The 144,179-nt window shown below is 42.9% G+C and overlaps 3 protein-coding genes across 5 annotated transcripts in view; 2 read left to right on the forward strand and 1 right to left on the reverse strand.

The window, feature by feature from the left end:
• Nucleotides 1–297: 297 nt before the first annotated feature.
• Nucleotides 298–31,460, reverse strand: DTL (denticleless E3 ubiquitin protein ligase homolog). Its single transcript, XM_053383236.1, has 15 exons — nt 31,130–31,460; nt 28,854–28,979; nt 28,273–28,371; nt 27,796–27,857; nt 26,764–26,884; nt 25,631–25,696; nt 25,316–25,431; nt 23,852–23,925; nt 23,066–23,169; nt 22,258–22,362; nt 18,576–18,688; nt 10,143–10,232; nt 8,307–8,442; nt 2,275–3,071; nt 298–897 (listed from the first exon to the last, which is right to left on the reverse strand). Exons 1-15 carry the CDS (start codon nt 31,314–31,316, stop codon nt 829–831), a joined length of 2,265 nt encoding a protein of 754 aa, XP_053239211.1. The 5' UTR covers nt 31,317–31,460; the 3' UTR covers nt 298–828.
• A 124-nt stretch (nt 31,461–31,584) lies between these two features.
• INTS7 (integrator complex subunit 7) lies at nt 31,585–74,510 on the forward strand. 2 transcript variants are annotated; one of them, XM_053383238.1, is made up of 20 exons: nt 31,618–31,779; nt 33,048–33,177; nt 33,578–33,724; nt 34,122–34,259; nt 34,848–34,894; nt 35,729–35,928; nt 36,665–36,787; nt 45,227–45,344; nt 46,867–47,001; nt 47,630–47,727; nt 48,639–48,878; nt 52,035–52,172; nt 52,782–52,988; nt 60,650–60,844; nt 62,629–62,732; nt 63,714–63,782; nt 66,736–66,868; nt 68,872–68,970; nt 71,428–71,613; nt 72,256–74,510. In XM_053383238.1, the coding sequence occupies exons 1-20, from the start codon at nt 31,689–31,691 to the stop codon at nt 72,547–72,549; spliced, it is 2,892 nt and encodes a 963-aa protein (XP_053239213.1). In that variant the 5' UTR covers nt 31,618–31,688; the 3' UTR covers nt 72,550–74,510. The 2 variants fall into 2 exon arrangements, with proteins under 2 accessions (XP_053239212.1, XP_053239213.1); XM_053383237.1 differs by lacking the exons at nt 66,736–66,868; nt 68,872–68,970; nt 71,428–71,613; nt 72,256–74,510 and adding an exon at nt 65,986–66,169 and having other exon boundaries at nt 31,585–31,779.
• Nucleotides 74,511–101,596: 27,086 nt separating this feature from the next.
• Nucleotides 101,597–144,179, forward strand: part of LPGAT1 (lysophosphatidylglycerol acyltransferase 1) — a 60,151-nt gene continuing 17,568 nt past the window's right edge. The window contains exons 1-6 of one of the 2 annotated variants that reach the window (XM_053383240.1): nt 101,598–102,000; nt 103,749–103,981; nt 104,988–105,255; nt 134,122–134,240; nt 139,906–140,001; nt 141,925–142,198. In XM_053383240.1, coding sequence (XP_053239215.1) covers nt 105,018–105,255; nt 134,122–134,240; nt 139,906–140,001; nt 141,925–142,198 — 727 coding nt within the window. In that variant the 5' untranslated portion in view covers nt 101,598–102,000; nt 103,749–103,981; nt 104,988–105,017. Of the gene's footprint in view, nt 102,001–103,748; nt 103,982–104,987; nt 105,256–134,121; nt 134,241–139,905; nt 140,002–141,924; nt 142,199–144,179 lie in introns of both variants that reach the window. The other variant, XM_053383241.1, reaches the window with a different exon arrangement.

The raw sequence follows: 144,179 nt of genomic DNA on the forward strand, positions 1-144,179 counted from the left end.
TGTATTTTGTAAATATCTGCTGTTGTGCAACCAAGCAATCTATAAATCTATAAATTTTGTTAAAAGAAAATAAAAACAGAGGGCTGAGAAAAGAAGTGAGTCTTTCACATGTCAGGGTGTTAGGCTTTCTGCCTCACTTCTCTGAACTACGGTGACAATAATGCTCTCACTTAGGCATTCCTTCATGTGACGCTTCAAGGCATGGGTGAAGTATTTCCCCCAATACTGTATTAAATGTTTTTTCCTCCTCCCATTCATATGAACTCCATTAGAAAAGAAGGAAAAAGTAGCCAAGGATGTTAAGAAACTCTGCATTCATATAAAACAAGTCACATTTACACTGTTGCAACAATGGAAGAATGAGCAGCACAAAATATAGATGTTTCTTTCAATGGGAGTCAGAGGCTCAGCTAAGTATCTAATTTTACTATTAAAGGCAGGGTGCTAATGTTGTACTTGAAACCTCCTTCCATTGAAAGCAGTATGCCAGACATGGCAAAACATATTTCCAACAAAGAAATACAAAGGATTTGAGAAAAAGGTTGGTAGAAATATTACAATTAAAAACACACACACCACAGTTTATATTTTAAAATCTATCTGTTCCTATGCATTAATTGAGCAGATATCCCCCCTTAGCTGGTGTATTAACTAATTAAATGCAATAAATGGATAACAGGTTTTATAATTTTTTTTAAAAAATAAACCAGGAAGTTAATTTTATTAAGGTCCAAAGACAACAGTGTCTTTCAATGGGTGGCACAAATCCACTCACAGTAATATCAAGTATGCTACAACATTACAGAAAGTCTAGAAGAATATTACTCGTCAATTTTTCTGCAATTTTCGCTCAAAGTATGTGCAAATCTTCCTCATGGGAACCAAAGTAGCTACGCCCTGCGAGGGGAAAAGAAAGGCAGAGTTATGTATCAGGTCAGACACACTTATACACATTGGATATGTATTTTTTTTAAAAAAATTATCCTCTCTAAAGCCATTCTAGTCCAGAAATTTGAATCCTAATAATGAACTTCCTCAGGATCCTCATGTACCCAAAACAGCACCATTAATGCTGAGGTATCAACAGTCTCTGGGGAACCCCAAGTTTTGCAGAAGTACCAAAAGGAAACTTATTTTATAATACTTTTGTCTCATTCCTCTCCCCACCACAAAGTTCTCAAACTGGCACAATGTGGTTGTCCCCCACAGCAGACAACATAGTTGTGCATGGATATGAACCCAGACGCTATCAAGCATCATGTCAAGTCTTACACCTTACTGGCTCTTGAGAAGACAACAAACCGCAGAATGCAAGCCTTGCAGTCCATAAGTATCAAATTGATGCTGCTGAGCAAGGGCAGAACCCCTTTCTTCTCTCAAGGAAAGGGCAGCCCTGAGTTACCCGCTCATCATCTGAGTGAGGTAGTGTCATCCTCACTGCAACTCTCAGAGTGCAGGATCTGCACTATGAAGTACCACTGCCTTCCAGAAAACATAATCAGAGAAATTAAGCAAGGTGAAGTTAGCTACCCATGGAGCAAGAGAGCCCCAGTTCTGTCCTGGTCTCCAAAAAATGGCAAATACGTTTCCCATAACCCCAAAGCAAAGTGTCCTTCCTATTACGGAATGGAATGCAGCAGTCCTGTTATAAATGTTTCCATCCCCATTACACAGCTAAGCTCCACTTCCTTGTATCTATTGCTGCAGCTTTGCCTGCTGTGACAGAGCAGGAAAAGAAACTCAGATAACAATGGATGATTTGCTTCCCGGTGCTGTTTCCCGCTGTCAGCAACAACCCTCATCAAAGCCTTTAAAATGGGATTGAAGGGAAGGCAGAAAACGCTTAAAAATGCTCAAGCCACTCTGAGCAATAGAACAGGGTGGGTAGCATTCACATAAATGGGCTGCCCTACTTCATCTGTGCCTGGCATGTCCTAGTAAAAGGTAAAGGGACCCCTATTAGGTCCAGTCGTGACCGACTCTGGGATTGCGGCGCTCATCTCGCTTTATTGGCCGAGGGAGCCGGCGTACAGCTTCCGGGTCATGTGGCCAGCATGACTAAGCTGCTTCTGGCGAACCAAAGCAGTGCCAAAATTTTTTGAAAGGGGGAAACCTCCAAAAATAGAACACACATACATAAATTAAACATTGGGAGTGGCATGTAACAAGTGGAGTATCTGAGGGACTGCAGGGTCTCCTCAGGCACCACACACTGGGAACCCCAGAAATAAACTCAAACATCAAAGATGTTGTAGCCATGTTAAATGTACTTACAGGCCCTGGTGACACAATTCCTGTCCCAGATTCCTGTCGCCTCGTGCTCAGATTCCGCAACGGCTGGGAGCTGCAGCCAGACCCATTTGGACAAGTAGGCTTGTTATTCCGTAGCTTGTCCCCTAAAGCAGACAGCCAGTTTCTTTTGTCTGGAGAACCGTTCTCCTTGTCAGCCATTTTCCCACAAGGGGCCTTGAGAGGAAGCGAAAGGTTTGAGAAGCTTGCAGGGGAACAAGGATTTCCAGGTGGGGAAGGCCCTTCCAGGCTTTCAGCGGCCGGAGCTTGACCACTGAGGGTCAGGCAGCCTTCCCCTTCTAAGTCTGCTTCCAAAGTGTCCTGCTGTGGCCTGGATTTTTTAGGCACCGGGTGAAGATCAGTCACGCAGTTGCAGGTTCTTAGGCACTTGGCAGGTCCTTCCTTGCTGGAGTCTAGCCTCCTCTTGGCTCGCACCTCAAGCCTCAGATGTGGCGATTCAGAAGTGGCGAGGACCTGAGAAATCTCTGCTGCGGCTTTCACATGGGAAGATACATTTGGAGTCTTGGTAACCCACTGCTGAATGGACATAACTGAAGGAGGAGGTGGCTTGGGCATTGTGTCTGTAGCGGTTTCCTTCTGCCTTGTTGGAGTGTAGGCCGATGTGGCTGGAGGTTTGACCGATGACGATGTTGGTGTGCTGGAGGGAAGAGGAAGATCTCCGGTGTAAGCTGGAGCGCACGCTGCAGGCTGCGGCGAAGAAACAGGGGGGCTGCCCGTCAGAGAGGCTTTAGCAGGAGTCCCTTGGCTGCTGCTTTGAGTTCCTGAAGGTAAAACACAAAGCCCAGATGAGGACAAAGCATCCCAAGTGTGAAGAAAGCAAGGGCACAATCAGGACATACTAGCATTCCACATAGTCAAAGGGTCTCTCACTGCAAACTTCTGAGGATTGCAGCCTAAAATTATGGACGTGTGTGCAAGTAAAACAAACACTGAAGCAAGACTCATCTTCTTGAAGGATTCAAATACTTGTATGGCGCCCTGCCTCCCAGCTTATAGCTCTGAAGTGAGAGGGAAGAAGAGCTTGCTCTATATTGCCGTCAGTTTAATAGTCTCTGCACAGCCGCAGCTTGTGCCAATCACTAGCTGGATGCACGTTTTATTCAAATAAAATAGTACCTGGTTAAGGCAACAGTGAATCGGAGTGCAAATAACTATTGTGTGCACATAGCACATGTTTGGTGTTCAAAAAGCCAAAGTATGTAGGAAGTCTGCCTATGTCTGCACGATCCTTGCACTTCCTTTCCCATTCCTGAGCTGAATAAAGAATAAGGTATCACATTTTTTTCCTAACAAGAGCCAACTTTTTGACTGTAAATACCCAGCACGGACATCACTTGCAGTTTTCAAGCTGGGAGATTTAACAACTACTTCTGTATCAATAGGAAGTTGTTTTTTTAAAAGTAGGTTTCCTAAGAGGACAATGATGTATGCGTGTGTACACGAGATACACACAGCACGAAAGAACTGGCACATACCCTCCTATTGTTCTGCAAGTTTCCTGCGAGTGAATTCTATGTTGGCAAAACAATCCCTTTCTTCCATTTCTCTGGGTTGAAAGAAGCCATTTGTGAAGGTGAAAAAATCAGCCCCCGGTCAAAAGCAGTATCTGGGATACCCTCTCTTGTGGGTCTGGCACAGTGGTTCTTTCATACCTTCTGGGTTTGTTAGGTTTTTTGTTTTAGACAAACTCATGGGATTTGGGATAGAATTGAAAAACGTCTGGTCCCCAAGATCAAGATATTAGGTCTGGTGCCAATAATTTGCTACACAGCTACAGACCCATACAAAATTGCTTTAGTACATCAATTGGATCTTCACGAATCGTTGTGGTTATTAATAGTTTGAGGTTCTAGCTCATTTACTTGTAAAACTAAGCTGAGCAGAAAGGCAAGGACTGCAAAGCCTCTCAATTCAGACAGAAACAGCAGCAACTGCAATTGTTCATGGCAAATCCTTACCAGCTCCCTGCTCTTTTGCACATGCCACACCTCCAACTTGCTATTCTGAACCTAGGGCATGCTAATGTCCTCTTTTATCCTCTCCACTAATGCCCCCTTTTTCTGCAAATACAAGTAAGGAAGAAGAACACTGTCCTGAATAATTTGCCACACTATTTCTATTTGCTCTGAATGGACTGTAGGGCAGGAAAAGTCAAGTCATAATTTAGTGGCCTGGACTGAATGCATATCCTTCCTGTTACCTCCACAGAGTAGGGATCTGTCTTGCAATAACCCTGTTAAGTGTCAAGCACACTGACAACAGTACAATAAATAGCATAAACCCATCTGGTAATTCTGTTCACAGTAGGATTTCTGGATTTGAGATTACAGTTTAGCAACTAAAATTGTATCTGCCACTGCAGTCCCATGGATGGGCAGGATACAACCCAAGGAGGTGCTTAGGGCTGCGGACAAAGCCCAGGAGTACTGATTTTACTCAGGAAACTTTTGGGGTGGGGATGGAGGTTGTATAAACCTTAGCTCTGAAACACTAGTTCAGCACTACATAACTAGAATTCCTCTTAATCCAAATATTTGTATGCCCTACCCAGAGGATTTAGATAAAGATGGTTTTATTATTATTTATACAAGCCAGGTTGAACCAGGAAACTCCATTTGTTTACATTCCTTGTGCTGCATTGTCCTAGAACAGTAATAGACACATGCACACCCCTTCCCAAACATAGCTTGGCCAGGTAAATGAGCTTTAAAGATAACTGTAAGCATACAGCTGCTGCTGCTGCCACGATTGCATCTCACAGCTGCCCAGAATTTGATGGCTTCCAGATGTTGGACTCCAATTCCCATCAATCCCAGCCAGCATGGCCAACGATCAGGGTGATGTGAGTTCAGCAGCACCTGGAGGGCCACAGGTTCCCCACCACTGCTGTGAAGAATAGCACTGCCATGAAGAATAGGAGCTCTTTAACTTTTAACCATTTCATTAATCTTGTAAGCCGGTGGTTCCCAATTAGCTAAGTACTGCAGACCCCCTGTTTTTTCAAAAGACAAGCCATGGACTTTTGAAAAAGTTGAGAGCCAGTGTGGTGTAGTGGTTAAGAGCAGTGGACTTGTAATCTGGTGAACTGGGTTTGATTCCCCGCTCCTCCACATGCAGCTGCTGGGTGACCTTGGGCCAGTCACACTTCTCTGAAGTCTCTCAGCCTCACTCACCTCACAGAGTGTTTGTTGCGGGGGAGGAAGGGAAAGGAGAATGTTAGCTCCTTTGAGACTCCTTAGGGTAGTGATAAAGCGGGATATCAAATCCAAACTCTTCTTCTTCTTGATATCTCTGAGGTAGTTTTTGTCATGTGAATTGTGCTACCATACCCTCCAATGTGTTCCAGCACAAAACTGGCCTGCACTCCTGCACGTGACCCACACAAGAGCACAGTCCCCCCAAATGGGATGTCTCGGACAGCTGGTGGTTATGTGCCACGGACCCCCTGGGAGGATTACACAGATCCCCAATTGGGAACCACTGCTGTAAGACATTTGCACCCCAGCAGGGCATCTTTCCCACAATTCGGCAATGCATGCATGCATGCATGCATGCTTGCTTATTTATTTATTTATTTATTTAACTTTACTTTTTCACTGGAAAAAAAAACCAAGCACTACTTTTCCTTCAGAGCAGGTACCTCTTTCAGGAATTTTTTTATTTATGAGTTGCTAAGAGGACTCTAGCCAGCTCCTTCTGTTTCCTTTCTGTAGATATCATCAATCTTTTTAGCAACTGGGAAAACTACTCCAAAAGCTTTTATTTTTATGTGGTGGAATAGAGGGAAAGAGCTCTCCCTGCCCTCTGGGTAAGAATATAACACAAAAGCAGCCCAGCTGGATTAGACAAAGTGTCCACCTAGCCTGGCATTATTTCCCTCAGAGATATAGGTCCAAAGAAGACTTCACAGGGCAAGAGCATGAGGGTTCCACACACCCCCATCCCTATCTTCCCAGCATCTGACATTCCGAGGTATACTGCTTCCAGACATCAGGCTCCATTAAGGCTTATGGTTAATAGCTATGACCAAAAGCTCCTCTATGTATTACTCCAGCCCATTTTAAAGTCCTCTAATCTAGTGGCCATTATGTTTTGTGGCAGTGAATTACACATGGTAATCATGCATTTCTAGTCTCCTGAGCCTAGAGCCCATCAATTTCATCAGCTGACCTTGGAGTTCTCGTTTTATGGAGGCAGAAACTTTTCTCCTTATTGACTCATTCCATTCCTCATTATGCACATGCAGCTTCCAGGTCACCTCCCCCACTCCAAACCCTAGCCTTTCCTCCAAGAAAATGTGCCTCATCCCTTTGGCAATCTGGGCTGCCCCTTTTTCAGTGATATCCACAGAGCGAGCATGCATGTGATAGGTGCACTTCACTCTACAGTATGCAGTTGAATTTCTGGTATTTATGTTTATTGACATCTATTATACAATTCTTATGGAATTAGGGTGTGTGGCTATCTTAGCCACAAGATGGCTGCTAAGTCACTCCTCGGGATGAAAAGCTCTCTAACTACACATTGGGAACAGAGAAAGAATGATCCGAACACCATGAAGAGATCAGCAGCACAGGATGCTGCAACTACATCTGAACTGAAGGAAGGAGAATGTCTTGGCACATCTCAAGAGACCTGAACTTTTGCTTTTGTTTCAGTTTACTAACTTTACTTTCTTTGCTTAAAATAGACTGTGTGTGAATGGACTGTATGCTTGTACCTGTAAGTGTATGGTTGCAAATGAGACTATGGAGAACATATTATGAGAGAGGCTTTATGCCTCAAGCAGAAAGACAGCCTGTTTCCCTATTACTGTGAAATCCCAGGGCAGGGAGCATGATCCAGAGTATTGTTGTTTTAAACTGTACCATAGGATCAGTCTATCACCAATAATAAATGTTGTGCTAGCAAGTGGTCTATGCCACTGTCTTATGCCTTAATGTGTAAGTGTGAATTGTGTGATTCAATCACAATCCACTGAAACAGTTTTACCACGTTGGTGGTTCTTTTTCTTCTTTGTTATTGAGTTGTGGGGGAAAAGGGTTAGGGGGAAGAGTGTTTCCATGGGTTTGCTTCAACAATTGTGAAGTGACAGATTACTGAATTTTCCACATGATCACAAAACAATAAAACTGTATTTTTTTGGAGGAATATTAAATAATCTAGAACCAATTGTTTGTGGGATAACATGCTGAAGTTTATAATTAAAGGTTAAAACCATAGAGCAGTGATGGCCAAACTTGGCCCTCCAGCTGTTTTGCAACTACAATTCCCATCATCCCTAACCACTCGTCCTGTTAGCTAGGTGGGAAGGAAGGCTGCCTGATTATGACTGATGAGCTTCAGTAATTTTCAGTTGTCTCAAGTGGGCCCTGGGAGCACAATGTCTGAGAACCTCTGGACTACGCAATACAACCAATTGTAACTTTTCTTTATTTGCATAATTCACAGAGAATCCTTAAAAGATAGATAAGAAAAATTATCCTTGATTTCAGGGCCAACATAATCAGCTCCAGATGACCAGCTTACTGCATTAACTTGCAGAGCTGTTTGAATGCTTCCACTTCTTACAAATCTGTGGCAAGATTGGGTTTTACCATGCCTTTAAATGCTGTTTTAAGCTGGTAATCACCGAGCCACAATTTTGCCACATGTCTGGCAATGCTTTTTGACATTCAACCTGTTACCTTGAATACACATGTTCATATTCTGTGGCAGCTGTATTCTCTCAGCTGCACATCAAACTGATAACCTGAATTAGGCTTATGTACTTTTAATTACTAGTCTTCCATGAGCTATGCAGTGGGGTGGAAAAAATCATCTTCCGGCTACACAGGTATCTCCACACTGACAAGACATCAGTTTCATATAGCTGTTGCGAAAACTGTTCTTGAACCTAATTTATGCTATGCCTCTGCTTTATTAAAGAAATTGCCCCGAAGCTACAAATCTACTGCACAGGAGAGAACATTTGTCAGCGTCTCGGAAGTTCTTACCTGTTCCACTTTGTTCTCCCACTTTCTTCTGGCAGGCCCAACCCACCAAGCTGCTTTTGTCTAGACAGTTCTCTTCTTCGGTTCCTCGCTTTAAGCGCCAAATCTTGATGGTGTTGTCGTCTGAACATGTGGAAATCTGCAAAAGAGCACAGGGAGCCACCTGAGAAATGCCACACTTCACAAACAAGGGAAGATATTGACTCTCTAACAAACAGTGGAAGAGTGGCGAGTTTTGGGAATGGTAAATGTGTCAGAGAAGGGACTTGCAGCTATCCTGCTACATTGAGAACCTCAGGCTCTCTCTTTATTAGGATGTAATGCTATGTCATTTCAGATTAGAGCCTGGTAGAATTATGAGTCAGTAATTTTTTTTTTAAGGGACGCGGGTGGCGCTGTGGGTTAAAGCCTCAGCGCCTAGGACTTGCCGATCGAAAGGTCGGCGGTTCGAATCCCCGTGGCGGGGTGCGCTCCCGTTGCTCGGTCCCAGCGCCTGTCAACCTAGCAGTTCGAAAGCACCCCCGGGTGCAAGTAGATAAATAGGGACCGCTTACTAGCGGGAAGGTAAACGGCGTTCCGTGTGCTGCACTGGCTCGCCAGATGCAGCTTGTCACACTGGCCACGTGACCCGGAAGTGTCTGCGGACAGCGCTGGCCCCCCGGCCTATAGAGTGAGATGGGCGCACAACCCTAGAGTCTGGCAAGACTGGCCCATACGGGCAGGGGTACCTTTACCTTTATCCTTTAATTTTTTTTTTAAAACCACCTGTCTTATTAAGTTTAAATCAATAGATTTCTATACCGCCTCTTAAATAAATTTCAGAGCTGTTTATGGAATTAAAATATAATAAAACATAGCAAGAGAAAAAAAGGTATGAAATGGGCCTTTAGGCTATAACATCTGGTTCCAATAATTGCCAAATATGTCTCTATGCTACCAAGATGAGATGCTGGCTATAGTTTTTGCATTTTCTGCTGCTGCTTTTTATAGATTATGTTTTATGCTGTTGTTTCATTCTGTAAATCCATTTTTAAAAATGTTTTATTGTTTTAACAGTGATGTTGTTAGCTGTCTTTGACAATCTATTGGAATGGTGAGATATTCAGTTTTGAAACCTGTAACTTTGTAAATGATGAAATATTAAAAACCTTATTGGGGAAAGAATTCCACAAAGAGGTACTAGCTCTTCAGTTGACAGGATTTTTTAATCCACTCTTGAGCTTACAAATCAAACACACACACAAAACGAACAAGGGAGATAGCCCCTGTCTTTAGGCTTACAATCTTGACAAGACACATCACAAGAGGAAAAGGGATTGGGAGAAATGAAGAACTAAGCAAACACATGTTCCATGTACAAGAACATGTGAGAATAAAAAAAGGGTTTGCCTGGTGCAAAGATAACCTTGCCAGACAAGGCCTTAAAAATTGGTGGGTTCTTGTTGTTGTCTTGTTGGGCTGTGTATGTGATAAAGGGGAGTTATACCAAAGTGAAGGCGTACTCTTCAATTTGTTCCCATGTCAGTTTCAGTCTATTGATTAGCTTTTCTAGTAAGGCACATAGTTTGATACCAGTGGCCCATGTATACTCCTGACAGGTCTTTCCAGTGGTCCTTCTGAGCTCCACAAATGGTGCTCTACAACCAAAAAAGGTCCTTTCATCTGCCTCATCTCATAGCGGGAGAAGCAGTTGTAAAGCCAAGGGCTTAAGGCTATCTAGGCAGGAGAAGCTACTTTTGCTTTGAAGCAAATGAAAAGAAATTATATTTAGGCTTTTGTTAGTGGAGTTTGTTCCAAAAGGCAGGTATAAGGAGAGACTTTGAAAATGTGGAAGCAAACCTTAGTGAAGTCAGATGGACACCAGGCAACAGAGGTGACCTCCTGCAAATGGCCAATGAGCATCATGGGAGGAAGTTGGGGATCAGATACCTAAATAACGGAAAAATTGCAGAGAAAGTCAGAAAAGCGAAGACACCGGAACATCAAAACATCTAGGTATCAGAAGGAGAAACATCAATCTGGGATATTTTCCAGCCCGGCACTCTCTGAATGTTTTGTACTACAACTCCCATCAGCCCCAGCCAGCACAGCTGGGGCTGATGGGAGTTGTAGTACAAAACATATGGAGGACGCCAGATTAGCAAAATCTGCTCTGTAACCCACAATTACCAAACAGTGCTGCCTTTCAAACAGAGCAAGTTTAAAAGGAAATTGAGAAACCAGCGGTATGCTGAGGAAATGTGTGTGTGCGCACACATAAAATGTTAAAAGCCATCCAAATTCTGCATCTAGAAAAGCTGTACAAATCACACACATTTGCAAGGCCTCTCTTATTTTGCTCAGTTTGCGCCAATTGTCTCACTTGTAGCGGGGGCAAAGAACGATGCAGGACACAACCTTCGCTTCCCAGTCACTGGAAATGTAACTCAGCTGCCACATCAATTCCTGGCTTCAGAGAAATCAGCAGCTGTTGGCTGCACACTTTCAAGCATATCTTATTATAAAATCATAGAACTGTAGAGTTGGAAGGGGTCGTGAGGGTCATCTAGTCCAACCCCGCCCCCCACAATGCAGGAATCTTTCACGCAATGTGGGGTTCAAACCCACAACCCTGGGATTAAGAGTCTCATGCTCTACTGACTGAGATATCTTGTCAGCCATAAATCCCAAGAGCTTGTTTTTAAAATTATATATATTCCCCACCCCACCCCAAAACCTGCTCAGTGTTTTAAGTAACATGATTTAAAAACAAACAAATAAGGTTGTCAGAAGTCTAAATTCTGCACTCAGAACCATTATTCCTGCTTTTTCCTTCCCCATCTTCCCCTAGGACTGATATAGGGAAACCTGTGGCTTTCCGGATGTTGGACTATGACTCCCTTATCCCCGACCTTCGGTCATTCTGGCAGAGGGACTGGAGGGAGTTGGAGTCCAACAACATCTGGAGTGCCATAACTTCGACATCTTTGCTCTAGAATCACAGCACACACAAACCTGGCCACATACAGAACAGGCATCATAAGCCCAGCTCATCAGCTTACAAAATCTCCATTTCTTAACACAGAGTTATATTTTGCAGACAGCCTTGGTATGAATGACGTCTTTCAAAAAAAGACAAGCATTTTTAACCCAGGAAAAGTAATAGGGAATAAATTTAAGTGTGCAGGTACGGAAAGCTAGAAATCCATATGTATGTTGGGCACATCCTGTATTACATCAGCCAGGGTTCAGGAACCTGCAGTCCTCCAAATACTGCTGGACTCCCAACTCTTATCAGCTCCAACCAACATGAGAAATGCTCAGGGATGATGGGGGAGTTGGAGGCCAGCAATATTTGAAGGATCGCAGCTTCTCTGACGCTGGCATAAAGCCAAAACCCTGTACCCTGTCAAGAACCTGCAAAATTAACAGCTATGTATGAGTCACTTCAAGTGCAATCTTTTCCATTCTCAAATAATGCAGAATATTTTGGAAAAGTATGGGGTGGCAACAAAGATTATGAGACAGGTGGCGTGGGGAGCAGGGGAGAGTAGAAATAAGTACTGTTTTTTTTCAGTCACCCTTGCACAGCCGGCTGTAACTCCAAAAAGCTCAGAGCAGCTTACCTCTGGTTCCCTGGCAGGCTCATACCCAGAGAGCTTATGGGGACAGATCTGCTTAGCTTCAGCAGCGTAGCATGTGCCTTCAGACTATCCTCTGGCCCATGTAGGGCACAGCACAAAAATCCCCACCACCCCCCAAACACACACAATTCCAGCATTCCTGCTTTTCTGTTTGAGAGTCCTTGGTTGATTTACCAGGACACTTTCAAACACTTCTGCAAATCCACAAGGCAAAGTAATTTGCTCTGATGAATTAGGCTGAAGTCCTTCGGAAGCCCGATTCTGTGTTAGATTCCCTGTTGCAGTGTGCAGACAGAACGTCCATATAGGAAGCTATCTGTAAATCAGAATTCTTTTCTTGAAAGGTCAAGGCAACACCCTTCTACTTCTCATACAGAAACAACCGGTTCTGTTTGACTGCGATGCATTCAGAAACCTCAGTAGGCCTTGTTGCTAGATTTGCTTGCTGTGAGTCAAAGGCGACTATGGGGTGTGGCCTTTATCCACTTTCAGGGGGGCTGAGTGCCACAGCCTACCCGGGGCCTCTTCACTTGCCTGGTCCACCTCTTAGCTATGCCATGGCCTTTTGACAGGACTAATGTCATGACCAGCAGCTCCTTGCACACTGTGTGGCAGAGGAGCTTGTGTGTGTGTGTGTGTGTGTGTGTGTGAGAGAGAGAGAGAGAGAGAGAGAGAGAGAGAGAGAGAGAGAGAAGGCTCAGATGGGAAAGGGCCAGAGGAGATGTTGAAGAGTATCAGAAAGCAAGATAAAAGGTTAGTGTGTTATTTATTATTATATAAATAAAAAAACTGGGGATATAAAGGAAGGGGATAGGAAATAGGAAAGCTATTAAAAGGAGGAAGACGTGAACTTAAAGAGGCAAGGGAGTATGGATAAAAAGAAACCAGAAACTGGAGAGAGCTCAGTATGAAAGGAGAATGGGAGAAGTTAGAGGGATAAAAGGCATATGGGGGTGTGAAGGGAAAAAATATAAAAGAATGTCTTCTCTGGCGCAGCAAATACCGCCTAAAATGGGATACCTAAGTTGTACTTGGGTTGAGGAAAGTCAAGCTTTGGAACTCCTTGCCACACTGTGGTGTTTTAGCTATTTGCACAGATGGTACTTCCCAGCTGGTTATGACAAACTCTGCCTCCATCCGCTGTCATTTTGTGACTGGCATGGACCCCTGATCACTGTTTTGCGACTGGTGGGACTCAGTAATTTCCAGCTGCCTCAACTGGTCCCTGGGGAGTGGACAGTTTGAGGACCCCTGTTCTACGGTTTCTTTCTGGAGAGACACTAAGAGGGACAGAGGCCCTGGGATCTCCACTTTCTGGACCTTGCATGCCCACCCCATCCTGAAAGTGCCTTAGGTGTAAAAAAAAATTTCAGTACAGTCCTCTATGCATAACTCCTCCTGGCTATCTGTACTGACCGAGGCAGAAAACCTCCTAGCCATGCCACAGGTGAGGAAGCAATTGGGAGAAAATGCCACGCCACCTACTCTGACTCATTAGGCCGCTAATGAATAAGGAGTAACCTAAGCTAACCTCAAGCTGCAGCAGATTCTCAGATGCTCGATTCTATTTTTCAGCCGCTCTCCTTCCCAAAGCTGTGAGTCACCGTCAGCAATGTGATATTTGATGAGGATTTGCACTGATGACTAAGCGAACTTTATTAAATTCTTCACCATGTGGGTAAATGAAGCTTTGCAAGGATGTATGAAAAGCACAAAAAGGATGCTCTGCTTTTCCTGATCTAGTTCCTCTTTATTGTTCTGGCAGCTTGAAAAGCTATCCATAAAGTTCTTAAGTAGAATAGGGAGGATTGGCGTTAAGTCAGGTGGTGCATTTTAAAGGGTTTTTTGCCCCCTCTGAGTTTAGGTCAGCTTCTTGCCTATATATATTTAGAAAATGCCCTGTTCAAAACCCATCCTCTTTGCCAAAGGAGGCAACAACATGGAAACCAGAGCCCTTTTAAGGAGAACAGCTAAAGCTAAAGCTCTTGGTAGAGAGAGTATCTGTGTTTACATTTATCCATTTCCCCCTTCCACGGTGTGTAGCAATGTCTCACAATCCCTTATTAATGAGAGCAGGCCGAAAAAAGACATACTTCTTGCTGGGTCTGGATTCAACATTCATAAGGAATAATAATAAAAAAAGCCCTAAGCAGCTGGTCCCTCTCGTGGGGATTGAATTGAGGGGTAACTGACACCTTTGAGCACATCCTTCCTTGCAAATGCTCATCTTTAGAGCAATAATCAATGCATGATGGAGCAATAAATGGATCAGCCCAGCTTTGGCTTAGCTCTACTAATAGTTAGAAAACACTACCCACCCCCTGCCATAAAGCTTGTGAAATTGCAACTACCCAGTCTTTCTGTGGCCCATAAGCTCGAAACCTGTTTTATGATTTTGAATTCCCTGAATACCCATGTTATTTGTTTTTAACATGCTTTTATACTCCTGTTTCATGCTGCACTTCTGTTTTGATGAAAATGGTCATTTTATGTTGCGCAGCACCAAGAGATTTACAAAACTTTAAGCAGCTTATAAATGCTCTTAAACCAAATAAACAAACAGACAATCCCAAATGTCAGCCTACAATTCAAGCCTGGCACGCTGGCAAGACGCTCCTGTCCAGAACAGCCAATCTCTGCATGGAAACAAATCTGTGGTAATGGCAGAGCCAATTGATGTGCAGAAAAGGCAGAGTGGTGGCAGACCCCACAGCAAATACCCAGCCCTGCATTAGACCTGGATAGGGAACATGCAGCCCTCCAGATCTGGACTACAATTGCTGCCATCTCTGGCCACTAGCTGATGGGAGTTGGAATTCAACTTCTGGAGGGCCAAAGGTCCTTGTCCCTCGTCTAAGACATGGGCCAATGCTTTCACCTCCAATGGCTGCCTTCTCCCCTACCAGCTCCTGATAAGCACTGAGGCTTCTTAGAATTAATCACATTTGAAGCGGTGCTGCATGTGGGGTGCCTATAGTGGCCAGTAAGGACAATAGATATTCCACAGCCTCCTCTTGCCCTGGCAAGAGAAAGCCATAGTTTTCAGCCACAACAAGTTGTGTACACAACAAAAGAAACCACCAGGATACTTTTTGTGGAGTACTGCCTAGAGGTATCCCAAATGCTGAGGTAACAATAAAACTTGCTCTTTATTACTAATGCACCTCCTTTCCTTACAGCATATTGTTTACGCTCCTTCCGGAGAAGGTCATGGCGCTGAGGGAACTTTACCTCAGGACACTAGGTTGGAACTGGAAGCAATGATTTAACTCCAGTGTGCTCAATGAAGTGACAGACGTCTTAATAAATTTCCCTCCTATTGGACAATCAGGTTGCGGGACAAGGAGTTGGAGGGTTGGGCCAGGCAGCCATGTAATACAAGGAGGATGGCAGGAACGTCTCTTGAGAAGTTAAGCCCATGGGTTCAGCACGCAGTGCAGACAAAAAGTGAGGCAAGTTCATCCAGGGAGTGATGGTTATTATCTCCATGCAGTCTTACACCTGATAGGCCACAATGAAGAACGACTTGTTAGTGTCTGGCTACTTTGCTTGTGTGAACCAGCCTCAATGCCAAGACTTAGCTCAGAGAAATGGCCAATGGCTCAGTGGTAGAATGCAAGTTTTGCGTGCGCAAGATGCCAGGTCTAATTCCTAGACTGTTCAGGTAGGTTTGGGGAAAATCCCTACCCTAAAGAGCCACTGCCAGCCTGTGTTGACAGTACCAAGCAACATGGACCACCGTAAGACTTGGTGAGAGGTGGCCTCCTATGCTCCTTTGAAGGTGGAAGAGGTTATTGCTTTGCGCAGAGACAACAGCTAATGAATAATGGTTTTTCAGTACCTAACAAGCAAGGCAATGTATAGTACATAAGTTAAGATTAACAGAACACAAAACTGTATCTGCAAGATAATAACCTAAATAAACATATACTTGAGATAAAGTAAGGAGGAGGAACATAAGGAAAGGACAATTAAAGGACACCAGTTAAAATCTCAGTGGAACAGAGAAGGCTGGTAGATAATGGAGTATTTCAACTTTCAAAAAGGCTTTGACAGAAGTCTCTCAACCAAAGGTTCCTAAGGAAACTGTGCAATCACGGGGTAAAAGGATAAATCCTCTTATGGGCCAGAAACTGGATAAAAAACAGGAAGCGGAGAACAGAAATAAATTGACAACTCTCACAACGGAGGGATGCAAGAATGGAGGGAGATTCCCCCAAGGATCTCTGTTGGAACTGCTGCTTTTTAACTTGCCAAGAGAGAGACAGACAGAAAAAGTATGAGACAAGAGATCTATTGTTTGGTCCAGCTAAGGATCTGGAATCAGGAGGCATATAAAGAGGGATTAAAGAAGACAGACAGGAGCAACAGAGCACACACATTTTTTTATACAACAACAACAATGGAACTTTACAGTGAACTGAAGAGAAAGGGGGCCAGAGTAGAGAGAAGACAAGGAGAAAGGTGGTCACATTTATGAAAAGCTGCAGAGTGGGTCTCTTCCAACTCAGAAGCTGACAACTTAAGGGCTGGACAGATTGTGTATTGAAAATACAGAAGATATACATGTTTCTGCTGTTGCTTTGCAGCAAAAGGCTTGGCTCTCTTTTGGGGGGGGCGTCTCTTGAGCTACCCGCCTTTCTGTAGTGCACTTGATCTCTGCATATGGCACAGCGACTTGGAATGCAGTGGGGAAAGGGAGGCACTGGAAGGAAGAGGATCATTCTCTGGGGCAAGGGGGTGAGGGGGATATATAGCCTTCTGTTCTTTCCAATGCTATGATTTTGGCTTCTCTGCTCAAAATAAGGAAAGGAATCATGTAGATGTCAGTATGGCGTGATTCAATTTCATTCTTTGTTCCCCTCTCAGGATCTGACGTGTTCCTGGTGTGGAACAGTGTGGTGGGAAGGAACTTGTATCCAGTTTTTGGTAGCTGAGAGATGAATGAATCCAAGCGCTAACATTCCAGAATTTAGGACAAAAGTTTTAAGAATCACACATGAGGAAAGACCACCCATTACACAGTTTAAAAGTACAACCACAGATTTGTACCTGCTGTGTCCAAAGTCAACCCAAGTTGACAGGTGAAGAAGTGGCCACTCTAGATTCTCATTCTGGACAGGGACAGCCTAATTTGTGTTGTCTATGCTGTGGTAATCTCTAGGTTAGATTACTGCAATGTGTTCTACACAGGGCTGTCTCTGAAGACTGTTCTGAAACTTCAGCTAGTGCAGAATTTGGTGGCCAGGTTGCTCACCAGGGCAAGATGGTTTGAGCATATAACACTGATCCAATGGCACTGGCTGCCAATTAGCTTCTGGGCCCAATTCCAAGTGCTGGTGTTCACCTGTAAAGCCTTAAACAGCTGAAGACTGCAATACCTCAAGGACCACCTCTTTCCATATGAATCTACTTGGACCCTGAGATCATCATCCTAGGCCCCTCTTTGTGTGCCTACTCCATGAGAGGTGTGGAAGGTGGCAACAAAAGAATAGGCCCTTTCTGCAGTGGCTTCCCACTTGTGGAATGCTTTACCCAGGGAGGTTTGCCTGGTGCCTTCATTATACACCTTTAGGCGCCTGGCAAAAATGTTCCTCTTTAACCAGGACTTTGGCTGATTGACACCCAATGCCCTTTTAAACGTTTTGTGGGAGCGTTATTGGCTTGTTCTTGTTCTTATTTTTATTACCGTATTTTTCGCTCTATAACACGCACCCGACCATAGCACGCACATAGTTTTTAGAGGAGGAAAATCTGCAGGCATGCCACCCGTAGGCATTCCCTCCATAACACGCACAGACATTTCCCCTTACTTTCTAGGAGGAAAAAAGTGAGTGTTATGGTGCAAAAAATACGGTATGTATTTTGTGTTTTTTTACTTTGCAATTTTACGTTGTGAACTGCCCTGAGATCTATGGACAAAGGGCGGTATTGAATATTTAATAAATAAAATTTAGCAGAAGTCATCTCTTACCGAGGTTTTACACTGGATGGGGTGAACAAAAAAGAAAAAGAAAGAAAAAAAGCCTACATAAATAAGTGCCCTTGGGTGGAGAAATAGTAATACAAAAGCCGTTTGCATTCCTCCTCACATCATCTCAGTGTGCCAGCTAAGCTTCTCAGCTGCTAGCTGGTGCTTGGGAATTTTGCTGAAAGCTCTGGCTCAGCCACCCTAATAATGCAGAGGCCTTAACTCCCGAATACTAAGCAGCTAGGAAGGTGAAAGGTGGAGCAGGAGGAGAGGAAGAAGAGAGACAAACCTGACAAAAGAGCTTGTGAAGTGGGTAAAGTGCTGGGGGGGGGGGAAGAATCAAAACAATTAAACCATTAGACTCTGTTAAATATGAAGCAAGAACTTTCAGCTTGTCATAGCTGGCTGAGTAAACAGGACTGAAAGGGATTTTTTAAAGGCCTATTCAAACCAGATTAAGATCAGCAACTTGAAATAAGCAGGAGCCAGGAGCCACGAAAGAAAGTAGAAGCAGGAGGTTAGCTGTTTTCTATCAGCACTTGCATTTGGGCTTGACAGTTGTATACTCTTGGCATAGTAATGCTAGGAGCAGCCCCCGCACCAATGATCCTGTCTCTGCCTCCTCTCCGTGTTCATTGGGTGTGGAAGAGACCAGCCGCAGGGGATGGGGCTGCTTACCTTCCAGATGTAGGCATTCTGGTCACTTGAGCCGCTAATCAAGAACTGGTCATCTGGGCTGATGCTGGATTTGACATAGAAACTGGAATTTTGATGCCCACTGAAAATGGACCCTGAGATTCAACAAAGAAAACCAAACTTTCAGGATTAGTCAGTAGTTATAGACGCACAGACCAATAGTGCGTCCATTTCCTGCCAGGTCACATACACTGAGGATCAGGGCCCCTTCCGCACTACACATTTAAAGCAGTATCACACCACTTTTAAACAGTCATGGCTTCCACAGAAGAATCTTAGGTACTGCTGTTTGTTAAGGTTGCCAAGAGTTGTTAGGCGACCCCTATTCCCCGCCCAGAGCTACAGTTGGAAGAGTGGTTTAACAATCGGTCCTGCTTCCCAGGGAACTCTGGGGAATTGTAGCCCTGGATCTGAAGCTCTAGCCATCCCTGACTATTGGCCATGCTGACTGATGGGAGTTCAACATCTGGAGGGCACCAGGTTGGGGAGGCTGCTAGATCCTCTTGTCCACTGAAGAAGCATCCCTTTGCAATAAAATATGAGAGGACAAATAATACTCCCAGCAGTCTTTCATCAATCCTTCATAATACTTCGCACCATTTAGTAAAATTTGAGTGGCTGACTTCAGAAGCGAAAGTATTAGAAGCTGGGCTTGTTGGGAAACAGCTGCGCTCAGTTAAGCAACAAGTGAAATGGTTGGGAAACTTGCTTCACTTGACACAAAGCCTACATGGAAGAAGAGCAAAGTGGAAGTTCAGCCCAAAGCTTTTCAGAAGTCATCTTCAAAAGGCTTTCGTTTCAGGCTGGGAGGGCCTTGGCTTACAGAGGGCAGGGGTGGACACACAATTAAGGGAAAGCTCACACAGTCAACAGAAGCACACTCTGCCCCAAGGAAACACTCCCAGTGCCTTATTAACATTTCAGGGCAAGGGCAAGCAACCACCACAATGCAGTTCCTAACTTTTACCCACAATGAATGCTGGTGGTAACTAAATGTTTGTGTATATATGCTGGATTCAGCCTGTAAGTTCAGGTGTCTCATCTTATGGTCTACACGCTGATCAAACAGGAATCATGCTGTAAAGTGAATGTGTGTCTGCATGGCAAAAGGTGGGCAAGTTTCAGACTTGTCAGATCCACTTTGCCTTTTACTAGCAACCCCCCCCCCGCAACTTCTACCTTCTACCAAGTAGAAGAGGTGCAACAACAAAAAAAGTCGCAAGAATTTTAAAAAGAGTGCCTCTGAGCACATTCTGAGTTTAGGGACTTATTTCCAAAACTGAAACTTTCACACAAAAGTCCCCATTTTTAGGAGGCTTATTTAGGTGGAAAAGGTTGTTTCGTTATTGCTACTACTGCTGAGCAACTAGGAGTCAGAAACCTGGGCCTGTCTGCAGTTCATGACGCAGAGATTGACCATTAGATCCTGATCTGCCTTCTGCTCAACCCTGCTGTACAGCCCAGGAGGCTCTTGCTGTAGTCTGGCATTCCAAAACTGACAAGGATTTCACCAGCTGTTTATGATAAAACAAAATTATTTTGGCAAATGATTTATACCCTGCTTTTCAAAAGGTTCCTGGTTTGGCTTACGAAAAGATCGCAATAAAACAAATCTGACCCGCTCTTCCCTTCGCCCCAGTCAGTTACCCTATGTACTCCTTGCAGTGCAGTTTTGCTCTGCTTCTTGGTCTTCAAAGCCCCCAGTTATGGCAGCTTCCTTAAACCTCTTAGCATTCAGCACTTCTTGGATAGAGAATGAAGCTCCAGCATCTGTCAGGGAAGCTGCTCCTCTCTCACTTCCTGCCTCTGGTATCCTATTTCTCAAGGAGGATATGCACCGGCTCGGTGACACGGGTCAGTGGGCTATTTTTAAGGGCTCCGTAACAGCTCACCTGATCGATTACGCCTTGGAACTACTGCCCCAAATAGCTGTGACTCTTGGCACGTCAAAAACTGGAAGTGGCTGTCACTAATGGGGAGAGTTACGTGCAGATGCCAAGAGCTCTGGGTTGACTGTGAAGGGGGAAAGGGCGCATTCCTAGCCTTAGCACAGAACGTTACCGAGGCCTCCCTCAGTCCTGAAAGAGAAGCTCATTGCGGCACCCATCATATAGATGGCAATACCATAATCTGCAGCAATAACTGACTTCAGAACAGTAAAGGCAGTAGGAGTTTCTTTGGCATGTGGATTTGACATATTGGGCTATTTGCTTCCTAACATTAAGGGAATACATAAACCTGCTACCTTTGCAGTCTCCTTCCTTTAAGTACACCCAGCTGCCAGCAGCCTCTATGTTTTTCTTATACTGCTATCTCCCACCCCAGTTCCCTGCCAAGAAATAAATAAAAATCCAGGTGCCACTAGAACAATGTTATTACTACAGCCAGAAATGTATATGTTTGCACAACTGCTTAATTAAAAAAATCAAGTATTTGACTATAAATGCAGGGCTCGGGATAAGGTGTTTAAAATTGCCTTTGGCGAAGTCACCCAACACACCCAAACAAGTTCATTGGACCTAGCCAATTTTTATTAAAATTGTACAAAATTAAATTACAGGATATAGTATGAGCTCAGATGCTTGGAATGTAGACAGACGTCCATGAAAAGTTTGTCTCAGACCACATTTCCTCCAAAAGGGGATGGGTGGAGAAGAAAGTTTAACTAATTATGCTCTATAAACTCTATAGCGAAGAGACTTTAATTAGAGGAAGTACAAAAGGGAAAGCGAGCAGCACCTGCTCTTTTCCAGGCTTTCAGTATTTGCTGCTCTCTGGTGGCCTAAGAACAGATTTTGAAGAGAAGCCACTGGCTAAAGTGGCAGAGTGGGGGAAAAAACAAAACAAAACAAACAAACAAGAACAACTTCTCTCCATTATAATAGGATATGGAACTGAACATGGTAACAATTCACAACTATATTTCATGGGTATTTATTTAATCACTTATAACCCATTACAAGCAGATCCTCTATGGATGTGTATAGGGTGCATTATAGTAATCAAGCAAATATTTAGATTTTATGAATACAGTGGCCTTACTTCTCGGTAAATGTAGGTGGAGATAACAGCGCAGCTTTGCCAACCTGGTGCTCCCAGATGTGTTAGACTTAAATTCCCACTAGCCCCAGTCAGCAAGGAGCAAGGCTCATTGAACACTGTAGAGGTTCTTTTACAGGAAATACACATAGGATTTGACGATGTACACACACATGCCATATTTGCCTAAGCTTCATGAGCACCTAGGTTTAAGGATAATCTAGTGTGCGATGTTCGGGACGCGGGTGGCACTGTGGGTAAATGCCTCAGCGCCTAGGGCTTGCCGATCGAAAGGTCGGCGGTTCGAATTCCCGTGGCGGGGTGCGCTCCCGCTGCTCGGTCCCAGCGCCTGCCAACCTAGCAGTTTGAAAGCACCCCCGGGTGCAAGTAGATAAATAGGGACCGCTTACTGGCGGGAAGGTAAACAGCGTTTCCGTGTGCTGCGCTGGCTCGCCAGATGCAGCTTTGTCACGCTGGCCACGTGACCCGGAAGTGTCTCCGGACAGCGCTGGCCCCCGGCCTCTTGAGTGAGATGGGCGCACAACCCCAGAGTCTGTCAAGACTGGCCCGTACGGGCAGGGGTACCTTTACCTTTACCTTAGTGTGCGATGTTAATCATTCTTACCTGGAGTGGTCTTTGTAGTTGACATACTGAACATGTATATATTGTCATCAGTGCAATTAGCGAATAGGCTGGTACCACTCGAGTCCAAAACAAGACTAGAATAACCTAGACGAGAAAAAGCTCTATGTCAAATGTATGATAAACAAGTAGCTGCTTCAGAAATCTATAGAGGGAATAAATAGAAACTGCAGCAAAATGGTGCAGTGTGGAATGCTCCCATCCGGAGTCCCACCCAGCTAGCTCTCTTTTCCATTCTAGGGTCATAGCAATACTGCAAACTTCTATTCAGCGGGCTGATCATTACCAACCCACACCAGCAGTTCCTCCACCTTCTCTGGATTGAGTTCCAGTTGGTTAGCATTCATCCAGCCCTTCTAAACTGAATTATGTGTTAAAGGAGTGGAGTTTGTTGATATCATGCTCCATATTCCCAGATGACCCCACTCAGAGCCTTCATGTTGATGTTGAAAAGCACAGGGCGGCAGCAATATAGATGCTATGGAGCCAAGCATCTACTGGAATCAGTCCTCCAGTAGGAACAGAACCATCAGAGTTCTGTGCCCTTAAACCCTAATCCATAAAGCCTATCCAGAAGGACACCATGGTCAATAGTACTGAAGGCAACTAGAAGATCCAGGAAAATTAGGACCGCACTCCCCACCTGGAACAGTTCATTGAAGCTGAAGCCAGATGGACAGATCTACGTAATGTGTTTCACCGTAAAGTGAGAAAGCAAAGGAAGACCTGCTGTTTTGTTTTTAAGGGACTCTGGTTCCCTTCAGTTCTTCAGCACAATGCTAAGACATACCAAGCTTACGAGTGCTGGTCCCAGGGTAGCTGAAAGATCTGGATGGCACTGGATCCTGTCGATACGTGGTGTAGTTCTTGCGCAGGTCCCATACCTTGATTATGCTAAAATTCAAGAGACAGGCCCTATCAGAACTCCACAGTTCTTTCTCATTTGTAACACACATACCAAGGGGAATGGAATGTTGTGGGAGGGCGCAAGATTGGAGGTGATACCTTTTCCTTCGGAGCCCTGTGTCAAGATAAGGCATTCTATGCTCCATTGCCTCCACCTCCCCCACCAATGACTGCATGGGTGGATATTTGCTTAAAAATGTGATCAGCTTATATGGGCACTCACAACTGAATAGGGCAATATGCTGATCCATAGTTTGCTGTATGTATGTATGTATGTATGTATGTATGTATGTATGCCCCCATTCCAGGACAAGGGTAAGAATCAGCTCAACCGTATGCACGTAACCAAGAGCCACCACCTATTTCCTCCCCATCTCCTTTTATCTCATTAGGTAACTTTTTTCTTTCCTGGTAAAAAAATTTACTTGTGGTAAAATGCATCCCCGCAGGGAAATGAGGGAGTTTTTCCTCAGCAAACTCAAAATTGAGGACACATATAGCAAAGGAACAGTGTTTATTCCAAATTGGCTTTCCATCTTTGCCCTTCACCTGTAAAATACAGCTATATTTCTTACTTGTTTTTTGTTGTTTTAGTACCAGCTTGATGGGCTTGATGTGGGACAGGAGCTAAGGAGGGTTTATTAAAGAATTGCAGCAATTGCTTCCTTACCCATCAACTGCCCCAGCTGAGATTAAGGTGTGTTCATCTTGAAGTAGCACCACTGTCACACTCTGCTGAAAATCCTAAGGAGAAGGAAGAAATTCTGTCTGAAAACCACAGAAAAGTTATGTGAGGTAGTTTCAGCCTTGATTTACCCTAAACATTCCCTGTAAACAGCTTCATTAAGCAGCCTCTCCCTGCTCCCCAATTGCTGCCCTAATATTAACAGAAGGTGGAAACCAAGGTGATGAAGTGGCATAGATGGAATATGAGTTCATGCCCTGAAGCCAGTGATATTCCTACTTATTAACTGCAAGGACTAAGTTTAAGATAGGCTGCAGAGAAGCAAGAGAAAAGGGAAGAAAGGCTATTACATCATCTCGGCTGAAAAACCAGCTGCCTTTGGCACTCAATTGCCACTTAGCAGCAGCCATTCCATCAGGGTAGCTGAACTGTTCCAACCTAGCTGGTTGTTAAAAGAACTGTAAGAACCTGAGTTTGCTTATTGCCTCTCCACATTCCTTTTTCCTTATGCATCGTATCATTTTGACTGCAAGCCACAGGGCAGTGACTGTATTACTACTTTTTGCTGGAAGCGTTTTCTGCTAAAGAGCAACAGAAAGGTAAGGTAAAAGCAGAATGGAAATTAATGTGTGGCAATGGACTGCAGCTCAGTGGTAGAGCATTTGCTTTAAATGCAGACTGTTCGCTCCCTGGAATTGCCAGTTACGAAGGACCAGACACCTGGTGATGTAAAAGACCCATCTCCAACTGGAGATTCTGGAGAGCTGCTGCCAGCCAGAGTTGGCAATGCCAGCTGGACAAACAAGTAGTCTGACCTGGCATAATGCATGTTCCTAGTAGGCGCCAAGCAAAAACATTCTTCTTCCCCCAGAGCTTTGGCTGATTAAACAACTTTTTAAACTGTGTCTGAGGGGGGTATTGTTTTGCTTGTTATTTCTGTTTCGATATTGTAAACCACCCTGTGATTCCCAGATGAAGGGTCACAAATAAATTTACAGCAAAGGGGAGAGCGCTACAAATTCAAGATATACGTATTCATATGTATACAAGTGGTGTGTGATGCTGCCTGCGGGTGAATGTTCTGTAAGGTATACATGTGTGAGAAAGCACTAATACACATGGGAAAAATGAAAGGAGAAAAGTTTGTACACCAGACTGTGTGGGCACTAATTTGGAGAAAAGCCTAACAGAATAGCCTGGTGAAAACAGTGGATTTTTGTTTTTTTTATCTCTTGCTGGAAGCAAGGCTAGCTATTGATAGAGGCTCATGTGGACCTATTTCATTCAATTTGCTCACTCCTCGCCCCCACTCTCTAGTATTTACAACATCCACAGTTTATTTTCAAGCCAAGGCAAAGCTCAACCTTATGCAGCAGAACATTCTATAAAGCGAGTCTCTTTTCTTTGCACAAGCAGGCGCTGAATGGCCTTCAGCTTCCAAATCCTTACCACTGACGGAGCAAGTCCTCTCACATTCTGCTTTTTCTTCTTTAGTTTGGATGGAGTCTGCTTGTCTACTATGTTGTGGGCCCCACTTATTTGCTTCACCTGCCTGTAAAATCCATCTGAAAGGCAATTTCAAGAAACAATATTAAAAGGACCTCCACTGCATGGCAGTTCCACACAGAGAATGAGCTCGTAAATAAACTAAATTAGAAGGCTACTATCACACCACTACAAAGGAAAAAAAAAAGTCAGCAATCATTATGAATGCTGCACTCAGCCCATATTAAGTGAACAGACCTGAATTATAATAGGATGTACCTTTCTTATTGCACCGTGTGTCCCAAACCATGATGTTTCCATCCCTTCCTCCAGTACAGAACACAGCTGTGGAATATACAGTGCAAAATTATTAATAATAATTATATTTCTATTCTGCCCTTCATTCAAGGATCACAGGGCAGCTGTACATATACAAAAATATGTAACATAGTAACAAGCAAAAAACAGTATCTCCCTCCTGCTGTTTAAAAGACCATTGACTGAGAAGAGAAATAGAAGAGAAACATTTTTACCAGGTACCTAAAGTTATATAACAAAGGCATCAGGCAAGGCTCCTTGGGTAGGGCATTCTCCAAGCGAGGAGCCACTGCAAAAAGGGCCCATTCTCGTGTTGCCACCCACCAGACCTCTCACAGGCAGAAGATGAACCTCAAATGATTGTGGGGTCTGGGTTGGTTAATATGGAGAGACACAGTCCTTGAGGTATGACAGTCCTGGGCCATTTAATACTCTCAGAGTACAAAATGGTACTCTCAGTTTGAAATACTGAAACATTTTTCATATGCAACCCTGCAATTTAATTTAAACTCAGTAATTATTTAGGAGGTATTCTGCATAGAAACTTGAGGTTTAAGAAACTTGCTGTTACAAGGAATCTCTAATTCTTTCAACATCAGGTTTTTGCTCTGGACTCTATGACATCTCTATTTTCTGTTTCTTCACCTGCACCAAGCATGGGGCAGTAGGAGTCCTGTTTAGATGGCTGAGAAAGACTCAAAAAACACCTTGAGGAGCTAAGCTGGAATCACTGCCTTTTCACTCACCGAAGCTCTGAAAAGGACACAATATCACCACAGAAGCAAAGGCATCAAAGGCTGCCAACATACCTAGATGTACCAACATGAGACTTCTACCCCATTTATGCAGGACTAGCCACAATCTCGTCTATTCAAAGGAAAGCCAAGGATTTCCAAACTTTCCTGGTAACACTGGAGCAGCTTTTTAAAAACCTGTGACAAATCTATAGAAAGACTGTAACTCAGTGGCAGAAAGCAAGCTTTGCATGAAGCAAGTCTCAGGCTCATTTACTGGCATTTCCAGTTAACAGGGTCAATTAGCAGATGACCTCAAAAGTGGCGAGATACACTGAAATATAAAATAGGAATATTTACCCCTTTCAAATTTAGAGAAAGCAACCGACTTGAGGCTGCACTGGTGCCCTTTGCAGACTCCCAGTAGCTCACTAGTCCGTACATCCCAGACTTTTGCAGTTTGGTCTCCTGAAGCGGTAACCTTAAAAGATAAAGAAGTTAGCTAGTTGTAGTAAAAAAGAAAGAAAGGCAGAGTCCTGCTGCCCTCCAAGACTATAGCTTGTATTGGCATGAGCTTTTGAAGGTAAAACATGTTTCCTTTCAGCATAAAAGACACTCTTGACATTCTCAATGCAAACCTATGGGTGTTTACTCCAGCAAGTTCAAAGGGACTTACTCCCAAGTCTGCATATGATTGCAGCCTTAGAAGGTGGCAGCAACAATATGACTCGGATATGAAAGTGGAAGTTTCAAAGGTAACAGAACCACAAATAACCAGGCCCCAATTTTTGGAGTTGTAGCCAACTAAGTTCTACTCAGAGAAGATCCATTGCAATTACTAGACCTAAGTTAGTTATGTAAATTTCAGCGATTCTGCTCTGAATGGTACTGAATGCACTGTGTAAAACAAACATACATTATAAGTTGTAAATTTTATATGCAGCGGCTGGGTCAAAGCATGGGATCTAAACTACTGTAAAGGCATTCTGTAAACAGAGAACCAATCATGAATTTTAGGTAAACCGCAAGATACAGAATCGGATTCATTCATGGATACTGTCCATTTACATTTTTTAAAAGAATGGCTAACAAGGTCAGCAAATATCCAAAAGGTTAAAAATGCCCCCTACTAATGGCCATCCTTCTGTACATTTCCATCTTTAAGAATGCACTTGTAGACAATTCTTTAATAGAGTGATTGCCTCTTTTGGCCTATGAAACAACAGAACACAATGATTTACCTGCATATCAGGTAAACCAACTTTTGCAAGTATGAGTGAGGTTACTGGGTCTGCTAGTGATCTTATCATAGAAGAGATGGAAAGAACACTGGAATTTGTGACGGAATTTGTAAAGGGCCAAATAAGGAAGGGATAGTTTTAGCTTACTCACAATTTTATGTTCTCCAGGCACCCAAGCAAGATCAAAAACAGCATTTGAGTGAGCCTGCCACTCTATTGGGAAAATAAAAGCCTGTGTTAGTTCCTAACAAACAGCTGTTGAAAAACACTGAAACAACTACAATTTACAGTATTGTGTGTACATAACTTTCATACAAACACAACTTCCTCTGTGGTAGAGCGGTTAGCAGGAAGAAACCCCAAGCACAGAGCAATGCATATAAGGTATGAAGGAGGTGGCAAGGAAATAATCATCCTCTGAAGTTTTGACTTGCCATCAACCAAGTAAGAAAGCAGTAATGGAAACAGACATAAGAATTACAATGAAAGGTATGCTATGCTACTTTTTAAATACTGAAGTTCTTGTTCCCAATATCTGCCAATTATTTAATCAGTCAAAACACTTTTTTTGTTTACTGCCTTTATCAACTAATTCAGCTCATAGTTCCCATCAAGGTTTCCCTTTTACCTCTAAAAATCCCCTTGTTACTTTTTCGTGTATGGGTGTCATAAAGCCTAACAAATCCTTCTTCATTTGCAACGGCAAGTACATGCTGCACATCTGGAGCTGGAAAACAAAGCAGTATTTGTACGTTTGAAAACATTTTTAAAAGTGCTTTGGATAACACTCCACTAAAGAGGGTCCAATCTAACAGCACAAAATGTCAGGATAAAAATGTTAAGTAAACACAGAACTAAAGTAAGAACATATATAAAATAACGTATCACAGCCCTGTTATTTTATTATATGGCAGCATAGATATACTTCTATAAATAAACAATCATAATGACTGGTGCGCATCTGAACTGGAATTGTTATAAACATGTTTTTATTGCTAGTTGTTTTACCACCTTGGGTTCATATGGGAGGTAGAATGGGATATAAGTTTAATAATAAATAAATAATAAATATAGCCCCTGCAGGTTTATATGAAAGGCCCAAACATTACAGTATAACCTTTCTTCACAGAGGAGTTGCTCTAGGCCTTGACCATTTCGGTTGCCCTTTTCTGCCACACTGCAATGTTTACAGATAAAATTCCCCCATACCTGTTGAAAAGGTGCAGCCAAAAGGAGGAACGGGCATTCCTGTTTCTCCATATGAAGCATGTTCGTCTCCTTTAGTACACCGATAGCACTCCAAAAGGTGGTTTAAGGGAAACCTTGGTGGAAGACCTGGGAAAAATGATTTTTGTAAAGATAAGCAGTGTTTGAAACTCAGATATACAAGGTAGGAGCCAAATGGCTCCTTAAACCAGGTTACAGTCGCCAAAACGGAATGCCTAGTTACCATTTTTTGGGCCAGGTAGCTTGAAAATTATATTTTTCAATACAATTTGCTGGTTCCTGAAATTAATTCTGCAGATAAAATATAATGGATAGAATTCTACAGCAAAGAATTGAAAACAGTCAAGATCCAAGAATCCCCAGGCATGCACCCCAGATGGAGGAGATGTCAGATGACATTCTGGCACCCGGGCATCTTCACTTGGTCACAAGTGGCCGACTACTGCTGTTTAGTTGAGTCTGACTCTTCGTGACCCCATGGACCAAAGCATGCCAGGCACTCCTGTCTTCCATTGTCTCCCACATTTTGGTCAAACACATGTTAGTAGCTTGTTAGTAAATGGCTGATAGCCATGTGCAAAATGCCTGACGATTTTGAATGCTGAAGGTAAGTACCAAAAACTCTGCAAACAAGTTTATAAAACTGCAGCTGACATTTATGTTGTCCTCAAATCTACTATTTCACTGGTTCTGAGCATCATTCAGATGGTCCATGGCATGTTGACATTAAATAAGTGTCTTGATTATTAATTGTATTTTATTGCCTCTTTTATTTATTATTTATTATCTCCACTGACTGATTTCTGATACTGGACACCCCAAGATCGGTTAAACTGTTGTCTGGAGTGAAATAGTGGAGGGGGAGGGGAGATGAGGAATCAGGAGCGCTGCATGTTAAGAGCAGATTCCCCTGCTTAGTTTTGACGCTCACTGGGTGATCTTGTGGCAAGGCTTGCCCTGTATGGCATAAAGTATAAGAGTCCTTTGGAGAAAATGTGGAATTAAAAATGGATACAACTTATTTATTAAATTGATACACTGTCCTTCATCCAAAGATCACAGGGTGGTTTACAGCATAAAAAATACATGAAAACTCATAAAATAAATAAACAAATAACAAGCACATTTAAAAGGCCACTGATTGTTTAATTAGCCAAAGGCCTGGGAGAAAAGGAATGTTTTTGCCTGGTGCCTAAGGACATGTAGTGAAGGCACCAGGCGAGCGTCCCTGGAGAGAGCATTCCACAAATGGGGAGCCACCACAGAAAAGGCCCGTTCTTGTGTTGCCACCCTCAGATCCTCTCGCAGAGGAGGCACCCGAATGATTGTAGGGTCCTGGTCGGTTCATATGGAGAAAGGCAGTCCTGAGGCTTCAGAGTTCAAACCCGCACCTTGAACTGGGCCCCCAAACTGGCAGCCAGTGGCTGTCGGCACAGGCTTGGTGTACAGTGGTACCTCGGGTTACAGGCGCTTCAGGTTACAGACTCCGCTAACCTAGAAATAGTACCTCAGGTTAAGAACTTTGCTTCAGGATGAGAACAGAAATTGTGCGGCAGCGGGAGGCCCCATTAGCTAAAGTGGTACCTCAGGTTAAGAACAGTTTCAGGTTAAGAACAGACCTCCAGAACAAATTAGGTTCTTAACCTGAGGTACCACTGTAATTTGCTCCAGTTGTCTTGCCCTGGTGAGCAACCTAGGATTAAGTTCTTAACCTGAGGTACCACTGTACAGTGGAACCTCGGGTTAAATACTTAATTCGTTCTGGAGGTCCGTTCTTAACCTGAAACTGTTCTTAACCTGAAGCACCACTTTAGCTAATGGGGCCTCCTGCTGCTGCCGCGCCGCCGGAGCACGATTTCTGGTCTTAGGCTGAAGCAAATTTCTTAACCTGAAGCACTATTTCTGGGTTAGCGGAGTCTGTAACCTGAAGCATATGTAACCTGAAGCGTATGTAACCCGAGGTACCACTGTAATTTGCTCCAGTTGTCCTGGTGAGCAACCTGGCCGTTGAATTCTGCCCCAACTGACGTTTCCCAACCGTCTTCATGAGGCAGCCCCAATTAAAAGGGGGGCTCAAGGCAGCACTCGAATTAAAAGGGACGCAGAAGGGGCCTGACCCGCTTTCTGCAAAGGGGAAGCGCGTGGTTTGGCCAAAATTAGGGTGAGGGGTGAAGAAAGGGGCTGTATCTCCCCCCCCTCCGCCATGACTGGAGCGCTGGTGAAGTGGCGCAGAGGGAGACGTTGCCTCAGATACTCACCCTGCGGCCCAGCCTGGCAGCGGCGAACGAGAGAACGGCACAGCATGGTAACGACGGCCGCAGCGCACACTCCTGCCTTTTCCCCGCGCAACGACCACCGGGAGCAATGAGCGGCCAGCCCCCTGCTTCGCGACGCTATCTCCCGCCAGCCCAAAGTACGCGCCAAAGTCGCCTCGCACGTAGCCATTGGACAGCGCAGAGGAATAGACCCCGCCTCCTCCTTGCCATTGGCTTCTCCTTTCCCACCGGCAAGGGTGAGGCCACGCCTCCCGCCGGCTATGAAATTGTAACAGGCACTTTTCTTCCATCAACACGCATGCGCGACAGCGTCCCGCAAACTCACGTTTCATTCGACCGCAAAGGGAGCGCGACTACGACACGCGTGCGCACTAGAATAGCGGAGGGGAGGTTCCACCGCGCAGGCGCAGCTGACAGCCCGGCGTCTGCACATGCGCAGTAAATGGCCGTTAAAGACTGGCTAGAGGGAAGATAAGCGCGTGTGCGCGTCTGTGTGGTAGATAAGTGCCCTCCTCCCCGCCCCCTCCGGGCCTTGGCTGCCATGGCCTCTGCTTCCAAATCCTTCCTTGCCGATGCCGGCTACGGGGAGCAGGAGTTGGACGCCAACTCCGCCCTCATGGAGCTGGATAAAGGTAAGTCGAGGAGCGGCGGCCCCGCCGCCGAGCGAGATGTGCGCATGCGTCGATAGCGGCGCGAGGAAGTCCCGCCCCTTTTGATGGACGGTGGGGAGTTTGAAGGCGGGTTTAGGTTGTGTTTAGATGGTGTCACAAGCCATGCATGGGAATCTGTGAGACGATAAAAGCAACAGAGAGGCTTGTTGCTCTCCGTTTAACAGTGTCATCGTATGCACGCCTGTGCAGAAGTAAGGCCCGTGGAGTTCAGTGGGTCAGGCTAGGGATGTGCGAGATTGCAGCTTTGTATTGTGGCACCTTAAGCTGTAACAGCAACAGTTTTATTATAACGTATTTTATGATAGCCCATTACGTGTGGTATAATCAACCTTGGTACACTCCATGGCAAAATTTTACACAGAATTAGATGTGTAGCGGTTGTTTAAGCGGGGCTGCCGCCTGCATGGTAACAATCAAGATTTCAGCCACTTAGCCATCTACAGATAAGGCACCCAAGACGTAATTATCCCAACTGAATCTTGTATTTCTTCATCCCACCTAATGCAATGTATCCACATGCCATGAACAACATGCCTGGTTCTTCCATGGCTGCAGAGCTCCATTTCACAGATAACACAGTCGCCCAGTGGAATTTGTTGTTGTACTATGTTATGTCTGTGCAGGCATACCTGTGTGCCAGATGGAATGATACCTTCCTCCCCCTGCTCTGTTTTGTGGGTTTCCCAACACCCTCTGGGGTGGGGAAAGCCCTGTTGCTTAAGTGGAAACCCTTGCTCAAGGCTCCCACTGACAATGTTCATTCAGTGAATCCTCCCCCCCCCCCGCATCAAAGTACTTCACATGGTAGATTGTTTTGTTAAGCTACAGAATTCACATCCACACAGTATGTTTATGGCCAGCATCTTAGATGGCTTTAAAAGCAGATTAGACAAATTTATGGAGGGTACAGTTTTCAGTGGCTACTAGGCTCTGTTAGGAGGAAGGGTAGGGTATAAATAAATTTAATTAAGAAGCCATTTTTAATGCTTCTTCAAGCTTAAAAGGCAATTGTGGAACACAACCTTGGAGAGCAGTATTGTGCCTGTTTCTTGCTAGTAGGCTTCCAATAGGTACCGTATCTGGTTGGCCACTGTGGGAACACGATGCTGGACTAGGTGGGTACTTTGGTCCAGTCTAGGAAAGCTGCTTTTATATTGCATGCCAGTTTGCTTCAGTTTTTAAAAGTCCAGAGTTTTTAACTGCTGTGGTGGTATTCTTATTTATCACAGGTCTCCGATCTGGCAAGCTGGGGGAGCAGTGTGAAGCAGTTGTACGTTTTCCCAGACTCTTTCAGAAATACCCATTCCCAATTCTAATTAACTCAGCATTTTTAAAGCTAGCTGATGTTTTCAGAGTGGGGTAAGTAAAATTAGTTTGTTCCCGATTCTTAGTGTTCAAGAAACTGGTGTTTTCAATTCAGAGTACTGGCGATGACTCTTTAAAGCCCTTTTATGGTTTGGTGCTAAGATACCTGAATTACCACTATCTCCCATATGAATGTTGCTTGCTCAGTAAGGGGGTCCTCTTGCATGTCTCAAAGATGCCCGTAGTGGATTTGGTGTTCTTTTCCCCATTCTTCTTGATCTTCTTTCCTGTTGCATGTTTTATTTTGCCGCTTCTGGGCCTTTAAATGTTATGTTGTAAATATTTGATATTGTTACATTGTTTGTATTTATGAACTGCTAACAGCCTTAGACCTTTCTAAGAAAGGTAGGGTGCAAATGTTGTAGGTAAATAAATAAAATTTGTTTTAAAACAGAAACAACTTCCTGCGGCTGTGTGTTTTGAAAGTTACTCAGCAGAGTGAGAAGCATTTGGAAAAAATCCTGAATGTGGATGAGTTTGTGAAGAGAGTTTTCTCGGTTATTCACAGCAATGATCCAGTTGCTCGAGCGATCACACTCAGGTATGCATGTTTAATGAGCAAGAACCTGCCCAAATGCTATATTCTTCAGAGTACTGTCAATGCAGTAAATGCAGGGCCAATGTACGTAGGAAGTTGCCTTATACCGAGTGAGGATATTGGTTTGTGTAGCCCAGTACTATTTATTCTGGCTGCTAAAATATCTTTAGGGGGGTTTTCCATCTCTGCTAGGGAGTGAACTAGGGAGTTCCTTCACAGATGTGTTCTTTCACTGAGTTCTATCTGCCCAAGTCTTGAATTTATCTTGTTTGTCATGCATAGAATGGAATGTTCACATTTTCTTTCATCTTTACAAAACACTACCTGGATGACTGCAGATTTATCTTGTAGGCATCCTCCTCCTTTATAGCAGGTTCAGTCCCTCTGTTTTATTTTGCAGGATGTTAGGCAGTATGGCATCCATAATTCCAGAAAGGAAGAATGCACATCACAGTATTCGTCAGAGCTTGGACTCACATGACAATGTAGAGGTCGAAGCTGCTATCTTTGCTGCAGCTAATTTTTCTGCCCAGTCCAAGTAAGTGGAACATCTGGTGTAATTCCATCTTTCCTGAATGTTCAGGCAGTACTTTTCAATTGCATAATGCTTTGCTTTCATTGTCTTAGTAATCTTTACAGCAGTCCTATCAGGTAGGTCAGTATTATTTCCTCCATCTTGTTGATGGGAGGGCAGCCGAGTCTGCCTCAGATCACCAATTTAGTGATTTATACATTTTCATGGTTTAAAAGATTTTTATTTCATTACCCTGAGAGCTAAGATAATGAAGAGGAGTATATATTAAGAAAATTAATAAATAGTGAGTTCAGGAAGGGGCCAAAATATAAACTAGGGGCCTCCTGGTTTGTAGCTGCAATTCTGTGCACATGTAGCTGGAAGCAATTCCTACTGAACTTAGTTTAACTTATTTGTGCTGTATAGGTTTGTGCTGCATACAATTATGCTGTTCATTTTTCAACCATTGTGCAACTCTAGCTTTCACCTGCAACTTCTCTGTATGTGTACATTTCACATTCATTTGGCTTACCCAGATGTGGGAGTTGGTTTCTGTAGTTTGTTCAGGTTGTATGACTGATTTATCCTGCTTCCCCTTCTTGTTCTTGACAGAGATTTTGCTGGAGGGATTTGTAACAAAATCAGTGAAATGATTCAAGGTATGAACATTTTATCCAACAAATAATGAAAAACCAATAAAAAGATTTTGATTTTGTTAAAGGCTATTGTATCTTAAGTAACTATTCTTTTGAACTAACCATTCTTTTCTTTTAAAAAAGTGAATCTTTTTAGTTGTTGGAAGTTGCCCCTGCATTCAGTTGCCCCTGAATTTGATGCTCAATTTCAATACTTGGTGTTAAGAATGCTTTTTCTGTCTTCTTTCCATAGGGTTGGATTTTATTTTGATCTGGCATGCAGTGTTTTTAATGTTGTCTGTTGAAAGCGTAGTACCTTATTTTAGAAGGTGGTGCTATGCAATAGAAACTTTCTTTGACATTTTCATTTATTTTTCAAATGTTGGTTATATGATGTGGGTAGCTATGTGGGAAAGCAGCAAGATGCTGAGCTGATTTGGATTTGCATACAACTAGCATTGGATATTGTCTTTTTAAAATTGTCTAGATGAATCTAGTATTTAATTTCACACTTAAGTATTTGTATTATTTGTTAGTGCTATATGAAGTGATATCTGTGTCCATGGTGTGTGGTAAAATGCCATAAGCAAAAACGACAGGTCTGCACTTTGAGGAGCTTATGGTCTAAATTTCAAGTGGAGTAGTAGGGATTTTTTAATAATAATAATAATAATAATAATAATAATAATAATAATAATAATAATTAATAATAAAAATCCAGCTGCATGGTCCTTGCTCTGTGACTCTAGTACTGAAATTAGCCATATTACTTTTATTTGCCCCAGAGCTCTCAATATTCACATTTTATCATAGGCACACCACGTCACCCTGAAAGGTATTTTTCTTTTCATGTACTAGGTTTAGCCACTCCTGTAGACTTGAAGCTGAAGTTGATCCCCATCCTGCAGCATATGCATCATGATGCCAGCCTGGCCTCCAGTGCCCGCCAGTTACTCCAGCAGCTGGTGACATCCTACCCTTCTACCAAGATGGTCATTGTTACTTTACACACCTTTACCTTGCTTGCTGCCTCCTCTTTGGTTGACATTCCCAAGCAGGTAATATTTTCTTTGAAGTGCTTAGTGTACTCAAGTAAAATTGTCATGGTTCAGTTGAAGGGATCGTATTCAGCAAGACTTCGTAGGCTTCATCAGGCCTTTCCCAAATATTTCAAGCCTATCTTGGAAGTTGTAAGAACTGGCAAGTTGTTTTTTAATTTTTAGGGGGGAAAATATGTAAACTAAGATTTTTAGGTAACCCAAGGTCTGTACCACATTTTGTGTCCATACTTCATTTGTGCAAGATTGCAAAATATCCAGATCCTGTCTGCTTAGATGGTATCATGGTGAGTTTACAGAGCCATCAAAAGCTGTATGTAATTAAGAATTTTGATTGCTTGTTGAAGTTTCTGAAAGCTTTAAGGTTATCTCCAAATGTCCCCATGACAGAAAGCTATTTGATCCAGCGGAGGCTTCCGTTGGTGAAAAAGTGGAGATGATTTTCATTTATTTGCCCTTCTTTCTTTTGCTCTTCCTTGCTCATGCAAGGCATTCTTTTGGAACAATATGTTGGTGGTGCAAGGAACTGCAAGAGAGAGGGAGAATTTATGAAAAATCTCTTCCTTCTGGTTAATTGAAGCCTCTGCTGAATCAAGGAGCTTTCCATCAGTGGAGAGACTCAGAATCAACCCTTCATGTTCAGGCTTCTCTTTTTATTTGCTTGTACTCGCATGCATGTTGAGAAATACAAGAAAGAAGTCAAAAGTAGTTTCATCTAAAACTTGCTTTCTTACAGATACAGCTCTTATTGCAATACTTGAAGAATGACCCAAGAGAGGCTGTGAAGAGGCTTGCTATTCAAGATCTAAAGTTACTTGCAAATAAAACCCCACATACATGGAGCAGAGACAATATTCAGGTATTGTAAACGCTATCATGCTTGTTTTGGAACTGAACCACTAGGCCTTCTTTCAGATAAGACCTGTCAAACTCTTTGTTGTTCACTTCCAAGTAGATCTGCTTAGCATCACGCTCCATATGTAGGTCTCTGTTCATCATTTTAGAGATGTAACTTTTCGTTTAAGAGCTGATTTACTCACCATGTTTAATAAATAATAGAAGAAGCTTCTAACATTCTGCTTGGATAAACCTCCCATCACTGCTCCTATACCCTGTAGCATCTCTCATAAAGTGGTGACTCTTCATCACACTCCTCAGGCGCTAAGGTAGAAAAGCTCAGTGCGAGGATTGAGGAACAAGGTGTTGAGGTTTCCAAATGTTGCTGGCCTATGGCTCTCGTCACCCCTGAACATGTTGAGTGGGACTGTTTTGAACCCAAAATAAAAAAAATCCTTCCAGTAGCACTTTAGAGACCAACTAAGTTTGTTGTTGGTATGAGCTTTCATGTGCATGCACACTTCTTCAGTTTTGAACCCAGTAACATCTGGAGGGCTACATTCACCAAGATCACTTCACTAAGGTCATTTTTCAAGCATGTAATAGGCCAATCTTCCATTAACAGTAAATTGAGTTTACATTACGCTCCAGTTTTTTAAAAGTATGGTTTTTATTGTATTGTATTTTGGTATTTGCTTCTCTGTCCGTTGCTTTGTGAGTCATTCAGAGAGCTCGAGTTATGGGGCAGTTAGATAAAAGGGGCCAATAAATATTAAATAAAAATAATAAATCAATTATTAGCAATTGGAAGGCAGTCTAGAGTAAGGCACCCACTTGCCACTCAGTCAACTGTACCCTTATAGCAGATTTAAAACAGCCTTTTAGCCTTAGCCAGCCATACCTGGTTTCAGGAGTACAAGTGTTACCAGAAATGCACTTTGGCTTTGGTGTTAATTTGTGTCCCGCCTTTTGATGGGAGTCCCCACAGGCAGCCCACGGTATTAGTAAAATACAAGAGGAAGACGTGTGCTTTGGTGTCTTTGCCCTGCTTCTGTCATTCTTTGTATGTTGATTACCTGTACGTGCCAAAAAGATGAACAAGGATGGTCATATAGCAGTAATAGAAAAAGTAGAGAGATACAGAAACCTGCTAGGATGGAACATTTGGAAAACCATTTCTGCCGGGAAAGGTTTACTTGGAAGAAATGAAATGAGAATTTGTGAGGATTCTGGTGATTGGTTGCTTGGACTATAGGGGACTCCAAGCTTGCTTTGTCTTAGGAATCCAGGGCTCCTTTGTATTGTGTGTGTGAATCAGGGGGCAGAGGCTCAAATCTCCAGGCTATTCATTCTTGTTCAGTTGTGCATCCTTTCCTGCTCTCTGGATCCCTGCCTTCCTTGATAGCTTGCCCTTCCTAGAGTGCTGGAACCCAGGACATCAGTGTATTTTCCTGGAGTATTGTTCTATAAAGGTTACAAGCTTTCCTTGGGAGCACCAGCCTGTTTGTGTTGTTTTGAGAAAACCTTTGATTCTAGGGCTGGGGCCTGCCAGCAAGACCTTGACAGAACTGAATTTTGCAAGATAGAGAAGTGCTTTAAAAATGCTTCCCTGGGGCAGTGTCAGAGCCTTCTGATGCGTATTGCTCACACTGAGTCATTAAGACGTTATGTTCCTTAACATTTGCAGGGCTTGTACAGAAAGTGGGCAGGGCAATATGATTTGTGGTGTGTCTGCGCTTGGATTCCTATGTGTGGCTCTGGCAGCCTCGCCTCAAAAAGTTGTACAATTGGGAAAGGTTCAGAAAAGGACAACCAAGATGATCAGGAGGATAACTCCCTTCTTAGGAAAGGTTGCAGCATTTAGAGAAATGACATGATAGAACTTTGAGCATGGCATGGAGGAAGTGGGCAGAGAAAAGTTTTGCTCCTACAAGAAGTAGTGACAGCTGTAGACAAATTCATGGAGGCCAAGACATGGAGGCAGTATGCTTCTGAATACCAGTTGTTGGGAGTTGCATGTGGGGAGAGGGCAGTTGCATTTGGGTCCTTCTTGCAGGCTTCTCATGTGTATCTGGTAGGCAACTGTGAAAATGAGGGGTAGGTGGGCCCTTGACCTGATCCAACAGAGCTCCTCTTCATTTTGGTGCAGATTTGCTTTGCCCAGTGGTCTCCCATACTATATTCCGGGGTTGCATCACAGTGTGCAATGCAGCTAGCCACCTTTTCTTCCTAGGACTTATGCATTCATGGGTGCATCGCTGAATTTGTCACAGGAAAGCAATTGAGCCATTTATTTTTCTCAGAATGGAATTTTCACCCTCCTCTTAACAAATTCACCTTGTCAGTTTCTGTGTAAGTTCTGGTTCGGCCTTTATTCTGATGAGATCTTTAATAAAGAGTTTTGATGGATTGCCTAGTTAACAAATGAATCAATTTTTTTCTTCAAATGCAGCTTTTGATTAAATTTTTACTCCAGATTGACTTTTTCTTATTTGGTAAATTAATGAAAAAATGCAGCGAGCCATGCAAAAACATGTCAGCAGCTTCAGATGGTTTGACACATCATAAATGATAGTGGGGCTTAGGCAATTTGAAGAGAGTTTAGTTGTTGTCCAAATTATCCTTTACTGCAGCCAGCTAGAAGTGGCTGTTTCCCACTTACTTGTCTGTGAACTGCCCCCCCCCCCAAACTATCTGCTGAGCTGCTGTATTGTCACAGCATGTTCACAACTATTCAGGAAAAAGCTGGAGCTTTGGAGCATCTTCTGTAAAGGAAGTAAAAGGTCAATTTGGCTAGAAAAAAATCCCACTTGGAGCTTAGAGACAGAAGGTGTTAAGTGTGTGTTTTGGGGGGAGGGAGAGACTGAGACATGGGTGCTGGGAAGCAGGAAGGCTTGGAAATTGTCTGAAAAAGGCCAAGGACCTGCAGAACAGAGAGTTCAGAGGAAGAGTAGCTGAAGCAAGGGCAGAATAAGAAGTGAGCTGACAAGTAGTGTGGGGCCTACAGATGAAGGAGGCCAAGTCTGAAGTTCAATTAAGAGGGAAATGAAGAAAGGGGAAGCTTAACCTAGGAAGCTGCCTTATGCTGAGTCAGGCCATTGGTCCATCTAGCTCAGTATTGTCCGCACTGACTGACAGCAACACTCCAGGGTTTCAAGACAGGGGTCTCTCTTATTTCTACAGTGGTACCTCGGGTTACATACGCTTCAGGTTACATATGCTTCAGATTACAGACTCCGCTAACCCAGAAATAGTACCTCAGGTTAAGAACTTTGCTTCAGGATGAGAACAGAAATCGTGCTCCGGTGGCGCAGTGGCAGCTGGAGGCCCCATTAGCTAAAGTGGTTCTTCAGGTTAAGAACAGTTTCAGGTTAAGAACGGACCTCCAGAATGAATTAAGTACTTAACCCCAGGTACCACTGTACTTGGAAATGCCAAGCATTGAACTTGGGACCTTCTGCAACCCAAGCAAATGTTGTACTACTGAGCTACCACCCTTCTCCTTCAGCTGGAGGCAAACCTTACACAGGACCCAAGGACAAGGAGAGCTTTGTGGTGTTTGCATAAAAGGAATTTGGAAACTGAGGGGGTCACGGCTAGGGATCTGCACAGCAAGTTCAAGAGCTGGAGTGTGCGTTTGAACTAACCGCCCAAGTCTCTAGCTGTAGGCCTCTCATCTTGTAAACATTAGAGCATTTGTTGGGACAGACTACCTGTTTAGATGAGCACTGTTTTCATTTTGTTCTATTCTTCCATGGCTAATGATGTGAAACAAAGGTACATGTCAGCTGCAGTGTTCTTTAATATGGTTTTCCTCCTTTCAGCCATGCTCAGTGATGCGTTGAAACGTTCTAGCAAGAGGTGTTGTGATACAGACAGATGGTGGTATTTTAAATCTCTGCTATTTTCAGTCTAAAGTCAAAGGCTGGAGAGAGAAATAATTGGTGGTGCACCTTTTGCTGACAACCCTGTTTTGCTCTCCCTCACTCCTCACAGTATTGAATTCTGTCAGGTGCTCCTTCTCTATTCTGCAGAACATTTTGATGGCTCCTGATCCCATGAGCAGGACACAGTATAGTGTGACTTGACTCTTGTTTCAGTTGTCATTGATCAGAAGTGTTCTGCTAATACTGTTTTGCATGTAAGCCATACTAATTCTACTCAAGATCTGTCCAGAAGAATGAGGTGGGGAACAATGTCAAAACATGTGGGCTTTTAGCACTTTGTAGAACTGTATTTGTTTGTTTAAATTTATATCTTGTTCCTTGGTCTCTGTGGTAACTTCTGTCTCTTACATCATGGATGTTGGCAAATTGGATTTTAAAAAAGCAAAATAATATTAGAATTGGAGCTATCAGCAATGCACAAGGGAAGCTGTTTTAGCGCTCTGGAACTTGACAAAGTGTTTTATATTGTGGATGGATGTTTTGTATTATTTTATTAATACTATTGCCTAATACGAGTTTGTCCTGGCCTTCCACTGGAACAATGAGCTTAAGAAAGGAACTGAGTGCAAATACTGATGCAAGTCTTGGAAAGCTGGATTTTCATTTTATTTTGGTTAATATGAAGAGTTAACAAGGAAAGAGTCATGAGAAAATGAAAACATACGGGCTGAATATGTGGGATATGACATGCTTTATTATTTGAATGTGCTGCTGAGTGCTGAATTTGAGCTAGGGTTCAAAGCTGAGCAAATATAACCAGCTCCCATAGATCTGGGAAGAAGGTGGGGCCTGGGCAATTTGATTTTGTATCTGTGACACGGAAAGAGGGATTCCTGCCTTTGGTCACTATTCTGAAGATTACTAAAGATTTATATCACTCTCGCAAAGTGTCAATAATGTGGTTTCCTGATAAAAAACTAGAGGAAGTGGTGGGAAAATGTGAAAGATGACTGCAAGTATTTAACTTTCCTATAAGGTGTATTCTGACTTCTGAGATCAATGTAGTATGGTATTACCTATTTTAGAAGACAATGGCAAACTGAGTGATTTATTTAGTTTTAAACACTCTAGGGGCACAGTCAAATTTCACTTTAGTTTTCTCTGTAATTTCTAGTTGTGCATGAATGGAACTCTTTTTCTGTGTGCATGGAAGTTCCAAAAGGCTAGCAGAATGTTGAGTGTTTTTTTCTGTCCAGCGTGTTGTGATGAAAGGAACAAATGAAATTTCTTTAGAGAGTTCTGTTAAGCACTGGAGCATTGTGTAGCAATGGCAAGGAAATTCATTAATGAATTGGAGGGGTTCTGTTGATGGGTGTAACATACACAGTTCCATTTAAAACAAAAACAAACCTGGTCTTTCCCCCTTGCCTTAGTTGGACACTCGACACTTTGTTTTCTGCATATTGAAAATCTGATTGTCTTCAGAATTCTATTTTGTCCTTAAAGCTTTCCTTTCTCATGGAGGTGGGTGAAACTTTGAAATACACAGGCGCTATCTGCTGAAAAGCCAAAATTAGAACAGATTTGTCTGTGACTTCTTTTGGCCTGCATAGTTTCTTCTCCTTCCCCACACATCTGTCTGTTCCATTAATCTTGCCACTTCCTCCTTCTGCCCTATTTTTCCTTTCTTCCACATCCAATCTCTACTCAAGCATCATTAATTCTGTAAAAATCCAAAAATGACAGCTAGAATAGATTATTCTAATCTGATGCTGAAAAAGATGCTTTGCATGCTTTATTCCATGCAGATGCTGACTTATCTAGCTTTTCCCCCTTTTGTACAGAGGGGAGAAGGTCCTTCCACCATGTCTTGCGTCCCCTTTTATTAGGCCACTAGTAAAAAGACCACTTTTCAGAACAAATAAACAAGTCAGTACTTAGTAAGGACTGTTGCTCTAAAAGGAAACAATTTTTTCTATGCCTATGAAAGTTTGTAATGAGGAAAATAACTTTTGCATATCAGCAGCAGCTGCTGATATTAGTTAAGGACAGATAGAGATGCTCTGTGTTTATTTTGGAGGCTTCTATATTCCTTAGGTTGTGTGGGCTACCAAGACGTGTCAGAGACTTTCTCCCTCCTTTACTTTTTTAAAAAAATAATATTTATTACTTTTGAAGATTACAGAAAAACAAGAAAAAAGAAAAATCAAGACAAGAAAGAGAAAAAAAAACAAAAAAGTGAAAAAACACCACAATACAATACAGTATACAAATATTATAAAATCCACCCCAAACTTTATCTTGCAGCTGGAGCTTACCCTGTTACACTCCTGTAACAGTTTCACATGCTCCCTCTAGAGGGAAACAGTCTCAACTTGTATCAATTCTTTCAAGCACAGAAACAGTTTCGATTTTCAGTTATTTTTTTTCTCCCTTTGATAAACTCAGAAGAGATCAATGGAAACAGTATCTTTCCAATTTTAAGTAACTGTCAAATCCGTTCTGTCAATGAATCTTCCCCAAACGTCATCAGGCAGACTGTTCCCAGGTTCAGAGCAGTGGTAATTTGCTTTTCACTCTTTCCTGCAGGTTCTCACTAGGTTCATGACTTCCCCCCTCTTCTCCTGCTTCCAAGGGGGTTTTGTATTTTTAACCGATGGAATTTTAATCCTTTATCAAAAACTTTCAGAGACTTTAGTTTGTAACGTCTTTGCTTCAGTCTGTTTACAAAAGCGGAAGGCGGACTTCCTGTTTAGAGCCTTCCCGTTTCGTTGCCAAATTAAAATATTTGAAGATCCAAATTTTCCAGTCTACTCACGGGTAGTTGTTTAAGGTCCAAATGTCCACAGGAAAAAGTCAGCGCTCTCCAGCAGCAGCAATGCGGCTTCACTCTGTGAAAGAAGCGGTCGATTCAAAGCACCGCGCCACTTACCCCACGTCGCTCCGGATCCCCAAAACAGGGTTTCCCCGCGAGTAGGGGAGGCGTAAAAGGTGCCAGCCGAATCCCAAGTTCACAGGCTTCTCCCGCCTGTGATTTCAGTGGGTCTCCACCTTCGCCGTGGCGGTTAGACCCTGCTTTTCACGGAGCAAGTCCCTCCCGATCGGAGGAGCTCCGCCATTGCCGGAGACGCCAACCCGGAAGTCCTCCCTCCTTTACTTTTTTACCCCTGAAGGTATGTTGCTTAAGTGAGAAGCGTTTTGCCTAGAAGGGGGCAGGGGCTATAAATGCATTCAGTTGTACCTGAACTTTAAATGATGATGCCCCATTAGTGAATGTTGTGTGTAGGATTTTATTCTGCCTCCTGCAGCAGCACAGAGGAAGCTACCGGTGTACTTCATAGTGACATTTAATCTTTCCCAGTTGAGAGACATATGCTTGCATGGAATGAGACTTCCTTTCCTGGTGTGAATGAATGGGAAATATCAGGCTGGTAATTCAGCTCAAAAATCCTTGACTTAGTGAAGTGCATAGCACACTGATTCTCATGACCGACCTCAGCTTCTATGACTGATTTCATACTGGCATGCTCATCACCCATGGCTCCAGTAACAAATGTTGACTTGCATGTTTGAGGCAGCCATCATATGTGAGAAAGACCACAGGTAAAGCTTACCTGTCACCTCACATAACCTCAAACAGGACCTGGCATGGTGTAGTGACTAAGAGCTATTGAGATGTGAGCCTGGAAGCCAAAAAATTCAAGGGTGTTATTCAGCACACTCACTCCATCAGCTCAAGGACTTTTGGCTGTACAGTGGGACTACCTCACTCCAGGCAGCCTGTAAATCTGTTCTGGGTTTTCTCCCAACCTCCAAGAGTGGATTTGGAGAGGGTGGAGGCACATGCAGAGAGAGGAGGGGGAGACAGTTCTCTTGCACAAAAAGAAATCCTTGAGCTAATGGAATGTGCATATTGGATACCTCCCCAAATCCCATAGTATAGAATTATAGAATTTAGAGCTGAAATGGCCTTTGGTGGTTATCCATTACAAGAGAAGACATTGTTCCTGTGCCTAAATTGCTCCAGAAAATGAGAGCTGGCCACCTCCTGAGGTGGCCTTTCCCTCTATCAAACAGCTCTTTGCATTAGGAAGTGTTTTTTCCTCTGATGTTTAGCTGAAATTATGTTCCTTGCCATTTCAAAACCCATTAGTTTAGGTCCTGCCCACTGGAGCAACAGAGAACAAATCTGCCTTCTCCTCATTGGGCAGCCTTAGGCAAGATGCATTCTCTCTTTCTCAGCTCCACAACCTACAATATGCGGATAATATTGAACACCTTTATAGGGTTATTATAAGGACTGCTGAGATAATGTGTGTGAAGAATTTTGAATACCCAGGCCTTATACAATTGCCAAGTATTTACGGTTACTAATAATTCCCCCCCCCCCAAATGCAGGTACTTTTCATCCTCAACCAGGAATCATCAAGTTATTATTATTTACTATTATATATTACATTTCTGTTATATTAATGTTATGTATGTGTGTGAATCAAGCGTGATGAACACATGTTAATGATTTTTAATTCATTTTCCTTCCTTGTGCTAAAATTGTCCTATCTCCTGGCTTTTAGGCACTATGTGAATGTGCTCTGCAAACTCCTTATGACAGTATGAAACTAGGCATGCTATCTGTACTTTCCACACTGTCGGGGACAATAGCCATCAAACAGTACTTCAGTATTGCTCCAGGTATGAATAGATTAGATCAGCCAAATTTTGGCACACTTTCAATTTTTCCCTGGTGTTGTTGCAGATATTAGTATAAGTGGTGCTTTTCAGTCTTTTGAACACTGTAAATAATGTTGAAAAGTGTGTTCCCTTGGAAGGCACTGCAGCAGTTCAAAAACTGCAGAGCTAATTTTAATTGCATTGTAAGACTACGATAATGACCGAAATTATAAACCAAGAAACTAGTCCCGCGCTACAGTTGCCTTCCACATTAGTATTCTCTGACACCCTTCTTCTCTGCATATGATCATTTTAAAACCTGCACTTCTCTAACATGAATTAATATGTTAGACAATAAGATAGACTACATTATTTACCTTTTAGTTGCCTGGGTTGCTGTTTTCGCTACACACAGCATTGCATGAACTGATTGGCACATCTGATTTAAACCATCCTCCGCTCTCCAGCTATGTCTCAGGATGGTCTCTAAGTTAATCAGATTGTTGATGCATTCTGTGTTTTGAGTCCTGATTTGGTTTATGTGAAGGCCTATTGATTTTGGAGGAGTTTAAACCCACTTATCTTTGGTAGCTCTTTGAATCTGAATGAATGATTTGTTGTCTTCATATTCTGCTCCTTCTCCAATGAACTTGGAACAGTCTTTCAACCTTGAAACAAGCCCCCTGAAGCAAGGTAGACTGAGAAACGATGAGGATCCCAAAGCCACCTTGCAGACAATTTTTCTGCAAGGGTGTGGAGTATCTACCATTTCACCTAAAAATAAATAAATGGAGGGGCTGATGGAATCTAGGGTATATTGTAGTGATTGGAACTTGCATAAATTTGAGATAAGATGGATGTGGATAGTGGCCATCTGGCTGTTCTGTGTTTTGGAAGAGCAGTATAGTTCTGTGCAGGTTCTACCATGTTGGCTTAAGAGCCAACATTATTTGTAGTCATCTTTGGGCCCTCCCTTCTCCTGTGCATGCTGTTTCTGAAAAAAATGCTCATCATAAAGCAAAAACTCAGCTCTTGGGCCCCCAACCCCCCAGGACTTCTGTCATGAACAAATCACTTGGGTGGGAGGGACAGAGTCATATTTCATTGAGGCATTGAAGAAGCTGAAAAATGACAGCAGCATCCCCTTCCCCAAAGCCTCTAGAGGAAATTTAGAGAGGGACTTGTGCTGCTGCTTCCCTTTCTGGAAGCTTTGCAACTTACTCAGACGGATGCACTACACCAGTCTTACTTCTTATTAGAAGACATCTGAAGGCAGGCCTGTATAGGGAGTTTTTAATGTTTGATGTCTTATTGTGTTTTAATTTGTTGGAAGCTACCCAGAGTGGCTGGGATAACCCAGTCCGATGGGTGGCGTTATTGTTATTAAATAAATACCCCTTTATAGCTTAGTTGGAGCTTAGGCAATGCTTATAACCAGACCATCTTCCTATTTTTCCCTTGCTCTTAAACTGTGGAAAAGAAAATACTGCATGTAATGAACAAGGCTTTGCTGTTTAAAAGTATCCCACTATTTCTCCCTTAGGAGCAACAGCTACGACAACAAGATCATCCGATATAGTCAAACTAGCACAGGAATGCTGTTACCATAATAACCAGGGTATTGCGGCTCATGGAGTCCGAGTTCTGACAAACATAGCTGCTTCATGCCAGGAAAAAGGTAATTCTAAAAGGATGGGTGGGTGTCATAGTATATCTCCCCATGTTTGATGTAATGTGTTGTGTTTTCCTTTGGAAACAAGTTGAACTCATGTGGACGTCTACCTTTGATGCTAAACTAGAGAGCTCAAGTAATTGCTGTTTACTTTCACTATTTTTCCATTGCTTATGCAGTATTTTGTTGGAATGAGAGCTAAGCATGGTCATCCTAATGTAAATCAGTGCACTGCTCTTAAGTTGACTGGGTGTGAACTGCAGACATCCTGCTCATTTCTCTGCCAATGTAATGAAAGAGAAATTTTAAGATGGTGTTGCTGCCTTCCAGTTCATAGCCAAATCTAATGGTCATGTGGTTTGTTTTGTTTTTCATTTCACCATTTTCTCCTCCCTAACACTAAGAAATGCATGCAAGCTAGAACTGACAGCATTTCAGTTCTTGGGGTTTTAAAACTGATGGAATTTATTTGAAACTCATTTGGCTGTGCTGTATTACTGCATCAAGGCATTTCTAGATCCCAGATTTCCAAATTATGTTAAAGGGGAAATGTTTTGTTCTCTTTCATGGCCATGAGGACCACAGTGGCTAGTATTAAAACCGTCAGGAATTAAAGTTTAAATATTTGTCCTAGATCTTTTGCCGTTGGAGCAGGATGCTGTCTTTGGCCTTGAATCCCTCCTTGTTCTTTGTAGTCAAGACAGCAGTCCAGGTACTCAAGCGACCTTAAAGGTAAATAATAAATCCACCCCCACCAACCCAGTTGTCTTCCATATTAATCTATGTAAGAGCAATGCAGGTTGTTCTAGTGGTGCCGCTTTTTGGGGTCTGGTTAACTACTTAAAATAGAAATAAATGCCCAAGCGCTACAGAATTTACGCAGATCAAGGGCAGGACTCAATAAGTTAGCAAGTCCGGAGTAGCCCAACATTTGCCTAACTGTGCTCTTGTGAACTGGCCCCCATATAACTGGCCCCCATATAACCAAAGAGTGAGGACTGACATGCAAATGAGTTAATGCCCTTTGTGGAGCAGGTAGTCAGGAAAAATACTTGGGATAGGTGAATATGTAGTTTGTCTCATTGTCGTTCCATACAATAAGTAGTAATATTATATGTGTTGACTGTATATCGCATGAGTCTCATCTTTGTAGAAACAGAACAGAGATGGGACTAGAGTGCTATCCTATGTTTAAACCACATAAACCACAGTTTGATCCTGGCTTCTTCCAATGAATCATAGTTTAAGCTAAACACAGTTTATCCTTTTTAGGCAGGATGTAATCAGCCCAGCTTAGTTTTAAGTTTAGAAGCAGCTGATGATTCCCAAAGCTGGAAGGGTCTGCTGTACAGAAGCTTAAAGGCAGTATCCAACAAAACATTTCCATTAGTGCAAGGACTTCTGGCTCTGCAGTGTAACTTCCATTCCCTCTCCTCTCTCTGTGCACTTCCTAAATCTGAATCCTCCCTGCATGTTCTTTAGTTTAGAGGGTTTGGTAGTTTGGCAGAATGCCTTTGTGGTTTTTGGTTTCTCCTTTATTTTGCACCTTCATGGTTACATGAGTGTTGTGACCAAAAGTGAGTAGCGTTTGACAGATTTGTGATGAATGTTGAACAAGCGTTCTTTGTTTCCCCCCAATGCAGATAGCACTCACTTGCATGGTGAAGCTGGCCAAGTGCCGCCCCCACCTGAGCCAGTCCATTGTGGAGTCCTTGTTGACACAGCTGCACAGTGCACAAGATGCCGCCAGGATTCTCATGTGCCACTGCTTGGCAGCCATTGCCATGCAGTTACCGGTCTTGGGAGACGGAATGCTGGGGGACCTGATGGATCTCTATAAAGTGATTGGACGATCTGCATCCGATAAACAGCAAGAGCTTTTAGTAAGCAACATTGATTCCAGATATAGCATACTGGACCTGGGTACCATTGGATTGAATAATCATTTTGTAAACATGTAGTATTACATGTTGTATAACAGTCAACTTGCCTCATTGCAGGGAAAACCATGATGCAGTTACAACATTGCTGTGTTTTTTGCTTTCTCTTCTCATCATGTTTAAAAGACTTGTTACTTCTCCTTTCATTTTTGGTTATCAAACCTGTTGTAGAGAAATGCAGAGTGGTTTTGGATAACAATTTTACACGAAAGGATTTCATTGCTTCTCGTTTCCTACCTGTGGTACTGGAGGAATGTGTCTATGAACTTGTGAAAGAGTGAAAGCACATTATGACAAACCACTGGTCCAACAAGTTTGAAAGCATATATCTGGGCAGACCTATCCTTCATCTAACCTATGGTTGCCACTAGTCATGATGCTTAAAAAAACACCCCATTATTTTCAAAGCCAAAATGCTTCTGTCTAACAAATATGAGGGATAAGCATCAGAGCACTGTTTTAGATATCAACTGAATGTTCAGGCAATAGAGAAGCTAGTTTGGCTACTAGATGAGGTGCTAGATAGACAGTTGGCTTTTTAAATTAAATAATGATGTCACTGGACACCTTGGATTTCATGAAGTCAATGTGATTACTGAAAGAGCTGTGTGTGTGTGTGTGTGTAGAGAGAGAGAGTGAGAGAGAGGAAGAGAGCATTTTTAATAAAGTAAATGAAAAAAAAACCCCATTGAACTTGATGGTACAGAGGAGTGGCATGTTAAATAGTTTAACTTCTATTAAGTAAGCATCAAACAGATGTTTTTCAGCAAGTAAAGGAAACTTAAAAGTCTGCATCCCAAACCTGAAACACATCCATTTAGGAGTATATCTGCAGTCTTATTAATCTTAATCCTCCTTCAGTCCAGTAGGTGGCACTTGTTTTACATGGGTGGTCAGCTTGGTCTGGAAATGACAGCACCACTGTAAAAAGTCTTACCCATTTACACCATGGCTGTAGACACAGGACAGCTCAAAGTGGATTTGATGCATCCCATGTCTGCATGGTTTTTGTATTGCCCACCTTATCCAAGTGGCAGCCCTCATGCACACCCCATTTGATTTGAATCTTGCCAAATCCACGGATAATGTGGGTTGGGGAGTGACTTTACTCAACTGTGGAGGCGTTGAAGCGCATTGTGCGGGTGCAGTTTTTTATACGTGTGGTGATGTTTTGCTGGGTGCCATAATCACCCCTTCTACTGCTTCCATTGGTAAGGCACTCTTTGGTGGCCTCAGGCAACACAATTGAACATATAATTAAACCTGCTTTGTGAAAGTCTTGTGTATTGGAAAACATGTATCGAGAGCGAGGGCGGGCGTTGCATGCACAAGTGAACAGATATTTTCCCACAACAGAGCTCAGGTTTCTGGACCTCAGGGAGGGTGTGCAGGTATCAGTTGAGGGCAGCAGGCAACAACTCAGCATTTGAACACATCGCCATCAAGTACCACCCACTAGTGTGGGTGGGAAACATTGAGACAGTTCAATTGAAAGTTCTTGTGTGTGGACAAACATGCACAAACTGCCTTGCCAATGCTAGCCAAGGCAGAGAGGAAGTTCCCTCAGCTCTCTTGCTGATGCACAGGGAACAGGCCCCGGGAAGTGGCAGGCTTTGGGCAGAGCTGCCTGATCCCACACACTGCTGTGTGTGAAACTAATAAAGGTGTTTCAGATATAATGGGCAGAGGGCTGAAACACCCTGCTGTTTGCTATACGATATTTTCATGTAATTTTGTTCCAGTTATTTATTGTGACTGTGTTGCTGAATGTTTTTCTACTTTTTAATATCTTTTTAAGCCTCAAAAGCATAACAAATGGGAAAGTGTAGAAAAGGACCACCAAAATCAAGGGGTTAGAATGCCTTCTATACAGAAAAGGCTTTTTTGTTTGGAAAGAACATGTCTAAAGGCTGGACGTGGTAGAGGCTCGTGAAATTATGTATGGTGTGGAGAAAGCAGGTTTTTTGCCCTCTCATATAAGACTAGAAATTGGATCAGTCGGTGAAATTGATTAGCAGTAGATGCAGGACAGACGAGAAGAAGCACTTCAGACAGCACATAATTTATGGAATTGTGCTCATAAGATGTGAAGGTGACATTAGCTTAGATGGCTTTAAAGGGGGGATTAAGCAAATTCTCACATCAATCATTAGCCATGAGGCAATGCTGAATGCAAGTTGCAAAGCAATAATGCAGAGCTGTTGTTTTAATGCCCTTCTGGTGATACCTGACTGATCACAGGTGCTGGATTCGTAGTTTAATTCAACAGGGCTTTTACGAGGGCATAAAGCCATTTCACTACCATTGGTTGTATCAAGCTAAGTTGTTCTCAGAGTAGACCAGTTGAAATCAGTGGCCTTAAGCTAGACCTACGCATTTATTTCAGTGATCTAGTTGTATATAACCCCATGTTTACTTGCCAAAGCTTGCAATCCTTTTCAGACAGACCCACTTGCAAGCAATTTCCACTGAAATCCTTGAGACTTTACTGGAGGTGAATGTATCCAAGCTCAAGAGTGTTGGACTGGGTCCTAAGCTCTATTGGAAGTGTGTTTGGTATTAGAGTGGTTAACCTTTCAAAAAAAGTAACAGAAAACTATTCAAATGTAGCACTAAACCGTGGTTTAAGGGGTATGAACCTTGGACTCTGCCTTCCCCTTCTATAGTCTTCCTGTTGTGGTGGTCAGAGATTGAATAAAGTACTTACCACTCCTGGTTTAGCAGCAATGCTGTTTTGTCTAAACCTAGCAAACTATGGTTTGTGTAACCCCCCGTTTCCCCACAAACCAGGATTGCATTGTAGTTTGATCCTAATTTGTCATTGTGATTCTGATTGGAAGGCAAATTTACTAGTTTTTTACTAGTAAATTTACTAGTGAAGCAGGTACATAACTACAGTCGTAGCTTGGATGTCAAACGGAATCTGTTCCGGAAGCCTGTTCGACTTCCAAAACATTCGGAAACCAAGGTGTGGCTTCCGATTGGCTGCAGGGTTCCAAAGAACGTTCGCAAACTGGAACATTGACTTCTGGGTTTGCAGTGTTCATTTATTTGTGATTTATTTTTTCATTCAGCTTTGCACTATTCCTTCCTTGTTAGGTATCTCTTGCTACTGTGATATTTGTTGCCAGCCAGAAGACTTTATCCTCTGAAGTGAAAACTGTTATCAAACAACAGCTAGAAAATGTTTCCAATGGATGGACAGCTTACAGGATAGCCAGACAAGCTTCCAGAATGGTATGTGTGATCCATAATTTATAATTCAGGTTTCCCCAATAAGCAAGGCTAATTGACTGAGTTGAAAGTAACTCTTTGTACTCCTTAAATTCCCCATGAAGACTGTAACCTTTTGGGGAGATAATTGCCCCACCTACGTGATATAAAGTGGCTGCATTTATTTATTTATTTATTTATTTTGCTGTACTAGGGTCTTTTTTAAAGAATAAGGAGTAGAGTTAAAATATGATTCCAGCTATTGATGGATCAATTCCCCTCAGCTAATTTTACAACAACAAAAAAGCCGGCTGATTTCATTGGAGACATGGTAGGGTCTGGATACCATTTTGTAGAGTCCCATTTTGGCAGCTGTTAATTGGAGCACTCATCTTGAGCAGGGGCGCTATTTTAGATTTCATTGGGAAAGACTAAGGCCTTTCAGTGGGGAGAGCAAGATTCTCAGCAAGGTTCCACTTGTGGGATATATTCAAGCTTTAAATGGCAAGAATGACTTTGAAATGTTTTTGACGATTTCATATTATTCTGATCCTGTTTTATCGTTTGGTTTAAGTTTTGTTTTGTTTTGTTTTGTTTTCGTTCTGTAAATCTCTCTCTTGTTGCCCTGCACAGGGTAACCATGGCATGGCCAGAGAGCTGTATCAAAGCTTGCTGACTCAGGTGGCTTCAGAACACTTCTACTTCTGGCTAAACAGCTTGAAGGAGTTCTCCCATGCAGAGCAGTGCCTGACAGGGCTGCAAAAGGATGATTATAGTTCAGCACTTTCCTGTATTGCTGAGTCACTGAAATCTTACCACAAAGGAATAGCATCCTTAACGGTCAGTGTGAATTCTCCCCCCACTCTTTACTTGTTGCAGACCTGTAGGTTAAAGCAATTGTCCTTTTTCACCACCGTTTCTAACTAGATTCTTCTTCAAATGTCTTGGAAGAACAAATGTTGTGCTTAAACCTACTTTCTTAAGCAGCAGTAGCTTATTCCAGCAAGAACTTTAGCGTTTAAGATCTTCACCTTCTTTCTGTCTACACGGCCGTCTGAGTGGATTGGTCGCTACCAAATTGGCATGTTGGCAGTGCAAGACTCCAGCAATAATTTCATCAGTAAGGTAGCTTAAAGGTAAAGGTAAAGGTACCCCTGCCCGTACGGGCCAGTCGTGTCCGACTCTGGGGTTGTGTGCCCATCTCACTACAGAGGCCGGGGGCCAGCGCTGTCTGAAGACACTTCCGGGTCACGTGGCCAGCGTGACAAGCTGCATCTGGCGAGCCAGCGCAGCACACGGAAACGCCGTTTACCTTCCCGCTATAAAGCGGTCTCTATTTATCTACTTGCACTTAAGAGTGCTTTCGAACTGCTAGGTTGGCAGGTGCTGGGACCGAACGACGGGAGCGCACCTCGCCGCGGGGATTCGAACCGCCGACCTGACGATCGGCAAGTTCTAGGCGCTGAGGTTTTACCCACAGCGCCACCCGCGTCCTTACTCCTGTAATAATTAAACCAGTAAACTACTGCTGTTTGACAGAGTAGGTATGAACCCACTGCTTTCATGTTCACATTAACATTTATCATCACATGAGTGCACAGGAGGCAGAGATTGAACAATAGCAGTCTTGGCTGCAGTGTGAACGATCTCGGATTCCTTGTGCAATCAGCCAAGAGTCATCGGAGTTCTCTTTGTAAAACGAAGACCTTTCCTCCCCTTTTGTTTACCTTCGGTTGCATTTGCCGGAATGGAACTGTGTTCTGCATTCTTGAAATGCTTAGCCAGGGAGAGGGACTTGCCCTGCTGCACTGGAAATATATTATGCAGTAGAGAAACAGCAACTAATTTGTATTTTGGTTACATGAACAACGACATCATTTGTGGATTATTTGCATTAATGTGTTGGAGGCTCGGCTTGACCTTATTATGGACCATGTTGCATAAGCTTATTCTGACATAAATAACCAATCCAAGAAATTCTGGATCTACCACTTAAAATGGGTGTGGGAAGCATGAGACGTGGCCAAGTAATGAATATGCATTCTTAAGCTTCTTCATCTTCAAAGCTTTGCTCAGTTCAATGTGTTGTTGTGGTTAGAACATTGGACTGAATTCAGGCAGGCAGAGATCAATCCAGCCTCACCCCAGAGGTAAGCTTGGCTTGGTCTCTCCTTAATCTACCTTGCAGGTTTGTAGTGAGGATAGGAATGGCCCTATATCCACTTCCGGTTAGCGCCAGCGCTTAATGGCGGATTTCTCCCGGAGCTCCGGGAGAGATCTGCTTCGTAGGTTCGGGTCCTGTCAGCTACGGCGGAGCGGGGACCCTTAAAAATCACAGGCGTGTTGCCTGTGAACTGGAGACTCGGCGGGCACCTTTGCGCCCCCCCGACGCTGTGAAATAGCCTTTTTAAAGGCTGCGGATCAGCGGAGGGTGTGAGGAGCGGTGCTGAGAGTCGTCTTCACCCAGCCTGCGAAGCGAAGCCGCGTCGCCATTAGCGGAGAGCGCTGACTTCTTCCGGCGAAATTGGATTAAAAGAACAACTATCCGTGAGTAGGATTGACCGCTAAAATACAATTGGACATTAAAAGTTAAGAAATTGGGCACCGAGACGGATAAGCACTAAAAAGGAAGTCTGCTTTCCGTTCTGTAGCAAGATCAAAGCGAAAGGCACTCTAGCTGTAACTGCTTGAGAGGAAATTTGCGGGAATTAAGAAATCCACCACCAAAGCAAAGAACTCCCTCCCCGAAGGCAGAAGGGGGGGGGAGAAGATTTTAAAATGTTTTTTTGCCAACTTTAAAGAACTGAGTTAAATACCGCTGTTCTTAAACCTGGGATCGGACTGCCGGAGAAAAGGAACCGGCTAAGGACTGTTGCTATAAGAAGGTTAAAAAGTATCTTTAATTGACTTTGGTTACTCTCAACTTGAAATACTTATTTTGTTGCATTGTAAAGTTACTTACAGGACATTATTGACTTGGGTCCCTTAGAAAGAGAAAAGAACAATTGGAAGGGACCAGGAAAACTTTTGTTTACTTTTAGGAGAGTGTGGGACTATTTGGAGAAGTAAAAAACTGACTCTGCGCCCTCTAGAGGACTTACAAATTGTTACAGCAACAAGTGAAGTGTAAAATCTGAGAACTTTTGTTTGACAGCTTAAGAGTGTGGGAATGACCTTGACTAAAAGATCTTGTTATGGCAGATGGTAAAGAGAAAGGGGATTCACAAGAAACAACCTTGAGATCAGGCAGACAATATAAAATTGATTCTTTCATGCAGAGAAGGGCTTCTGTATCAGGAGCCTCTGGAACTACAGCTGCCTCAAAGGCAAGAGTGAAAACAATGTCTACAGAGGAATCATTTGCCAAGGTACTGGAGAAGATAAATGATTCTTTGGAGGAACTAAAAAAGCAAGGCGCAGAAACTAAAGCACAAGTTGCTGAAACTAAAATACAAGTTGCTGAAACAAATAAGAAAATTGAAGAAATCTCTGGGAAAATTGATTCAAATACAAAAAGTATAACTGACCTTGGGAATAAAGTGAACTCAAATGCAGAAGCAATTGGGAAATTACTGGAAGAATCATCTACAACAAGAAAGATAGCTGAGGAAGCTAAAGAAATTGCAACTGCTGCTGAGGGAAAGTTTCCACCAGTGTTCAAGAAACTAGATGAGTATGAACTGGCACTTTCTATGCAAGATATGCAACGCAAGGAGAGGAACCTAAGGATCAGACTTGTGCCAGAAAAGGAAGGAGATAACCTGGTGGACTACCTGACAAAAGAATTTTCTGACTTTTGGAAGCAGGAGTTGGACAAAGAAGAATTTAAGATAGAAAGTGCATTTAGACTGGGAACAAGGCAGAGGAAGAACAGACCCAGAGACTGCTTAATAACTCTGAGATCAAAGGAGGAACGGGACAAAATACTGAACCTGCATTACCAAACAACCCTTCGAATTGAAGATTTTCACATCGAGATTTTTAAAGATATTCCTAAAAGCATTTTGGACGCAAGAGGACACTACAAGGACCTGGTGATACTGCTGAAAAGGAACTACATTCAATTTAGGTGGGAGTTTCCCCAAGGCTTGTCTTTTAAATACAAGGGGAAGAAAAGAAGAATAAAAAGAATAAAGACAGTGAGTGATAAAGACAAGTTCTTAGGAGAACACGAAGAAGACCTACAGAAAGAGACGTTTCCAGGGCAAGGGCATCCTTCACTAGATACGGCAACGGAACCACCGACAAACGAGGAACAAAAATTGGGAGCTGTAGGAGGAAAGAGTAAATAACCCCATCATGTCTCTGCAACTTCTAACCTGGAATTGTAACGGCTTAAATATTCCCAGAAAAAGGAAAAATATATTTCATGCTCTAAAGAAAGACCAATTGGACTTGATTTGTCTACAAGAGACCCATGTGACAAGAGCACACAGGAAATTATTAATAAATAAAAGACTGGGACAAGAATTTATATCTTCAGACAGAGTAAAAAAGAGAGGAGTAGTGATTTATGCAAAGGAAAAGCTGCAACCGAAACAAATCTTCAAAGACGACCAAGGAAGATATTTGGCAATTGAAATCCAATCTCAAGGAGAAAAGTATCTGATAATGGGAGTCTATGCGCCAAATGAAGGGAAAGCTGAATTTTTCAAGAAGTTGCATGAGACTTTGATGGACTATATGGATTATAATCTAATTATGATGGGAGACATGAATGGAGTAGTTTCAACAAATATGGACAAAGCACAAAGACAGGTAGTAACAAAAGATGGAAGACTACCAAAGACCTTTTTCGAAATGACTGACAATATGGACTTGATAGATATTTGGAGAACAAAACACCCATTAGAAAGAGAGGGAACCTTCTTCTCTGAAGCCAAAATGACATGGACAAGGATCGACCAAATCTGGGTGACTAGCAGTATGGCGCAGAACATAAAGAGAGTGGAAATCTGCCCAAAAACTTTCTCCGACCACAATGCAGTAAAGATGGTGATGAGACAAACAACAACTGGCTCCTTTAGATGGAGAATGAATGACACTTTACTTAGAGATGAGGAGATTTGCAAGAAGGCCCAAAAGACTCTGAAAGATTATTTTGAAATCAATTTAAGGACTAAAGTAGAAAAAAGAATAGTATGGGACGCAAGCAAAGCCGTGATGAGAGGGTTTTTGATACAACAAAACACATTAAAGAAAAGAAAACAAAATGAGAGGAAGGAAAAAATTCTGGAAAAGATAAAAGAAGGGGAAAAGAAACTAAGATTGAAGCCAAAATCACAAGAGATTTTAAGAGAAATCAAATTTTATCAAACACAATATATGGAACTGACGAATCAAGAATTAGAGTGGAAAATTAAGCAAATGAGACAAAAGACCTTTGAATCTGCAGACAAATGTGGCAAGTTATTGGCTTGGCAAATAAAGAAGAGACAAAAACTCAACACGGTAACAAATATAGAAGTGGAAGGAAAGAATATAAGCAACCCAGCTGAAATTAGGAACTGTTTTCAGAACTACTTTAGACAACTTTACACACAAGGGCCGCAGAAGGAAATGGACATACAACAATTCCTCGAGGAAAATGGGCTGAAAAAGGTCTCGCAGGAAAGTATGACTATTTTGAACCAGGAGATATCAGCACAAGAAATAGAAGATGCCATTCAAGGCATGGCGTTGGGCAAACTGAGATTGCAGAGTTTTGAGAAACTAAAAGGGAAGGTGAGAGATTGGTTGCATTATCACCAAATAAATGAAGTGTTTAAACTGGACAGTAAAGTTGGCTTCCAGGTGGAAAAATCCAAATTGGAGACTGAATTGTTAGAATCCAGTACTAAGAATTTGTCAAAAATGTATAATTTGCTGCTGAAATGGAATACACAAGATGAAACGGTTAAATCAGCTATGATTAAATGGGCTCAGGACATTGGTCATAATATTTTGTTTGCTGATTGGGAAAAGTTGTGGACCACCGGGATGAAATTTACGGCATGTAATGCCCTAAGAGAAAATATTATGAAAATGATCTATAGGTGGTACATAACCCCGGTCAAGCTTGCAAAGATTTACCATTTGCCTGACAATAAATGTTGGAAATGTAAAGAAAAGGAAGGTACATTTTTTCACCTTTGGTGGACGTGCCCGAAGATAAAGGCATTCTGGGAAATGATCTATAATGAACTCAAAAAGGTATTTAAATATACTTTCACCAAGAAACCAGAGGCCTTTCTCTTGGGTATTGTCGGCCAAGGGGTGTTAAAGACAGACATAACTTTTTTCATGTATGCTACAACAGCAGCTAGAATACTTATTGCGAAGTACTGGAAGACGCAAGATCTACCCACACTGGAAGAATGGCAGATGAAGGTGATAGACTACATGGGCTTGGCAGAAATGACGAGCAGAATCCGAAACCAGGGAAGAGAAACAGCGCAAGAAGAATGGAAAAAATTCAAGGACTATTTAAAGAAATATCACAAAGTTAATGAAAGTTAGAATGATGATGGATTGGAAAGTAAACGGTTACTACTAGTAATGGTTAAGACAAGGAGAATAAGGAGGATTAGCTTAAACTTAAATTAAAATAAGGGAAGATTTGCTGAGTAATTGATAAGAATTTGGAATACAGAAAAGGGAGGCATGAGGAAGTCGGGGAAGGAAGGTATAAGAAATCAGGATATGAAATGGTACATGTTTTTTTTGTTTTGTTTTTGTCTTTGTATGTTTATGTATGTTATGTTTATATGGAAAAATTCTTGAATAAAAATATTTTAAAAAAAAACAAAACAAAAAAAGGAATGGCCCTATATCCTCTGTCCTGGTTTTTCATTGCCATGGCTATGCAAAGAGCCAGAAAAGCCATTTTCTCCTCAGGGAAGGGGGAGAGCCTGCAGAAAAGCACCTTGAGGGGGATACATGTTGTGGTGAGACACAGTTTGTCCAAACTTGATCTCAAAAATTACAGGATATAAATACATTGTCTTCAAAGTGAGTCCCTTGATGTGGTAGGAAGAAGACAGGCCCAAGGCTTATTTAACTTGCCAGTTCTATTGAATTGCTGCAGTCCTGTGTTGCACAATGTGTGCGTGAACATTTCTGACTCCAGAAGAAGGCAATTTGTCAGCTCAGGCAAGCAGAAATAAGATAGAGCTTGGTTTATATGGAGCAGGAAATGTATTTAATTGCTTATTGTGACAAAAATAGTGCCCGTTTCAATAGAAGAACTACAGTATGAGAAAATTGATGTTTTAGGTTGCCTTTGCAATGTATGTGCCCTAGTTTGAGCCTTTTATTAACCAGTAATTGTTTCTTATGAAGCTTTAAAAAGGCAGCTAAGTAGTTTGTTCATCTCTCTGGGCAAATACTGATTTGGTTGTTTCATGTGTCTTTTATTGTGCCCTTTGTATATGGAAATCACAGAGCTTTGTTTATTAGCTTGGACATCCGCAGAACTCTGACAAATATGTTAATTCAGAAAGTATTGCTGCTGAATGCATACAAGCTATGTGTCTACACGCCATTTACAAATGCATATGCTCTGTCCTTTTCTTTCTCCTCTGTCTCCCTTTACATCTTTGGCCCTTAACTTGGGTTCTCAAGCCAATCTAGGATCAGAATATCATCCTTCACAAAGGCTGGACAGATACATATCCTTATATCCTTCCTTATAAATCTGCTGCTATTGTGGCTGCTCATTTTTAAAATTGGCACTGGAAAACATGGCTGCTTCTCCCTTTTCTTCAGCTCTGGCCACACATTATCCTAATGCTTGCGTGATGATAAATTTTTGAAGGTGCCTAGTGCAGAGAGAAAGGAGGTATTGGAAATTAGGACCTTGCTCTACTCGGCAGAGACCTCTACTGGGGTGATTATGAGTTTGAGGGAGATGTGACGGGGTGGAGGGATGGGGTCATTGGTTCTAGCAGGGTTACAGATAGCCCATTTCTGGACTCCCCAATCCTGGGTCTTTTGCGTATGAAGCTGCTCATCTGCCGGACCTTCTGATTTAATTGTGGATGAGGGAACTGGCCTGGCATGCATCTCCATGAGCTGGGTGAGCTAATTGGGTGGAGTGGATCTGAGGACTGACTTAGAAGGCCTGAGACACTGACAGGTTGGGGATTCTGCTGTTTTTTGCATCGGACTTGGTAATTCTTGCGGTACTTGTAAAAAACAAAGTAGATCTCACAGGCCTGAACTCTACCCACTCCTAATCTAAATTACGTTTCCTTATTAATCTAAATCTTGTAAAAGTCTATCCCCCTGCTCCAAGCAGCTGTAGCAACTTCTGAATATCTGTGGGAGCTGTCATCCAGAAAGTTCACCCGTGGAATGTTCTTCTGAATACTAATACATAATCCCCCAAATATCCCACATTATCTAAACAAAGTGTTCTTCTAGAGAAATGATTTCTAAAATCGAAAGGGCATTCGTCAATGGCTTTTGGCTTGGGTCACCAGTCTCAAAAGTTCTGACTCTGTGTTTTGTTTGTCTTTCAGGCTGCCAGCACACCCCTTAACCCTTTGAGCTTTCAGTGCGGGTTTGTCAAACTCCGGATTGACCTCCTTCAGGCTTTCTCTCAGCTCATCTGCACTTGTAATAGCCTGAAGACTAGTCCTCCACCTGCCATTGCCACAACCATTGTCATGACCTCAGGCAGTGACCTTCAGCGGTGTGGACGCATTTCCAACCAGGCATGTGCTCCAGTTTGTCCCTGTTATGAACGTGCAATTATATTTTTACTTGGCTTGGTGTGCTGAGATGAAAACAATGAACAGTGAACACTGACCAAAAAAGTGACCAGTAGCTGCAATTCAGCCGATCATTAAAGGATGAGGATCCTTTTGCAATGGGCAGAAGCCACAGTGTTCTCCTATAAACATGTTGAAAAGGTACAGACCTTCTGCAGAAAGAATATTGTTTAGTGCCTGTGCCCAGGAGCTATGAACTCCCATCATCCCTGACCACAGGTCACACTGGCAGGGAATTATGGGAGCTGGATCCAACAACATTTAGAGGCCTACATGTTCCCCATCTCTGATTTAGCATAGTAAGATCTGTTTCATGATGCCCTGCTAAAGGTTCCACCTTATACGGAGGCCAGAAACATAGCTTTGTCCGTGAAAGGTGCTCCCAGTGGAAGTACTTAGTTTCCCCTCCTTGCTTGCCTTCTGGGGCATGTTAGCACTTCAACTTCACAGAATTCATATGGCCGTTGATTTGTTAATATGTTCCTGCCCTGATTTAGTCTTGCTTGCCCCAGAGTTAATCCCTTACAGTGAATGCTCCAATCTTGTCCCCTTTGCTCCTCCCTCCTAGTACACAGAGGAAACTAAACAAAATCTCTGGCTTAGAAGAATGCGAGAACTGGAGGTGGCGGTTTGTTTCAGTTCAACAAACCATGATAAGTAAGCCAAAAACAAACTTCAGTGTGCATAAGATCAGATATACATTGACCCAGTTCAGTCGTCACATCAAGCCATAGTTAGGGGTATTCACAATGACTCATTATGTGGGCTATTTTGACCCATTCCCCAACATACAAACACTCCCCTCATAAGAGAGGGGGGAATATACCAACTGTGGAGCTTATTTTCCCTCTATCAGCCCCCTTGACCTTCTGCCTCGGCTGGTATGAGACTGGAAAGGTTTTGGATTCTCCCTACCCCACTGAATTGCTTTGTCCCATAAATGAGTACCCTGCATTTTGGCGCACAAGGATCCTCCAAAATTGCCACAAAATGCACTTTGAAAATTCATAAAGCAAACTAGAGCAAATTAATAATAATAATAAAATCTAGTATCGGAGATTTCAACCTTCAGATTCCAAAAGTCTGGCAGAGTGCCGTGGTTTTCATTTGCCTCTTAAAAGCAAGAATTGATTTAGCCAGGCAGGTCTAGCAGAAGAGAATATTCCACAATTGAAAAGGCCCTGCTCCTAACAGAGCCTAACCTAATTTAGATGGGCAGGGTGGGGGAAAGGCAGGAATTGGATTGTGAGGCAGGATCAGGGAGAAATCTGAAGAGCAAATTGGCAGGGAGGAGGGAACTGGACGGTGCAAGAAGTGAGGCAAAGGCAACTTTCAACAGGGCAAAGAGAGAACTGATACGTTTGAGGTGCAAGTTGTAATTGGATTCTGAGCAGCTTTCCAATAATCACCTGCTGGTTCTATATGTTAGGGGCTGCTAATGGGGCCAAAGAAAGCAGGGAAGCTCAGTTGGCTTCAGGCGAGCCTGTGTCCCAAGACAGGATGGAGAGAAGGTACAGTCTTGCCAGTTGAGCCAGTGATATGAGGGCTCAGTGCAGGGGTTCTGTGGTGTATTTGTTTGACCTTTTCAATTTATGACCTAATGGAAACAAATGAGAAAAGTGAGCATAGCACAAGGATATACAAAGAAATATAAATATTAGTTCAGTTCAGTGCAATCAATCATGAGTAGTGCTTAGTTTTTGTCCCCACCCCTTTTGTTGCTACAGATGAAACTCTCCATGGAAGAATTCAGGAACCTAGCTGCAAGATACGGAGATCTCTATCAATCATCTTTTGATGCAGACTCAGCAACTTTGAGGAATGTGGAGCTGTATCCTACTTTTCAAAGCACAGGGCTTGGTTATTTTTCTCTAAGGATATGCCTTGTAAAGATGACTCTTAAGAATTTATTACTGGAGCTTAGGACATAACTTTCTTACAAATTCAGCATGCCAGTTTTCTTTTAAAGCCAACACCGAACACCAGAGTTTGTTTGCCAGAATTTAGCACTTGATATCATTGTGTCAGACCATTACCCAGCTATCAAGCATCATACCTAGAAAGCTCTTCTTCAGCGCCTTCTGGAAAACAATGCAATGTAGAGATTTGGCACAGGTTCAATGGGAGGGAGCTCTGTAGCTATGATGCCACCATGGGCAAGGATCTCTTCCTCATGGTCAACCTTCTTGCTGACCTGAGGGTTGGGCACAGAAGGTGAGCTTCCGAAACAGGGTGATGATGGCAGATTAGTATGGGTGCAGGCAAACCAATAAATAGCTTGGGTCCAAACGTTTCAAATCTCCTGTTCATGACCAAAACAGGGTGGGGAGTGCATGAACCTGACGCCTCCCTAGGCACAATTGCATTGGGCTAAACTCTGGTTCAGCATTGTATCCAAGAAGAGTTTGGATTTGATATCCTGCTTTATCACTACCCGAAGGAGTCTCAAAGCGGCTAGCATTCTCCTTTCCCTTCCTCCCCCACAACAAACACTCTGTGAGGTGAGTGAGGCTGAGAGACTTCAGAGAAGTGTGACTGGCCTAAGGTCACCCAGCAGCTGCATGTGGAGGAGCGGGGAAGCGAACCCGGTTCCCCAGATTACGAGACTACCACTCTTAACCACTACACCACACTGGCTCTCCAATGTGAAGTGGTCTGTGGAATCAAGTTGCTTAAATTCATGTTGTATTACGATCTCCCCAGAAATGAAGGCCATGCTGATTCTAGTAACTTACGGCCATTATTTTAATGAACCATGTAATATTAATTTGATTTTGCCAATTTCATTTGTTCACCTTTAACATTATGTCAGACAGCAGCAAGGTTGCTTATTGATATCGCATGCAATCGAAGCCCTGATTTTAGATCCTGAATCTGCAAGGTAAATATGATGCAGACTTAATTTCTTCAGCCTCTTGTCACCCAGTCTTGCCATTATTTTCTAATTTAAGTAGCCATTAATCAAGGTGAAAATGTCTAGCAGTAGTTTAGCCAGGGTTCCTGTGAAATAAAGTTGCACAAAGTTAAACATTTTGAGTATATGGAAGAGTCCATTCAAATTTACCTTTAGTTTATTTGTTCGTCTGAAAGAAACTTCAGCTGCATTTCACTGAAATGCACTGTTTCATGGGAAGCAATTCATTAACTATATGTAGTGCATGCTTATTGTCATTCAGAAAGTATTTTTTAAAAACCATATTAGTTCTTTAGCAACTTTGCCTTTTTCCTTGGCTCCAAAATTAAAGCTAAACGTATACTTTTTAAAATTTGACAGTGACTTCATACTTCAATTTTTTGATTTAAACAAAATTTTAATAGAAGTATTAAAATAAAATAAACTGTCGGCACTGTACCGTGCTGATAACGAGGTGCATGAACTAGCGCATGAACTTGTCATGTGGATGAGTAGCAATGTAACATTCAGCAGATTATTGTTTATACTGATAGGCATCAGGACAGCAAAAATTAGAAATCTTTTGAAGGGAATCCTGATTTCCCTAAAGTGGGTTGATGATTGGGCTAAATCAGGGATGGGGGAACCTGTAGCCCTCTAGCTGTTGTTGGACTACAATTCCTATCAACACCGACCATTTGCCATGCCGCCTGCGGCTGATAGGAGTTGGAAGTCAACAGCTAAATGAAGCTGGCTGGGAGTGGCAGAAAATATTTAGAAAAAATAGATTCAACCTATTTGGTTATAATGTTTTAGCTAGGCAATCCTTACTTTAAAAATTATCAGGGCTGTATCCAACTAACATGTCCCATCAGTGTAAAGATTTCAGCTTGCACAACAGGACTTCCTCTTCTCCCTCCACCCTCTCCCAGTCTCCTCTGGGTGGATGGAGAAACCCACAGAACACATTTAGGGGGTGTGCAGGGGAAGGAGGCAGGAAGTCCTGTTGCACAAGTGGAAATTATTGTGTTGTTTGAAGACGTATTACTGCCACTTTGGATACAACCCTTAGTGATTTTTTTCTCTAGGGATGAAAGCATTGCGGACATTGCACCTTGGTGAAACTGAGATTCTATAGTTTAGTGCTTTTCAGTCTTCCTTCTAGGAAGGATTTTCACATTGACATCTCCTGTGGAAACCTTACATGTCTGCCATGGAACCCCTAATGTTACAGAGGATGTTTTACAGTATTATAACAATAGTAATAATATTTGTTTGCCACCTTTTCCCCAAGGCAGCTTACAGGTAAAACAGAGAAAGCAAAAAAGCATAGAAAAGAGAGTCATTAAATTACACATTCAGTTCCCTGGCTTGGGCCTCCTCATTGAACTTAAAGCACAGACAAGAGCATGCATCAGTGCATTGCAGTGGAAGATCACTAGTGTTGCACAAGCCATCTTTTAGGAGAGCTTGTCTGTCATTTCTGTTCTCACTGAGAAGCCTCTGTTAAGCTTTAAGAGAACCCCGGCATTCTTAGAAATAGTTCAAGATGAGATGCCACAAGCTCTTGCTGAAGTTAAAAATAAAATAAATGACAAATACTTCTTCCTTGTATTGCTCGTATACCTGGTTCTAAATAAACTTTATTTGATGTAAGCACTAATAATTTCAATGGAACTAAATTCCAAATAAGTTTGCTTAAAAAGCCAGGGCTCCCCCCCCCCATACCATTGGGCTCTCTTGAATAGTCCCTGTTTTCCTCCTTAGCTTTTGAAATCCCCTAAATTAACCAGATAATTAATCTCTGGTGTAATGCCATTGACTTTGATGAAGTTTCTCAAGGGACAAAGATAGCCATGTAAGCCGCCTTGGTGCTAGTAAAAGGTCTCCCTTTGGGCTGACTCTGATTTCTGTTGATAGAACGTAAGTTGATCAGATCCCGTGAGACTGGAAATCGGAAAGAATTGCTCAGAAGTAGTAATGGCTCATTTAAACATGGGAGTTACAGGACTGAACTGATGCCTAGTAGATCTTAATCCACATAGACAGTACACACTTTTTAAAACAATGGCCCAATTCAGAGGTAACGCTAAACTGTTGTGCACAGCTTTTGGCTCCTGCATTTTTCACTTTCCTCTTCACTGCTGCTGAACAGAAATGATTGGAAGCTGTCACTTCTGTTTTCTATTAGCCGCAGTTTATCATTACATCCAAACCTGAAACATTACCCAAGCAAAAAGGTTTTCAAGCCCTGCACTGAACTTTGACGTCCTGACGATCGGGGCTTCCGAGCGCAGCATCACCTGGTGATAGTGATGCCAGGCGATTGGCAGGCAGCATCTTCACCCACATGTCAGATTTGGTCCAGAGGAGAAGGAAAACCATGTTTGCCAGACACAACAACCACATCATTGTTTTGGTGAACCAGTGCAGAGAATGCATTGTGTGGAGGTGGCTTCCATGTGTCAGTGCAGGCTACTTCAGCAAAACTGAGCCATCTGCCTTTTCAGTTCAGGGGACACTTCTTGTGTATTCAATTCGGCGCTGAATGCACAAGCAACTGCTTTGCAGATGTGTCACAAATTTATTCCAAGGTTTTTTATTTCATTTTTTAATTGAGTAAGGAAGAAATGTTTAAGTGAATTGGAGATGTTCAGATTAAGTGTGAAATGCCTATAAAGATGGGGAGGGTATCCATGGAGGACAGCACTTACAAGGACAAAGGAACCTGTCGGAGAGGCTGTGCTATTTCCAGGAAATTATTTGTTTTCCTATGAAATGGTTAAGTATATATAGACAAGATGATGATTTTATAGAATCTTTATCTCACCTTCTTATCCAGCCTAGAGTCCCAAAGCATTGTGTAAAAATACCCAAGACACTTTGGAAAAGTTAGGGAAAGGCACACATTGGGCATCACCGGAATGAATTTCTTTTCTAGTTTACAGGAATATGGCTCTGCTGGAGTGGTACATGCCACAAGTGAATATGAAAGGAGAATGATGTCTGTGTTCAGTCATGTGCTGGAAGAAGTGGAATCACTGAACAGAAAATATGCACCCGTGTCTTACATGGCAAGTAATAGCCACTTTGTTATAGGGACTTTTAAAATAGTATTTCTTTACATTCCTTTGAAACAAGAAGTCAAAAGATAGATGACCCCAGGTTTTGTATTGGTCACAAATAGCATATAACCAGAGAGATGGAATAAAACAGGTTTCTACCATAGAGCAACATTGGAGATTCGTTTTATGCTTTAGAGGGCATAATTTTTAATGACTCACAGTGCCAGATTTGTATTTTTGAGGAGATTGTACTGTTCAGTGGTCAAGGTGGAAGTGACAAGTCAAGACTTGGCTTCAATCTGTAATTTATTAACTAAAGCTATAGGAATGGTGGAAGCAGCATTGATATTTAGGTATAATGAATTAACCGATAGAAACATAGGTATAATCCAGAGATTATCATGCATACTAAAAAGCTTAAAGAACATGCAGAAAAGTAAAAAATATTTTTTGTTTGTAATAAGTCTTCACTCATTCTCAAAAATTTTGACCAGCCAAAGCAAAATTTGTCATGCTTTTTAATGAGTAGTATGTTTCTTTATCCACAGCTGTTTAGATTTTGGCCCTTTCCCCTCTCCTAAACTTGAGAATGGAAAGCTTCAACTTGAAAAGCATTATATACATCTTCGGTATACATCAGTAGCAACAGACGGAAATATTTGTAATTTGAAATAAAGGGATGAAGCTTGTAGTGACATGCGGAGCTATATCATTGTTCTTTGGACTACTTATAATTTTACTCAGTTTTCTAGGAGTTGTGTTATTTAATACCTTTCTGATTCTGACGCTGTGATGGCTGTCATGCAGAGAGTTCATGTGTGGAACATCCTAGAGGCCACCTGCCATTGCTCCACCTTGGCTTCATTCATTGAAGCTGATTGTGTTTCAGTACAACTTTTCACTGGTGTAGAGTTTCTCTTATCAGGTCAGGTCAGCCGAGAACACATGCGCTAGCTGATGTAACTCCAAACACAAGGCGGAGAACAGTTCTAAATGAGCTTAATCTATTGACTAGAACCAGGGTTTCAGATACTGACTTTAGGATATCTCTGATCTCTCTGAGAGCAAGCAATCTGCTGTCCTTCCATGCGTGTATGAATAAAAATGTACGCAGAGTCCCGTATAAAAACTAAAGCAATTATTCAAATAGCAGCAGGGGGCCGCTATTGCCCTAATTTCTTGCTTGTGGGTTTCCCAGAATCATCTCACTGGCCACTCTGAGAAGCGAGATATTGAACTAGATAGAGCTTTGGCCTGATCCAGCAGGACTCTTCATAGTTAATTTCTCGCTGGCCATATTTTTGCTCTCGTTTTATTGCAGAAAGCACTGTGGGACCAGAATAGAGAACAAGCCGTTTTCCATAAGACTTCAGAATTTCCCCATATTTAATCTTCAGCTCCATTCATGGCTTGTCTTTCTTTGTTGTAGGGACTCCCCACTGCTACTTAGTTTCTCTCAAGCCAGTACTGCCTTGCCCTGCCTTGCCCCATTTGGCTGCATTCTTCTTCCTGGTGGCCTCTGGTCTCCAGGAAGCCCCTGAAGCCTTGAGATCTAATGTGCCAGGCTGCATTGGCCACCATTTTTTCTTTCCATATATTCTTGATCAAATGATGCACTTAGGAATAGGGGATGTTGGGGAAAACAACAACTTTTCCCCAAATTCCTTTAGAGCTACTACAGAGCTATTTTCGGAGCTATTCAATGCCTGTCTTGTCCTAATACAGAAAGGAAACTGGATTTGTTTCCACCAGCTCTATAGGCTATTCCAGCCTGGTGCCCATCAGACGTTTTGGACTACAACTCTCATCAGGTCATAGAAGCTGTAGTCTAAAACACCTGGAGCCCCCCAGGCTGGTGAGGGCTGCGCTCTTCCATATTCTTGATGATGCATTGTCTTGGCTTCCTAATAAGTGCTAGTGAATGCAACGGTAATGCACAAAGTACATTCTGTTTCCGATCCCTGCTGTAAAAAGGATTAGTTCTGATCTGGCTTGGCATTGTTTTGTTCCAGCAAACGGCTTGTCTATGCAATGCAGTCATTGCCTTGCTGAAAGTTCCCTTGTCATTCCAGAGGTATTTTTTCCAGAAGCTGCAGTCGACTAGCATTAAGGTAAGCTGACGGTGTCACCGAATTTTAACTGCAGTTAATGCAGAGAAATGTCTACAATCCCTTCGCTGTCAGGAAGAGGAATGGGAAGGAGGATTGCTGCTAATCCACCTCTCAGATTTCTCACTGTTTGTAGGTTAAAATGTAATTGGATTTGGACATGCAGATCCCTACGTCTGCTTTGATTCTTTAATTATTGCTATTTTTCAGTGGGAGATTCTGTTCAGATCGCTCACTGCATTCTGTTTGTCCCTGGCTCTTCTATAGGAGAGAGAATGGGAGCCGTTAGTGATTGTATGGCACCCAATACAGCAGTTATTTTTTCCAGAGCTTTTATTTGTTTGTTTATTTAAACAATGCCTACTAGCAACTCCCCATTTACACACAATCTATTTGCATGAGTGTCCTCCTGGCTCACAAGAAGACCCTCCCCAGAGCCTGAAGGGGACAGAGGCACAGTGGGGCATTGTTGAGGCTTCCCGCCTAACAGCTTCCCCATGCATCAGCTGAGCAGCCTCAGCAAAGCCCCTCTGCCCCTCCGGCTCACGGAGGTCCATAACATAACCCTGTATAAATGGAGAGTCACAGAAGGCCTTCTCAGTAGTGGCACCCGCCCTGTGGAACACCCTCCCATCAGATGTCAAGGAGACAAACAACTATCTGACTTTTAGAAGACATCTGAAGGCAGCCCTGTTTAGGGAAGTTTTTAATGTTTGATCTTTTATCGTGTTTTTAATATTCTGTTGGGAGCTACCCAGAGTGGCTGGGGAAACCCAACCAGATGGGCGGGGTATAAATAAGTTGTTGTAGTAGTATATAAATAAGTTGTTGTTGTATCACTTAACTACAACCTTATCTAAGCAGTGTACAAGAAATAGGTAAAGGTAAATAAAAAATGGAAATAGAAAAGATAAAAATTGATTAAAACTGTACAGTCAGACTTAAATGCCTGCTGGGATATATAAAAGAAAGTCTTCAGTAGGCACCAGAAGTTCATCAGGAAGGGGCCCTGCATCACCTCAATTGGCAGGCAGTTCCACAAAATGGGTCCATCATCCCACACTCATGGTTTCTGATGGACTCGAGCCATACATCAGAACCATGGAGAGCCACTAACAGTGACTGGGCTAGGGATATAAGGGATTAGGCAGCCCTTGAGCTGTCCTGGACATATGTTGTTCAGGGCCATGTCAATTAAGACAATACTCTAGAACATGACCCATTAGTATATGGGCAGCCAGTGCAAGCTTTTGAGCGCCAGGGTTACAGGCTAGTGATTGTCCCCACTGACAATCTAGCTGCCAAAGATCTAAAGAACTGCCCATCAGAGTAGGCAAAACAGAGTTAAGATGGGGTCACGGTCTTGCATGTGAGTAAGGCTGCTTTGTATGCCCTGACTACTGGTTCATGTAATTTCATTTTCTAAGGCTTGTACCCTGGCATCTGGAATCATAACTTTTGAGATTTTTAGGCCAGTGGCAAGTTACAGATACTTCAGTTAAGTAAATAATAGTAAAAACAGTAGTGAGATAAAGTTTGTAATTACAATATCAAGCAACAAACAAATTTGCCACAATGTTTAATTAATACACAGAGAGAGAGAGACAGGATTGCTCCCCAAAGAGCACATACTTGCCAGAAAGGAAGGTCTTTGCTAGCTTTCTGAAACTCACCAAGAAGCCTGCCAGAAGTACCTCTCTAGAAGGGATCTCCGCAGCACAGGTACATCTGCTAAGGTTTCTCTTTACAGCAGACTCATGGAACTTCCTTCAGGACTCCTTCGGCTAATCAGTTGCCTGTGTCAACAGCAGTCGACTTAATGTCTATTTGGAGTCGTTTAGAGTATGTGTACTTAAGATTGTCAGAGTCAAAAGCTAAGGGCTCTTAACAAGCAAAAAAGCTTACTTGAAAGATTATCAAATGTTGCAGAATCCATGCCCCAGAGCATAAGTCGTCTCTCTGGTTGGGGTAACAGGGCTGTTTGGAATATAAAAACACAAAAATACATAACATAGCAACAAACAAAAACAATACCCTTCTCACAGTTCAAAAGACCATAGATTGTTTAATTAGCCAAAGGCTGATTTCCTGCTTGGTTTCAAACACAGTTTTTAGGCTGTCATCCAGCCTTCCAGCTGCTGCCCAAAGTGCAGAGAAAGCTTTACTGCTTGATTGTACTGAAATATTAAAGCTGCCCTAATATGGAGGTATTAAGGACAGCATCTTCATTGTGTAAAATAACGTTCTAACAGAAAAGTTAGCTGCAATTCAGTTTAGAGAAAATGCATTTCAAGTTTGGAGTGCTTGAAAACGTGTTTTTTTTTCTGACAGTGCACTACTCATGCAATGAATGCCCTGATCATAAATTGTGTTGATTATATCTTGAGCATTGTAATATCCCTCGCCATCTTCCATGTGCTTCTTGTTTCAGTTGCTTTTTTTATTTTATCTGTACTTCAGCTTGCCCTGTCACCATCCCCACGCAACCCTGCTGAGCCCATTGTCGTTCAGAATAACCAGCAAATGGCATTGAAGGTAGAAGGAGTGGTTCAGCACGGCTCCAAACCAGGCCTTTTCCGCAAGATTCAGTCGATCTGTCTAAATGTATCTTCAACACTGCAGACCAAATCTGGGCAAGAGTACAAGGTATGGAGTTGTATACTGTCACCATTTTACAGTGTCTGAAACCTATGAAGAATTTAAATGGAAATATCATTTTCTGCTGTTGGGTGGCGAGGATTTTAATCTCAGCGGGGGAGGGGTGTGTGGGTGTGTAGGCATTTCTGGCAGGTTCTTTGAAGATAAAACCTGTAAGTAAGATCTTGTGGTGGTGTTGTGTTCATATCCCCATGGGAAAAAGCCTGCGCCTTGTGTATTTGCATCTCAGTGGAAAGGGGAAGGTGGAACAGATAATCCTTTTCCACACTTGCTGTCTTGGCAGTAGCACTGAAAAGTCCTAACATTACAATCGACTAAGAACACACAGCTGTCTGGCAGCAGGAAGCAAATCTGCTCAAGTAAGAGAATGCTGATCACTTGGGATGGCTAATCACTTAGAGGTTCCCAAGCCCTGCTATGAACAGCTGAGCAGTTTGCAATAGCTTTAGCAGAGAGCGCTAAATGGCTTCTTACGTTTTGCTTAGACATGCTGAACAAAAGCAAAGGACAACAGTTCTGATATTGTCCTCCGTGAGCCAAACCTTTGCTTATATGGCAGAATTGAAACATTGAACACCCCCTTAGAGAAGCTGTGGAAAATGCCATTCCTGCTCCTGTTTTCTTTCCCAGATGCCCATTGACAGCCTGACAAATGAGATGGAGCAGATGGTTGAGCCTCACAACGATTACTTCAGCACACAGTTCCTCTTGAACTTTATTATTGTTGGCACCCACAGCATCACAGTGGAGTCTTCTGTTAGAGATCTCAATGGTATCATATGGAAGACGGGGCCCAAAACCACTCTGTTGATTAAGTCTCTTGAAGATCCGTACTCCCAGCAAATTCGACTTCAGCAACAGCAAGGACAGCAGCCACCACAACAGCCGCAGCCACAGCAACGAACTGCCTATTCCCGTTTTTAGCACTGTTCTTATCATTCATCAGCCCAAGTGAAAAGCATTCCATTTTATGTGAACGTTGTCATTTTCCCCATCTGTTTCCCATGACACCTTCCTTCCTTCCTCCCTCCCTCCCTCCCTCCCTCCTTTCCTTCCTTCCTTGGCAACTGCAATGATCACACCTATAAAATGCAACTCGGTCACTGAAACCCAACTCTCTTGAGGCACTCCATATAACAAGCTGGTTGAATGAAGTGGTTCTGCTCATAGTTCCAGCTGTTTCTACCATGCCACTGAAATTGCTCTAGCAGTGGAGTGCGGAAATTTGCTAAAGCAGAACAAAGCCTTGGTTATGTACTTTAAAGGCCTTTTTCAGGTTCTTATGGCCCTGTTCATGTGATGTGGGTCACTAAGGGCCTGAGAGGCCTAAATCCATGTTTTTATGGCTTCATCACATACCCAGCTCTTCTTGCCATCATTGAGCACAGATTTTAGGATGGTGTGATGAACTGAAATCTGGCCCCACTACATGATCCATCCAATCACTGTTTTATTGTGCTTTCCGTGTGCCTTGTAACCTGCATTCCACCACACACAATAGAAAAGCCACTTTAAAGCCTCAGATAAGAATGGGCCAAGTTGGTTTCCCGTTGCATCGTTGTTGACGGCTTCCAATTGGAAGATAGTGAGCAGTGAAAGGTCTGCAAGAATTTCCTGGGTTGCATCCCAACATATTGGCTGTTTGAGTAATCCAGTTGCCACTTCCTGAGGAGCATGACTTTCGATTCTACATTTAGTCTTTCAAATTGCATTGGGTTTTTATGTATGCAAAACTGTGTTCCTCTGTGTTATTCAGTACATCTACAAATGCAAAAAGTTTCAACAAACGTCCATACATTCTGGGTGGTTAAATGTAAATAATCATTTTGAATGCTGCTAAGTTAGAACGAGGTTTGGATATCATTCCAAATATCGGGGTGGTGTTCTTTAATGCCTCTGAATCTTGCAGCTGCTCATATTTGTTGTTTCTCTATATAATAATGCTTGAGCTATGCCATTGTGGGGAAAGGGAGATTGTCTTGCTTTATAGGAAAAGGCATTTCAGATTGGTTGGGATCCTTGCCCCGCCCCCCAACACAAAGTCCCCCAGAAAGAAATATATTCATCTTTGAAAGGTTAGAAAGTTGAAAGATCAGAAAGGGTTGTGTTATAACTGTTCTTCTTTTAACAACAATATGAAGGAAATGCGCATTGAAGCTACGTGAGTACTTTTTAATAGGGTTTTGGTTTTGGTTTTTGGAAGAGGCAACTCATTCTAAAGCAAAATGCAGCTTGAAGTGCAACAGATGACCAGGCCCTGTACCCTATAACCTAAAGAGGGTATATTTTGTATGGTATTATGAGTTACTTCAAGAGAGCAAGGAGACAAGTAATGATCTTGGAGCCTACTCCACATGGACTCTTGCCCCTACCACCTCCAGGCCAGCTATCCAGGGAGAAGAATCCTGTTATTTTTTTAAAAGCAAACATACGTTATAAAGTACTTTAATTTTACCAGTAAGGCTTGGAAGCATTTGGTATCCTGAAAGGCAGGATGAAAATAATTCTAATACTAATAATTCCCTGCTTTATTCTGTACCAGAGTTGTGAATGGAGAGCCTTCTTCCATTAAATACTCTATGGTTGGTGGAGTATGCCATAGCTGTGCAGGAAGAAATTGACTTTGCATTCTCTTACTGAACTTGCAATGTGTCCATTCCTCTTGCTTTCAGATGTGAGAAGTTCACTCAGCTCTTGATGATACAGGTATGCAGGTTGAGGGTTTCTTTCATTGTCAATACTGGGGGATGGGTTTGGAGGTTACTTGCAACATGCTCCTTTTTTAGAAACTACTCAGATGTAGTTTCTTACTTCATCTTACATCAAGCAAATGCCTCCTTGTTATGTATAGAATATCCTAATAAACCATTTGTTTCCCATTTGAATCTGATCAACAAAACCAGAACTTCTTGTGACAAAAACAGACATTAGCATTCTTTAAACGCCAATACTTGATTCACTGGCTGCCTTGGTTTTCAAAGTGTCTCTCCAATTTAACGAAGAAACATTTCACCTCTTCTGTCCCCAGCATGTTGATTTTGCAAATTATGAATAATCCCCAGTGTTAGAAACTCAGATATATAAACTAAGTGCCAAATGGCTCCTTATACCAGGGTTACAGTCGCCGAAACAGAATGCCTAGTTGCTGTTTTGGGGCAGACGATTTGAAAGTCATATTTTTCAATATGACTTTTTTGGTTGCTGAAATTCATTCTGAATGTGCAGATAAAGATAATGGATAGAATTCTACAGGATGGGGTATTAGCATGTGAAAACAGTACAGATCCAATGTTCCTCAGGCATGCACCTCCAGATGGTGGACATGTCAGCCGCCAATCCTGGCACCCGGGCATCTTCACTTGGTCGCAAGTGGCCGATAGCCAGCCAAATGCGCCTGGCAAATTTCTAACGCTGCCTCTGACATACGTAGGTAGATGGAGCTTCGTGTTGATCAGCTGGCTAGCTTCACAGTTTGTTCCCCATTTTTATCTTTTAGCCACCTTCGTCTAGCACTGACTTAGATGAAGTCAAACCTATGTAAACCCAGTCCAAAGGCTTTTCACCCAAGTTACATAGAGGTCACTGGAGCTAGGTGTGCATACCATCAGCTGACCATGGGGAATCCCTGAATATTTCCACCTTGTGCTGAAAAATCCAATTTCTGATTGAATAAGCTATTTCCCTTCAGGACTCGTCTTTCCCTAAATTTACTTAATTGAAAAAGGAGTTCTGTGCCTATAGATACTGGACTTGTTTAGAAGCCACTTAGCCCACTGCTGGAATACTGAGCATCCCTTTGTTTCTACATGAGACTGCAAGGGGTGATTTGGAGTTGGAGATCATCAACATGCTGATGATACTTAGCTGTCTCTCCTTTCCACCAACTCTAGGAGGTCTTGGAACTCTTTAATTGGTCTGAAATCAGTAATGGAATCAATGTGGGCTAGCAAATTTTGCTTTAATCCCGACAAGTCTGGGAATTGTAGCTCTGTGAGGGGTACAGGGATTGCCTAACAACTCTTAGCACCCATAACAAATTACAGTCTGCAGGAATCTTTGGGGAAATCCATGCCTGTTTAAATTGGTATAATTCTGCTTTATGGTGTAGTAAATGGTGCCCAGTTGAAATGGTAAGTGAATGGTTTTGCATAATCTCTAACTTTGCTCAAGAAGAAAAGTTGTCCGTTGTGTTAATAGCCATATATGACAATCCAATTCATGCTCATTTATGACCATGGAAAGCAGAAAAGGAAAGTGTGATACCAGGAGCAAGAAGAAGAAGCTGAAACATGGTTAGACAATACTCTGATGCTGGTTGGCCTTTAGGGACACTGGTGAAATAAACCTGGGAAGTAGGGGGAGCAGAGATGAAACTAGAATTTCTGCATACCAGTACGGAGGTAAATTCTACAAGTTGGAATCATTGGAGGAAGAAAGATACGGAGTGGTAAGCTTTTTTAAAAAATATGTGTAATCCATTATGATGACTAGGCAGTTCCCACATACAGAATAATACAGATTTTCATGTTGGTTCCTTCCTCCGGTGCATCAGAAATAGCCATAGCTGGAGATGAGATTTCAAACAGGATGGACTGGCCCAAAGGCAATAGAATTCAAAGCTTCGGGAAGAAATTCAATATTTTTTCCTCATTTTTGTGTAGCTGCACTTTTAAGAAAGATACTTAATTCAGGGTTTTATGGGCCTTATGTCTGAACTTCAGAGGCTGATGAAAATGGAGCCATGACCAACATCAGCATCTGGAGTCCTTGGAGTCATGGCCCCAGCCTCAAGCTTGAGCCAGATATCCTGGTCAGAGGCAGCAATACTTCTGCATACAGCTGCCTCCACTGAAAAGCATAGTGATCTGGGTCATAGGAAATTTCTTGCCTGAGTGTTTTATCTGCAGTTATGACCCACACATTATGATCAGGGATAGGGAATCTCTTTCATCCCACAATCTGTGTTCCTTTGTGGGTAACCTTCTAGGGATGAGACTTTAGGTAAGCATATACGTGATCATGAATTCAAGCATTGTCTGCAAGTTAGGACTTCTTTCCCTTGAGCAAATTCTGTCATATTTATTTCATTTGTTCTCTCAGGAACGGTCAAGTCTGGGGGAAGCTATTGCATATAAGCTGTACTGGATTTTAAGGACCTACTGGAAATGTTTCTTTGCTTCATGTTTCAAGCACCTTGAAGAACTGTTTGTACTGCATAAAATCAGAATTTTGCAGAATCTTAGAATTGTGATTTTATTATATAATGCATTTTGAAGGTTATCTTTACAACATGGAAACGAGGTTGCATATTAAAAGAGGCTTGCAAAAATATTTCCCAGTAAGCAGCCATTCAGAATGCAAATGCTGATTGTCCAAAAGACGAACACATAAAAGGGAACATTCGGCATAGAGCAGCTTTCCATTTGCATAGAGAAAAAGGCAAATTATATATAGCCTACTCTGAATCTCTTTTATATCAGTGCTAGAGATTCTCTTCTTCGAGATTACTAATGCCACCACTTCTGTAGCACATCTCATGCGAATATATATTTCAGTAATTTTCACAATAGCTCTATAATGTTGGTGAATGTTACCTCCATCTTCCCAGTGGGGTAGGGGCAAGACTGAGAATTTATTGCCTGTAATTGTCTAGCAAGTTTGTGGTAAAGGAGAGATTCTGAAAGATTTCCTGTTCATACCCATAGCCACCATATGCTACAACAGCTTTACAATAGATCATGGATGGGAGTGGACCAAGGGTGGGAAATAAGTGTCCCTCCAGTATCATGATGCTATAAGTATTGCGATGCGATCTGTCCAGCGGGAAGAAAAGCCAATGCAATTCTGGGCTGCATCAATAGGAGTATAGCATCTAGATCAAGGGAAGTAATAGTGCCACTGTATTCTTCTCTGGTCAGACCTCACCTGGACTACTGTGTCCAGTTCTGGGCACCACAGTTCAAGAAGGACACTGACAAACTGGAACGTGTCCAGAGGAGGGCAACCAAAATGGTCAAAGGCCTGGAAACGATGCCTTATGAGGAACGGCTAAGGGAGCTGGGCATATTTAGCCTGGAGAAGAGGAGGTTAAGGGGTGATATGATAGCCATGTTCAAATATATAAAAGGATGTCACACAGAGGAGGGAGAAAGGTTATTTTCTGCTGCTCCAGAGAAGCGGACACGGAGCAATGGATCCAAACTACAAGAAAGAAGATTCCACCTAAACATTAGGAAGAACTTCCTGACAGTAAGAGCTGTTCGACAGTGGAATTTGCTGCCAAGGAGTGTGGTGGAGTCTCCTTCTTTGGAGGTCTTTAAGCAGAGGCTTGACAACCATATGTCAGGAGTGCTCTGATGGTGTTTCCTGTTTGGCAGGGGGTTGGACTCGATGGCCCTTGTGGTCTCTTCCAACTCTATGATTCTATGATTCTAAGAATTAACTTTGTATTGTCAAAAGTACACTTACAAGTTAGGAGAAGGCATGTCCATCAGTCCTACATCTCTCAGCTACTCCTAGGTGATCCAGCAGCAATGGAGAATGAAAACACTAACAAGGTGTGCACCCAATGGGCAGTTGCCACAACAGAGAGGTACCAACCTTGGCTTTTGGATCTCCCCTACCTGAGCTGTGTGCAAGCGAGAGAAGACTCTGCCTGCATGTCACCTCCTGCTCCTCCCACTTCAGTCATCTCCTGGTCCTGGGAGACAGAGGAGCAGGAGGAGGTGTGGAAGCCCTTGACTCTCCACCAAAAAATATATTCTTGCTCAGAAATATATTATTATACACTGTAATAGGAACCAATAAAAGTACAGGGGAACCTTGGTAGTCAAATGCCTTAGTTGTCGAACAAATCGGCTCCTGAACGTCGCAAACCCAGAAGTGAATGTTCCAATTTGTGGACATTTTTCAGAAGCCGAACATCCAATGCGGCTTCCGCTTGAGTGCAAGAAGCTCCTGCAGCCAATCGGAAGCCACGCCTTGGTTTTCGAACCGTTTCAGGAGTCGAACGGAGTCCCAGAATGGATTCAATTCGAGAACCAAGGTACGACTGTAACTGCTAAAAGGAACTGAAGTTTACCTTGTATTTCCTAATGCACTTAAATTACAGCATTCTTACAAAAAAAAAATGCTGCAAAAATGAGGCCTACTGAAAAACGAATAAGAGGGTGGTATTGTTATCAAGGTCACCCCAAGGTTTGCAAAAGACCTCCCCACACACATGGATTTCACATTTATGTGGAGTGTGCCTGAAGAAAGCTGAGCCATGGAACTCCTTAGCACGAGGAAAATGCTGTGGCAAAGAATCTAGCAATTTCCAAAGATGGTTTAGATATTGGTAGAAAAATGATGTTGGTAATTACTAGCCGATTGCTGAATTCTGCCTCCATCTGCCACCCTTTTGTGACTGGTGGGCCTCAGCAATAATGTCAAGTGGGACTGAAAGTCTGAGCACCTCTGCCATACAGGAAAGACTTATTAATGAGAAATCAGCAAAGCCTGGATTTCTGCAGTAATAAATTTCTCCCCCTGCCCCCCAATGGATAACCATGCATACATTTGTTAAATTTTCCTAATTTATTTCTGGTAGCAGAACCTGTGTGTTTGCATAATATGAAATCCTCTTACATGACGCAGACCAGCCAAGGAGGTAAGAGCCAGGAAGACGGAAAGCCAGTTCTCAAGGTGGTAATAAGGTCGCTCAGTCTGGAAAAGCTACCTTCCAAACTTCACTCTGTTGCCTGACCAGGGAAGGAGCAAGCTTGACGCTTGGTGAGTTATTTTATAGCTTTGGGGGGGGTCGTTAGGGGCGATTGTTGACCCCACCCATCAGTGTCCCTTGACTTTCTCCCATGTTAATGAGGGCCATTCCCACCCCCCAAATGAGGAAACATTCATAGGGAAAATATTGAGTAACCTGACTCTCATAGTTCGAAATCTCCTCATTTCTGGGCAATGTGTTTTGGACCTCGCAGGCAGCCCATTGGTTGTGATGACAATCTTGCCTCTCTCTAAATGAAACCAGTTTCCCAACATTCTGCCACAACTATAGCGCAGAGATCGCCAAAGGGTTGTCCTCTTGATGTTGGGCGCCAACTCCCATCAGCCTCAACCAGAATGGCCTGTGGTCGGGGAAGATGGAAGTCGTAGTTCAACAGCACAAAGCACACAGTGTGTTGTCTCTTATTACTTATGACGTTTATTTGTCGCTTACAAAAACATCTCAAAGCTGCTTACAATTATAAAAGCAGATGGGATACAGTGGTACCTTGGGTTAAGAACTTAATTCGTTCTGGAGGTCTGTTCTTAACCTGAAACTGTTCTTAACCTGAGGTACCACTTTAGCTAATGGGGCCTCCCGCTGCTGCCGCCGCACAATTTCTGTTCTCATCCTGAAGCAAAGTTCTTAACCCAAGGTATTATTTCTGGGTTAGCAGAGTCTGTAACCTGAAGCGTCTGTAACCCGAGGTACCACTGTACAAAGATAAAATATAACAAAGTTAAAAGGAGCATTCATTGCCTAAATGTGCCCATCCTTCAAAAACATAAAAATAACAAATCTTGCCCCATCCTACCATTATGGACTTGGGTATATCATACCCATATCATGACCCCCAATTAAAAGCCAAATTCTAGGGTGAGCAGGAATGTCTTCCTGGCTAAGAAGTTGTTCTTATGATGGCACCAGGAACCTTTATCTGAGGAGAGCATGCCACAATTGGGGAGCTACCACTGAAAAGGTCCGTTCTCGTGTTGCCACCTTCCAAATCTCTTTCAGAGGTGGGACAAGAAGAAGGGCCTCAGGTGACGAACGCAGTCTGGCATAATCAAGATATGGAACTGGTGCCAGGGTTACACCAGGTAGGGGCGGTCGCAATCCTTGGTGGATCCCCTTCTAAAATATTGTCTGTTGGTGAGATCAAGACCTCCCTGGATTGGAGGGAGAGGAGAACCTCAGTAGAGAGGCAGCGCATGCAGGGGGCTAGATCTTTCCTTGGACAGAGAGTTCATAGTTCGGTGGTAGAGAACATGGTTTGCATGCAGAAAGACCCTAGTTCAAACCCTGGCATCTCTAGTTAAAAGATCAATGTAGTAATATTATTATTTATTAAATTTATATTCCGCCGTATACCCGCAGATCTGAAGGCGGTTGACAGAATAAAATCAAAATATAAAACTATAAAATCCATATTCAAAATAAAAACAACAACCCAATAACTCTCCCCTCAAAAAAAGAAACATTTTAAAAGGGCATAGGATGTTGAATCAAGTCAACCAAAGGCCTGGTTAAAAAGGAATGTTTTGGCCCGACGTAGGTGTATAATGAAGGCACCAGTCAAACTTCCCTGGGGAGAGCATTCCACAGACAGGGAGCCACTGCAGAGAAGGCCCGTTCTTGTGTTGCGGTCCTGAGCCACTTAATGTACGTGGCTGGTAATGAGGCCGACAAAATAGTCAGGGCTGGCACAAGCCATTTTGCTGCCTGAGGCAAAGCATCAAATGGCAACCCTCAAGTCACAGTACCCAAGATCAACCAAGATATTTTGACATCTGGGGCATCCCACAAACGGTTCTTTCCCCTTCTAGGCAGCAGACGTACATTAAATGATCATAATAATTTGCTGCCCTTTCGTGAGGCTTAAATCAGTTGCCCGAGGCAGCCATGTCCTAATAGTTAGGACCAGTCCTGCTGGATTTCTACATTGTTTGAACCAACTCTTCATTTTGGGCTGTATGGGGAAAGTCCCAGGCTCGATCTCCAGTATCTGTAGTTAGAAAAAGGATCAGGTGATGGGAAAGGCCTCTCTTGCCTGAGACCCCGAAAAGCAGGCCTAAATCTGCGGTAACAGTGCTACTCCAAGGCAACTCCCTCCCTCTAGTCCTTTTGTCTGTCAGAATGAGCGTTGGCTTTTCAACACTGCAGGTCAGAAACCTATTCCATCAGAGGATGCCGTGGTTTTTGGCGTTGCTGCATCTGCCAAGTCCCGAATGACTTCCTTGTGGCGTGTCACGATGGCTTCTTGATCCTAGTTAGTGCCATTATATCTCCACCTCTGAAGAAGGATGCCAACTGTCATTCTAAATTTATTTTGCTTTGAGTGCTTGTTATCACTGGCATATTTCCTCATGCATTCTGCTGGCTGCATTTCCCATGAGGAGAAACTGAAATTGCACCTTTTGGGGGGAAACCAGTAAATTCCTGTGATTGGGTTGGTTTTTTTTAATTTGCCGTTTTTTTAAAATAAATAAGTTTCAGAGCTTCCATGACTTGGAGGGTGACGGAGGCACAGTTTAGCATGATCGTTTCCACCTTACATGTAGGTTAAACACATAAGTAGAGGGCCCAAATAGGATTTCTGATGTATATTGATTGCTTTAAAACACTGCTTTTTAGCACCATATTTTGGATCGTACAGTTTTATTGGTTTTTTAAAATCATATACTGTACATTTCCCAGAGAATGTTGGTTATTGGATAACTAAAAATGCAATAAATTAGATAGATTTACATTTATCTGTAAATATTAATATTAATCATTTATTTATTTCATAAAATATACACTGCTTGATTGTTAAAAAACCAACAACACTCAAAGGCGGCTACAAAAGACAAAACAGTGAAATTGAAAGAAATCTCAACTATGCTTTAAAACACAAAAAAGTTAAAATACTAAAACAGATTAAAATCACCTCAACTTTCTGATTTTCATGTATTTAATCAAATATTGTTTATTTTCTTTCTTGGGCAGGGACTTTGGCTGTTCTGGGGTGGGAAGGAGAAGTTAAGTCTCCAGGCTGATTCAGTTAAATCATCAACTTTTATAAGCACAATAAAAATACATACATACAGGCACTCAGTTTGATTGCAGAGTACAGTACAGGGAATAATCATGTTTGGAAATGCATTTTCTTACCACAGTGCCACCGAGTGCCCTTCCTACAACCTCTGTTCAGGTCAAATGCAGGCCTAAAATATGTCCCTACGTATGTCAACCGCTGCAAACCATTTCCTGTGCGAAAAACTGATTTAATTTGCAAGGATGGGTTTGTCCGAGCTTAATGCCAGTCACTACCAAGCTGAACTTGATTTAAGCAGCAGCTGGCTATCGGTGCAAGAGCACTGGAAATTCAGTTTGCACAGTTCAAGTCACAGCTTTTTGAAGAACGGAAAATGTTACCTCCTGAATTTAACCGTATTAAATTTATGGAGTTGCGCATCCGCCTTAATCCCATGGTTGGCCGTTGTAATTGCCATGTGATGGCGAAGCTGGCCTGTCCTTGTACCCTTCCTGCAGCTGCCTCTGTCCATTTTGCCTGCCACAAGAATTGCATATCGGGCAAGCCTGCTCTCTGTGACCTTTCCCCTCCCTTTTAGTACTTCTGATCAACATCATCTATAAATGCAAAAGTGCTTCAAAGAGAATCTGCCTACTTTAATAGGTTTGCACCCTAATTTTGTTCCAGTCTAACTTGCATTCAGTCCAAATGTTAATTGCATTCACACAGTGGGAATAACCTCCAGCTTAGCCCTGAGCATAACTGACATACAGGTCTCTTTGTGTGCTGTTAGTTGGTGATCCAAATCAAGGTCAGCACAGGCCATGCCAAAGCCAAAGTCAGGCCAACACACTTGCAGCCATTGGATCCCAGTCGAAGTTAGATTTTGCTCAGTAGCAACCTGGGTAAACGGAGGAAAGCTTACAGTCCAAGAAAACCCACAGTCAATTGCATGTGACTGAAACAAATTACTCCGTTAATATTTATTTATATTTAATAAAAAATATATACAGTTTAAATATATTGCAGTGGTTTAGGTTAAAAAAAAAGTAAAGGTCCCCTGGACGGTTAAGTCCAGTCAAAGGCAACTAGGGGTTTGTGGCGCTCATTCCGCTTTCAGGCCAAGGGAGCCAGTGTTTGTCCACAGAGAGCTTTTCTGGGTTATGCAGCCACATGACTAAACCGCTTCTGGCACAACGGGACACCATGACAAGTGCCAGAGCACACAAACGCTGTTTATCTTCCCACGGCAGCAGTACCTATTTATCTACTTGCCCTGGAGTGCTTTCAAACTGCTAGATTGGCAGGAGCTGGGACAGAACAAAGGGAGCTCACCCCGTCAAAGGGATTCGAACCACCAACCTTCCGACTGGCAAGCCCAAGAGGCTCAGTGGTTTAGAGCACAGCGCCACCCGCGTCCCAACAATAGAACAACAACAACAACAACAACAACAACAACAATAGAAAAGCATAAAGGATATACAAAGCTTAATAGATATGGAAAATGACACTGATGTGAAATAGAATTGTGAATGATACAGAATGCATACAGAAAATGGAAAATATAATATATAAAAAGCTATACAAAATCAGGTAGATTATTAGTTATTGGATATGATTTGCATAAGGATTACCAAATGGCAAGCATTGACAAAGCAATCAATCAAAGTGAATCAGGTCGTGTATCCACAGAGGAGGAGGAATGACTGCTGGAAGGAGCACAAAGAGAAGAAATGCCATGGTGCATCTGCAGCAGCACAACCGGACACTTTCATCCTCCCCAGATGCCACAAAACATGTCTCTTCCATATCATTCTTTACAGCCACAGCAGGCTCTATAACTCTCCAATGGTTTGACTTCACCCCCAAAGATGCACTCCTCCATTGTCTCCCGAGATACCAGATACAAGACTCTTAATCACAGGGTCGTGGGTTTGAGCACCACATTGGGCAAAAGATTCCTGCCTGGCAGGATGTTGGACTAGATGACCCTTGTGGTCCCTTACAATTCTATGATTCTAGAGAAGATGGACCTCCTCAAGAAAAGACCTAAAGCAATCTCTAAGCACAGACCTATAGCAGAAACGTTTAAAAGAGACTACAATCTGTGGTGGCTGGCTCATTCTACATTTTTGGTCTTCATCTATTTTTTAGTAAGTCATTGCTAACCTTGGGGCAAGATGAAACCCCAATGGTCAGAGAAATAATTGTACCTGGAAATTGACCTAACTGAATACGTTTGAGCCTCTAGGCAAGGAAATCCAGCCCTTTTCTCTGCAAAAGGTTCATGTGTGTACTTGTTAGCTGGTATGTTCAATCTTCTTGGCAAATGATCTGTCAAACTCAACAGCAAGAACAGATGCAAAGGAATGGGATCAGTGTCATATTTCTAGATAAGAGATAAATTTCCCTTTGCAGTGTTCAGATAGACAAATGATACGCCATGTTCCTGTGTTTTTTGCCACGGTGGCAATAATGGCTCGATGCATTCTGAAACCGGGCTTCTTTGTTTCACTTCAAAATTCCTCAAAACCATGTACATAATTTATGCCCCAAGGATGGAGCAGGCTGGGCTTTGAGTCGTGACTCATTTGTACCACGTTGCAATATTAAAGCCTGTGAGAGACATCAATGACAAACCTGGTGTACAGGTTACAGGAACCTGAGACACTCAGTAGCAGTATGGTCACAGAATCAGTGCCTCCTGAAACCAGATAGGAAACTGTATACAGCAATCAAATAACAGCAACACAATCTGAGCGCAAGCAGGCGACCGTTCTGTTGAACATCCAACTATCCTGGCATCTCCTGGTAGGACAGGCCATGTCTCCTGTCTGAAAACTTGAGAGCCGTTGGTTCACATGTCATGGTAAGCCAAACTATGACTCAGCATGAACGAGCAAGAGTGCTGGTGCAGAACTGCTATGTTATTCCGCTGCTTCTGGGCTACAAGAAACTAAGCAATGGTTTCATTTTGGGGGTTTGTCGCATTCCAAACAATAAGCTGTAATCAAGGTTAGTTATTGGCTTATCACTTATGGTTTGTTTGGGAGAAGACAAACCATGATCCTGGGTTGAATCTAACACTACTGGTCTTGTCTGCTCAATCCGCAGCAGTCTATCTTTGCATGCAGGGGAAATCCGTAACTCACCAAGGGTTTGAGATACCTCAGCTAAAAGCCGTTTCCAAGGGTGTGGCTTCTGTTGCATGCTGACAGCTTCTAGGAGCCACAGGGTGAGAGCTGAGTGCAGGATGAGGACCAAAGGCAGACAAACTACCCCATGCATGACTTGTCCCCCGCCAGTGGTAATACCTCTCCCCAGCACCCGACTTGTAGATCAGGAACTGGTTAAGTAACAGAAAGTGGACAGTAGGAATAAATGGACAATTCTCCCAGTGGAGGGATGTAGAGAATGGAGTCCTCTATTAGGACCGGGCTTATTAACATTTTCACAAATGAGTTCACAGTCTAGCTCATTCATGAGCCAGTTTACAAGCACAGTCAGGGGAACAGTGATGGCAGCCAAGTTGACAGATGGTACTAAATTGTACACCTCTGGTCACCCCTCATGTCCTGAACTGGCAGGAGTATGGGGAGGAGGAACGGGCTTCCGGGAGGGTGTAGACAGCACTGGGGCACACCAGGGCAAGCAAGGGATGGGGAAGGAGATGTTGGTGTAGGAAGCACTTAAAGGGGGACTGAGGAGGACGAGGGGATGGGGGTCGATGCGCAGGAGCCGGAGCAACAGGACCCATCCACAGAGCCAGAGGGGCCCCTGTCTCCAGATATATGCAGGCTCTGATGCACAGGGAACAGCGGGTGGAGCGCTCCAAGAGGCAGAGGCAGGCAAGGGCCCACAGCCCAGCTTACTGTTGAGAATTTCCATTCCACCTTAAGGAGCAGACATGTGGAACTGTTACGTGTCATATGTCTGTTTACATTCCAGCACAGCTTGCTGGGAACTTCTGCTGTGTGTATAGTTTTTGCTTTTCCTGGTCTTTCTGAGAAGACAAAGAGAGAGAGAGAGAGAGAGAGGACATGTTTCTTTGTCTTGATTTATGATTAATAAATCTGTAGTTGTAGTATGCTTTCACAAGCCTCACACCTATTCTGTATGTGCAGTTCAATCTGCTGATAGTGTGCCCTGGCTTTGAAGCCCGGGTTGCTGATTTACGTCAGAGCAGAGGCCGATGGGTCTTCGCAGCGGGACAGCTGGAAGGAGACGGCCCAGCTGGGGCTAGCCAGCTGGCCTCCAGGCCCTCTGCATGTCGACACTTACCAGTGGGCCAGGTGGGGCTCACTAGCTCTGGGAGGAGGTAAGTGATTCCCCAGTTGGAGTAGGCTGGGAGCAGGTGAGGGTCACATGGCTCCTCAAGCCCAGATGCTGAAATCAGCAGGCATAGTATAAAAGGGCAGCAAAGCTGAGGTGCTGTCCCTGCTCAGCTGCACCTTGACTTGGGTGCTCCTGGACCTCCACGGGACTGTATTTTGGGCTTGACGCTGGACTGTATCCTGACTTCAGACTTGGATTGGCCCTGAACCTTGTTTCCTGACCTTCAGCCTTTGGATTTCGGACTTTGCCGGTGCTGATCAACCCTTGCCTTGTGTTTGGCACACTTGAGTGGCTGACAGGTAGGCCAGGGGATCAGGACACCAAACCTCAAAAAGGATAGAGTTGGGAAAGGTTTCTAAAAAGGCAACCAAAATGATGAAGAGGATGGAGCAGCTCCCTATGAGGATAGGGTACAAAATTCGGGCTTTTTGGTTTAGAGAAAAGGCGAGTCAGAGTTGATATGATAGAAGTGTGTAAAACTATATGATACATGGAGAAACTGAATGGACACAGGTTTTTCTTCCCTCTCTCATAGTGCTAGAACTCATGGGCATCTCATGAAGCCAACTGTTGGATGGTTCAGTGCAGACAATAGAAAATACTTCTTCACATAGTGCATAAACTGAGGAACTTGCTCTTGCAGGAGGATGTGAGGGTCCCCAACTTTAAAAGAGGACTAGACTGTCAGGCCAAATGCTTCTGGATAGTAGTTGCTGGAAACTGTGATAAGGGAGCTTGTAGGCTTCCTCTAAGTCTCTGGTTGGCCACTGTGAGAATAGGATGCCGGGTTGCTCCAGCAGATTCTTCTTAAGCCTCTTATAATGGGGAGAGTGGAGTGCCTGGGCTAATAGCTTATTTTCATTTTGGACTTGCCCATGCAAATGAAAGGAGAGGATACAGGTCAGTGACCTTGCGCGCATTAGCTTGCATGCAAAAGGTCTCAGGTTCAATGCCTGTCGTCTTCACTTAGGGCTGAGAAAGACTCCTGTCCAAGCTGGAGAGCAGCTGCCAGATAGTGTAAACACTATTAAGCTAGCTAGATCACTTGTGTATGGCAGATTCCTATACTCCTGTTACCAAATCAAACATCCCTTTTATTGGAGCAGCAGCAGCAGTATGTCTTAATTGGGTCTTTAGGCAGGAATTGTGTTTCCTGTGGGTGCAGCAGTGTTACACTGGTGGTTCCTTGGAAACGCATGAGGTGTAATTGGCAGGTGTGTCTCCAAGTGTGAGAGCCCCGGTTACCATTGGATTTCCCCCAAATAACAATTATTGCCCTGAGCAGCTTACAATACACATTTCAACATGGGGTGGAGGAGGAAAGGAAATGACAAGGACAACAAGGGATGGATGTGAGAAAAGGACACATCCCATATTGATAACTGCTCTTTTCCAGCTGTTCTGTATCATTTATTTTTCTATCCTGCAGGATGGCTGAGACTTAGAGTCAGCCTCTGTGGATCAGAGTGCACTCCGTCGTTTAAACTTCTAGCAGCAAGTGCCGCAACTGAAGGCATCACAACTTGTTGCCTCATCATTTTCCAATGAAGCTATTTGTTTCAAAAAGGAAGCGACTCAAAGCTGCGTGACCCTATAGGACAGGGGTGCGGAAGATCCTTCTCTCAGCCCACATGCTGGTGACAGGAAGGGCAAACAGACCAGGGTGACAATTTCCTCTGTACAGTAATCTCTGCTGCACCCACACAAAAGTCTTGAGGTTTCTACACCCACACACTTGCAAACAACACTTCTCCATTCAAGCGAGAGATGTGATCACTGTTCTTCAAAGACTCCAGCCAGCAAAAACAACTGAGAGAGCAGGAGCAAGGACTGGTTAGAGGGGCCTGGAGGATGACATTCAGGCCTCAGGGCTGAGGTTCTTCACCCCTGCACTATATTCGGTCTGAGCATAGCCAAAAGGTTTGGGGCAGTATTCTACTAATTCCTCCTCCAAGCACAAGGATTACCACGAATGTAGTGGAATGCCCTGCATGCTCTGTACCTTCCAGGGGTATCAGGGGAAGCCCTAGAACAGATTTAAGGGGTGCGCAGGGGGAAAAGAGGGGGGAGTCCCATTGCACTAGCCGTAATCCTTGCACTGATGGGACCCCGACGTGGTGCTACGTTGAATGCAACCCTTTGATTCTGAAGCCACCTGAACAAAAAGAAACAAGCCCACAGGGCATGAAGGCAATGCCCATTCCCGAGTTTCGATAAGCCTTGCACCTGGCATTAAGAGATACACTGTCCCCAATACTGGAGGCTCAACTGGCCAAGTGGAGACCTTTCTGCCCTGGTCCCTTCTTTCCTCTTCTCAATCTTCTACACTTTAGACTCTGAAGGCCGGCTCTACCATTAGGAAGTGAAGTGGCAGCCCTAAGCGGCCATTTTGGGGTTTCTTGAAAGGCTGGAAAGTGCTAGTTATTCAATGCATTATTATTTAATGCATTGCTGTTGCATTTTTAGCACAAGGAAAGGTGAAGGACACTTGTGAGACTTTCTGCTTCAAGTGTCAAAGTAACTTTAACCTGGATTTTTCTTTAAAATCTGCTTGTTTCTTTTTAGAAGCCTGTTGCCAGATTATCTCAACGACTAGTTTACAGTATTAAGCTCTAATCTGGAAGCAGCCTTGGTCATTGTTTTAATTATTTGTTTTCAATTTTTGTTGTTGTTTTATACCTCATTAGCCACCCGAGCAACCTGTTTTGGAGGAGAAAAGCAGGATGCAAACAAATCCTAGTGTACCATTTGCGAGCATCCCATATTATGTATGATGTGTGGAAACAAGGCTGTGGTTCATCGAGCTTTCCAGATGAACAGATTAGAATTTCTTCCAAGTATGCCAAACTCAATCTGTATGCAGTATTTTCAGAAGCCCAGTTGCTGGGTGAGGCCTTTGTGATTTATAATAATTGCAAATAATTGTAGCATTGTGGCATAGCTATTTCCTAGATGCTGACACCACTACTCTCCCACAAATCCTGCTAGAGAGGAGAAATCAGCAGTGTTGCTTTTGAACAAGATGCTTCCTCTGTTTGCTGCAGTTCAGAGCCGGCAGTGAGGTGACCACCTTAAGCAGTAGATGCTGACGTGTGGAGAGCCACAGCTAAATGTGAAATGGCAAGGGGAAAGTTGCTAGGTTATAACCCAGAGATGCACTGAAGGCCTTGATAAAGTGGGAAAGTCAACACGGTGTTATTGGGCCTTGTACGATCACTTTAAAAAAGCAACAACAGGTGGATCAGGGCCTCAGTAGCATCAAAGTGTTAAAGTGCCCTCTCCCCACACTATGACCTTGAGCCAACTCCCCCCCCACTACAATCACAACATACAAGGCTAATTTGATACCAATGACATCATGTCTAGTTTGGTCTTTTCAGGAGTGGCCCCCTCTATGGAATGCTCTCTGCAGGGAGGCTTGCTGGCACTGATCTATTTTTGGCACCAGGCAAAGGCATTTCTCTTCTCCCAGGCATTTATCTGGTGCCCCGAAGACTGTGATGGTTAGACCTATGTTAGTGGATGTAGGGACTGCTTATATCAGGCATGTCCAAAATCCATTTCGGGGGCCTAATCTGGCCCACCGGTTGGTTTAATCCGGCCCCTGCAGCAGTTTATTTCCTGGTCGGCCCTCACAGCCCTTCACTTCATCACTTCATCAAATCTGGCCCTCTTTGAAAAAAGTTTGGACACCACTGGTTTATATGGTTTGGTTACCTTCTATTGTGCGTCCTTTTAAATCACTGTGCTTTTAAAGATTGCATACTGTATTTTTACTATTATTTGTAAGTCACCTTGAGAACGCTTGTGACAAGAAACTACAAAGCCTCATAAATAATAAACATGGTGCTAAATGTGTCATTAGAAACTAGAAGCACTTCCGGACACAAGGCTTAATATTACCAATGGGTCATTCACGTATTGCAAGTGGGTCATTGGCTCTTTTTAAAAAATAATTTAAAAAAACTTTTTGGATTTCAGTACATAGCTGTCAACGTTTTCCTTTTTTTCAGGGAAATTCCCTTATTCCGAATAGGATTCCTCACAAGAAAAGGGAAAAGTTGACAGCTATGTTTCAGTGGCATAGCATGAGGGGGCACAGGGGCGCTTGCCCCAGGTGCAACATTGTTAGGGGCACAAAATTTCAACACTCTGGTGCCGCCTCAGTACAGCTGTGTGTTTCCCTCGCTGAGCTCCAATGAAAACAGCTTTTACATGTGAAACAGGAAGTGGCCTCTCCAGACAACAGGACAACTCTTCTTTTCTCTGTGTCTGCGATCTGCTGGGTGATGCGGACGCCATTAGGCAATTGAATGCGCATGTGTACTCCATCCATTTCCATCCCTCCCACCCCGTCTGTTGTGTATTGAGTCAAAGGATTTTATATCTGTATTATTATTGTCTGTATTTGCATTAGGGTAAAGTAACTGCCTTTTGGTTCCAGAGGGTACAGCTACTATTGGTTCATTTAAGCTGCTGTATTTGGATCCTCTGTCTTATTGGTTTCCTCCAAAAGGCAGGACTGTGATTGCCTGATATTGTTCCCTCCAAAATGTATCCTTTCTAGCTAGTTCCCTGTCCCTATAAATGTAGCTCTCCCCTCCTCAGTTCTCAGTCTTGTTTGCTTTAATAAAGAAGTGTTACTACAGAACTGTCTCCAGCATATTATGTCAAGAGAGCTGAAATCACAAACCCCATGTCACAACACCGTCCACTCTCTGTGTGGCCCTGGGCACAGGCAACCCAGACTATGCCACTGCTGGAAAGAGTAGATCTGGACTGAAGGGGGTGGGGATACAGGCTGTCATTTTGATGACAATATCATTTCTTTTCTCTCTGGCATTTGCATTGGTTGATGCAAAAAACAACAACCTGGCATGTCTGAGCAGCATCGATCCCACAATAAATACAGTGGTACCTCGGGTTAAATACTTAATTCGTTCCAGAGGTCCGTTCTTAACCTGAAACTGTCCTTAACCTGAAGCACCACTTTAGCTAATGGGGCCTCCCGCTGCTGCTGCGCCGCCGGAGCATGATTTCTGTTCTCATCCTGAAGCAAAGTTCTTAACCCGAAGTACTATTTCTAGGTTAGCGGAGTCTGTAACCTGAAGCGTATGTAACCTGAGGTACCACTGTACTGCCTGGAATTGTCCTATGTTAAGTGTTGGTATTTTAAAGCCAGTTGGGGTGGGGTTAATCAGGACAGCAGCATGCACAGATACAAGATTTGATTCTTGCTTTCCCAGTTGCGCCCACCAATAATTGCCCCATGCACTGGTATTTGCCTAAGAAATAAATATCCCATTGCTGCCCATGGGAGCTTTGCTCCCTAAGGCTGACAGCAGCACATGGGAAATTTTAATCAGGATTGAGGCAGAGAATGGAATGGTTAAATCTCCCCACTCTTGTGGTCCCAATGAAAATTCCTCCCCCCCCATCTCCAATGCCTATTATTACATTTTAAAAACCTAATTTAGTTTCTAATGATCCATTTAGCATCACATGTAGTTCGGCTCTCTGAGTGCGCACACACTAATGGCTTAAAATGCAGCAAGGTTGTTTTCCACTGCAGCGTTTCAAGCCACATTTGCACAGTGTTGTGCACATCAGTGAGGGAGCAGGGATGTACTCGCCCGATGTGCATGATCTTTCTTGTTTCCCTGCCCCTGCAACTTCCCTAGAATTCCAATTAACAAAGCTTTTGTCTGTGCATGCACACACATCTGCACATGTGCAGTGACTGTCTCAAATATATGCACCAGGCTTAAGCACAAAGTGAATGCAGCTTAGGTTTTCTAGCTGGATTTAAGCTGGTTTGAGGGAGGCAGAAAATGCATAAAACCGTGGTATTTGTACAGGACTGATACAGATTGTGGCTAATGTCACAGGCACATGGCTTCAAAAACTAGCCATGGGAGCACCCTGCATGCAGAGTAAGCTGAAGCCAGGCAAAACCTTATCATTCTGAAGGGAAGCCCTGATGACAAATGCCTTTCAAAATGTTATTCAGAAATCAGATATGCATTATCCAGTCCCCATCAGCAAACTACGTTGTGGTGTATTCTGGTATTAAATCAGACTATTCACAGACTGTCTTGGGCACCGTGCTGCTGAGAACGAATCACTTGGGGCAGTGGCTCTGTGCCAGCAAGTGGAACAACCGATGATATCACCTTCTCCAAAGTTCTGAATGTGGGCCAAGACCCAACACCTGGAATGCTGCCATTCCAACTTCCCACACCGGAGATTAGCAAAGTCGATGGCTGTTTACAGAGACCTAGAAGGAGTGTGGGCAACGCCAAGATTTGCAAGAAGCCATTCATGAAAATGTCAAGAGATGGTTGTCAGCATTCTGTAGTAAAATGAAGCTGTCCATGCTTCATGTTTCAGTTGGAACTTGCTGGAACTCAGTTCCAGCACTTTTCAGATGGGTGCCATTGCCATTATAAGTGAACAAGGGAAGTGTTTGTGGTGTGTTCTGGCACCTCTTTTTCTAGAAAAATAGCACTGCATGGAACCCTCAGAGTTTTCTGCTGTACAGTGGTACCTCGGGTTAGGTACTTAATTCGTTCCGGAGGTCCGTTCTTAACCTGAAACTGTTCTTAACCTGAAGCACCACTTTAGCTAATGGGGCCTCTTGCTGCTGCTGCGCCGCTGGAGCACGATTTCTGTTCTTATCCTGCAGCAAAGTTCTTAACCTGAAGCACTATTTCTAGGTTAGTGGAGTCTGTAACCTGAAGGGTATGTAACCTGAAGTGTATGTAACCCAAGGTACCACTGTACTACAATAATAAGGCAAATGTTTATGAGATTCCCAGGGTAATGATTATTTAGTGGACCCTCAGGCCATGATGACATTATTTTATTAGGGAACAGAGACTGAACTCAAGGCCTCTCCTCCTAAGACTGGGATGGGGGGATCTGTGATCATCTGGATGACCTTGGACTTTGGCTCCCAACACCTCTGACTGCTGGCCTGGGGCTAATGGGAGTTGTAGTCCAATGTTATCTGTATGGACACAGATGTCCATTGCTGTCTTAGAAAATGTTGTGAAAGTTTGACAGGTCAGTTCCAATGTGTGGTACGATCACAGAAATGCCTAGAATGGGACACCAATGTCGCCAGAATTAAAATGTTGTGTTAGCTGGACTTGAACAGTGTTGTGTTCAGAGGGATTATTGGAAGTATGAATCCGGATATACGTTTAGCTTAATGAATTAAGGCTGCAATCCTGTGTACACTTATCTGAAACTAAGTCCCACTGAACGCAAAGAGACTTAGACCTACTTCTGAGTAGATATGTATAGGATTGCAGTGTAAGGGTTTTTAAGTTTTGTAATTGCTGGCTTTTAAATACTGTGACCTTTGATCTTTTTACCAGCGGAACTTCAAATCATTTTTAGCATTGTTAATTATCGTTGCATATTGATTTTTTGTAAGCTGCTTTGGGAGCCTTGTCTGTACTGTAATACTGAGATCCGCTAGCATGTGAACAAATAACAAACTGAAAAATTGTGCCAAGGTTAATATTTTAATAACTTAAAATAACATCAGCAAATAATTAACTCACTTGCGATGAGTCCTGCTGACCCATTTTGCCTCGAACTTAACAGGCCACGACCGTCCAGCAGATAAGTAGAAACTAGATTAGTCATAAAGCAGTTTTGTCCATGGGAGTTCCACAACATGTGGGTGAGTTTTAGATCTAATCTGCATGCAGATGAACTACTTCAGTTCTTTTTCCTCAAGCTCTTTTCTCCCTCTCCTTTTTAAAATAGATTAGCAAGCTGGAACTTGTCCTTCAGCAGCTGTACAATTAACTTGCAGTAAACACAGCTGATAATTGCTTTGTACTTGGGTCTTGGTACCTGCACACAATTGATTGCGTCCTGAATGCTCAGTGTCAACTTTGATTTTAAAAAACCCCTCATTGATAATCAGCCAGAGACTTCCCTATCATAATCAGTGAGTTTGAATACACATATCTGCTGTGTCTGTTGATGACCTTCTAATTGTGGATCAATCCATGTAATCATATGCTTATATATATATATATATATATAATGTCTCATCTTCTCATCTTTATATTTTCTCTCACACCACCCCTGCGAGGCAGGTCACCAAGAGACAAGCTATGTTACCCAAAACATGGAGCAGCTGATGAAAACAAGCCTCATGTCAAGTTCCCCTCTTCTGTCCAACAGGATGTTGTAATTAAACTCAAGACATACCATTGCCAGATTATGTGCTCTCCTGCCTCCCCAACTCAAGCTGATGACATGAAGTGATGCCATGATGGAGGGATGCTATGCATTCATTACTGAAATACCCCATCCTTCCCAACATGCCCTCTTGGGTGTTAAGATCAGCAGAGGGAGCCCTCTTAGTAGTTCTCTTGCCCTCAGAGGTTCAGGGTGCTGGCAGGGTGCTGGAGATGGCATTCTCTGTGGCAGCTCCTAGGCTGTGGAATTCTCTCCTCACAGAGGCGAGTCTGTCATTTTCAGTACAGTGGTACCTCGGGTTACAGATGCTTCAGGTTACAGACACTTCAGGTTACAAACTCCACTAACCCAGAAATAGTACCTTGGGTTAAGAACTTTGCTTCAGGATGAGAACAGAAATCGCACAGTGGTGGCGCGGTGGCAGCGGGAGGCCCCATCAGCTAAAGTGGTACCTCAGGTTAAGAACAGTTTAGGTTAAGAACGGACCTCCAGAACGAATTAAGTTCTTAACCTGAGGTACCACTGTATATAGTTTCCACTATATGCTGAAGACCCACCTCTTTATCCAGGGCTTTTGAAACTCAAGACATGTGTTTTCAGTGCCTGCTCCATTCCTGTGACGGCAATTTGTTTTACACTGTTTTTAACACTGAATTTTAACTTCTTGTAACCCGCCTGATGGGGGAAGGGCAGGTAATGAATTAAATAAATAAGAACAAGAACAGCTTTGGGAGCAGAATGCAAAAAAGGGCCCAGGAACCAGGGGCATCTCTGAAAAACCGAACTTCGACAAAGGGGCATGTCTGGAAACTGGATTGCGGCAATGGCTGGGAAGCAGGGTTTCCTTTCCTGTCTGGGGCCTGGAAATTTTGCCAGCTCTTCAGTTTTGCACTTCTCCTTATGGCCATGCAGCTGATGTGTGCAGCTGACTGCTGCCTCTCTGGCACATGTTGGCTGTATGCTTAGAAATGTGCATTAGGAGAAGGGCTGCAGCTCAGTGGTTGAAAACATGCTTTGCATGCAAAAGGTTCTAGGTTCAATCCAAGGTCTCCTGGTAGTTTCATGGCCCTCAGACATTCATGGGCTGGCAGCCTGGGAGAGGGCATTTTTTCTGGCAGCCCTTCAATGTATATCTGGCACCTTCATTATTGAAGATGCACCTCTTCCCCTGGCTTTTGACACATGGGAAATATAGGGAGAGAGAGAGAAAGACAGGAGGACAGACTCTGTTCTTTTGACTGTAATTTTAACTCATTTTAATAATCTATTTTCAAATTGCTGTAACCTACCCTGTGATATTACGGTGAAGAGCAGTTAAAAAAGGAACTTAAAAATAAACAGTAATGGTTTCTGCATGTTATATGGGAGAGAAAAGGGAACTTGGTAAGTGTTGCGGGTAACGTTTGCTTCTCATTTGCAGGTAGGGAGAGAAAGCATGACATGTTCCCCCACCATAGGGACAACCCTTCCCATAACACCCCATACACATGTAACTGTATTCTTGTAATATTTGGTTTGTCTGTTTTTGCTTGTTTTTTGTTCACCACTTGGAGATACTTTTAATATATTGAGTGGTTTAGAAATTTTATAATCAAACTACCGTATTTTTTGCTCTTTAAGACTCACTTTTTCCCTCCTAAAAAGTAAGGGGAAATGTGTGTGCGTCTTATGGAGTGAATGCAGGCTGCGCAGCTATCCCAGAAGCCAGAACAGCAAGAGGGATTGCTGCTTTCACTGTGCAGCGATCCTTCTTGCTGTTCTGGCTTCTGAGATTCAGAATATTTTTTTTCTTGTTTTCCTCTTCCAAAAACTAGGTGCGTCTTGTGGTCTGGGGCGTCTTATAGAGCGAAAAATACGGTAGGTAGTCTGGAGAAGACTTGGGAAGGTGGGGGCAGCGATAGTATCCTTCAAATATGATGGGCTGTCACACAGAATAGGGCAAAGATTTGTCTCTTGCTACCCTAGAGGACAGGATTTGATTTATTGGGCTTAAATTACAGAAGGGAAGATCGTAGTTCAACTTTAGGAAAAAGACCTTGATTATGGCTGCCTAATCTCTGGCCCTCCAGAAGTTGTTGGACTCCAACTCACATCTGCCCTAGCCAGCAGGGACTACGGTCAGGGATGATGACAACATCCAAAGGACCACAGATCTGTCATCCCTGTTTGCCGAACAGAAGCTGGGCATCTGTTGTGGATGTTTGTTGGTTGTACTATTAAATGGTGCACTCATGCCACTTCCAACACTATGATCTTCAGACTAATCTCTTAAAAAATTGGTTGCATTCTCTCTCTCTCTTTTTAAAAATTTCTGTAACTCCACAGTAAATAGCTAGGTATTGCAAGTTAAGTTTCTTTCATCACTGCCACAGCGGTATTCAGTATTGCTGTGATGGGACAGCTTGGTCTTTTATTATAATCAAGTGCTCTACCTAAGGTTTTGGCAAGCACTATGTGCTAATGAGCAGACTTCAATATCATGTCTGTTTTAATGCATCTGTAACGTGACCATCTGGATTGGATAGTGCTGCAGCCTTTGTAAGCATGTGGTAAACAGAGCATGACAAAATGCGCAATTGTTAAGTTTTGACGACATTTAATTGGGCATATTTAATGTTTGTTAATAATTTATGTCTTTTCCGTGTTTATATGTTTGTGGAGATTATTCACTATGCAATTTAAACTCCTGGTATATATCACCTTTTGAAACTTCTTGGATAAATGATAGGTTAAAAAAAAGTCAATTTGCAAATAAAAATGTTTTGCTTTGTTTAAAAAAAGATAAATTTAATATCCCCAAAGACCTAAATAATTCAACAACCACTACTAGTACGTGAAAAATGTGACACAAGATACAGTGGATGCTTTTTGAAAATGATGGGTGTCTTCAGCTGCTCCGGTTGTTCTGACACAGGAAGAGGAAGAACGTTTTGAAGGGTGCTTTATTACTTCACAAATCAAAGTCTTTGTGTAGTTTACACTGGCATCTGTGAACTGCTCTGATTTTGTATGAAGAGTTGTATGTCAATGGAAAAAGACAATCAGCAGTTCACTGCTTCTGCAGCTTGCTAGATCCTGAAATAAGTGTTTTTATCTGGGTATCCTGTATCAGCAGCCTCCAGCCAGCTCCCCAAAGTAGCTGTATTACAGCGCACTGTCTAATAATGAGACTTCCTGCCAGGTAACGGCGTGCAGAATTGCAGCCTAAGGCACACACCTGGAAGAAAGCCCCAGTGAACAGACATGTACAGTGCAGTGTCTCAAAGCACAGGCAACAGGGGAGTCTCATGTTGTACCTTTAACAAATGAACAGTATCATGTAGTTCTGCAGCCAAGATCCTACCTCATGAATCACTGTGCACAATGCTAGCCACATGGATTACTTTTCACAGCTGGCAGTCAAGTGATTCACAGTTGGGACACCAATACAGAACAGCTCTAAAGCTTCAGTTCTATTACACTTACCTTGAATTCAATGGGAATTATTTCTGAGCGAAGTGGCATGCATAGGCTAGTGCTGTGAGTCTGGGAGGGTCAAAATAGCCCTATTACGGTAGTAGGCGGGAAATGGTATGCATTCAGCTGTGTCATTGTGTCATTGTTGAGGAGTGCATTAACACCGTCCATGCCTGTGGCTTCTGTGACAGGAACAGAAGACGTTACTATATATGGAGGCAGACCATTGGTCCAGCTCTGAGGACCTTCTGGCGGTTCTAGCACTGCAAGTAGTGAAATTACAGCAAGTCAGGTACGGGGACTTCTTGGTGGTGGCTCCTGCCTTGTGGAACATCCTCCTGGCAGATGTTAAGGAAACGAACCACTATCTGTCTTTTAGAATACATCTGAAGGCAGCCCTGCATAAAGAAGTTTTTTAATGTCGATGTTTTCTTGTGCTTTTATATCTGTCAGAAGCCACCCAGAGTGGCTGGGGCAACCCAGTCAGATGGGCGGGATATTATTATTATTATCATTATTCAAGCTCAGTATTGGCAGCAGCTCTCCAAGGTGTCAAATGGGAGTCTTTCCCACCCCTGGAAGTGCCAGGGATTCAGCTGCTTGCATGTAAAGCATGTTATGCTATGCATATGCTATGCTAATGAGCTGTAGCCCTTCCCCAGATTACAGTGGTTCAAGATAAGAAGACCACCTCAAGAAATTCATGTTTCAGATGCAATTTGCACCAGAGTATTAGTTGTTGAGGGAGTGACAATGGGAGAGTGTGATTGCCTTCAGGTCCCGCTTGTGGACTTCATTCTGGGCCTTTAGCAATGTGGCAGCCATTTTGTTTTCTTCTTTCATTGTACAGATAGATTTTTAACACACTTCCTTATCTTTTCCACTGCCAGATCTTTATGTTAATTGCTCTGCAAAGCAGTGTTCTTGGCCAATTTCAGTGCCTGAGGAGGAGAGCTCACGTCTCAGACTGGCATGACAACCAACATTTCTTCCCAAGACTACATGGAGTTGAAATGTAAATTCTTATCTAATATTTAGGGTTACCATGTGTCCTCTTTTTCAGAGGTAAAATTTGAGACAGATTGCATCTATTTGCTTTGAATGGCCATCATAGCGTCCTCTTTTTTGCTCTTCAAAATATGGCAACCCTAATCGGAGGCATTCTCAATGTGCTTAGAGCCCTAAGGCTGCAAGTCCTAGAAGAACTATTTCCTGCCTTGCAGGCCTTTTCCCACCTGGCCTGGGAGAGCTGGGCCCTGACTTGAGCTACAAAAACTGAGGCTACTGGGCTGGGGTACTTGGTGGGGGGTGTTGGATGTTGTTGCTGCTGCCGTTACTGAAATTAATTTTTGTACCTTTATTTTATAATTTATTTTTATGAGGAATTTGTTTCAATTTACTTGTGTACTTTTTGATTTTTTGATAGAATCACAAAACTGTCCAGCTGGAAGGGACTGATTAGGGTCCAAATCCCTGCAATGAAGGGATCTTTTATTGCTTATTGCTATGCCTGCTTCTTGGGAGAAAAGCAATGACAAACCTAGACAGCATCTTAAATAGCAGAGACACCACCTTGCCAACAAAGGAGAGCGCAAAATATGGTCTGAAGCTCAACATCAAAAAAACGAAGATCATGGCCACTGGTCCCATCACCTCCTGGCAAATAGAAGGGGAAGAAATGGAGGCAGTGAGAGATTTTACTTTCTTGGGCTCCATGATCACTGCAGCCACGAAATTAAGAGACGCCTGCTTCTTGGGAGGAAAGCAATGACCAACCTAGACAGCATCTTAAAAAGTAGAGACGTCACCTTGACAACAAAGGTCCGTATAGTTAAAGCCATGGTTTTCCCAGTAGTGATGTATGGAAGTGAGAGCTGGACCATAAAGAAGGCTGATCGCCGAAGAATTGATGTTTTTGAATTATGGTGCTGGAGGAGACTCTTGAGAGTCCCATGGACTGCAAAAAGAGAAAACCTCTCCATTCTTAAGAAAATCAGCCCTGAGTGCTCACTGGAAGGACACATCCTGAAGCTGAGGCTCCAATACTTTGGTCACCTCATGAGAAGAGAAGACTCCCTGGAAAAGACCCTGATATTGGGAAAGATGGAGGGCACAAGGAGAAGGGGACAACAGAGCACGAGATGGTTGGACAGTGTTGTCAAAGCTATGAACTTGAGTTTGCCCAAGCTGCGGGAGGCAGTGGAAGACAGGAGTGCCTGGCATGCTCTGGTCCATGGGGTCACAAAGAGTCGGACACGACTACATGACTAATCAACAACAACAAAAATGTTTGTATGTGATTTTATTTCATGTTGTATGCTGCCTGGAGCATAGTTTTAACTACGGAAAGGGGGCATATAAATAAAAATAAAACGTTTTGAAAGCTGCATTTCCAAATTAACACGCGGTTTTCAGACCCACTTCACTTCCCGGCCCTCCCACACCCACTCCAAGCTGGCCTGTCCACCCCACACCCGCCAAAAAAACCCAATGCTCCTTAAACCTTGAACAAGCAAACTCCCCCCCCCCCGCCTTTGCCGACCCCCCTTGCACCCCAACCCTCGCAGGGCATACATCTGCAGGCCCTTATGTGTGAGGCATGCCCCCCGAACCCAAAACCCATTGCCCGTGCCTTAAATTCCTCTCGAGTCCCCGCCTCCTCTCTGTCCATCTTTCCCCGCGCCCCGTTAGGCAGGAGCATGCACACGAGTCGTGTGCCCGTGTTCGTCGTGCCCGCTTCGAGCCCTTCCACGCGACATTTTTCAAGCCAGGGGTCGCTGGTTAATGACAATGTAAGAGGTGGAGGGAGAGAGAAGGGCAGTGTGGGGTCTTGCATCCATCCAATCCAGCAGCTTTCTCGCTTCGCTCAAGCTCAGTAAGAGGAGGAGGCAGGAGGAAGTGTGTGGGGTGGGCTCCTATTGTCCCCCCCCCTTTTGCCCCTCTCTCTCTCTCTATATATGTGTGTGTGTTTGTGTCCGCGCAAACATATAGCAGCATGTTTTGTGTTATATATAGGGCTGCTATTTATAATACTGCATTTCCCCCTTCTGAGTGAGAGAGAGAAGGGGAACCCCCCACCCCACCCCAGGAGCCTTCCCCCTACTTTCCCCTCCGAGGGAAGGGCGACGCCGAGCGCGCGTTTCCCTTCCGGGCGCGGGGCGGGGGTCGAGCGAAGGAGGCGGCCTGCCGAGGCCCTGCCCGCCGCCGGGGGGATTCTCGGCTCGGCCGCCTGAGCCTGCCAGCTTTCCGAGGCTCGTTAGAGGGAGCTGTCGGCCGGAGGGAGCGGCGCTTGCTGCAGTGAGGGGCCCGCTCCTGGCTCGCTCGCTGCCGCCGCCGCTTCCACCACCACCAGCACCGCCGCCTCCTCCTCCTCCTCGGGAGCCGGAAAGGAAGCGAGCGAGAGGGACCCTTCCGAGCGCCAAGAGGCGAAGAGGCGGCGGCGACGGGCCGTCGCGGCGGAGCCTCTTCCCGGCGCGAGAGGTGGGCGAGGGCTGGCCGGGCCCTGTGGCGGCCGCCGGCCCGCCGCTATGCATCCCGCGAGCTCCTGGGAGCCGGCCTGGGGAAGGCAGCCGGCCGGCCGGAGGTACGGAAACACCCCCGCGGCGTCCGCGCTTACCCGAGAATAAATGGGGCGCTGGTTGGGGGGTGGCGGGAAAAGGGAAAGCAGGAGCGGCGGGCGCGCGCGCACGCGTGGATGTGGTGGGGGGGAGTCGCCGTTCATCCGCCTGCTGGGGCTTTTGGAGAGGCAGGAGAAGCGGAGGACGGGTTCCCGCGCCCCTTGGCGCCCTTGAGAGGGTCCCCGCTCCACAGCTACCGCGCGGGCCGGGAGGAGGCTCCCGGTGGGGCTTTCCCGGGGTCCTTCCTCCTCTTCTAGGGGAGGAGGAGGAGGGTCTCCCCCTGTCGCCCTTGAGATGGATTCCCCCTCAGGCTGAAAGGGTATGGGGTCTTCTTGCCCCCCTCCTCGCTGCTGCTTTTCTACGCCCTTTTTAAGAGAGGGGGGTGAACATGCCACCTCCTCGGGCAGATTAAATACGGACATTGGTCCCTCTGAATTCGGATTGAGGGGGCGGGGGGGCATCACCCCAATAGTGCCCTTGAGAGGCCAGCCCTCTCTAGGCATGAGGGAAAGGGCTTCTCACCAGGGGGGTGTCCTTAAGAGCCTCCTCTTTCCCGACAACCGGGAAACTCGCCCCACTGACGCCCTTGCGAGGTTCCCTTTACACGGAATGCATGGCGGTGGTAGTCATTGCCCTATGGATGCTCTTTTGGAAAGTCCCCTTATTTCGGGTGCCCTTGAGACAATTCCCCGCATGGTGGCGGCGGGAGAGAAGGGAATGGGCAGTTTCAGGCTCTGGAAAAGGTCACTTCCCAAAACCGACAGCTCAAGGCGGGAGTACAAGGGAAGGACTGGACTACTCGGGGGCAGCCTGACCTCATCCCAGCTTCTTTTCGTTGTATGGTGGAGAGACTGAGAGCCCACCTTACTGAGGAGCAGAATGGCACCGTTTCTGCCCTTGAGAGGACCTTCCATCCCGAGTGGCTCACCCCGAGGACCCCCCCTTTCCCCAGTGGGTGAATACTCGACATGTGGGTCACGCCTGGTGCTCTGATCAGAGCCTGGGTGTTCCCCAGCATTGCCTGGCACCTGCCTCTTGTCGCCCTTGCGACAACCTATGGGATAGGTTGAGGTGGGGCAGCGGATTAATAATAACAATAACAATAATAATCGAAGCTATCCGGCGTGCAACTCTGAGATTCCTTCCGAAAGCTGCCGAGCCCCTCCCTCCCCTCTGTGGGGCGCATGCAGGAAGAGCACCGCCGAGTTCTTCCTACTTCTCCATATTTGAATGGGGCGCAGATGCGTCCCTTTCCCCCCCGGCTCTTCACAGGGTGCCCCCCCCCACCTTCTGCCCCCAAATACGCTGCAGGAGCAGATAGGTAACGGGGCGGGGAGTTCCCGAGACGACCTCTATCCTCCCCTTCCTCGCCGCGCCTCTGTACCCCAACAGGTGTCGCGCATGCTTCTTCCTCGTCCTCCGCCCTCTTGCACCCCACCCACTTCGGTGGGAGATGCGGGGGACACCCGCCCGCCTGAGGGGCTGCTGGCCGCCAAGCTTAACCTAGGAGAGCCGGGCGCGTTAGGCCCTGAAAGCCGCGACTGGAGGAGGCGGCGGCGGCGGCGGCGGCGGATTTAGCCGCAACCCCGGGACAAATCCTCTTGCCGGCGACCTCCCTCGCCGGGCTGGCAGCCCCCGGCGTTGGCCCGCTTCTCTCTTCCCTCTCCCGTTCGCTCGCTCGCTCACTCCGCGCCTTTCTTCCCCCCGCACTCAGGGAGCTGCAGACGGAATAGGGAGCCGGCTCCCAGCCCGTTACTTTGGGGCCAGGCCAGCCACCTCCGTGTCCATGAGCCCGCCGCCCTCCTGTCAGAGCTGCTGCCGCCGCCGCCGCCGCCACCTCCTTCACCAGCAGCCGCTGCCAACTAGGGCGCACATTGCTGCCGCCGCCGCCGCCGCCGGGCCCAGTTCGCTCGGCCCTGCCATCTCCTTCCCTCTGCGCAGCAGAAGGTGAGTGATGATCCGCGGAGTCCCGTTGGTTGGCTTGGCCTTGTGGTTGCCCACTATCCCTTTCCTGCCTTCCACAGGCTGCTGGCGTCCCCCCCCCTTCCTAGTCCTCTTTAGTCTTCTCCCCCGCCCCTCATTCATGCTTTCCATTTCCAGCCTGGGATTCTCTGCCCTTCCCTCTTCTATTTATCTCTGCTATTTACCTACTGACTGCCCCCTGATATGTTTGGATGTCCACTCTTTCCTGACTAACTTGAGGGCTAGAGAGGCCATTTCGGGTGTTCTTCAATGCTTATTGGTTGTAACTGCTAAAAGGTCCTTTCAATGCAGCTGGTGGTTGCCTGTTTCCCCCTCAGCCACCTCCCCTTGTTAACTAAAGGGGAGTTGTCACCCTGCTTTTAGTGTAACCCAAAATAATTTACCACTTTGTTTGTTGAGGGGGGCAGACAAATGGACTGCCCCTTAGTGTACAGTTACTGCATTTGATTGTCTTCTTGCAGCATGGAATGTACAAATGTGCGTTTCCTTTTCATCCATGCTATAACTTTACAAGACTGAATTATGTTGATGGGGTCCATTTACAGTTTATGTATGTGATTATACTCATATGTGTCTGTAAAAACAAAGTGAAACCCTAGGTCCACAGGGAAGGGTTTTCTGAGATTTCTTTACAACCTCCACAAACATAGTTTAACATCTAACACAAGTGATCCTTTTGTAGCGAGGTAGATTTTTGTGTGTCAGTTTTTAAAAGTAAGCTTGGGTATATGCATTCTGTGCTTTAGACCCAAGTAAAAATCCTAAGCTCCTTATCATGCTGGAAAGATAGTTATGACTCAATAGATGATGTGTGTGCAAACAGGCCAATTAGTGGGGGAAATCTTTGCTATGGTGACTCAATACATACAAAGCGCATAACTGTTTCTTTGAAATAAGGCCTTGTTGGACATTGGTAAGCAGGAAGTTGTCTTCTTCGTGTTGAGTAATTTCTCTCTTTCTTATTCTGTAGGAAACGACTACAGACTCCTGTGTGAAGAGAATGGCTGTGACTTTAGAACAGGCCCGAAGGGCGGCCTATATATTTCTGAAAGCACTCTTAAGATTTGGCTTCATGGTTGCCAATAACCTTGTCGCTATTCCGTCCTACATTCTGTATTTAATAGTACTGCAACCTCTCCGATTGTTGGATAGTAAACGGTTCTGGTATATTGAAGGAGTATTATTTAAATGGCTTTTAGCTATGGTGGCTTCCTGGGGCTGGTGTGCAGGATATACAGGTAAGAACAACTTACTACTTGAAATTGATTATGCATGTATACAGAAGTAAACCTATATGTGGAAGTCTCCTACAGTCATTTTATGTATTAATAGAGATTTATATTCAGTGCTTGTCGAATAGCAGAATTTTGGCTTAAAGACACACTTAGCCAAAGGGAGGAGGGGGTAAGACAGGTTGACTTCTGTGGGGAAGGAGGAAGCCCTTTTGAAATCGGTGAGATTTGTTGCAAAGTAAATGCAAACATAATATATACTTATAAGGCTTCCGGAATAGAAGGACACTTCATGCCCTTCCATGGGATCTATATTGGTGAGAACTCTTTAATTCCATCTTCAGGAGTGGTAGGTGCATTTTGCCCTCACTTCAAAACAGCCGTACTTGCTGTTTTCCATATGGCTTAATAGTAAACGTTCACAGGTTTTATTCTTCCTGGGCTCTAACCCAGATTGTGTCTTATGATTGTGATAAAGTGTAACAGAATATTGGGAACTGGCTTTTTAAAGTGCAATTATATGTGCACATGTGAGTGAATGATATTAAATGTCCAAACTGGAAAACTTGGGCATTCGGTTATGAATGCTGACAGCTCTAGATACATTTTGTGAATACTTATGTACATATTTCTGTGACTCTTACCATTTACCAGATTTTGGACAGTCGAAATTTGTGGGTATGCCAGTGAGCAAAAATCACTTGTCTGTGTTTGTAAAAGGGAAATAATACATATATTATAAATCGTTTGACTAGGCAGGTTTGCTTTTTCTGAAATTCTTAGTAAGTGACTTCCATTTTACTAATGGCTTCCTGAACTATAAAGATGCATGAGGACTGTTCTTGGCTTGCTTTTGTTTGTTCGAACAGTGTGTAATAGTAGCTTTTGGATATTGATATGCTCACAGTTTGAAAAAAGAGGTAGATAACTCAGTATCTACAGAAAGTCCCATGCCTCTATGCTGCAAAATATTCTCTTATCTACTGATATATATGTATATATTTTGTAGAGCTTAGACATGATCATAGTGCCTCGCAGCAGTAACAGAAACTAATACTGTAGGACTTTTAAAGAACCTGAGCTAAGCGCAGGCAACAACTGCTTTAGGCGCGTCTGAATGACATGCGAACGATCACATATGATGCTGAACGCAGAAGTGGACCCCCCCCCCCGCAAACGTCATAAAGACGTTACAAAAAGGAAAGGGGTAGGCTTATGCCTCCACTGATGTGTTTGGTGTCCAGAACATAACCCCCATGCGAAAAGAGGATTGCCTGTATGTTTATTGGGGGGGGGGATTTCCAGTAGCTCCTAGTCAGTATATTTTAATTAGAGTCTTTGTCAGTATAGCACTAGAATCTAGAAAGAACTTCCTCACTTCTCTGCAAAGTAGACTTCAAGAACAGCTGTCCTTTTTAATAATATGCCATGTTCTACTCTATCATGGGCTTTTCTGAGTAAAACCTTTTTTTAAAAAAACACCAGATGCTTTAAGATGAGGTTTTGTTGGTAGTTATCCAATGATTCCAGCTCATGTTCATATTATATAATGTTCTCACTAAAGTTTTAATTGGCCTACAATGTGAATGTGAATGCGGTGCAAGTTTGTATTTTTGTTAGTCTTTTGTCATTCACGAGCAACATTCACAAAAGGTACAAATAGCTGGAGTGTGGCTCAAAGGTGCTTAAAGGACCCTTCGCTGTAATGCACCCCACATCTTTGGGGCTTCTTGAGTAGCGCAGTGCTTCAGAAGTGCTCTCCCCGTTATAGAGGTTAATCAGATACTCATTTTCATGCTGTAGATTTTAAAGATGTCTATTCAGAAAAAGTCTACATAGTATTCACAATGGAAAGTTTCCATCTGAGGTCTTCACACACACACATTGAAGAAAAATTCTTCCAGCAAGGATTGAGGATTTTGATGCTTTACTGTGTTACGTATGTGAGGTTTACTGTAAAAATGATGAGGTTAAAGACCCCATTTATTATCCTGAGGATGTAATATGACAATTTTAGTTAAAATTCAGGCCAATTGTTCTGTGATATTAGATAATGTTAGTGGTTCTGAAAGGCTTTTTTGTTTTTAGTTCATTTCTTCTGACAGCAGGTGAAGGTTTTTTCTTCTGCCTGTTGCATGAAAGGCATTATTGGCATGAGGTATATTCATAATCTGCCATTGAAATTATGACAGACCTATTAGTTCTTTTTTTCCTTTACAAACTTGTATAGGTTTGTTTAGGATTCATATATGGTCCTTGTTAGCATATCATACTAATAATGCACACCATGACTTAACCGCTTTGCTCCTACAGTTGTTCTGCCGATTTAAACCATGGTTTGGCTTAGCATGTCACCCATACCTGAGCTCAAGGTTTAGCGTGCTCTAGACAAACCACAAGCTGTAAACCAGAGTACAAACTTTGATTACAGCTCCTTACAAGCATGGGTTCAGACAACACATTATGCCAAACATGGCTAAAGCTGCATAATAACCAGAGGAGAAGAAAAGTAGTTGTAATCGCCTCTCTGGGAGCCCACATATTGTTCGTTCACACTAATGTTTTGGCTCATGCAAACTATACCATTGTCAACAAAGTGGTGATATCATTCTGTTTATGCTATACATGAAGAAATTAGTTGAACATATGAAATTGTAGGAGCCAGTGCATTTTTTTCCTGTAGATGTTTGTGTTAAGAAAGGAGAAGTACATTTCTTATTCCCTGTTTCCCTCCCCTCCCCAATTATCATTACCTCAGGCGTTCCATATACCTATAATACTTGTGAATATGTTCTTAAAAGACTTGATGTGCTCCTTAGTGTTTAGAAGGTAAGTGCCAGTGCTTATTTGCATAAGATCACATATTCTGGAAGATTTAGAAAGTGGCCCTAAAAAAGAAAAATTCTTTCAGTTCTTTCTTTACATTTGTACCATGTGCTTTACAGTTATGTCATCTGTTAGCGTTTGCTCAAGCATTTGTCTTTAACTCTGCAGGTGTCAACATTTATTTGCATTCTTGTGCTAAAACAGAGTGGAACTGTGATGCAGAGTTCAGATGACTGCTTCTTCGCCTAAATATTCTATTTATGGTGACAAATTGGTTTTGCCACATGTGCAGAAACCCCCCCAGAAATAGTTTTGTGGCCTAGTAATTAGCTGGCTTGTCTACTATTATAAGAGTACTTGAGAGAATTTATGCTTGGTTATATATTTCTGCTTTCAGCTGTTTCTAAACATGTGCTCTTCAATAACACTCAAAAGAAAACACAAATATCTTGTTAACACATTGTTCTTTGTTTTCTGTTTTCAAAATAAGGCTTCAATATTAAGGCCAAACTAGGCATGACAGTGCTTGTTCGCTGTCTGCACCCTTCACAAATAAACTGAAGGGTGGGTGTGTCTATATTTTTAACACCGATAGAGGTGCACATGTGAGGAAAGCTGAACAGGTTCTCAGTATTGTCAAAGGCATTTTTATTTCGTCCTTGGTTACTTCTGGTGTTGGAGTTGGGTTTAGAGATAAAGGAATTTGGGCAACAGACTACATAAGAGTAAGGTAGGATGAAGTTCAACTAAGACTTCTTATTTTCTGTGACCAGTTCCTGGGAAGGGTCTTCCCAGAAGACTACCGTATTTTTTGCACCATAACACTCACTTTTTTCCTCCTAGAAAGTAAGGGGAAATGTCTGTGCGTGTTATGGAGGGAATGCCTACGGGTGGCATGCCTACGGATTTTCCTCCTCTAAAAACTAGGTGCGTGTTATGGTCGGGTGCGTGTTATAGAGCGAAAAATACGGTATATATCGAAACTAACTATGCTCTTTGCTTTGAGCTATTCTTAGTACTAAGTGGATGAAATTATAATAGGAATGGTATTATTGCATGTCCTCATCTACACATCACTGATTATTCATGAACAGGTAGAACCATATGTTTGGATCTTTAACCAAGAGTCATGGTGTGCCATGGAAAATTGAGTCTCCAATTAAAGAAATTGGTAATGAGATCAAGACTGAGAGATACAAAATGTCTATGTACATGGTTTATTACAAGAAAGGGGAAAAGGTTCACTGAATTACAAAGGCATTATTTAGATTGGGTGGCAACTATGTGGTTAAATCTATAGAGAATAGAAGAGATTGGGGCAGATAGAATGAGAAGGAGGGATGTGCCGACGCTGAGAGAATTTGGAAAAAGACACACCAAGTAAGGAAGGGTGACTGGTGCTACGCAGATACAAAGGGATTCATGTTGGAATAAGGAGGAGGAATGAGGAGGTAAATAACAGTTCATTTGGTGACAGAACTTGCTTGAGAGTTTCAAAAGGGGAAAAAGAAAGTAGAATTAGAGAAGGAAAACCCAAGCATAGATACTGAGCCCATTCACCCATCATTTGTTGTTGTTTAGTTGTGTCCGACTCTTTGTGACCCCATGGACCAGAGCACACCAGGCACCTCTGTCCTCCACTACCTCCCGCAGTTTGGTCAAACTCATGCTGGTAACCTCGAAAACACTATCCAACCATCTCGTCCTCTGTCGCCCCCTTCTCCTTGTGCCCTCCATCTTTCCCAACATCAGGGTCTTCTCCAGGGAGTCTTCTCTTCTCATGAGGTGGCCAAAGTACTGGAGCCTCAGCTTCACGACCTGTTCTTCCAGTGAGCACTCAGGGCTGATTTCCTTCAGAATGGAGAGGTTTGATCTTCTTGCAGTCCATGGGACTCTCAAGAGTCTTCTCCAGCACCATAATTCAAAAGCATCAATTCTTCGGCGATCAGCCTTCTTTATGGTCCAGCTCTCACTTCCATACATCACTACTGGGAAAACCATGGCTTTAACTATACAGACCTTTGTTGTCAAGGTGACGTCTCTACTTCTCAAGATGCTATCTAGGCCTGTCATTGCCCTTCTCCCAAGAAGCAGGCATCTTTTAATTTTGTGACTGCTGTCACCATCTGCAGTGATCATGGAGCCCAAGAAAGTAAAATCTCTCACTGCCTCCATTTCTTCCCCTTCTATTTGCCAGGAGGTGATGGGACCAGTGGCCATGATCTTCGTTTTTTTGATGTTGAGCTTCAGACCATATTTTGCGCTCTCCTCTTTCACCCTCATTAAAAGGTTCTTTAATTCCTCCTCACTTTCTGCCATCAAGGTTGTGTCATCTGCATATCTGAGGTTGTTGATATTTCTTCTGGCAATCTTAATTCCAGCTTGGGATTCATCCAGCCCAGCCTTTCGCATGATGTATTCTGCATATAAATTAAATAAGCAGGGAGATAAAATACAGCCTTGTCGTACTCCTTTCCCAATTTTGAACCAATCAGTTGTTCCATATCCAGTTCTAACTGTAGCTTCTTGTCCCACATAGAGATTTCTCAGGAGAAAGATGAGGTGATCAGGCACTCCCATTTCTTTAAGAACTTGCCATAGTTTGCTGTGGTCGACACAGTCAAAGGCTTTTGCATAGTCAATGAAGCAGAAGTAGATGTCTTTCTGGAACTCTCTAGCTTTGACTATGAGGGCCACTCCATTTCTTTTTTCACCCATCATAGTAAGCCCTAAACTATGACTTAGTACGAACAAGCAGCTCACTAGTGCATACCGTTGAATTGCTCCTGCACTGGGAGGTAGGACCAACAGAACTCAGTGTTGGCTTACTGTGAACTAGTGCTTTTGGTTTGTTTCTCTCCAAACAAGCCGCAGTTGGTAAGCCAAGAGTGTTTTGATGTTTGTTGGGAGGTCACACAAGAACCTGGGGCTTTCTGTTGTCTATTAATAGGTCATAATTTGTTCTCATTGTATTAGGTTACAGATAACTTGGTCTTTTGTGCATCCAATAACCTGAGGCATAAAAGACCAGGCTGCTCTTTTTTCCATATAAATAGAGGGTCACAGCTGGCTTGGCAAACATTCCAGCTAGAGAAGAGACTGAGAGACCAAAGTAGGAGTGTGGGGACAAAGTGGAAGTGAATTAGTAGACTCTGGTGACAGGATGTTCATAGGGAAAATAGTGCAAAGTTCAGTGCAGCATGCAACTATAGTTTATAAATTTGCCTCTATCTGGTTGTGGAACAGTGTTGACTGGGTTGTAGTAAAACACCCAAGGGTGAACTTTGTAATTGCCATGGAATAACGCAATATGAAAAACCTAATACAGCTGGGTTTATTTTTTAGTCCTTGTTTCTGAGTGTTCAGTATACTGTATTTTCAAAACTCATGCGAGGTGGAAAGACTCCTTTTCTTCAATAGAATTATTTGATTCTCAGGATTCTAAAGAACTATTTAGGCAGTATAGCTAGCACAAGTGCCTTGGGGAAACACGTTGACTGCCTCCGCTACTGAAGAAAAGCAACTTTCCATTATTGACACCATGCATAGAAGATGGAGCTCAAGAACTGTTAACATGGGGAGGATGTGACTATGCACACATGGTATACAGTTTTTCTTTCTGCAGTAGGCTTCCTAGGCTGTACCTGGTTTCTGATAGATTAATTGTGGGTGGGAAATGACACAGTTGGAAAAAGTATAAATTTATAAAAGAAAGTGAATGTGTTTTACAGTTGTGGCCTATGCAAAATATCTCGTGGTAACCTCTGCCTTTTTTAGCTTCACCCACATTTACCTTAACTTATTCATATTGTGTAAGATGTGCGCCTTTGGGCTAGCTGGAAAAGAAGATCAGGAAAGAAATTTGCCTATTTATTACAGTGCTTTTCTTATTCATATTTATCTCCCTGCTGCTTGCGATCCCAAACCGGAAGTCCCATATTTAAAGCTAGAATCTAATTTTAAAAATAAAATAAAATAGAATGTGTTGCAGTAAAATTACCGAAGAATAAATCATCAGAGGATTTTTCTTGCCTGTCTCTGGGATTATAATATTAAAGGGAATTCACGTCTAACAGATGTGATTATGTACTTGTCACTTGACAAAGTGTCTTACTGGTGTTGAGTTCTAGAGTAGGTGGGCTGTGCCACTCAGAAGGCTACTTTGGTCCCTGCTGAAATTCAGAAACAGCTCAGGTCTCTCCAGCAGTTTTGGAGGGAGGTTACCATAGCAATCCATACATTATATTTGGCTCCTAGATTTCTAAGAGAAACTCCTTACAGTGGACGCTCGGGTTGCGAACATGATCCGTGCGGAATGCAATTTCGCAACCCGCAGTGTTCGCAACCCGCGTCTGCGCACATGCGGGTTGTGATTCTGCGCATGCGCAAAGTGTGATTTAGCATTTCTGCACATGCACGACCTCTGAAACCCGGAAGTAATCCGTTCCAGTACTTCCGGGTTTCGGCGGTCTGCAACCCGAAAAGATGCAACCTGAAGCGGCTGTAACCCGAAGTATGTCTATTCTTCTTTCAAACTTTGCTGGAGTTGTGGTGTAGGCAGGCTTCAGGTAGGCTTAGAGCCATGTAACCTATTCATTAGCAGAGAGGTGGCATATACACCTTTCATAAAGTTCTAGAGCTTTAATTGGTCTTAATGTATACAATTGTATTTTGATTACTGTATTTGCTTGGATTTTCCTCATTGTAAACTGCTTTGGAATCTGTTAACAATAAGTGATCTATAAATGGACAAAATAGATAATTATGGGCTATGGAACCCTGGCAGAATTCTGAGAACAAACATTTGAAGTGGTAGACATGAATTAGATGAAGCACTGGAAAATGGAAGTGGAGTTGGGAAAGGCCTTCAGCAGGTGTCCCTGAATGGTTGGGGGTCACATCGATGAGGACTGCATTTGTCTTTAGGCACATCCATTTTTGGCTATACTAGAACCACCTCACTTTGAGGGGAAATAAAATGAAAACCTGTTTTCTATGGAATATCTCATCTCCAAAGAGTAAGGCGTGTCCATACAGAGAAGGATAAGTTAGCACTCGAACCATATTATCCACTGAGGGTGTGGTACATCTAATTTCATGTGTTATCAAAGGGGACACTGCTGCTGGGATTGTAGGAAGGGTAATAATACACAACAGATCACAACTGAGGCATTTGGTTACTGCACACAGAAAACTCTTCCGCAACAAGTTGATTCCCAAGGAGGAATATCATGATTTCAGCTATTGATTTTGCTTTTTCTGGCAGGGACCTGCAACTTAAATTTGCTGGCATGCGTTTCGGTTTTTGTGTATGGATTATAGCCTAGGGAAGTTACAATTGAGTTGAATTGGTGAGAAGATAAAAGGGTTTCCGCACAATGATAAGGATGATATTGCTGCAATTCTGAAAGATGTTTACCACAGCATAATTTTGAAGAATTGTCCCTTGTTTCAGAAGCATCCAGCATCCTAGAGCTTGGGGTAGCTATATTTCAGAACGTTGGACTTTCACATTCTTTCCTAGAATGGATACCACACTCAAGACTGTGTGTGTAGCTGCCTTGAGTTCCTCCAGGGAAAAAGATGTGGGCAAGTTGTTGTCTCTCATCCTTATATTTCCCCATCTGCAAAATAGGAATAATATTGAGCTTATTTTTTAGAGTATTTCCCCCTTTAAAAAAAAAAAGTTTAACCCGTGAGCTTCAAAATAGGGCAGAATAATAAAGCAAACAAACTGCTGTAGTTGAGGATGTGCATTTCACAGAATCCGGAATGCACAACTTGTCAATTGTTCTCTTCTCACCTGGATTGTAAGGGAACTGCATACCTGTGCCTGCTGTCTGCACCCAGATGTGCTTGGAAAAGAAACAGATTTATTTGTTAGGTCTGTTTCCCCCCCATCCTCCCCGCTGTCACTTGACTTGCCCCCAGTGAGTCATACTGCTGATTTTTGCTTAGAAGCCTGGGAGAAGAAAGAGAGGGGGGGGCTGGAATAGAAGGGAGTGAATTAGTTGGACATGTTTTCCCTTCTGTTTCTTCTTCCTCTTCTGCTGTCACTTGGCTCACCCAGGGCATGTGTGCACCCTTTTTATTCTACTGGGCGGGGGGGGGGGGGCTAGCTCTGTACTCAAGAGAAAGATGAATGGTGACAGCACAAGCCTTAGGGAGTTCAAGTGACAACTGAGGAGGGTGGAACAGAAGGAAACACACAGGCCAAATTAATCCACTCCCTTTCCCAGCCATGTCTACCTGTCTCCCCCAGGGTCAGTTGCAGGTTAAGAACACAAAGGATTAACTTTGTTTGACTAGATGATCTCTAGGCCCAAGCAGCTTTCTGTTTGTATCCAAAGGTGCTTTGTGCAAATAGGCACTTCTGCAATTCCACCAGTTTTCCTCTTATCTCGTTGCACATCATAGAGGATCCTTGTCCCTCAAACAGACTTCCAGAGGCTTCAGGTGTGCCTCGGTAGAGAAGAGAGGTGGGAAACTCCTTTTGCATGTACAGAAGTCTGTTTTCACTTCTTTGTATCAAACCCTTCAGGTTGATGCCATGGATACAAGATCAATACAGAATAAACAGCATGTAATAATAATATAAAATCAAATAATTATTTAAATTGAATAGAAGGTAATGTATGTGAACTTGTATTACTTGGTGTTTGTTTGTTTGCTTGCTTGATCAGTGGCCTAATCCAGATCTCGCTCCACACATAGAAGTGGAGGGTCTGGATCCATGAAGGGGTGGCTGTTAGTGACAGCTAGAAAGCAAAAGGGTTTCTAGTGCAAGAAATCTCCCCTTCCCCTTATCTTACTCTGATTGCTGTATACATCACATTGAAACTCACAGTTCTCCCATCTTCTGTTGGCTTACATTCCTAATGTCAAGTCTTCCCTTTCTGGCATTCTTTCCCCATCCTCAGCCACCTCTTCATTCCTGGCTTTCCTTCCTACCATACCTTTTTATATAAAGGGAGTGGATGTTGTAGATTATTACTTGGGTTGCATTGTTGATAGCATTTTTCAAAAACTGATCGCAAATATTAAGCTCAATTTAGGTTATGTGAGGCAGGTTGCTACAAGATGCGTATTGGAATGCATGTCGTGTTAAAAGCAATGCAGCGTGAAAAGGCAGCTTTCTCTCTTAGATGCATGGATGGTTATTCATCCAGTGTACACTACAGTTGTCAATCTAAGTGATGTATGCATGAAAGCCTGCTTCTGCGTGCAGATTGGGGTTTTTTAAACTAGAGCAGAACAAATCCAGAAAAGCATGGAGTCATCGCTGGCGGTCCTACTGTTGCTCTGCCTCACCGCAGCTACAATACACCATGCCTGCCACAGGAAATGTAAGGGCAATGGTTCTAATGGATTTTATGGGCACCGCTTTAAAACCACAGCTTTTATAGACAGTTGGCAATAACTAAATTATGACTTGTTTGATTCTGTCAGGGTGCGTCCAGACTGGCAGATTTTTAGGATTCCTTTTCACAAACTGCATCTGTATTGTTTTTATGTCTCTCTTGCAGGGGATCCAATTAAATCTGTACTAAACAAAATGATGTGAGAGAATTCATACTGTGATACCAATTAAGCTGTGCTTTCTATAGTCCTGTGGTTAGATGAGGATTTCTTACTGGAAGCAAAGTGTTCTACCATTGCCACTTCTTGCACTATTATATGAATAAACAAGAAGTACTTCAGTTATGACAAGGATTATGATTTTTTCCTTTTCTGGCAATTGGGACCAAATGATTTCTCATGTTATTAATAATGGATTTATTCAGTGCTGTTTTTCTAGAGAAAAGAGGTGCCAAAACTCACCATGAACACTTCCCTCTCTCTCTTATATGGCGCCTACCTGAGAGGTACCGGGACTGAGTTCTGGCTAAAAAATTGTAATTCAGCATGCTTTTTGGGATGGGAAGTATGTGAGAATGGAGACTAGAAACAACTAAAGGGACTTCTGCTTAAATGACACGAAAGAAGAAAATCTGCAAACAAACCTTTTTATTATTTGCCTCTATGAGTAAAACATACCAGGGTGTTCTTCCTGAGGTGACTCTATGAAGCGTAACGTTATCATTTGCAGCACCATTGCTGACAGGAGTGAGGCCTTGTCAGCATGTAACACCAGTGGTCAGAGACCTGCACTGGTTGCCAATTTGCTACCAGGCCGGGTTCAGAGTGTTACTATTAGTATATAAAGCCCTTAACATCTTAGGGCCAGTTTACCCATGAGATCGCCTTAGCCTGAGAATGTCAACCCAACCACTTTGATTGGCGGAATTGGCACCACTACAGGTGCCACATAATACATGTTCCACATTTGTAAGGACTTGATCGTTAAGTGTGGCAGAGCCTACACTTTGGAACTCCTTGCCCCTTGAGTACTGTGCTTTCTCAGGGCTCTTTTCTGCGCCTGTTAAAAACATACCTGTTTAGACAAGCCTATTTAGAGAGTCAGTGTGGTATAGTGGTTAAGAGCAGTGGACTCATAATCTGGTGAACTGGGTTTGCTTCCCTGCTCCTCCACCTGCAGCTGCTGGGTGACCTTGGGCTAGTCACACTTCTTTGAAGTCTCTCAGCCTCACTTAGCTCACAGAGTGTTTGTTGTGCAGGAGGAAGGGAAAGGAGATTGTTAGCCGCTTTGAGACTCCTTAGGGCAGGCGGAGGCAAACTCCAGCCCTCCAGATGTTTGGGGCTACAATTCCCATCATCACTGGTCCTTAGCTAGGGATGATGGGAATTGTAGTCCCAAACATCTGGAGGGCTGGAGTTTGCCTATGCCTGCCTTAAGGGGAGTGAAAGTCAGGGTATCAAGTCCAAACTCTTATTTTTAATTTTAACCCATTTCAGTATTGTATCTTTTGCATGTTTTAGCGTAGGGTTGTGAATCTTTCTTGATTTTACTGTTTTGTCTTCTGTAGACCGCTTTGCGGTGCATACATTTTATTAAATAAATAAATGACTAACAGTTACAGATTAGAGGTGTTTTGTGCCTTACGGGTGTTATTCAACCAAGTCTCACTCAAAGTAGACCCACTGAAATTAATGAATATGACTAAGGTCCGTTGCTACTAACGTGAGTTTGACCAAACTGCGGGAGGCAGTGGAAGACAGGAGTGCCTGGCGTGCTCTGGTCTATGGGGTCACAAAGAGTTGGACACAACTAAACGACTAAACAACAACAAGGTCTGTTAATTTCACTGAGTTTACTCTGAGTAAAACTTAGTTGAGCTCCACCTGTAGTTAAAGGTCAACAGCTTTTAAGCGATTAATTATAGTGGTGCCTTCCTTCATTAGTCCCATGCAGTGTATTAATTTAGTAATAACAGCATAGTAGTGAATGTTCTTCTTTGAACATTTTGCATTAGGGGTCTCCAATATTTGGCAGGTAAAATCCTTGCTGTATTAACCTTGTAGGAGAACAGCCAATGATGATACACTGGCAAATTTTTCATATATAATGAGGAATAGCTTAGGTTTTCAGTTTATTAACATGTCTGTTATTCTGTAGATTATATTTATAATATTTCTGTGAAAATGGAACAGTTGACCACAAGCAGTAGAATATTATACAGTCTCAGGCTCTACCACAGCACATTACAGAAGGCAGGAAAATATTGTAAGTGGTCTGTCAAGAACCTCAGCATTTTTAGTGAGTGGTGAGGAGTTTTGATCCCACAGCTATAAGTTATTGTATGTCATCTAGTCATAACTATTTTGGTCAGATTAGCAAATAATGAAAAAATATCACAGTGGTTCTAAATATATGCTCAAGGCTTAGTTTAGATGATGCCTTACTCTTTAGGGTCATTGGATCATAAATCTCTTTCACTGTTTCATTTTAAAGGAGAATTCCATTTTAAAGAATAAATTGGAGACACCAGATGCTTTACCGTTATTTATTATGAACTCAGATTTTAATTTCCTCACCTGAAAGTGATTACATTACAATTTCCTTATATAGTTAGTGAACTGTAACTATTAAAACCAATACGGCTTTTGATTGCCCAAATATATTTATACCTCAGTGATTTGTTGAGGCTTGAAGATCTTACATATGTGAAGGCATTCTCTTGCCATAGTGTTTATTCATAAAAATAACATTTGGTTGAAATCAGTATTGCAGATTATTATTATTATTATTAATTATTAAATTTGCAGGCAATCACACAATTGAGGGATTTAAGCTCGACTTAATTTACTTCTAGATTAAGTATTCTATTTCTGTCCCACATTCTCCGTAGTGGTTGTAGTAGTAGCAATAATAATAATAATAATAATAATAATAATAATAATAGGTGTTGATGCCAGTTAAGCTTAGATCTTGAGCTTGATCCTAAAGAAGCTTAAAATTTGGACAAAAGGTTTGTTGTTTGCATAGTTAGTTAGTGTGTTTGGATTTTTTATTCTGATACCCATTGTAAACTATTTCCATGATAGTAAAATTTGAAATCCCCTTTTTTTTTTTTTTTGGTTCACTGCTGTCATAACTAATTGCTGATATACTGTTTTGCTTTTTCAACTTTATTTCCATTATCCCTGAGACATTGAATAGTGGCGGCGTAACTTCTGAATGTGGCTGTTTGGGGTTTTTTTGTTTTTTTTGTTCTGCAGTACACCTGGAACATTTTGAGGATTACTTTGTTGTAGCAGTCTTCCAGCTATTAGACTTAGATAAAGTAGGTAAGTGTAGGACACGGGTGGCGCTGTGGTCTAAACAACTGAGCCTTGGGCTTGCTGATCAAAAGGTTGGCAGTTTCAATCCCCGCGACAGGGTGAGCTCCTGTTGCTCTGTCCCAGCTCTTGTCAACCTAACAGTTTGAAAGCACGCCAAAAAAAGTGCAAGTAGATAAATAGGTACCGCTCCAGTGGGAAGGTAAACGGCATTTCTGTGCGCTCCTCTGGTTTCGCCAGAAGCGGCTTAGTTATGCTGGCAACATGACCCGAAGAAACTGTCTGCGGACAAACACCGGCTCCTTTGGCCTGTAAAGCGAGAGGAGCGCTGCAACCCCAGAGTCGTTCACGACTGGACTTAACTGTCAGGGGTCCCTTTACCCTTTACCTTTAAAATAGATAAAATATACCTAAAGCCGTTTAATATTGATACTTGTGATTGGCAGTTTATCCTTTTCCCCTGACTCAAGGGAGCTTACAGGATTGAAGGTAATTTCAATTACAGTGGTACCTTGGGTTACAAACACCTCGGATTACAAACACTTTGGGTTACAGACTCCGCTAACCTGGAAGTAGCGGGTTAAGAACTTTACCTCAGGATGAGAACAGAAATCGTGCAGTGGCAGCGGGAGGCCCCATTAGCTAAAGTGGTATCTCGGGATAAGAACAGTTTCAGGTTAAGAACGGACCTCTGAAACAAATTTAAGTTCGTAACCAGAGTTACCACTGTACATTTTAAAAGCAAGCATAACATTTTCAGGGGAGCTCTTACCAGGAAGACCTGGTCCTCAATAAATTTATTGAAATACTGATGTGGATCATTGTATTTAGAATAAATTGCTTACTTCTGGAAAGGTCAGGGCTGAAATGTGCTGTGGAATTAGTTTTGTATTTTGCTGCCTTTTTATAATAGATTGAACTTTGCTGTTCCTCAGTTTTGATATTATGAGTGCATGCCATGTGTTGAATTAAAACTGGAGATATCCTGAGGCAATTGTAGAAAGAACATGGTTTAGGCTTGGAAGCTTCTTTTATGCAGTCACAATGTTAAAAAGTACATCTTGGATTTGAATGTTGAATGGGCTTACTTGATTTTATCTCGTTATTCCGATAGGCGAGTTATTTTAACGGTTACTGTATAAAAAAGTTTTCTTCATCTTTGTTGTGGAAGTTGTCATCGCGTTCAGTGGTTTAGCTTTTTATTCAGTAGTGCTTTGTTATTTTCCTTTTTATCTTCATCTCTTGACTATTGGATGAATGGTTTACATTATTGTGATCCGGACCTGTTATCTCCTCTTCCTTGTTCTCTTCATATTACATTGAGAAAAAGACATAATCTCTTCTAGGCTGCCTCTTAAGCCCTTGGATCACACTGCAGTACAGGGAAAATATTACTTAACAGTGTTACATTGCAAATCTGAAAATAGCCCTGAATAATGACGGTCAGTAACCAAACTAGATGTGACAGTGGCAGAACCTTTTGTTTAAACCAGCTCTGAACCCTGCGCTTGCTACTTACATCTCTATAGTGATGAGGTAATCTTTGAGTGATGGGTTTAGTTCCCTTTCCTCTAAAAATCTAATCTGGTCTCTGCTTTATATGTGATTGAGGCGGGCTTGGGCTTTGAACCCACCATATATTTGAAGCACCTACCCCTCCGAATTCTGGGAACTGTAGTTTATTTCTCTCAGAACTGTATTTCCCAGCCCCTTCAACAAACTGCAGTTCTCATTCCTCCCTCCCCCCCGGCCGGGTGGAGGCATGCTTTAAATGTATGGTGTGGTTGCAGTTTTAGACTGAAACGAATTAATCTTCTGCTGTTTGCATCCAATCTGGCCATAGACTAAGAAGTTTTTTTAGCATTCTTCAACAGCTGATCAAAGGTTGGTGCTTACCTTATTCCAGAGTGGAGGTGATTCCATAAACTGGGTACTACAACTGAAAGGGTCATTTCTTGGTTGTTGCAAGATGGGATCTCAGCATGCTTTGACACAACCAGACGGGTCTCAATATACAGGTTGAGAGAAGGTGTTCTCCCAGGTGTCCAGCTTCCAAGTTGTTTACAGCTTTGTAAGTTGACAGGAAAACCTTAAACTTGTTTCAGCAGCAACTTGGTGCCCACTGCCCAGTTCAGTTCTTTCAGAAGCGGTGGAAAATGCTCACGGCAGGTAGCCCAATCAGCAGTTTATCTGCTTTATTCTGCACTGGCTTTGGTTTCAGACCAGTGTTAAGGGCAGCCCTACTTAGAGTGAATTCCAGTAGTCTGCATTCCAGTATAGTCCTGGAAGTTACCAGTGTGTGGGTCACTGTGGCCAAAGTACCCAAGTAGACATAACTGGGTCAGGTCAGGATCCCCCCCCCCATCCACATTTCGGTAATATACATCAGCCTCTTCATCCATAGTCAAATCATGAATGGGTCTTATTATGGACTGACTTGGGATGTAGCAGTGAACCAGACAAATACAAAATTTAAGGTACCTACAGTTTCAGGGATTTTTTTGGTCTACTAATTGCAAATCAACCAAAGTTCTGCACCCTGGAAAGCCATATCCTGCAAATTACATATTATGTACGTTTTGCTGATTTGGTCTAACCAAATTCATCACACTATTTATCACTGAACAGAAATAGAAACAGCTTATTTAAGATACTGCCACCCACGCTAGGAGAGCTGATCTGCCCCATTTGCAAAGTAGAACATTAGGAGAGAGGAATGCCTGCATCAAGATAAGCCAACATGGTTCTCTTCTGATGTTGTTGGACTACAACTCCCATCATCCCTGGTGTGTGGCCATGCTTGCTGGAGCTAATGTGAGTTGGAGTACAACAAGATACAGAGGGTACCATGTGGGCTTCCCCTGGCCTATGCAGATGCGGAAGTGAAGAGAACTGTGTAAAGCAGATAGGAAGTGGCTGAAAAAGGAGATTACCGTATTTTTCGCTCCATAAGAAGCACTTTTCCCCTGCTAAAAAGTAAGAGGAAATGTGTGTACGTCTTATGGAGCGAATGCAGGCGGGAGGTGCGGCTCTTGCGGGCTTTTCCCCTGAGGAGGGAGAAGGGATGACTGGCCGCGTCAGTCCCTCCTCGGGGAAAAGCCCGCAAGAGTGACGGGCTGCCCTTCTCCCTCCTGGGGAAAAGCCTGCAAGCGCCGCACACACGCTCCACGTGGCTAGTGAAAGGGAGTGCTGAGCAGAGCCTGGGATGCATACAGGCTCTGCTCAGCTCTCCCTTTAAAAAAATTTTTTTCTTGCATTCCCCTTCTAAAAACTAGGTGCGACTTATGGTCAGGTGTGTCTTATGGAGTGAAAAATACGGTACAGTGGTACCTCGCAAGACGAATGCCTCGTAAGACGAAAAACTCGCAAGACGAAAGAGTTTCGTTTTTTGAGTTGCTTCGCAAGACGAATTTCCCTATGGGCTTGCTTCGCAAGACGAAAACATCTTGCGAGTTTGTTTCCTTTTTCTTAAAACCATTAATACCCAGGGAATCCGTGCTTCACAAGACGAAAAATTCGCAAGACGAAAAAACTCGCAGAACGAATTAATTTAGTCTTGCGAGGTACCACTGTATTTTTTAAAATGTCATTGCCCTCTTGCATTCCCAGTTATATGTATTTTGCTGCTTCCTTGAAAGTTCATCGTTTACAGTTATATTCAATTAAAAGGCGAATGATTTTGGGAGACTAGAAACTGACCTCTGACCTATTTCGTTCAGGATTTTGTCGGGCAACCCAAGTGTTAATGAGCAGCCAGAACTTGGGCCATGCCAAAGGTTGGTATACCAGTAGCAAGATGTGGTTGGAAGCAGTTCAAAGTCAAGGCTAAAGTAAACTTTGTTCTGCAACTAAGCTTTTAAATAACTAGCTGCTTGTATATCACTGAACTTTTCAGTTGTTCAAGCCTTTTTTTACATGGAACATCTTAATTTTATTTTTTTAAAAAAATTGTTAGACATCATAGAACACCTTGGATTGAAGCATTTAAAAATGTTCTGCCATAGATCAGGTATAATAAGGTGTACCAGACTGTGTTGATCAAGTTACGCCTACTTGGCTTGTACCTTATGTAATTTATGTTGTCAGGTGGGGACAGGTAAAGACAGGCTTTGGCCAAAAGGGGTTTGCAGGCACCATTATTCAGCTGTTTGGCAATGCCTGCAAAGCCCTCTGCACTAGATTCTGCAAGCACCGATGATCAGATGATCATTGAGGCTTCCAAAGTTTTTGCCTTTTTGGTTTGATTTCAACCAAAACAGCAGACAGTATGTCTTTCAGAATTTATATACTATGTCTTTATTTTTATTTTTATTTAAAATCTTTTCAGAACCATGTTCATACAGCGTTAAAAACCACAATACGGTAATTATGCCTTGATTACTTTAATTCGCTCTACGCAGGGCTGCCCTTGAAGCTGACCCAGATACACCAGCGGGTGCAGAATGCCGCGGGGAGACTCCTTACGGGGTCCTTGCCGCGGGATCACATTCATCCAGTGCTTTACCAGCTGCACTGGCTCCCAGTGAAGTACAAGGTCAGGTTTAAGGTGCTGGTTTTGACCTTTAAAGCCCTGTGTGGCTTAGGACCGTCGTACCTACGGGACCGCCTTTCCTGGTATGCCCCGCGGAGAACCTTAAGGCCCATAAATAACAACACTTTGGAAGTCCCGAGCCCCAAGGAGGTTAGATTGGCCTCAACCAGGGCCAGGGCCTTTTCAGCTCTGGCCCCGGCCTGGTGGAACACCGTACCGCAAGAGATCAGGGCCCTGCAGGATTTGGCATCTTTCCACAGGGCCTGCAAGACGGAGCTGTTCCACCCGGCCTTTGGGCTGGACTCAGTCTGACCCCTATATACCGTATTTTTTGCTCTATAAGACTCACTTTTTCCCTCCTAAAAAGTTAGGTGAAATGTGTGTGCGTCTTATGGGGCGAATGCAGGCTGCGCAGCTATCCCAGAAGCCAGAACAGCAAGAGGGATTGCTGCTTTCACTGCGCAGCGATCCCTCTTCCTATTCTGGCTTCTGAGATTCAGAATATTTTTTTTCTTGTTTTCCTCCTCCCAAAACTAGGTGCGTCTTGTGGTCTGGTGCGTCTTATAGAGCGAAAAATACGGTGTGTGTGTGTGTGTGTGTGTATATATATATATTAATGGAACCCCTTATATGGGATTTGTATATAAATTTTCCCTCGGCTCTTTTTGCTGGCCCATGTACGACCAGCATGGATAGTTGGCCCCGGTGAATATTTGACGTTTTCTCCCCTTATGGCTTTGATCTATGGGCTACCACTAAAACGAGGCTGCATTTTAAGCTGCATCTTAAACTGTATTCTAACTTATATTTTAATCAACTATTGTTGTTTTTTACTGTTTTTACTGTATTTATATTCAGTGTTAGCAGTCCTGAGCCCAGTCTTGGCCGGGGAGGGTGGGGTATAAATAAATTATTATTATTATTATTATTATTATTATTATTATTATTATTAACATAAATCTTGGGATAGAATAGAATTTTGCTTGGTCTGTCTTTATAAGTGAACTGATATAATTCACATCGCCCTCACTAATACATGAATTGGAACATAATTCTCCTTTAGTTTTCATCTTCTCCAAATTTTGCAATGCAGCTCTCAGATCACATGTAGAGCAAGTTCAGGGAAGCAAAGTCCACTTGAATTAAGGAAATCTTCTCAATTCCTTTGGTTGTGTCATACAAATGTGGACTTCTTGGAGAAGTTGTGAAAGAACTGGTTCGGGTTTTTATTTTGTGTTCTGTATTTTCATTATGTTCTCATTTAGTGTTATCTCCATCACAGTGACAAACGTAAACAATGACTTACCATTATTTTGCTCCTCCTCATTCATGTTAGCTGGGCACTGGTAGAAAATAAGTCACAATCCCTTTGATGTCCACACCAAGGGATCATAATTATTCTGCTTCCAACAAATCATGATTTCTAGCCAAAGTTTGTTCTAATAAATCACAATCAGTAATCCAAAAATGAAATAAAACCACAATCTCTGGTTCAGATCATTTTTGGGTTTTTTGTTTTAAATTGAATATGAAGAGAAGACAAACAGGCCAGATAGGTGCATACATAGTAAACTTATTAGCTAACTGCTTTGAGGCTTTTTTTTTTTACATTCAAGCAGCATATAAATTCTAGTTTAATGTGGAGTGCAAACTGGGTCAGTTTGTATTATGTGCACTGTAATAGGTAGCATGCATTAAGCTGCTCCATTACTCAAACATAAATCCTTTTAAAAATCAATATATTTTACATACTTCTAATTATATGCTGAATAAGTAATACAACCATTAGCCTTTAAGGTCCCACAAAAGTCTTTGTTGTTCATACAAAGAATTGTAACATTATATTTTACTTACATGCTTTGGTTTTAAACATGTTGTGACTTTCACTGAGCAATCAGGGTTGTTGGGTAGCTAGGTTGTTTTTTTTAAAAAAACTGTTCATTGCAGTTGGATATGAACTCCTGCCTCCATAGCATGTTCAAACTACTGGGCTTCTCTTTTTTAAAAAAGGATTATAAACATTTGCTTGCCGCACAGTGTAATTCATTTCTCAGGACAAAGCAGGAGAAATTTAAACCGATGAATAAGAGCACATTTAATTGAAGAAATTATTTGTTGAAACACATGGTTAAGCGAGGTTCCTCTTGGGAGCTTATTTTTCTGTGTGCACAGTGAATCAGACTCAAGAGCAAGGGAGCGTTGTGGAAGCTGGCTGCAAGCTGTGCTCTTATTTCCTCTCTGCAACAGAGAAGAGACTAGAGATGTCATACGTTTCAAGGCAGGTACGAATGAAAGGCATTCCTCAAACTCTCAGCCTACATTTGTAATAAAATAGGAGGACTTTGACTTATGGAGCTTGAAGGTTGGTGGGAGGAAGAAAGTCAAACTAGGCAGAAATAGCACAAAAATTGCCCAAGGCAGAACCATTAACATTTATAACATGATACAGGGAGGGAGGTTTCAGAAATAGTTACTGATAAAGGCTGGAGTTTGCCCTACCTGGAGCAGAGAGTTACAAATGAGTTGAGTGAATAACTGATTTTCGACTGATAACTTTAGAAAGATTAGTTTTCAAATGAGGCAGGATGGAGTAATTGTTCCAGGGTTGCTGCACGTAGGAAGGGGGGATTGAATGCCCCCATTGCTATTTACACTACTGATCCTAGAATCATAAAATTGTAGAGTTGGAAAGGACCCTGAGGATCATCTAGTCCAGCCCCCTGCAATGCAGGAATATGCAGCTGTCCCATATGGGGATCGAACCTGCAGCCTTTGCATTAACAGCACCATGCTCTAACCAGCTAAGCTGTAATGAGATGGGAGGGAACACGTAGGTATATGCAGGGGGGAATAATTTAAAAAGTTGCTATCCTGCAGCTCCATTTCCCCACTTCAGGGCTGGCCCACCCATGAGACAACGTGAGGCAACTGCCTCAGGTGGTAGCATCCACAGGGGCAGAAGATCTGGTCTCTGAGGAACGTATCACCTGCCACCGCTGCCACTGCCTTGGCAGAAGTGGAGGCCGGCATCCCTCATGCTGCCTCTACAGCGGCCTCTTGGCAAATAGGAAGCAGTGCTGGTCTCCTCCCAATCCTTGTTCCTGATGTAGATCCCTTCTTCCCTGGTGGAAGGAAACACCATTTTGTGGTTTGCCTCAGGTGGCAAAATGTTTTGAGCCAGCCTCCCTGCTGCTTTGGGGGGGGGGTTTGGGGGGGTGAGAACCATGGGAGATCTAATAATGGACCTCCAGTCCTCTCTTCAAGTTTAGCTCTCCACTTTGAGTGCAAGTAATAACCAAGAAATTGCAGGAGGGAGAGGAAGGTAGAAGCAGCATTATTGCACCTGGCAAGGAATGAGAGCGGCCTTCCTCACTTTGCCTATGTGTATTTTAAATCATTAATATCTGAATATATTCTCATTTCGCTATTTTGGTTCATGGATCTGTTTATATTACAACTCTGTTGTGAACCACCTAAACTCAGGGTCCATGGTTACAAATAAACAGAAACTGAAATACTTTGCCATGCAGTAGACATTACTCCCTCCCTCCCTCCTCTCTCTCTCTTTGGTGTACTGTAATTTATTACTTGATTGTAGGTGCAGTCTTCAAATGTCCTCAAATGTCCGGCACTAGGAACAATTTGTAATGGAAGTGCTTGTTCTTGTTCAGTAGCCCTTTAAACAGTTTACCTCTGGATGCTCCTTGGCCATTTCACAGGAGAGCACATCAATGTTCTTGTTTAGTTGCTGCACTCCTGGTGATTGATAGATTGAGGGGTTTGTTTGTTTTTTAAGCCTTTATGCATGGAAAGAAGCACAAAAACCACCTCCCAAACTATGTTTGTTTTCCTTGCTCCAGCGGTCTGAAGGCTAAAGGGTCGCTTGCGAGCATGACATTGTGGAAGGGAGGGTTTGACCACAGAGCCATGGCAAACTTTAAACCCAGCCAGATTAAATATAATTCATTCGTTTCTGTACAGGTCACAAGCACTATTGATTCTGTCCTGTTGCTTAGGGCCTTATTGCCAGCACTAGGTTTGGATCTGGTGGAGTGGATTCTAGGCGACAAAACTTAACCCACTTTTATCAAACAGTGGGCCAGGACTCCCCACTGGCCACGGGCCACTTTTAACTGGGCCTCAGTGCCATAGCCTGCGAGCCATGCCATAATCTTTGGGTTGATTCCATAAAAGGAAGAACCTCTTAAGGAAAGCTAAACTAGTTGGCCACAAGATTAGCTATTGGTAGAAAGTGGTGTCAGTAATTGCCAGCTGATTATGCCAAGCTCTGCCACTGCTTGCCACTGTTTTGCGACTGGCTTCTCCCCTGTATCTCCCATTTTCTGTCTGGTGGGCTTCAATAAACATCCCAAGTGGCTTGAGGATAGACCAAGTGGTCATCAATGTCTTGGCTTTTAAGGTGCCACAATAGTGTCTCTGGCTTTTGCTGCAACACGCACAGCAACTTTCTGGTACTTGTTTTTAGTTTGTTTGTTAAACTACTGTTTTTAAGCCCACCTTTCTAGAACTGCTTAAGGCAACCAACAATCAACATTAACAGGAACATCATATCTATAAACACAGAAAAGCAGTGCAGCTGAAAAGTAGTCCAAGCTTTCCTACAGAGAAAAACTCAGGAGTGACTTTTTAAAAAAGCCATCAATTCCTCATGCCCCCAAGCTTTCCTAAATAAATGAGCTTTACATAACTGACAGAAAGCCGAAAGGGAAGTATACAATCAGGATTTCTGTTGGAGGTCATTCCACAGCCCTGAGTCACCACTGGGGCCCCTGCTCCAAACACCACATTCCTTTACTTCACTTAATCTGGTCCTTTGATAATGATGACAATAGGCAGATAGAGGTGCTCGCCAAGTTCCCAGGTTATGAAGTGTTCTCAGGTGTTTTGCAATATTGCTTAAACATGTTCATCTGCCACAGCATTCTGGACCATCTATGCTTTTCAGGCTAGTTTCAAGGGCAAATATATGCAAAACTTATTGCAGTACCGTAAACCCACAACTAGTGATGTTAAATTGTCAAGAATAATCTTTTGGAGAATATTTTCGAGAATATTCTCAATTAATCAGAATATTAGAGAATTTTCATTTAAAATAGGAGAATTTTCATTTTAATGCATTGAAAATGATATAATTAGTTAATATACATGTTTATTCATGGGTAACCTTGTTCAGATGGCAACCAAAAACTGTAATAGGCTATCTTGTGCTTCTAATACATGGGTAGGCAAACTAAGGCCCGGGAGCCAGATCCTGCCCAATTGCCTTCTAAATCCAACCCGCGGATGGTCCGGGAATCAGCGTGTTTTTACATGAGTAGAATGTGTCCTTTTATTTAAAATGCATCTTTGGGTTATTTGTGGGGCATAGGAATTCGTTCATTCCCCCCCCCCCCCATATAGTCTGGCCCTCCACAAGGTCTGAGGAACAGTGGACCGGCCTCCTGCTAAAAAAGTTTGCTGACCCCTGTTCTAATAGCTCTAACACTTAATAACTGTTTGGGTAACTAAAACACAGCTTGATAAACAAAACTATATGCATACATATAAAAAAGAAGCCATTAAGTGGCGCTGTGGGTTAAACCACAGAGCCTAGGACTTGCCGATCAGAAGGTCGGCGGTTCAAAACCCCGCGATGGGGTGAGCTCCCGTTGCTTGGTCCCTGCTCCTGCCCACCTAGCAGTTCGAAAGCACGTCAAAGTGCAAGTAGATAAATTGGTACCGCTCCTGCGGGAAGGTAAACGCCGTTTCCGTGCGCTGCCCTGGTTTGCCAGAAGCGGCTTAGTCATGCTGGCCACATGACCCGGAAGCTGTACGCCAGCTCCCTCGGCCAATAAAGCGAGATGAGCGCCGCAACCCCAGAGTCGGTCACGACTGGACCTAATGGTCAGGGGTCCCTTTACCCTTTACCTTTATATTATCATTATATGATAATACATTTCAGTATGTCATTCTCTGTTAAATAGCACTTAGTATCATTGAATGGCACTGCAAAAACCAGTTACTAGCACTAAATAAAAATATAGAAACATCAACTTTTTAAATCAAGGCCACCTCACATGCTGTTACACACTAATTGTATAGGCCTAGGTACTTTAAGTGTATAAAGCATTAAAGCTACTTTGTGTAAAAAAAAATAATCACAATATATGGCCAAGGGTATAGAATTGCTAAGAATAAGGGCACACCAAAATAAAAAAGGCTATTACAAATAGTTGAAATACATATGAATTCAAATGTTCATGAAATTAAATGAATAGCATTTTTAAAACTAATTTTTTTTAAAAAAAATTTAAAAAAGTTTTCTGTAGCTCTCATTTCAGAACTGCCAATGGTGAATGATACAATGCCCAGTAATGTAAGTGGATAAAAAATATTATTATTCATTACTTACACCGGCAATATCACAGCTTGACTTATTATTTACTAGATTTTTAAAATGTGGGTTGTAAAACTGGTTCTTACATTAGAATTTACAATTTGTGGAAAATATTCTCTGGAGAATTTTCTAGCAGAGAATTTTCTCACCTCATATCACTACCCACAACCTATGCGGGGGTTGCATTCTGGGAATAGTGCCAAAAACCAAATTCACGTACAGTGGTACCTCGGGTTACATACGCTTCAGGTTACAGACTCTGCTAACCCAGAAATAGTACCTCAGGTTAAGAACTTTGCTTCAGGATAAGAACAGAAATCATGCTCTGGCAGCGCGGCGGCAGCAGGAGGCCCCATTAGCTAAAGTGGTGCTTCAGGTTAAGAACAGTGTCAGGTTAAGAACGGACCTGCAGAACGAATTAAGTACTTAACCCGAGGTACCACTGTATGGTCAAAACACATTGGGTTCAGCGGCAGGTGAGATTGTCAAAGTCTTTTTTCACGGATGCCTTTCCCCTTTCTGCCCCACCCCCTTATTTAAGTTTATTATTTTTTGCCAAGCTCATAATGCGGAATGTGCACACGTTAAAGAAGCGTAAGTTGTGGGCTTACTGTATTTTGTTTGTTTACAGTACTTCAATACTAAATTGATCATTGTGATTGCAAAAGAATGGAAAACAATGGTGGGGTCCCACTTTTCCAAGAGTGAGCACAGCCTGTGCATTAGATATAGCTGATAAATTATTTGTGATGCTACTGCTGTCTTGTCCCCAAGAAGTGTGGGAATTATACTATTGAGAGTTGTTTTTCCCCCCTGCCTGCATTAATAGTTTCTTTAGGGAGAAAATCTTTTATCTGCTGCCCTTTGCTTCTCTGACATGACTGCAGTGAGCTGCTGGTTTCTTTAAAAAAAAAAATATTTATTAAAATTTTCCTTTGTAACACATTAAAAAAATCAAAAAACAAAAAAGTTTAAAAACACATAGAATTCACAATCCTTATTTTCAATAACATATTTCCCTGACTTCCTCACACCTCCCCCTCTTGTATTCCAATTCAAATTGTTGGTTCAACAAGTTCTTATCCCTAATTTTTAACCTTTTTATATTTAGTTCATTTTAAAAAACCAATTTTGCCTTATACACATCAATAGTAATACATCAATGCTTATTCTTAAAGCCTTTTTCTAAAGTCGGCCTAAATTCCCTTCCACGATTTCCTCAATTCTCAAACAGATAACAAAAGTAAAAACAAAACCGATTATAATTATACACCCTTTGGATTCCCAAACTCCACCCCCCCTTTCCCGGTTTCAATCCCCAACAAACGTCCATCAATCAATCTACTATCAGCCTGGAGATCTCACGTCCGAGGCTCTTAATTCTCTCTCAGTTCCTCTCTGCCGGTTTTTTTGATAGTCCTTGGTATTAAACACCAAATCTCGGAGAAGCACTAGTCCAATAGGGTCCATGTTTCTTCCAGCCAGACCTCCATACTTAAAAGTGGAGCCTGAATCTTGTTTCTTACTCCTTTCGAGTCCAAATGTCCCCAAAGCTCCAACTTCCACCTTAATCAAATTTGTAATCCTTGGGTCTTCTCTCCATTCTTCAGTCTCCAATTCAGACCAAATTTTCACCATCAAGTTCTTATTTTCCTTTGTAACCATCATGTCAGGCCTCTGGCTCTCCTTTGTCATCTGCATCATTACATCTCCTCCTTCCTTTTCCTCAGAAACAACATATATCTCTTTCTTCACACTCTCAAAACTCTCAAGTTTCTCTTCTTGTCCAGCTGCATGAACTTCCTGAGTCAAATCCTTATCAAATTCAATGGATGTGTTTACTGTTGTCAGAGGCTCAAGAGCAGAAGAGCAGGGGAGAGAGCAGATAGAGAGCGGAGGAGAGGAATCAGAGGGGAGCGTAGGGGAATATGACAGTGGACCGAGAGATTCCATGAGCTTCTCCAGCGAATCAGAAGATTCCCAGGAGGGGGCGCCCATGGTAAGGGCGAGGCGAATCCCAGAGGGGACGATCCATAAACAAGGAACCAGAGGGGAGTCCCAAAGGAGTAGCGGAGGAGTAGGGCCAGTTCCCCCACCAGAGCACAGTGGGGGGGAAGAGTCACGTGAGTCAGGACCAGCTTCTCCTCCATCGGGGAGTGGGGAGACGGAGGGAAGGCCAGGTCCAGCTAGCCTCCCCGAAAGGGGGAGCAGTGACACAAGTGTAACGGTCAGAAGGAAAGTGGGAGGCTGTGCGCGCGCGCCAAGTTCAAATGTGGAGGAGCGCGGGACAGCAGAAAACCCGGATTGGGAGCCAGGTCCTAAAGCCCGAAAGAGGGGGGGGGAGGAGTCGGGAGAATCAGCGTCAGAAGAATCTCGGAGGGCTGAGACTCCGACTAGCAGAAGGACCCAGAGAAAGAAGGAACAGAGGAAGAGGTGGAGTAAGGCGAGAATCTTAAGCTGGTGTCAGGGGGGAGGAGATTCAGATGGGACTTCTACGGTCTGATGGATAGATGTAGTGTTGCGCGCTGCGCGTCTGGAAATGAGACTGAACTTCAATAAAGACTTTTAAACTTGAGCAAGAAGCAGCGTTGGTCTTGTGTGAGCTGGGACCTTGGGCAGCGCTGACAACTGTTAAGTCCAGAGTTGCAACATTTGTAGCCAAAACATCAATTTGGCCTTGTAACTTTCCCAAGAGAAGAAACACTCTGTCCAATTTAGCTTGAATTTTCCCTCCTTCAGCCATTCTTGTAATGTCCCAAAATCCCTTCTAGAGGGATTTTGGTTACTTTATCTTCCTTCCAGTTCAAATCCAAAAATCAAGTTAGTTTGTATCAGTTCTTCCTTATTTTCAACAAAGTATAGTCAAATTGTAACAAATATAGCCAGCAGAAGCAGCAGAAACAAAGTTCTCTTTTTCCGTCTTGACAGCTAATTTGACAGCTGTCAAACTCTTCAATGTCTTTTCAACAGGCTCTCTCGCGGATCACTCCTGGGTCCGGGGGGGGGGGTGGCACTTCAGCTCCCAAAATTAACTCTTATCCTCCAGTAAAATTTCTTCTAGTGCCAAATCATGAAATTAATGTCTTTTACCCAATAATAAAAGAAAGAATTCTCTTGACCTTAGTTAGCAGGCACTTGCTTTAGATTGTTTACAGGACGGGGAGACGGACTTCCTGTTTACGCCTTCCCCGATCGTGCCTAATTCACAAAAGAAAAAATTCCTTAAAAATCCAATTTCCGTAATACTCACGGGTTGTTATTTTAAAGTCCAAATCACAAGAAGAAGTCAGCGCTCTCCGGCCATGGCAGCGCGGCTTCACTCCGCAGGAGAAGCAGTCGACTCTCAGCACCGCGCCGCTCACCCCGTCCCCCGTTCCGAAGCCTTTAAAAAGGCTCCTTCGCAGGTCGGGGGCGTAAATGGTGCCCGCCGAGTCACCAGGTTCACAGGCTTCACCGCCTGTGATTTTTAAGGGTCCCCGCGTCGCCGCAGCGGTAAGACCCTAATCCTGTGGAGCCGATTCCCTCCGGAGCTCGGAGGGAATCCGCCATTAGCCGCTGGCGCTAACCCGGAAGTCCTGAGCTGCTGGTTTCCATTAACCACATCCAACACGGCATCCAAACTCTTAAACCAGGACTGGGAAACTTGTGACCTTCCAGATGTTCCAAGACTATAACTTCCATCACCTCTGTCCCTTGGCCACACTGGCTGGAGTGATGTGAGTTGGAGGCCAACAACATCTGGAGAATCATTGTTTCCCCACCTCTGTCTTAAACTATGGTTAACATTAACCACAGTTTGTTTGAACAAACTCGCTTCATAATCCACGGTTTGAAGTTGGCTTGTTTTAAACCAAACATACTTTACATTAACAAGTAAAAACAGAAGTGAAAAGCTTCTGAACTTTAGAGGAAAAGAGGAGCGCCTACAAGGCCAAGGGTCACTGATTTGTTCTCCTCGTGCAACACCAGGCAGTGCCTGATATCCTTTCTGCTATCTAGTGCATTTAAAATCTTCAGGTGTCAGAATACAGATTCCTCTTTTTGAATTGACACGTTTAAAGTGCCTGTGCCAATTTCATGATGGTTCCCCCCCTTAAAGATAGTATGCTCTGCAACCAATATTGTCATCCTTACTTAATTACCAATGTATTGATTAGTGATTGTGTTCTTTCTGGTGTTTAATTCGGGAACTGCAATTCAGTTTTATCTTACTGGTGCAGATTTTTGAGTTCTTCTAAGTTTATAAATTAATGTGGTCTGCTAGAATGCCTTTTGAATGAAATTGACTGTTTCTATTGTGCTGAAGAAAATAATTTTGCTTAACTCTTATATATAATACCAGTTTAACTTCACTTGTAATGACATTTTAAAAGATTTTTTAACTTTTAGAAATATGTGGTTTTAAATAAGTTTTTCCTTTCCCTTTTTTTCAAAATAGTCATAGAATGGGGAGATGATATTAAAACCATCTCAGAAGATGAAGCTGTGATGTTGGTGAACCATCAAGCAACAGGAGACATTTGCACCCTAATGATGTGCCTTCAGGACAAAGGCACGGTATGCTATTTTTGTATTTACCGCTGTTTCATACTGGGTAGGCCATATTGAGAATATGCTCTGAATCATAGCACTGGGGACCACTGCCAAGTCTGGTACCTAGCCCTGAGACTCAAATTCACATCCATTTAATGGATCTAGCTGCCCTCCTTCCCCTGCAGAGTGGCCCAGATCCTCCAGATGGCTGTGCTATAGAAGCAGGGCATACAGACACCAGAGTTGTTTGCAGGGCAGGAATCATTTAGCAATCCAAGTGGCCCAGGAAAGCAGATCAAACTAAGTGACTGAGGAAAGGCACAAAGTAAGAGATGCTTCTCTGTGTCCGCTTCTGGAGAGGAAAGGAGTTGAAATTGCACAATGAATGTTACCCAGGAATGGAAAGCAAAGCAGGGGGCATTCAAGGATAGCAAACATCCTTTTAATTTTTCCTTCATGTACTGTAGACAATGCTTGCTGAATAAAAATGCACTGCACTGCATTAGTCTTTCATGATAAAATGCTCATAAACCTTGACTGCTATGTTCAGGTAATAAAATGGGAATTCTGCATTTCCCATTATCATCAGTTCTGAAAATGGGATATGGCCTGCAGACAATATTTGTTTAGAAATATTTATGGTCTTTACTGCAAGATGGTTGAATTGGGAAGCATTTGATTTAGTGTTTTATTTCTAGTTAGTGCAAGGCTATAAAAGTGAATACATACCATCCATCCATCTGTTTGTTTTTTCAATCAAATGAATGTGGGTTGAAATAAATTGTTCTGAACATCAGTCCAAAAATGAAATTGCTTCCAGTAGTTTGCGTGTGTGCATGTAATTGTGAGGATACCAGAATTCTTAATTAGTCCGTTCAAATGGTTTATAATTCCTGTTTATAATTCCTGTTTGCATAATGAACCCTGACTTGGAGGCAATGAAATTTATTACAAGCTAAACTCTCTTTTCTGTGCCTCTGTCATCTGCATGGAACTCCATCTTATAGCAAGCTCAAATGTTGCCTATTGTAACCCTTTAGTTACCGAAGGAGATGAAAATATCCCATGTTGTACATGTTCAGAGAAATTTTCCTTTTACCACTTTGGTTCTTTTGACAAAGTGTAGCAAAGCAGTTTAAAAGTTTGGATCAGAAACTATACAAACATTAATCACTTTGGAGCATCAGACATGTTGATTTGCACCATTTCTTTCTTCCTCGTGGTTGGGCATTCTTTTCTCCTCCAGATAGTTACTGCTGATTCCCCCTGCCCCCAGTATCAAATATAAAGAGTCTCTCTCTCTCTCTCTCTCTCTCTCTCTCTCTCTCTCTCTCTCTCTCTCTGTAAGTAAAGTACGACTTTACTCAGGTTCTGGGTGGCACTGTGAAGGAGATGAGAAAGGCAATGCATTCTCTGTGTGTTCAGCTTTTTGCATTACCTGCATAAATTCCTGCCTGTTGTCCTCCCCAGCACCATCTCCACACAAAATTGTAGCATGTGGAATTCAGTTCAGTCTGCATCAAATGCTAGCTAGGAAGCAAACCTGGTAGCCCAGTGACCCCAGGACAGTGGAACTCAATAATTTCACGGGGTTAGATGAGATGACCCTCGTGGTCCCTTCCAACCCTATAGTTCTATGGTCTATGTGGCTTGTAGAGTTAATCGCCATGGGAGGGAACCATTATCCCTTCTTGATAAGCTGTATTTTGGAGCATTTATCCATCACTGTGTCCCTCAAGAGAAGTTGTCTGGAAGGAACTATTTTTCAAACAGTTTTTGCACTTTCAGCTGCTGTTACAAGATGCTCTCAGTACAAACTTTGAAGATGGCATTGGTGGGACCGTACATCTCACCATAGATATTTGCAATAGCTAATGAGTACAAGACTACATGTCTTGTTACTACTCACTGGTTTACAGTTGCAGATATGGGCAGTCTGGTGAGACGTCAGGTGGTTCTAAACATACCTGGATTTGGCTGTGTACATGCTGCAGTCAGTGTTGCATGCAAACTGACAGCAGTCATTCAGTTGAGTCCTGATTCCCCAGCCTGGATTTCAAAGCAGACAGTGCAACAAACATTATGAAGACACTGTATGATGGTAGGATCCAACATATCTCACTGCTAAAACATGGTTTTGGAGGGCAGACCACACATAAAACTGCAAGGAGTATTAGTGATTAATTCAAGCAAACTGTATCTTCACAAACAAGACTGAAAGATTGAGACCACCACAACAACTTACCACTGTTCTGTCTAGTGTAGGGCAGTGGCGTAGCGTGGCTTGTCAGCACCCGGGGTAAGGCAAGTAATTTGCGCCCCCTAACCCGTGGATTTGCGCCCCCAACCCGTGGATTTGCGCCCCCTAACCCTAAGCCCCAGATGTTGCGCCCGGTGCGGCCGGCCCCCCCTGCACCCCCCACACTACGCCACTGGTGTAGGGTGTCCCTGCAAGTTGGAACAGCAAGCTGCAGTAGTATTGTACCTCTGCAAACAACCCAAATCAATGGTGGGTTGTTGTTTTTTTACAACTTTCACTTCATTCCAAGGCAATTGGAATAATAAAGGACCTTTCGCACAAGCAGCCTTCTGACCAATAGGCATATCAAGGCAGTTCAGGGGGAGATTATCTGGTGGACTGCTGGTTACCTTACCCCAAGATTCGTTAACTATTTAGGGAGGAAGGTCCTGTTTAAAATAAGTTAGGTAGGATGAATGAGTATCAGGTGGGAGAAACTGTGATGGCTTGTCTCGAAATGGACTAGGTGTTTGTAAGGTACAGCATATGGTATCTGATGCACTCAGCAGCAATTTTTCAAAGGTTATGGAACAAATCTCAGCAACATCCAGAGACACTGAGACTGATCCCTCATTCGTCTTGCAGAAGTCCCAGGTGGATTGTCTGGGACTCGTAAATGAAAATGATTCTTCACCTTATACTAGACATGAAGCTGCAGCAGCGACAAGGCAGGAACTTGTGAGGGGGAGGGTGTGCCATAATTTAACAAAACCCTAAGGACCTATATGCTTTATTGGGAACACAAGTGGCATTTGCAGCGCTCAGCACACACTGTTTCTTTGGGCTCCCTTGCTAGCCCTCCCACCAGTATCCACACTGAGAGTCTGTTCAGCACAGCTGGAAGGATTGTAACAGGCAGCATAAATAATCTGCCAACAGAGAATATTCATGTTTGAACCAGTCACGGATACCAAAGATGCAGCCAGTGGACCCTTAAAAACTGAGTTGGGGCTTCCCAGCACATGTCTCATACAGCAACAGCAGAAGCAGTAGACGTGGAGCAGGAAGATGAGAAGAAGGAGAAAGGACCGAGCCTTCATCAAAGAGCTATTTTTGAAGAAGTCCTCATTGGAGTCAATAATGAACTATTTTTCAAAACAAGCATGAAAACCCACAGTGCAATATTCATACCATTATGCTAGTTTAATGCACAATAAAGTAAAGCTGGTTATCTACAGAAACAGTGTTTATTATTTTTGATAATTGCTGAAACATGATATGTTTATATTTCCTGACTTTAAATTATTTTAAGTACCAAAAGGCAGGAAAGGTGGTATAACAAAAACCAAACAAACTTCTAATAATGAAGCAAAAATTGGTTATTTCTGTCTTAAAGTTGCTTAATTAGGCACTCTTTTCAAGTTTTTTAAAATAAATAATACATTGGATGAGAATACAAACTTTCCATCCATCCCATTGTCATTGTTACTATTTTAAATAATAAAAATAAGTGAAGGAGTCTAGCCCCTCTGCAGTTAACCGTCCCACCCCCCCAAAAAGAAATAAATACACTTTCATTCTGGAATTGGCAGAAGCAGTCTCCACATTGACGACAGCAGTATACTGAGTCTTGCAACAAATAGGAATGGGCATTGTCACTGCTTCTTCTTGTTTGGCTTGTTCCATAGCTGCTGTCTCTTCCTGTGGTCCCATGTTGATCTACTCATTATTGTAAACGAAGCTCACATGAGAAGGATGCCTTGTGATTCGTGGGGTGGGAAAAGAATGCCAAATTCACACTTTTCTTTCCAAGATCTGCTTTGGTGATGTGCACACGCGAAAATTCAGAGATGCTTCAGAAGATTGTAACACAGGAAAGAGTTTGCCTGAGTTTATAACCCTGGACTGGCAACCTGGCTGCCTGATTCTGAATTATAATGGGTCAATTCGCCCATCTGTAGCTATTAATATAACAAATATAATAAACTGGTATGGCAAAGTTTAAACCAAAATAGATGAACCCATTCCTTGATTAAATACTAGCCATTCGCTCAATGCCAATAAAGCATATAGGGTTAGGACCTTTTGTTTCTCTGGCCCACTGGTCTTTGGCTGTTAGTTTGGGGCCCACTTGTGCGTTGCGACTTGAAATAAAGTAGGTCACAGCAGCAACACTAAGACCTTACAGATATATAGTGTCCCATTAAGTGGGTACCTGAATGTACATTTGAGTGAAAGATGTGTCCTTGGTATGAAAAGGTTCCAGAATATAGATCTTGCCCAATATTTTCTGCTCTGATTGCCAGCATTCCAGATTAATTTGAGACTGAATGGTTGGATGTTTGTTGGGTAACTGGATTAAGGGGGAACCTGAATTTTCTATCCAGAAGGTTTACAGTCTGAGAACTATGTAAACACTACAAATTTCCTAGATAGAAACTGCCTACATAAAAAGTATCTTCATATAGGAAGAAGTGTGAAAAGTTCCTTGAATGCATCTGTTTTCACTGCATATTTTTATGTTGAGAAGCTGGTGTTCCCTACACTTCCCCACACTTAACATGTGCAGACAAATAGGTGAATGTGATTAACACATACAACTTACATGGTCTTCATGGCTTTTCTTCTCTTGACCGTGCTTTCTGTGTAGGAAATTTGTAATGTTCAAAGTATGGTGGACGGAAGGTATACATAACACTGTTTAAGGAAATATAATGGTAGGAAAAATTATATTATTTTCAGCCAGTGTCTTCATATTTCCAAACTCCCTTACCTCATTGTACACCTGCACAGGTCTTTTAAAATTAAATAGTGTAGATATTCTCCTTCTGAAACAGAACAATATAAAGATGACAATAGATAATTCATTGAATAGGTGCTGTTCATGTATAGCTTATCATGAGAAGCCCATCTTAGATTTTTCCTTTATATTCTCTTGCTCTCCCTTGCAAGAAAGCAAGCCCATCTGTTCAATCAAACCAATTCGAGGAATGTATTCAGTTGAAAGTAAGGACTATTTAAACTAATTTTTTAAAAGTGCATATGAAAGTCATTGTAAAAGCTTGTTAATACAGATTAATTGGAAGTGACTGATTTTTTTTTCAAGAATCAAATGATTTACCCAAGATGTTTAACAAATAGAGATCAAATCTGTATTTTTCCCCTCTGTAAAATGAAAACTGTGAAGATGCTGGATTGAGTGGGAGTAGAATTCTGGGAGATTATGTTTTTGCAAATAAGACTTTGTTGAAAGGTAATAGTCTTTTAGTGGTTACATCTGCACAAAGATATTCCCGATGGCATTTATATTCATACTTCTTAGTAAGGAAAATGGTTTTCTGCTAGCTAATGTGTTCTGAAGGGTTACCATGTTTTACTTTGTACATTGGCTTGTTTATTTGTTGTGTTACTTTGGAGTGCACTGACAGGTTCTTGTCTGAACTTCCCCAGGTTGTTCGTAAGATGATGTGGCTGATGGATTATATTTTTAAATATACAAACTTTGGAATTGTATCTCTAATTCATGGAGACTTCTTTATAAGACAGGTAATGGATGTTTGTTTGTTTGTTTGTTTTGTTTTTATAAACTATATCAGTAGCATCATCTGCTTTCAAAGTGGTCACCCATTTCATCGACTATGCTAGGTACAGTGGTGCCTCGCAAGACGAAAAGAATCCGTTCTGCGAGTCTCTTCGTCTAGCGTTTTTTTCGTCTTGCGAAGCAAGCCCATTGACGGATTAGCGCTATTAGCGGCTTTTAGTGGCTTAGCGGATAAGCGGCTTAGAAAAAGGGGGGAAAGGAAATAAACCCGCAGGAACTCGCAAGACATTTTCGTCTTGCGAAGCAAGCCCATAGGAAATTCGTTTTGCGAAGCACCTCCAAAACGGAAAACCCTTTCGTCTAGCGGGTTTTCCGTCTTGCGAGGCATTCGTCTTGCGGGGCACCACTGTAGTCATAGTGTATAAAAACATTTCCACAGTGTACCTTGGCACAAAACCAACTGTTTATCCCCAAATTAATGTTTCAAAGATAATATATTATTTAGGAGTACTTTTATCCTACTTGTTCCCCAAAATTCTTCAGGTAGCTAAAAGAGAACTGGGGAGGAGAGAAGAGGAAACATATGGCAATACCTAAATATATAGTAGTTGAAATGGAATGTAAAGAAATGTCTTCAGGGCAATTGAGCCTGCCTCTTCATTCCTGGAAACTAGTCAATACTTTCTGTAGAGCAAATGTGGGAAACCTGTGACCCTCCACATAGTAGACTCAATTCCCACCTGCCCCAGTCAGCATGGCTAGTGATCAGGGATAATGTGGGTTGGGGTCCAATGACATGTAGAGGGACACAGGTTTCCTATCTATGCTATAGAGTCTCTGGGGCTATTTAGGCATGGTGTGAGCAGGCATAAGCCTAGCGTTTCCTCCTCAGGTACAATATTCTTTCAAGCCTAATTGCACCTAATTTGGTGGGGGTATTACTGATAGGACCTTTTGACTGACATAAGCTACAGGTCAGTAAAATTCAGCTGCTTGATCTAGCCATTTGACTAGAATTGGTGGATCTGGGAGTGTTGTATAGCTGGTGAAGAGGGAAGTATGAAGTAAAAGGTTGTGTTGCTTGTAGGATACATGTCTGTAAGAAATGGCTAGCATTGACCCCATCATCATCCTCTGAGATGTGATATGAATAAACAAACTTCCATCAATGAAGTCCTGATGAGAGACGAATGGATACAAAAACTTAGGGATTATGCAGAAATTGTGAAACTTATCAGAAGACTAAGAAATCAAGATGACATTTTTTAAAAATAAAAGAATGGAAATGGTTTATTGAACATCTAACTAACAAATTATAAACAGATAAAAGACATAGGCGGGATTATTGTAATAACCTGCAATTTATATATTCTTTTAAAATAGATGAATAAAAGAATAAGTTAATTTAAAATATGCAGGAAATGATAAAATAAATTTAAGGAAGAGGAGGAAGGAAGTCGAGATTTGAAATGTTAGAACCAATGTTAAACTATTGAAATGTATATAAATGAAAACTATAAATATATATATTTTAAAAAACTTCATCAACGCTATATCATGTTTCTCTATATGTTCGGATTTCAATGAAGAAATAACCCTGCAGTTGTGAGTTGGGCAGCTTGAGGGCTCTAGACCAGGCTTCTCCAACCTGGTGTCTTCTGGATGTCCAAAATATCTGGAAGGTATCTCGTTGGGGAAGGCTGTCACAGACTATGTGGAGGGGATCACATTATCTTTCTGATAGTATGTGACATGAGTATTTACATGGAAATAGGGGTGGATAGGAATTCTCTCCTAACTCTAAATTCAGCCAAGTGAGATAATTTGTTTTGGGATTATTATTTCTTTTAAGTAAACAATAGCATTATGAAAAGAAACTTCATTAGAAAGTTGTACTTAAGTGTCCCTATTTATCATTTGCATTTTAGGGGAAAGCTTATCGTGACCAGCAGCTTTTGCTTCTCCAAGAACATCTAGAAAAACATTATAGGAGCCGCGATCGGAAGTGGATTGTATTGTTTCCAGAAGGTGGTTTTCTTAGAAAAAGAAGAGAGACCAGTCAGGCATTTGCCAAGAAAAACAATTTGCCATTTCTTACACACGTTACACTGCCAAGACTGGGGGCCACACAAGTTATATTGAAAAACCTGATAGCTCAGCAAGAAAATGGAACTCTGGCAGGTGGCGATGCTCCAGAAGCAGGTATGGATCATTTTAGCCTTTTATAGAACCAGTTGCCAGCTGATTGGGATCTCAGAATCAGAATCAGGTCAAAATGAGTGTCAGGTTTTATGTTTTACCTAAAAATATTTTTTAATGTAACTTTAAAAAAAAAGAATTGGATTTTTTTGGACCATCCAAAAATATATAGCACTTCCAAGCTATAGCAAATTCAAGTCATCCCAGAATTAACAAATGCTTATTTTTTTCCTTTTTAAAAAAATGCCTTAAAATATCTGGTGTGCCTTGGATTACCTAACCACATACATTTAACTGTTCTGGGATCATAAGAGTACTGTATACACCTATTAGTGTAGGAGGGGAAGTTGTGAGTGTGTTAGAGACTGAAGTGCAAATTACTACTTCTATATTGTTGACTTTTCCCCTGTTGTGCGTCTATTATAAGTCTGATTGCCGGAAGGAGAATATATAGCTCTCACCTGCAGCGTTTCAGAATTCAAAGTTCTTTGCTGTAGGCTGCATTTAAAACACTTCTACTGCAGTCCTTTCCTCCTACCTTACAGGAGTGATCTCCACCATGGAGCCTGTGGGCTAGAAAATGGAAAGCACCGGCTTTTATCTCATGGAAACAACTTATTTAAAAATAAGTTTCCGTTACTCCCCTAAAAAGAGAATTTTTTTTCCATTGGCTATTGGTTTAATAACACTGCCTGGGCATCTTTGTATGAACAAATTAATTCTGGGCCAGGGGTGAAGAAGAAACATGAGCTGAAGGAAAGTTATTTTGTCCCACCCAATTGCAAAGCAACACCCCCCAGCCCACTTTGCAGCCAGGCTTCTCTGGATGCAACACATCCGTTAATTAGCTTTGTGTCTTCAGCTATTGTTGCTGTTTCTCCCCTCAGCTGCTTTACTGTGTTAAGAACAAAGGAAGTATTTTGGATGTCTTTCTTTGCCACCTCTATTCCATCACTCATAACCTAGTGCTTCTAAAGGACTGCCACCTTCTCTTAGATGGGTTCTTCATGAACTGGGCCCTTTTGGTTGTGCTGATGCTGTAGTAGAATGTTCTTCCCTAGAGAGGCCTGCGTAGTGTCAGCAGCTGATGAAAACTTGGCTCTTTAAAGAAGTATTTGGGAAAAACTGAACTGATCATCTGTTGTGTTTGCTGATTCCATTATTATGATATTTTATCATGCTGTTTGATATTGCCTAGATTATTTGTACCTTTGTGCTGCTACTTATTTTGAATTTCCAGAAGAAAACGGGGGTAGAAATTTAATAAACATAGGATATATTTCCCTCTTGCTATGCTTGTACATTATTTGAGTTACAACTATCCACATACTGGCAACGTCCAACTTTCCTTTTTCCACCAATTGAGCATATAATGATTGTGTTTTGGCAATTCCTGTACAGCACATTATAGTGGGTGTTACTTGTGCGTTGCCTTGTCATCGGAAAAAGAATTTCTACATTATTTTTCTACATTACTTGTTTCAGAGTGAAGGTGTGTTGAATTTGTAGCATTGTTTTTATGTTTTAGAGGTATGCTTTCCAAAATTCAGCTGTGTTCAAAATTAATATGAAAACTGGGGGAGCTTTCTCTGTACAGTGGTGCCTCGCAAGACGAAAAGAATCCGTTCCGCAATTCTCTTCGTCTAGCGGTTTTTTCGTCTTGCGAAGCAAGCCCATTGACAGCTTAGCGGACTAGCGCTACAGCGGTCTAGCGGCTTTCAGCGATCAGCTGTTAAGCGGCTTATCAGCGGAACAGCTGATAAGCGGCTTAGCGGCTTAGGAAAAGGGGGGGGAGCGAAAAAAACCCGCGGGGACTCACAAGATTTTTTCGTCCTGCGAAGCAACCCCATAGGGAAATTCGTTTTGCAAAGCGCCTCCAAAACGGAAAACCCTTTCGTCTAGTGGGGCACCACTGTATTTTGCTTTGCAAATCAGTCCCTGGCTTTTTGGAGATACGGCAGAATTAAACAAGCAATTTATGTTC

Source organism: Podarcis raffonei, chromosome 3 (assembly GCF_027172205.1).
Source record: "Podarcis raffonei isolate rPodRaf1 chromosome 3, rPodRaf1.pri, whole genome shotgun sequence".
NCBI lineage: Eukaryota > Metazoa > Chordata > Lepidosauria > Squamata > Lacertidae > Podarcis > Podarcis raffonei.

Excerpts from the sequence above, each read along its gene's own strand:
- DTL (XM_053383236.1), bottom strand. The coding sequence starts at position 31,316 with ATGGCTACGTGCGAGGCGACTTTGGCGCGTACTTTGGGCTGGCGGGAG. Across the intron at positions 27,858-28,272 it reads TAACAAGGGGATTTTTAGAG|AGTGGCAGGCTCACTCAAAT; the intron begins GTAAAAGGGAAA and ends TTTTCCCAATAG. Across the intron at positions 10,233-18,575 it reads AGAATGCCTACATCTGGAAG|GTATCTGATCCCCAACTTCC; the intron begins GTAAGCAGCCCC and ends TCCGTTATTTAG.
- INTS7 (XM_053383238.1), top strand. The coding sequence starts at position 31,689 with ATGGCCTCTGCTTCCAAATCCTTCCTTGCCGATGCCGGCTACGGGGAG. Across the intron at positions 36,788-45,226 it reads GGAGCAGAGACAATATTCAG|GCACTATGTGAATGTGCTCT; the intron begins GTATTGTAAACG and ends CCTGGCTTTTAG. Across the intron at positions 47,728-48,638 it reads GTACTCAAGCGACCTTAAAG|ATAGCACTCACTTGCATGGT; the intron begins GTAAATAATAAA and ends CCCCCAATGCAG.